At 36.8% G+C, this 144,179-nt stretch overlaps 3 protein-coding genes across 3 annotated transcripts in view; 1 reads left to right on the top strand and 2 right to left on the bottom strand.

Annotated features, from left to right (window-relative positions):
* Positions 1-10,069, bottom strand: part of LOC150079556 (sodium-dependent multivitamin transporter-like) — a 12,002-nt gene extending 1,933 nt beyond the window's left edge. Inside the window, exons 1-6 of the mRNA XM_090383109.1 lie at positions 9,725-10,069; positions 6,193-6,347; positions 3,617-3,752; positions 1,749-1,953; positions 1,186-1,340; positions 1-41 (exon numbers count right to left, since the gene is read on the bottom strand). The exon at positions 1-41 is cut by the window's left edge and continues 198 nt beyond it. Coding sequence (XP_090239235.1) covers positions 1-41; positions 1,186-1,340; positions 1,749-1,953; positions 3,617-3,752; positions 6,193-6,347; positions 9,725-10,069 — 1,037 coding nt within the window. The remainder of the gene's footprint in view (positions 42-1,185; positions 1,341-1,748; positions 1,954-3,616; positions 3,753-6,192; positions 6,348-9,724) is intronic.
* Positions 10,070-29,189: 19,120 nt separating this feature from the next.
* On the top strand, positions 29,190-108,182 carry LOC150079555 (putative sodium-dependent multivitamin transporter). Its single transcript, XM_090383108.1, has 12 exons — positions 29,190-29,534; positions 31,024-31,089; positions 32,265-32,384; positions 32,476-32,630; positions 32,798-32,938; positions 33,101-33,230; positions 33,319-33,523; positions 33,841-33,995; positions 35,216-35,436; positions 35,626-35,723; positions 35,899-35,990; positions 107,997-108,182. The coding sequence occupies exons 1-12, from the start codon at positions 29,190-29,192 to the stop codon at positions 108,180-108,182; spliced, it is 1,914 nt and encodes a 637-aa protein (XP_090239234.1).
* Positions 108,183-128,281: 20,099 nt separating this feature from the next.
* On the bottom strand, positions 128,282-143,807 carry LOC150079554 (uncharacterized). Its single transcript, XM_090383107.1, has 5 exons — positions 143,710-143,807; positions 136,438-136,652; positions 132,794-132,929; positions 132,438-132,580; positions 128,282-128,623 (listed from the first exon to the last, which is right to left on the bottom strand). The coding sequence occupies exons 1-5, from the start codon at positions 143,750-143,752 to the stop codon at positions 128,282-128,284; spliced, it is 879 nt and encodes a 292-aa protein (XP_090239233.1). The 5' UTR covers positions 143,753-143,807.
* Between the last annotated feature and the right edge of the window lie 372 nt (positions 143,808-144,179).

Raw genomic sequence — 144,179 nt, 5'->3', positions numbered from 1 at the left:
ACTGCTACTAAAAGTCCTGTTATCATTCCCACAATTGCACCCTGTAATATCAGAAACAGAATGAAACGTATCATTGTAATATACGTCATTGCCAATAAGGTTATATCTGTTGTGAAAACTTGGTAGATAGAATACATTGTGTTTTCACTCGTCTGAAGAGGTCTGGATTCGATTTCGCCAATTCCAGTCCTCTTCAAATGAAACCGTAGTTGGCCGATCTCAGGAGTAAATGGGTTTCCTCGTGAATTGCTCTTCGTTTTGAAAACAATGCAACATTGAAATCTGTCGATGAGTACAACTTCTGCATCAGGAAACCTTACTGAATATGAGTCTGACTGACCAATACCATTAAAATAATAATAAAGCAATGTCTACAAGATTATAGAAAAAGAAAGATAATAATTATTTTTAAAAATATTCCTGGTATCATTTACCACGCCTGAAAATAAATTATCCTCTCCAATATTTAAGTTGCTTTTTTCGGTAATCCTGCAGTAAGACTAATGTCCTTAGAAAAATTTATATAAACAAAACAAAGACCGATAAAATATGATTACAAGAATGATTCAAAATTAATTTGTCAAAAAACTTGGTAGTTGAGGTTGAAACAAGATATGCTTGGCTTTCATAGGTTTACCATCCTAAAACTGAACTCCACATGTAGAGGAGATCATAGTATTCCATTCCATTAACTCTCTTTTCTGATAGACGTTAGTCCTCCACGTTACCCAGTTCTTTAAACGTTCCAGGATTCATCCCAATCAGAATGCCTTTGCAATTTCCTCTCACCAAGCATTTTAGCTGTCGATGTGTTCTGGGGTTCATTTATAGCCGTCTGCCTCATTTGGGATGAACTGTCTCATTGCCTTCTTCCTTACAGTGGCATAATTTTTCAGCAGTTGAATTTGAATATCTGAATCTTTCAGTTGTTTGCCAAATGGACATGATCGCTTTATGATGAATGACTCTTACGTGTCCTATGGACAGATCCAACTCCTTGCCTTGTACAGTTCTTTTACATCTATCTGTCATGAATGTCCAGGCGTTTCATGTCCAACTTTAACTGGTATAAAATATAAAAAATGCTGATTTTGTTTTTAATTTTCTAAACCGTGTACTGTTAGAGAAATTCTTAGCTTTATGAACTATATTTATTTTCTATATTTAAAATAAGTCCATAATTACCTTTTGGCTTGTTCTGATAGTAAAAATCCCTAAAATGAACACACCCAATATTGGTCCACTTGTCAACCCACCAAGAACATTAACAGCTTGCAGGATGCCATCGAATAATCCAATCAGAAATGCAAGCGCGATACACAGAAGTCCATAAAAAGATGCTGAAAGATATGGAAAAACAACATTTATTTTAATTCAGATCAAATTTCATTCAAACGTTTTTATCAAGTGTAATAACAAAGTGTCATTCACTGTATGGATTATTGAAATTTAGACAGCGTTTGTTTTAAATCTTCTCTGAAAACAATAGATTTTAAACTCTCAAATTCATGAGGATCGAACTAATCGAAAATTCAATCTCACTTAGGGAATTAATTGCCCTACATCGGGGTTATCAATATAATGAAATATATCTTCTACTTTTTCTGCTATAAGCAAAATATTTCTTGTTTTTGCTTCTATTATTAGTTGGTTTGAGACACAACTGTGCTATCCACGAGGGCAAATAATTAAGTACTGTTTCAAGCTTATGCTAGTACCATGGAAAATAAATATTAGTAGGTCTTTACCAAGAAATCTGACGAAGACAATCTTGTACCGCAAAATACCCTGAAAGCAGGAGTTAGGAGTTATTATATCCATCATTGTGACCGTGGTCAAAGAGTTAATTTCAGAAGAAACTGTGCTCAGTGATGCGCTGATGATCCCACTGATACATAAACCTGACAGGCCAGGAAGGTTGAAGAATAACACCGTAGCAAAATAAGGAAGGAGCTGCAAAGAAAATTAAACGAAGCATTAACTAACAACAAGAGATTATTGCACAGCAATGCTCTTCGCAACACTGAAATTGTTCCACACAGAACAAGTTTACAAAAAGCTCTCTCTTATCGCATTTGTTTCATATACTAATGCTAGTTTTGTTTTTGTAGACGCATATGTGAAAAGTAGGGTGTGAAAAAGAGAGTTTAAGTTGTGTATGCTGTTGTTGTTGCTATTGGTTTTTAGGAGCATTGGCAACTGAGGCCGTATTGTTCCGTATATAGTGTCTGTACATTTCTTGTGTTCTGTGGCCGATTTTTGTTTGCTGATCGACAAATCGAGGTTTCCTGGAGAAAAAATATTGGTTGGTTGAAAAATAACATCCAGGAAAAGTTGTATAAGGAAAAGTAAATAAAGTATAAGGAACTTGTTAAATATTCAAACTCTATCTAGGTTGGTCAATTTCAGTGCGGAATATTAAACATTCTTTTTAAATTACTACACTCTATATGCAGATATTAAAAAGCAATTTCATCCTATTAAAGTATTACAATATTAATATAAGCAAACTTAGGCAAACTTTCACAGATCTATTCTGTAACCATAATTCTTCAATTTCAATTTATTCCCACTAGTCTTGAAGCCGTAGAAGTGAAGCCTTTCTTGGTAAGTGCACTTCCACTGTTCCCCTCATCAATCTCGTTGCCCTTCACTACAGCAGCTCTACATCCTTGCTAAAACAAGGCCTCCAGACATATGTAGTACTCAAGATATGGTCTGACCATCTGTGAGCGACCAACCCACAAGTTCCAGTTAATATCTGGAAAGTTAAAATCCCCCTGTATAAGACATTCTGATTTACTGCTCCACTCTATTTCTGTACTCATCAGATTCATTAGGCCTATAACAACTCCTAAATCCACTGGTTACCCATGTTGAATGGATGCATAGCTGAGATTTTATGTGGTCTCAACTAAGAGCATAACACCTCCACCATCCCATTCTGTCTATCCTTTCTGTACACATTGTACTCCCCACATGTAAAATTTTCATCCCATATATTTAAGTGACACCACGACTCTGATATCCCTACAATTTCCGCCTTTGATGTCTTGATCTTCAAATTAATCAAATATATTTACTATATTCCAAACATGCAAGTATACAGGTACCTGTTCTAACTCTTAGCTACCCTGGCACAGGTGATGTATTTACTTGTTCCAAGGTGATCGTCAAGCGAAAACTCTGGCGTTCATTTGGGCAACTGCGATTTTGATGGGCCTCCAATTTAAATCCTTCGAGGGCATCCACTCTATTCTTCAAGCTTTCATAAATGCCCACAACAACAACATTGAGATGGCATCTAGTAGCCTCACACTCGTTATATCAAACACATACAAAGATATCCCATTGGCAATATCATGTTTGAGGCGAGGCCCATAAGAACGCTGAGTTGTCCTCTAATATTCTTACAAAAGGATATCAAAACTCACACTCCTTACATCGAACACGCATTCCCCTTGGCAATATCATGTCTAATACCAATTAACGAGGCTTGGTTCCCTTCCCCTTCCCAAAATATGGAATGATCCAATCATTTCATATTTTGAAAATGTGTAAAAATGCTGTGTACGTTACAAACTGCAGCTTAAGCTTTCTAAACCAGTGCGCTTACTTGATCTGCTCTGGACACAAATGTTTGGGCATCTTGAATCGGGTCACATCCATAAAAGTTAGCGTAGATCACAAGACCAACAGCACAACAGACGAGAACAAAACATATGTGTAGGACTACTGCAATAACGAAGGCCCTAGAAAGTAAATATAAACATTTTATTTAATTTTTCAAAGTTCAAATTATCCTTGGAATGTTGTCTTAATTTTTTAGCTTTAAAACAGAAATTTTATTCTCTTACAGGAAATTTCAGGGAAACTGGAAAAGAGAACAACTGACGACTCACTCTAGAAGAAAAGTATATCTCAAATTAATTCCAGAAGCATGAAGGTTTATTACAAAAAGAAAAAGAAATTGCTGGAGGACAAGAAAGCATATTTAATCCAAACTGCAAAACGTTGTTGAAAAATACCAAAAAGAAAAAATGAGCCAATACAAATTTTAAAACCCAGAAAATACACGAGCATTAGTGGTTAGCACAGTTGGTACAATCACCATTCACAGTGGGTGTAAAAGATATCAGTTCGAATCTCATCAATAATGCGAGGAATTTTTATGGTTCTTTTTCACAACGTGGCTAAGCTAATCGGTCTCAGGCGAGGGGAACATAGTTTTTCCTCCAGAAAATTGGGGTATTTCGTCCAGCAAACAGCAAATCGACCACAGAACACGCAATTTACAGTTCTTAAAACGCTACTACTGCTACTACGGAAAACTTTCAACAACCAAAACACCTGAGGATAATCAAACACAGCAAAAGTTACTACTTTGGTCCTCATTCCTTCTGCTATGGTTTACTTTTCACAAACGAAACTTCATGTTTTTGTGTATGGTCTGACAAGTGTACGCTGCCAAAGCCATGAAAGGCCATGAGGCACAAGTATAATGTCTGGAACAGCGTGTATTCTTTGTCCGTTTGCCTGTTTCTGGATGAAAAACTTACGAGTCCGGGAGATAAAACCATATTGTTGTTGTAGAGTTTTCGGAGCATCGGCGACTAAGACCATATTGCTCCGTGTATACTGTCTGTTTTCTGGACAAAAATACCGGAAATTCGGTATTTTTGTCCATACAACGATCGCCTGAAACCGACTAACTTGGCCACGCTGTAAAAAGGCTCAGAAAAATTCTCACGTCATCGACTTGAATTGAACTCAGGTCTTTTCCATACGGTGTGGGAAGGACAGCGATTCTACCATGGTGCTACTCATGAGGGCATAAATCCATGCAACATTTCGTCTAGGTCTAACTCGGCCACATTGTCGAAAAGGTCCATACAAATTTCTTGCAAGATTGACGCGATTCGAATCGAAGCCCTTTACATCTGTTTTGGGAAAGACGTTAATTATAATCCGAGTATTGCCCCAGAACATTCGTGTTCTTGCAAGTCCCTAATAATTCCTGTTTAAAATCATCGTATATTTGTAAAAATCGTATGTTATTCACAATACATCGAATTACCTTAAAAACCCTGTATACTATCACGCATTTTGCATTCGTTTCATTAATAATTAATTATATTGATGATTACTAAGATATTTTTATTCTTACCATTTAGCATGGGAATAGGACTTAGCTGCTAAAAGTCTTTGTGCTGTTAGTTGGGTTGTTCCTTTCGTCGCAACCCCAAATACTGTAGAACAGATCAGTAAATTCCAAAAGCCATATCTTTTTGTCATATCAAACTCGAATCTGGAAGATAGATGATTATGAAGCGATATTTCTTTGGCATTTCACAATTAAAACTAAATTATTTAGAGAACAAAGTTTTATTATCTGAGTACTTTCATCTTATAGGAATATATTCTGGATTTCATCGACATAAGAACATTTTTTGAAAGTTCATGGTTAACAATTTAGTATTATATTGCAATATCTCGCTACACTACTCTCCAGAAATGATCTGGACACCTTCCTTTCATGGTTCGTTGGATAGACTATGAATCTATTAGGGGATAATGATATAATCATTTCAATTTTATCATCATTTAAGGATTAAGAAAGCTTAATGATGGCATTCTTCCTTTTGCTCAGAGCACACATGAGGGGGAGCATAAATTATTGAAATTGAGGATGGATTTGTTTGCATGATAGATGTTTGTCTTCATCCAGTTGGTGGTTGATTGTTGAAACGAACCTCAATCTTTTTTTGTGGAATTATGCCGTCTGAAGGAATTCAAAGAAGAACTTGACTTGTTTTTTTGTGGCTGATGCTGATTAAACTTGATTTTTTTAGTTTTCCATTTAAAAGAACGGAGGGAATGTTTGTCTCACCATTTTTCTGGGTTAGTTTTTCATGGTTTTGTGTGTTTTGTTAGCGAAATGTAGGTTCTACCGCCTCGAAACTGAGATCTTGTAGGATTGAGGACTCATCGAAGCACCAGGTTTTTCTCTTTGTTGTATAACATTTGTGTGGATAAACGTTCATGGTAGTTTTTAGAATACGAGGAAAGAACTAAATTTATTCAGTTTTAAATGCAATTTAGAAAATATCAATTAATTAAAATTTCAACTTTCAGTTTTCAAATTTATGTAGAATTCTTAATGATTCTCTTATAGGATGGTTTTACACTCACCCAGAAAACATTAATCTGCCTCCTTTGGATGCGATATCAATTACATTTCTAAAACCTCCAACTGCGTCTGATCCTTTTCCCATTATCAGAAAAACAGAAAGAAACATCAGGAGAGCTTGCCACACGTCAGCCCACACAACTCCCTTCATCCCTCCCTGAAACAAAAATTGTAATATACATTAGTAAGAACCTTTTTCCAGTAATAATGACATTTCATTTCGATAAAGAACCCTTATGGATGAACTCCAGGCTTGAGGAGAATGAATCCCACAAGTCTTATGGGGAGGAATTATTCTCAGCATGGCCAGCACGGAATTTGTTTGGTAAAGATGATTCCAACTTAAAACACAAAGGAACTGATGATTTGATCGAACAATATACACCAGACACTGCAACAGAGATTGGTTCGTTCCCCTTCAATCATTAACGTTAGCAATAGTATGCTTTCTTTCGACCCGTACCATGCACAAGGAATTGAAGAAATTGGGTATTGGCAATCGATGTTTGAAGGCAACACTGCTACTCTTGTGGTTCGAAATAGACAGGAACATGGCGTCAACCAGTGCCATTCGGAATAGTCTGCACAGACATGGAATTCATGTGAAAGATCTACAATGTGCTTCCGTTGAGTGCCAATGGCGTAGGGTCAGAAGAAGGTAGGCATTTGAACATCGTAATTTGGCTGACAACGAATGCACTGTGTTCTCTTCACAGATGAGTCCATGGAGTGAGCAATCAGATTGCGTGGGGCAGTTTCACTGGCAGGAATTTGGACCCCTGGTGCATGTAGTGTATAAGTGGAATCAGTCCTGTGAAGAGAACACGGTCAGGACTCCTTTTACAATACTATTAGTACGCTTTTATTTAAGAAACAATTTATGTTTAAAATTAAGATCACGAGAAATGTTAAGAAGGAAACAAATATTCTTACCGTTGTTGAATAAAAGGTACAAACAACTCCGAGGATACAGAGAAACACCCAGTCTGGTACCTGTGTGACACTATTTAAGCAGATAGACATTAGGTACAAAAAGATAGAGGACTGCAAACTCTGTAAAAATGAAGGATCCGTGTCAACTATGTGGAACACTTAGATTGGCATAGAAAATGAGATCTTTTACATTACAAGAAGAACAAAATTATTTCAAAATAGTTAGAGAACGTTGAATACTTTGTATATAAGCAAATGTTAAAAAGATTTTCCATAAACTTACCGACTGAATCAAATATACAGATGAACAGAACGTCCTTAAATATTTTCCAAATCTTTGCTGCAAATACTAAACATACACATTAGATTAAAATGATGGCAAGTCATTGATTATACGAAATAAGATGGCATTAATAACAGATAACAATTTGTTAAAACCAATGATGGGCTTAAATTTATTCCTTCAGAATAAATACTTGGTTTGATGATGTTTTCTATATTTTTTACTCTACGCTTTGTTTGTACACTGAGTGTGTTCTAGGTCAGTTTGTGAATGTATCTTAAGCATTTCAGATGAACTAATGAGACTCGTGGCAGAGACAAAATGCATGGGATGCATATAAATTATCAGGTGACACAGAAGACTATGGAAAATACAAGCTAGTCTGTAATCAAGTCACAAAGGAGGTTAGGCAGGCAAAGGCAGATTACGAGAAATCTTTGGCAAAGGATGCTAAGAAAAACAGCAAGGATTTCTTTACTTATATAAGCTCTAAAAGGAAGGGGGTGAATCTGATTGGTCCTGATTGAAACTGTTGATGATCCTGCTCAGATAGCTGCCGGACTAAACGAGTATTTTGCATCTACATTCAGACATGAGGAGTTATTCAGGGAGAGGAGTTCCACAGGTTTATTAAACTCTGATAGTGAGCTAGGAGTTTTTGTAATAACTGAGAGAAAATTGGAGGAGTAATTGATGAAATTAAACATAAGAAAGGCACCTGGGGGTGGATGGAATCTATCCAGTTAGATTAAAGGAGGCAGCAAAGGAAGTAAGCAAACCCTTAGCCATATTCATGAGAGTTCCCTGGACTCAGGAGAGGTACCCATGGACTGGACATGCGCAAATGTGACCCCAATCCACAAAGGAGGATCAAAAGGAGACACGAATAACCATAGACCTATTAGTTCAACTTCTGTTCCGGGGAAAATAATGGAGACTCTGGTTAAAGATGCATTCAGTATCATCTAGACAAGACTTCAGTTATAGTTCGGACACAGCATGGGATTTTTTTAGGTGAAGTCTTGTCTGACCAATTTGATTGGATACTATGATGTGGTTACAAAGGAACTGGATGCAAAGAATAATTTTAATATCATATATTTGGATCTTAGAAAAGCCTTTGATACAATTGCACATGGAAGACTGTTGCACAAATTGGAGAAGTATGGCATTAAGGGCAAATTGCTGCTATGGATAAAAGGATGGTTATGGATAGAAGGTGGTAATCAATGGATGCTGCTCTTCGTGGGCTAATGCTATTAGCGGAGTACCCCAGGGTCCGGTGTTAGGCCAGCTATTGTTTTGTATATTTATCATTGATATTGATGAAGGTATATCAGGCTTAGTACCGAAGTTTTCAGACTATATGAAGGTTGTCTGTGTTGTTAATGACACTAATGACAGTATGCTACTGCAAGAGGATCTAGAAAAGTTCAGCAGATAGTCTGAGATGTGGCAACTGAAGTTTAACATTCTCAAATGCAACGTACTGAATATGGGTAGAAATAACCCAAGAGAAACGTACCAACTGTGTGGAACTACACTCAGAGTGGTAGAGAGTGAAAAGGACCTTGGGGTAATTGAGCAGTGTGATATGAAGTTTTCTGAGCAGTGTAGAGAGTCTGCAAGAGAAGCTGTTGGTTTCTTGTCAATGATATACAGGAATTTTGCTAGCAGTGATAAGGAGGTGATTATCTCCTTGTATAAGGCAATGGTCAGGCCACACCTTGAGTACTGCATACAGGTCCGAAGGCATCATTTTAAGAAGGATGTAAAGCTGCTGGAACGAGTACAGAGAAGGGCAACAAGTTTAATGAATGGAACAAAGGGGTGCGCTTAAGAAGAAAGGTTTAAATTCTGCAAATTATAGTGTATGGAGACTAGGTACCTGCGGGGTGATCTGATTGAGGTGGGTAAAGCCTTGATTTGTTTGAGCAGGCTCAGTGCTGAAGAGATACTTCCTCTTGCTCAGATTACAAATCTGAGCAAAGACAGTTGTAGAACAGATATGCGGAAATTTTCCTTCAGCCAGCGGGTGGTTGATTGCTGGAACAAACTTCCATCTATCATTGTAGAATTCGTTCGGCAGCTTAAATAAATTCAAGGCAGAACTAGCAAACATTTGGAGAGAATGGATGGGTGAAATGAGAACGTTTTTTTCGCTGATGCTGTATAAGCTTGCTTTCTTGCATCATATGCCTCTGCTAACGGTAATATGAGAATTTACTTTCATCGTAATTAATCATAAAAATACCTAAATACGATTTTTATATCCACAATAAAATTAAATAGTTAATATCAGGTAAGAACATAATTACCTCATTTATTGTAAATTTGGAAACTCCGAAGTAGACTGGAAAAATGAAAATCCCAGCTAATATAAAACCCACTCGATAGAATATTGTTAAGAAAATGATATCAATGCCGAATCTATAAACCTCTGATGGGTATCCAACGGTGCTTATACCCGCTGTTGCAGTGGCCATCAAAGAGAGAGCAATGGGAAGAATTCCAGTCTTCTTGTCTCCCAATAAATATTCTTCTGTTATACTTCTCTTACTTCCATCTTGGATCCTGTAGTATATTCCGATAGCAACAGGTACAAACAAGGAGAATGCAATGACAACATAATCAACAACTCCTAGAACGTAACTTGAGGACATAACGGGTTCCTTGGCTGTTGACAAATTTGTAAATTGGAACAATTAATGCACTACAGTTATTTTTAATGAGTTTTAACAAAATTGTATTTTATTTTCTGTAAATGAAGTTAATTTGTAAGTTATTATCGCAAATGCAAAAAAAAAGAAAGGGTGTATTTTACAATTCTGCTGCGATTAATATAATAAGAACACAGTTATAATTCATGATGTACACTCCTCGATAAAATTAACAAAACAAGTGGTGTAACTCGCGCTGCTTGCGATGAATTTGGACAAAATTTGGTACGATGGTGTACCCTAGAATAACGATGAAATGAGGAGACAGCGAGAAACTTCGGACAGGTATAAGGGACATTTATAGGGGTTGTATAAAATTGGACAGTGGGCTTCATAACAAGTTATAAACTAACCATTTTCTGATATCAAATTAAATAAATTATGTATTTTTATCCGAGAAACATACCTGATATTCTGTTATTTATTAAATAAAAATCAGCTAGAACCTTTTTCACCGTGCAAATGATGCTTCTTTTTGTTGTGAATGTAACTCCTGACATGCTCAGAAGCACCTAAACGAATAAATTTCGAAATCTTCCGGTGTCACATGACTCAGAATGACACTGCGTGAAGACGTGTCATCCTATAAAAATTATGCAATATTATTAATGTCCAAATTTCTTGTTTAATGAGCCAATACGAAGATGATCGTGGAAAAAATTATAGCATCCGTATGATATATACACTGAGTGATCACTGAATTATGACCACTTTTTTAAAAGCACTTGTTGTGCAGGACTGACTTCCAGCATATCGACTGGCCTCCGAACTCCACCGATATCAATCCCATAGAGCAGTTGTGGGACACCATGGAAAGGCAAACCAGGTCTGGATACACAATCACCTCCATACCTGCATTGCTGACCGCATTACACACAGCTTGGTTGGCCATACCTCCCGAACGCTTCCAACATCTTGTTGAATCAATGCCTCGTTGGATAGCTGATATACTGAGGACAAAAGGAGGACGTACGAAGTTTTAGGTAGGTGGTCATAATTCAGTGATCACTCAGCGTATATTGGTAGTAGTTGTAGTTTTAGGAGCATCAGCATCTAAGGCGATATTGCTCCGTATATACTGTCTGTGAATTGCGAGTGTTCTGATGTCGATTTTCTGTTTGCTGGAGGAACAACTCGAGTGCCCTGAAGAAAAACCATTCTATCCTCGCCTGATTCCGACTAACTCTGTCACCTTGCGAAAAAGAGCCATAAAAATTCTTCACATCATTGACGGCACTCGAACTCAGGTCTTTTCCACCCGGTGGGTGGTGGACGGCGATTCTACCAACTGTGGTACCCAATAGGGAAATATGTACTAGTGCTTTCATTGATTGGTAGTACGAACACAACCGTAATATTTTCGATTAATGGGAGAGTCTCTTCCTGTCCAAAGAATCCCTTGTCCATTTCTTTCTTATTAGTAGCAGGACTTGAAGTTTCAGTAGTAGTAATAGTTGTTGTAGGGTTTCAGGCACATCAACAACTAAGATCATATATTATATATTCCGTATATATTATGTCTTTAAACTGCTTGTGAAAACCTTGAGTTTTCAGAAGGGGGAAACCAAGCTATCCTCGTATGAAACCGACTAACTCAGTCACTTTTTTGAAAAAGGCCAATAAAATATTCTCCCTTCATTTACGGGATTTGAACTCAGATCTTTTCCAGCCGGTATGTGGAGGTTGGGGATAACACCAAGTGTACTACCCACGAGAGTGCAGGACTTGGAACCCATCCGGGGAGAGCAGCATGAATCAGTGGACACATGGTTCTTGTTGTCAACCCGCGTTTCTCAACGTCCACCAGCCATCGTTTTCAGTGGCCTCGTCCATCCTTCTTGGAGCAGGAATCAGTGGATATTTTTCAAATGATTTAGCAGATTTCACACCAAGGACATGGCCCCATGAAGTAGGGCCATGTCCTTGGTGTAAAATCAAAATGATGGTTACATTTCTAAAGGTCATCATTACTGAGTCATACACTGATATCCTGAACGACTCCTTGATGCTCTTTTCCATATCAAACTCTTCCGAAGCATTATATGAAGAAAAGCTCAGGTAAAAATTCCTTCAAGACTTTTTATCTCCTAAAACTCGAGCTTTTCATTTAGTAAAGCATTTTTAATGCTTTGTTTTTCTCATGAATGATTTTTCCTTCAAGAATTCATGTTTCCTTCAAGAATAAGTGAGTGCATTCAACCATTGAGGCTAACTATACGAGCATCACTGGACTCGGGAGTGATTCCGTTGGATTGGAAAAGTACAAATGTGTCTCCAATACGTAAGGGCGGTTCTAAGAGTGAAGTGGGAAATTACCTGTCAGTTAGTCTAACTTCAGTAGCAGGGAAAATCATGGAGACAATGATCAAAGTTGGAATTCAGAATCACTTAGATAGAAATGGAATTCTGAAGGATACGCAGTATGGCTCGTAAAGGGAAAATCATGTTTAACAAATCTGATTAGCTATTTTGAGAGGGTCACTCATGAGCTGGACTTCGGGAATAATTTCGACATTGTTTATTTGGATTTCAGCAAAGCATCTGACTCATTCCCTCATGAGCGGTTGCTTTATAAGCTGGAACAGGCTGGAATCACTGGGTAAATCCTTAGATGGATAGCTGGATGGCTTCAGAGAAGGAGGCAGAGGGTTGTGATAAATGGTGATGCCTCAGATTGAGTTGACGTAAGAAGAGGGGTTCCCCAAGGATCAGTATTAGGACCACTGTTGTTTTTAATTTTCATAAACGACATTTATGAAGGGATAGAGGGCGTGATGTCTAAATTTGCAGATGATGTAAAGATTGGTAGAGTAGTTAATGACCGTCGCCAAGCAGAGTTTCTTCAGAATGACCTAGATAGTCTTCAGAGATGGTCAGATAGCCTTCAGAGATAATTACGGGAGGAGGGAAACGCTTATGTTGTCCATTTCCTTTTCTCTTATTTATTATTATTTTAATTTAATTTTATTTTATTTCTTTATTTATTTTTTGGCTGGTGCAGCATAGGCTTACTTGCATCATGTGGCCATCTAATACTAATATTGATTTAATATAAGAAGTGATGTCCAGTTATATAAATAACACATTTACCTCCATCAAACCAATATTCTGTCATTTATGATGCCAAGTACGTCTACAGTTTTATCTAGATATAAACGATATGTTTACTAAACTCCATGTCTTACAGCATGCAAACCAACTATTGTAATTCCAATAATTTCCACGTCTTATCTGATTGATATACAACTTTGAATGACACTGCATTAAAGCGTAACATCTAAATGTGATTTTGCATTTTTTTTTAACACTACAGTTTCCTTGTTTCTGATCAGATGTATATGTAGAAATCTTTATTGCAATAATAATAACAATACAATGGATACCTTGTATACTACTAGTGAAAACAGGCCTTGTGCATCGGGTTGCATTATATCCTCAAAGTTTATTGCGAGGACAGACTAACTGGTTAAAATAAATTTATTAAAATAAAAATGATATATATACATAAGATAAAACAGTTAAAATATAATATAATAAAAGCGATAAAATACATAGTAGCTTTCGAAGCGAAGTGCCTCTTCATCAGCTAGTCTGTGAGTGGTGTACTTCGGTGTATATTGATGGTTACAATAGCAAAAGTCAGCTGGGCATGATCATCGCACTGCAATACAGTACATTTTATAATAGGGTGTAAGCGTACTCCCCTCGTGCGATTCATACTACTATTACTGGTGGCTATGTGTAGTGCTTCAAGCCATGAGCGATGGCGATAATCACGTGTATAGTCGACGATTTCAATATCCCATTGGGGATCAAGATTGTGCTGCTCAACCCAATAATGTTCGGCGACTGCGGAGCGTTCAAAATTAGTGGTTCGCAGAGCCACCTCATGCTCCGAAACCTGATCTTTCAGTCTTCTACCAGACTCACCTACATAATACCTGGTCCTTGGCTGAGTTAGTCGGTCTCAGGCGTAGACAGCAAGGTTTCCCCCCCCAGAATCTGGGGTTTTTGTCCAGCAAACAGACAACATAGCGACCATAGAACACACGAAATTAGCAGACATAAGATACACAGCACGGCAGATGAATTTAATTATTCGGGTGGCCTAAATATAATAGTTTGGTTTTTTACATAACACCTGGAGTGGTTCCGTATACCGTATTACGTGTCCGGATTTGGGGGGGGGGGGGGTTGCTTAGTGCTTCTGTGTCTGTGTCCTGATATGAAAGGTGGCTCCTAGACATAACCCATCTCCACCTATTACTCCTGTAATAGCTCAGGACCTCTGCAAAACAAGCCTCAAAAAAGAGTGTTATATCAGGCCATTTCGCTGTGTGTGTGCTGTAATGCACAAATCCCGCACCTACTGGATGTAGTGCTATACTGGTAGGTGCCAGCAATCCCGCCACCAAGGCTGCCCAGACTTGGAGGGCAGCGGAATCCTGCATTTGGGTATCCAGGAGCGAAATATCAACTCGCACTGTAAACCAGAAACATCCTATGAAGATGACAGTACACGAAACATTCTGTCGTCAAATGTGCAGCACTTCCGTTAATTGGTATCCTGCAATAGATTTCTTAACTCCTCTCTTCTTTTAAAAATTTTGGCCGAGAATTCCTGAAGCAAAGCAAAGATGTCCCACCTCTGAACCAAGAGAGGTAAATTATTCTCTGTGAGGTTTGGTAACCTATTTAGTAATTCCTGCCTGTCTGAAGTATACAGTCCGCATTCAAGGATGGCATGTCTCCAAGATTCAACCTCACCGCACGAACAGTAGGGGTCAGGTTCTAATCCTCTTTCAAATAGTTTGGCCCTTAAGCCATGTCAGTGATTAAGTAACTGGTGGTCATGGTGGGAGCAAACCATGAAGACACCCTCCTGTCCATTGCAAAGCTTACGGCTGGAATGAACCCTCTTGTAATGGTTCCATACTCACTCAGATCCCAACGTTGCTGCCAGCAATTCACAAGCTCACCGCAAATTCTACGTTTTTCCTCCTTTATGTTGTAGTGATTGCATAATCGAATGATTTTCACAAATATTCCTCATGAATGATTCATTCAATTTTACCTTTTTGCATAACTCCTATTCTCGCAAGATTGTCTGGTTAATATATTCGCAGAAATCGGAGAACCCAATGATAATTTATTGATATATTTAAATAAACACATTACAGATGATACACACAATTACAATATGTTAAATTGTCTGAGACCTCTCAAGCATGAAAGTGTAAAAACGTAATTTTCTTACTTCAATTTAAAATCCAAATGGTAAACTATTTTTGGTAAAAAATTGGAACCTTAAATTAAAATTCAATCAAGTAATTTACAGCTAAAATAGAAAACAAAAACAAGGTTATCTTGATTGATTTAAAAGCTTGATGTTCTTTTTTTCTAAGATTGTATAGCATATTATATTACCACATATTACCGTAAGAGTCTAGAATAAGCTAATCATTTGGGTTCTTATATCAAAACGAATTAGAAAATCCTAGAATTTACCCAATTTTCGGGTTTTAACAGTAACATATACACTCCGTGGCAAAACAAATTAGAAAATTTTATTCAGTATCTAGTAGAGCTGCCATTTTCCCGAATTATAGTTCGTACACATCGTGGCATAGATTCAACTAAGTGTCTGAGAGAGTCTACTTCTAGATTTGACCATCCTTCTATCAGGTTATTTGTCAGATGCTATATTTCGGTCGAGATCTTCGATGCCGAACGACCCTTTTTAACATATTCCAGACATTCCCAAATGGGCATCAGATCTGAAGAATTAGGCGGTCAGGGTAGATGCTGGAAACCTTGGAATGTTCCTTCCTGGAACCATTCGGATACAATTGTTGTATGGTCATAGTAGCATCATAGTTGAGTTGTCGTGGTGAAATCGATTTTAATCCGGAAGAAACGAAGAAATTGAGGATTAAGTTGCTCCGATACGACAGAAAGATATTTATTGAAATGTATTTCAAGAAAATAATTACGTCGATTCCACTCTTGTTGGTTCAAACTCAGTTGCCTTGAGATATCCTTTAAAGGACTGTAGCAATAAAGTTGATGGTGTTTATATGAACTTCTTCCGGACTTTATTTGATTGATTTCAACAAAATCAACCAATTAAAGTCCCGAAGAAGAATTAAAGACTTCATGCTGTTGGACTGCATTTGCAGGATTTCTTCCACAAGGAATAAAGAAGAAATTTCTTGCACATCCCCCTTTCAGAATATTTTTTGCATTCTGGAACATTTCAGTTGTTGTAATTACAGCAGTTTATTGCAGGACATTGCTATCATTTATGACTATCTTAAGATTTGAGAGACAAATTGAAACGATGGAAGAACTGTCCAGTGCAGTAAAAGATGGATCAGCTTCTCTGGTTGTACGGAAGAACACGACCTGCCATGATTTGGTCAAGAACAGTAAGTCTGGTTTTCTTCAAGTGATTCGAAAGTATTTTGAAGGACATGACACCATCTTTATTTCGGAAATTGAAGATGGCCTAAATAAAGTCCTGAATGAAAATGATGCATACATTGAAGTAGAGGATTTTGCTAAATATATCAAATGGAGAAAGGAGCAAATATTATCTTAAAAATTCGTTATACAGAAACCAAAATTTGGATTGCAAAACTTTGAACTTTCAACATTTGAAAGGCACCTTCATGATTTTGCTTTCTGGACACATATTGGTAATTTTCTGTTTGATTTGTGAAGTCTCCTGTAAACTATTTAATAAGTTCAGGATGTGTAAATTGGAGAACAGAAAGGAGTAGAATTTCAGGCTTACTGTTTAGATTATTATGTTATAACTAAACATATTTGTAAGTATGGTAAATCAAAATTAAATTATAACGTATATTGGGTACATTTTGATTGATCTTCTCATATATTACAGATATTACCATTAATTCTAAGTGAATTCACTTCACGTTCAAATTCTTTTAATTCTGGGTAGGTCAGGAACTATGAACTCCCTTTCTATCGGGGATCAGAGTGGAAACTTTTCTAATAGAATTGCGGGTATGCAAAATTAGTATTTTTTCGTTCAACTCATTGATTATTTATTTCTTATTTTGAGGGTTTAGTGTCAAACCACGTCATACAACGTCAAAACAAAATTGTATTTTTGTTTTCATAACTACAAAGGTTCCATGACTTTTGATTGGATAATGTATAACTGTCGCATAAGTAGTGCAAATGTTTAGACCCAACTATCTGGTGGATGTAAAAAAAATTGTGTTGTGAATATTCATGAACAACTAAACAAGGTTTATAAAGAAGCCATTGATCAAATGTTAAAAGGCGATTGAAATTTTTAAAAATGGTGTGCAACTACCATTGCTGTTGAGCTCAGAAGAAAAAGGTCAAGGTCCGTCGGCAAAGACCAGAACTCAGAACTCATCCAGGAGGGGATATCTACAACTGATCAATACTGATATAACTTAACCAATCATCTGATATAAACAAAAGTTTAATATCAGTTTTTCAAAGGGATGAGGAACAGATGTTGCTTTTATAACAATAAAAAACTCATTATAACCAATAAACTTCGTGGACTTTATAGATTTCTTGGAGAGAGAGAGAGATAGATAGTATTATTAATAATATATTGTATTTTCTAAATTCAGTAGCGCTACATTAACCTTGGATAATCCTAATAGATCCTCCCTAACCTTAGGTAATCTTAATAGATCCTCCATAACCTTAGGTAATCTTAACAGAGTCTCCCAAATCATAGTTAATCTTAATAGAGCTTCACTAACTTTAAGTGATATTAACAGAATGTTCCAGTCGAAGTCAGAGTCGGGGTTGTTAGCCACTCAAATGCCAGGTACGCACACGCACAGTCCCTGACAGTGACCTTCAAAAGATCGCTGGGGAGAAAATATATAGATGGACTCTTTTCCATGAGCCTTCTACTCAGTTCCCTCTCTGTTTTCCACTCGAATAAATTCGAGTGGATGCCCACGGTCTCCTGATTTACTATATTTATGAGTGTAAACTTCGCAGGTAGCAAAGTAATTTATAATTACAACGAACTCAGAGCTTAACATAACTTAACATGACTGTGGACATTTAATATCAGTCTTACAGAAAATCTGCTGACTTATTTTGCAACTTTTGGACCATCCTCTCTTGCGCAATACCCTCCAAATTTCTGTCTTAAATCTTTGGGTCATTAATGTCTTAAACCTTTGGGTCATTACGCAATAAATGTATATTCTAGCCAGTCACTTCCACAGCCTTTGCCTTTCACAATTTAAATCAACACACCACTCACAGAAACTTTCTTATCGATTTTAGGTCTTCCCTACACATCGATGTCGAGATAATGAAGCAATTAATCGATTGCGCAGGCCAAAGAGATGGTCTTGTGACTGCTACTTCTCTAATTGCATTTTTTACAAGATTTACGACAAGGGTTTTTAAAATATTATTCAAAATCGACGAAGTTCTGCGTCCTAAAAATAATACCGAAAACTGAAACTGTTTCTTTCCAAAAATATTACTTAGATACCATTTAATTTTAAATTGTAAATCTATAAATTAGAATGATATTAAAAATTATAAAATAAAACCGTATTCGATATTTTAATTGCAGTTTACTAGTATTTATAAATCTAGACCATTCACGACCTTTCACCTTCACGGTACATGGCCCTTAGAGAAATTCCACTTAAGTTAGCTGACGCGTACTCTTACACACCACTATGTTTATTTACTATCAGATACACAATTGCACGCAGATACCAACCCCAAAGGTCATCATCAGTTGGACCTCCTTCTTCCGATATCTTATAGCCAGTAAACTTTGATTATCTATGAGGTAATGCTTGACATACGACTATTGATTTATTATAAACATCCGGGTTCCCAAGTTCCGATTAAGGAAAACTTCTTGAAAGCAGAAATTTCCACTTCCTTCCACATTAGTCGAGATTCAAATGCATACAGTTTTGTAGTCACAGAATTTCTTTTGGATTTCAGTTATCTGCTACGATGAGATATCAAATGAGAGACCATTGTTTATGTGGACCCTGCAAAAGAGATTTCAGGAGTACCTAAATGCTTGTTCCTATTTACAACCGAAATTTCTGGAAAACAGGAAGTCAGAACATTTCATCAGCGTATAAGCTAAGCAAATATGAACTTGAGTTATATTACTACAAGGAGTAAGCTTTCTGTTGCGTTGCTCAGGTTGGAATAGTCGTTGGTTCCCCCTTTCATATCAGGTACGTGCATTAATATCTGGAAATATTTAAGCGCTGTTATTAAATAATTAATCAACTCTACTCTTAAGAAAGGTTTCACTATTGGTTACCCTGTATTGGACTAAGGGTTGAAAACAGTTAGTTGGTCTTCAAATTATTTATTCAATTTTCTATTTCGATTTACTTCAATTCAATCAATTTACAATTCGATTCAATTCAATTTACAATTCGAAATTCAATTTACTCTTTAATTTATTTAATCAAGAACTAAAAGAGAGGTGGGGAGCATAATCCCCTATTTACTAGTATATTTAAAATATTCAGTTAAGTGAATCGATGTGCTGCCATGGAATTTTTGGATTGGGCTGTTTTGGGACTTGTATTGAGACAACCAAGTCCACGCGACATGTTCATAAATTGCGTCTATTGTTCAGTCTTCAGTCCTGGTGTTCCCTGCATCTAGAAGAAAAGAACACCAGAGAGAGAGAGAGAGAGAGAAAAGCGCTGGTTCCACAAGAAGTTGTAATTTAGAGTGATTCATCTTCTCAAAGAAACAGATAATATAGACATAAAGAATAAGGACAGGTGAAGTAGGACTAGAATGTCTACCGGGGCAGAGGTTAAAATACCATCGAAGAACAGGTCTAAGCAGCTTACTTGGCGGATTTATTTATTTATAGCCTGAACGTTCTCCAAATCCTGAAAATTTTGGATACTTTTGATAATATAATGTACCTGGGATGTACAACAGTCGTAACGTTTAAAAAAGACAAATCTCTCGTTTTTGCCTAATAAAATTTTGACTGCAGTTAATAAATATTACGAATTCTAAATTCGATATATGTTAATAGATGTGGACATTACAACGGGCAATCAATCAGAATTTCTTATTATGAGGAAATATCAATCTTCCAGACATTCGCTGGAAGTTGTGGGCTGGTCGCATGGTAGTAGTAGTAGTAGTAGTAGTAGTAGTGGCATGTGATGCACGAAAGCAAGTGTATGAACTTATGCAGCATCAGCCAAAAAAAAAAAAAAAAAAAAAAAAAAAAATCACACCATTCCCTCCAAATGCCTGTCCAGTTCCTCCTTAAATTTATTCAACCTATCAACTTCCACAACGACAGATGGAAGTTTGTTCCAGCAATTAACCACCCGCTGGCTAAAGGCAAATTTCCGCACATCTATTCTACATCTGTCTTTTCTTAATTTGAATTTATGCCCCATTAGGTTCGTAATCTGAACAAGTGGAAGGATCCCATCAGAATGCAGCGTGCTCAACCCATTCAAGGCCTTATATACCTCAATCAGATCACCGCGCAGGTGCCTAGTCTCCAGCCACTGCAATTTGCAGAACTTAAGCCTCTCTTGGTAAGAGGATCCCTTCATTCCCCTCACCAATCTTGTTGCCCTTCTCTGTACACGCTCAAATAAATCTACATCCTTCCTAAAATGAGGCCTCCAGACCTGTACGCAGTACTCAAGGCGTGGCCTGACCATTGCCTTATACAGAGGGACAATCACCTCCTTCTCCCTGCTAGAAAAATTCCTATATATCATTGACAAAACCCCATGACCTGCCCTGGCAGCCTGTCTGCAACGCTCAGAAAACTTCATATCTGACTGCACAATTACTCCCAGGTCTTTTTCATTTTCTACCACCTTAAGTGTAGTACCACACAGTTGGTACGTTTCTCTGGGTTTCTTCTACCCATATGCAGTACTTTGCATTTGTCAAGGTTGAACTTCAGTTGCCACTTCTTAGCCCATCTGCCCAAATTATCTAGATCCTGTTGCAGTAGCACACTGCCATTACTGTCATTATCAACCCTGCCAACCTTTGTATCATCTGCAAACTTCGACACTAAGCCTGATATACCTTCATCAATATCAGTGATAAATATACAAAACATCAGTGGACCTAACACCGAACCCTGTGGGACTCCACTAATAACATTAATCCACGAAGAGCAGCACCTAATGATTATCACCTTCTGTCTTCTCCCACTTAACCATCCTTTTAGCCATTGTAGCAACTTACCCTTAATACCATTCTGCTCCAATTTGTACAATAGTCTTCCATGCGCAACAGTGTCAAAAGCTTTCCTAAAATCCAAGTATATGATATCAAAATTATTTTTTGCATCCAGTTCCTTTGTAACCACATCATAATATCCTATGAAATTTGTCAGACAAGACTTTCCCTTAACAAACCCATGATGTGTCTGAATTATTGCTGCAGTCTTGTCTAGATGATCCTGCAATGCATCTTTAACCAGTGACTCCATTATTTTACCCGGAACAGAAGTTAAACTAACTGGTCTGTAATTACTTGTGTCACCCTTCAATCCCCTTTGTGAATTGGGGATACATTTGCATATTTCCAGTCAGTGGAACCTCCCCTGAGTCCAAAGATGCTCTCATAATTATGGCTAAGGGTTTGCTTAGTTGCTTTGCCGCCTCCTTTAATATAACTAGATAGATCCCATCCACCACAGGTGCTTTTCTTATGTTTAACTTCAACAATTTCTCCTCCACTTTGCTTTCAGTTATTACAAAATCATTAAGTATCCTGCTACAATTTGATAACCTTCTGCCATTTTCAAACTTTAATAATTCCTCATGTGTGAATGTAGATTCAAAATACTCATTCAGTTTGTTTGCTATCTGAGCAGGATCATCAACAGTCGAACCATCGATGTCAAGTGGACCAATCAGATTCATTCCCTTCCTTTTAGAGTTTATATAAGTAAAGAAATCCTTGCTGTTTTTCTTAGCATCCTTTGCCAAGGATTTCTCGTAATCTGCCTTCGCCTGTCTAACCTCCTTTGTGACCTGATTACAGACTAGCTTATATCTGCCATAGGCTTCTGAGTTGCTTGATAATTTATATGCATCCCATGCATTTTTCTTCTCTGCCATGAGTCTCATTAGTTCATTTGACAACCATTTAGGCCTAAACCTTGAACAATATTTCTTAATAGGTATGAAACTTTTAGTAGCTTCCACGATTAATTCCTTCAATGCTTCCCACTTAGAATTTAATGTTGGTAAGTTGATCGTCAGTTGGTCCCACTGTATAGAATTTAAATACTGTCTCAGACCATCGTAGTCGCCTTTACGGAAGCAAAAACCCTTTCCTTTACCCCTGATGGTAATTAAATCTTTAAGTAAATCCCACATCAGTACACTGTGATCAGTGCCACCTAGTGGTTCTTTTATCTGCAAATTCCTAATACATGAATGATCACTGCTAATAACCAGGTCAACAGTATTACCCTCTCTAGTTGCCTCTCGAACATTATGCTGCTGCAGAAAACAATCATCCAATAAATCCACAAAAGTGTGACTAGTGTGTGAGTGACCAACCCACAAGTTCCAGTCAATATCTGGGAAGTTAAAATCCCCCATTATAAGATATTCTGATTTACTAGCCCACTCTATTTCTCTGTACAATTGTTCATTGTACTCATTCGAGTCATTAGGCCTATAACACACTCCTACTCTTATTTTTGCTTTCGCAGTGATTATGTCACACCAAACTGACTCAACAGTGTACTGTTCATCTATATCAACTGGATGCATTTGTTTTGATTTTATGTTTTTCTTAATTAACAGAATAACACCTCCTCCCTTTCTATCCTGTCTATTCTTTCTGTACACATTGTACCCCCCAAATTCCAGTTCAGCATTCTTTATATCTGTGTGACACCACGTCTCTGATATCCCAACAATATCCGCCTTTGATGTCTTGACCAACACTTCAAATTCATCAAATTTATTTACCAAACTCCTAGCATTGGTATACATGCAAGCATACATGCTCCTATTCCTATTCCTGGTAACTGCTACCTATTCGCAGTACCTTTCATCTGTCAATATTAAACTTCATTTGCCATTTCTCAGCCTATCGATCCAATTTCCTAGATCTTGTTTCAGTAGCTCACACTGATGACTGTCGTTGACCACCCTGCCAACGTTTTATCAACTGCAAACTAAACATTAAGCCGGATATACCTTGATCAATATCATTGATAAATACAAAAAACAATAATGGACCCAGCACTGAACCCTGGGGTGACTCCACTAATAAGATTACTTCATGGAGAGCAGTGCCCATTTATAACCACTCTTTGTCTTCTTCCACTTAACCATCCCTTTATCCATAGCAGTGCTGAAGGTTTGCTTACCTCCTTTGCTGCCTCCCTTAATATAATTGGATAGATTCCATCCGCCTCAGGTGACATTTTATAAATAAATAAATTCTTTATTGCTAATAAGTACAGGACATGTACTAGAGACAATAACACTCAACACGGCGACATGGCCAGGAGTTTTACATTATAAATGAAATTAATTGGCAAAAAGGAAAAAAAAAAAATAAATAAATAAAAAATTACCGTTACATGGAAATTAAGAGTTACAAACATGTAAATTGTAATAATGAAAAATGAGGACTAAACGTCATATGGAGTAAATTATCCCAGTTCCACAGATGGAATCCACTCGAAGAGCAAGTGACGGTATTTGTAGTCGGTAGCCAATTTCTGAAGGTCGACTCCAAGACGGAGCAGTGCCTGAATTTTGGGGAGTGCCTGGGCAGGTAGGAACCGACTACACAGTTTCAACCGGTTGTATTTGAGGATTAGTGTGGGCTCTGACCTCAAGGATGGCGTAGGATTGTGCCACTGACAGAAATCCCAGATGTTTGGGGCGTTTATTACTCCTGTGTACATTTTTACTGAAGTCATTAAACGCCTGCTGTCAATTAACCTCGGGATCCTGGGTACATTTAGCTGCTCAGCCATGTCAGTTGTTCTCAATTGAGGGGGTCGGCGATGTTTATTTGTGGCCCATTTCAGGGTCCAGTATTCACACGAGAACACCGGTTTTTGAAGTGAAGGCGACGCAGATGCCCAAATTTCAGCAGCATATAAAATAGCCGGATAAACGGTGGCTTGAAGATATCTGGTAGTGGTTGCGGCATCGTTGGAATGAAGTAAGTGTTGTTTCGCGCTCCAGCGTAGGGTGTTAAAACGCTTCCGGAGGTATTCTGTGTGATCATTAAATTTCAGCTTCGGATCAAAATATACCCCGAGATCTTTATGGCAGGTAACCACTGGAATTAGAGTACCTAAAACTGAAGGTTGAATTATTGTTGGTTGCTGTTTCAATGAGTAAGTCATTATTGCAGATTTTGACGGGTTAAGGTTTAATCCAAACATCTTCAAGTAAGTTGAAAGAGTGGTCAAGTTCTCTGTGATGGAAGACGTAATTTCCATTGGGTTTGCAGACGGTGGGATTAAGGTAAGAAACTTTATATCGTCGGCATATATTAGAGCATCATCACGATGACTCATGAAAGGAATCAGAATCGCTGAGAAGAGAAGGCCAGACAGGACACCACCTTGAGGGACTCCTGCATTAATTTTTCTTGTAAAGTGGGTTTTCTTCAAAGTGAGGTGGACACTTCGATTCTTCAATAAGGCGGTGAGGAAAGCTAGTAGGTCTCCATTAATCCTGAAGAAGAATTGCAGGAGTCTGAGAAGGGCTGTGACGTCTAGGCTGTCAAAAGCAGCTTCAATGTCAGCGTACACTATAGCTAATTCAGATTTAGTTTCGAAGGCTTGAAGAATTGATGTCTGTGCGGCCATGAGGTTTGTTATGGTGGATCTATTTTCAACTGCGAAATGGAACTGTTTCGGCTTCTGTGGCATCAACTGTTTGTTTAATGCCGGAAGGAGTACCTTTTCTAGAAGTTTGAGGAGGGTGGAAGAAGTTGAGATTGGTCTGAAATCTTTTAGGCTTGTTGGTGCTTTGACCTTAGGCAGTGGCCTCACAGAGTATTCATTCCACTGAGCAGGGAAAACTCGTGTGGAAAGAATAGAGTTGTAGATTGAGAGTAATGCATCTAGAATATAGGGGCTAAGGCATTTAATTATGAAATGAGGTATCTTATCACGGCCTGCGGTACTAGATGGTCGCAGGGAGTTAATAGCATATATCAGTTGCTGTCTTGTGATGGAAATTATGGAAAGGTCATCAGTAGGAGCAAATTGGAAGTTTGGGAGAGGAATTTCAGCAGAGGGAATTGGTATTGAATCTTGAAATGTAGTCCATCCAGTTATCTAGATCAAGATTTGAATTAATGCGACTGTGTCTTGATGAATATGGCGCTTTTCCTTTAGACAAGGTAGCATCAGTGTATCTCTTTAATGCTGATGCCTTGAGTCTGTTGAACATAGCTCTTGCTCTGGAGTATAGGATTCGATCTTGGGTTGTGCCAGAGATTTTATGCTCATTCTCAACAATTTATCCTCAATATTCCTTTCAGTATAACTCCTTCTACTATTAATAGATTCATAGAAGTCTTTGCTGTTTTTCTTTGCATTCTTTGCCAGAGACTTCTCATAATCGGCTTTAGCTTGCCTAACTTCTTTTGTGACTTGATTACAGACTAATTTATATCTACCATAGCTTCTGTATCACTTGATAATATACAGGGTGATTCAGGAGGAACAGTAAATATTTTGAAAGGTTATAGTATCTATTATTCTGAGTAAAAAAGTTCAGGTAGCCATTTGTCCAATTCTCAATGGACACGAAGATACAGCTGTTTGAAACTAATGCGCACAAAGCCATTAATTGGCAATTATTTTAGAGTTCACAATAAAGGTTCGAAAATCTCACCACCAACCTCAATGCACTTTGCAACTCTTATGATAATGGCGTGTTGTTCTTCTGAGTTCGTCTTGGCGTCCCTTTATGAGGACAGAGTATCCAAAATGCGAGCGAGCAATTCGTCTCTTGTATTCACCTTTTCTTTGTATACTGCGCTTTTCATCCCACAAACAAAACTCTTAACGGAGTGAAGTCTGGAGACCTTGGTGGCCAATGAACGGGACCACCGCGACCGATCCATCGTTCAGGGAAAGTTCAATTTAGATATTGTATCACGAGACGGGTATAACGTGCAGGAGCTCCATCATGCTGAAAGTACATAACGGTCGTTGTAGCCAAGTGAACATCCTCCAATAATAGTGGAAGTTCGGTTCCCAGAAATGAGCCCTGTAAGGCGATTTTGTAACACAACAGCCCCGATCGACTGATTGTCATTGAAACCTCACCATAGAGAAGCCATGTCGAAAATTTGTTTCTACAGTGGCGTGTCTCACGCAGTTTGGTGTAAACACTTTTGAATCCGATAGTCTGCGGTTAGGAAACCGTCGACGGTATTCTCTACAAGCAGCAGTAGCACTTCTGCCACAAATACTGGTTCGCAAAGACGCAGACCGTCGTCAATCACCGAAAGCTAGACACCATCCAGGGCTCTATCCTCCTAACAATAACACGAGTTTGCCACACAGCCTCAACCCATGCCCTAAAAGTCCTAGCAGGTGTACTACCTTTATACCTAGAAATTGTCCACACAGGTCTACTCTATCAACTCTACAAAGGAAAATCATACACAATATTAGACTACCTCTGATCCACTCAACAACATTATTGCAGAAGAAAAGAGACTTATCACCCATTTAACGCAGGTCTGGCAGACTAGGTGGCCGGAGTCTACAAAGGGGGGGGGGGGGGCATAACCCGAAAATTTCTTCCAGAAATCCAAACAGTTTATCCCAAAGGCCCGACATGTTTCTCCCCAGGCCTACAAACCACCTTCCTTCTCACAGGGCACGGTTCCATTCGTGCAAAACTGACTTATTTCCATATAACAGACAACCCTGTGTGTGTAACTGTGGATCTCAGGAAACCTGGGACCACCTTTTGTACCACTGCCCGCTTTACGAAGATCTCCGACGCATTCTCATTACACAGATTCATTACCTTCCGCAGGATCAAGAAAACCATCTTCTGGAACACGAGCAACACTAGCGCGCCTTTTCCAAGTTTTCCCAAGACCTTTTTGCCAGGCAACGAACTTCTCAATCGTAAATCTCCACGGGAACAGTGCCATACAACTCCTTCCTTCATTCGTCCCAGGTGTGAGCAACCATCAGCATAGCTCAGATGCTGCCATTAGGCCTTCCTAGCCACGCTCTCTTGCGTGGTCCTTTGCCTCCGCTCCCCGGGCAGGAGGGGAGATGACTCCTGGTCTCCTCTCCTCGGTGGCGAGGGGAGGAGGCCAGGAGAGGACCCCTCGCCGTCCCTCTTTCCCTCTGCTGGGGCATGGGCCTGCTCCACTGATTTGGGGGTCATCTTGTCTATGGACTCCTTATCTCTGTCTTTTCCCCCAGCCTTCAGTTTCCCCACCCCTCTCTCTAACTAGTGTTCGAATCATTGTTAAATTGCTTGAGCCCTACCCCCAAAAACGTAATAACATCCGGATAAATAATTAACCCCTATCTATAACGGTTTTTTTTAGGTCCTAGCCACGGAAATCTTAGGAAATTAGGGGACAGGACCTGCCAGAGTAAATAACTATAATAGTGGTGTACTTGGTCTGCCTCCACGAGGCGGAGTACGAACAACGTTGGGTCCCAGTAGGGGCCCAGCGGCTAAATGACCAGAGGAACAACGGTACACGACACTGCACATGTACAAAATCCAAACACTTTTAAAACTCTGGCAATGACAGTGTTCTGTTTAACACCCACAATGTTCTGTTTCACACCCACGCACGCGGAGATGGGGGAAATCATTGGTGCCGTTTGACACTACACTCTACTCCCTTCTATCGTGTCTCGGTATAACTGCAGACACTTTCAAATTCAAACCTAATTCACGACTTTTTTTCAACAGTGCTCTGTACTTGTTAAGTAAATCTGCATATGTCCTATTCTTAATGTCATTAGTGCCAACGTGTAAAACTACATCACTTTTTATGCCCTTAAAAGATAATATCTGCTCTACAACGTCATCTACTCTTATTCCCGGCAGAACATACCCTGGTCCTATTCTACTTATCCTTCTTGTACAACATATTTGCCTTTTCCCTGACAATGGAGTTCCCGACAATAACGAGTTCCTGTGGGGCCAGCGCATTCTTCCTTAAAGATTGCCTCTGTGTTGTCTGATGCACAAGAATAAACTCTAGCTTTGAGTTGGGCCGCTGAGTTTGATGGGCCCTCCATTTTAATTGCTCGAGGACACGTGCTCTTCCCTTAAAACTCTCATAAACGCCCATCAGAACGCTGAGTTAGTACCCGATTTGTTGACACTCTCTGCACCTAGCACACACACACACACACACACACACACACACACACACACACACACACACACACACACACACACACACACACACAAAGACATCCTCCTTGGCTAGATCATGTCCTGTTCCAGAGAGTACCGCAAACATTTCACAAGTTGCACATTTATTTAGGCTGTGATGCGTTGGAGAATCTCCCCTTCGATTCTCCCACGAGCCACAGCACAATTTAATACGTTAATTAATCAAAAATACGGTAAAATTTCCAAAAAAACATATCCGTTTCCGCGAGCATAAAATTCTGCATCCTGCCACGTGGGAATTTTGAAGCAAAGTTCCCACGTGTTTGAAAATGCTAATTTTGTAATTCATAATCTATAATAAAGAAATATTCTCTGATTTCTCCACTGATACTGTGGATGCTCAACAGTATCAGTGGAGCATCCAGAGTGTCAGTGCAGAGTAACGTGGCTGGTTATATTCGTTTTTTTTTTAATACTGTGTATGCTCACTTCAATATTTTTTTGTATTTTGCAATTTTCATGTTTATAAAAGCATTATTACATATATTATGTACCAAATTATGAATTTCTCCAATAATATGCTAATTTTAGCTTAAATCACTGTATTTTTTTTTTTTTTTTTCAGGCGAACATTCAGCTCTCATCAATTCATCACCATGGTTAACAGATACTTCACTTTGGGCGCTGCAGATTATGTCGTCATTGGCTTGGTGCTTGCAATCTCTGCGGCTATTGGAATTTATTTCAGGTTTACTGGTGGCAGACAGAAGACAGCTGCAGAATTCTTATTGGCCGAGAAAAGTATGTCCGTATTGCCAATAGCTTTCTCTCTGATGGCCAGCTTCCTTTCTGCTAGCTCTACTTTGGGAGTTCCAGCAGATACGTATCTTCATGGGACCCATCTGGTGTTTCTCAATGTTGGCTTCCCTATAGGGGTGGCTATTTCTGTTTACTTCCTTATACCAGTATTCTTCGACATGCAAATTTATAGTGTGAATGAGGTAAGGTCGGGTTCGTAGCCAAATTATTATAATAATTAAAGAATTTAATTAGAATTTTGATAAATGTACTTCGAACGATTATATTACATTTGAGATAAACGAATGAGTCATTTCTCACTTGGCCTGAATGCAGTTGAACATTTGGTGTACTTATCAACGCTGAGTACGCTTCCTTATCTTCATCTCTGCTCCTACATCATGTGTCTAATGGACGCACTGTGATAGAGAAAACTCCAAAGATCTCCAAACAGTCTCCATAATACTACGAAAGCTGTGTTAGGAATCCAGGGTAATTATTTAATCAGAAAAGGGATCAATAGAAGGAAAAAAAGCGGACGCCACCGATTGAAAGCGGGGATAATGTCCTTTTAAGTTGCACAGGAACTGGTACATAGGTTAAAGATCAAGTGGACACCGTTGAAAGGCAACTAAATTTGTCGATGAATATCAACGTGTGAGTGTGTAACGATTAAGAATCTTCCACTCGATCGCAATGAATAGAGTCGTTGAATTTAAACACCAAATATCCTGCCGAGTTGAAGTGTTTGAAGACTTAAATCATACAAGATATTAACTGGTTTAAAATTGGACAATGCGCTATTGATAAAAACAAAATGCTACTATTTTTGGGGAATTCCAAAGCAAAACTGAAAATTTCAGATAATGACTGGTACTTAAAGGGTGTCTTTGTGATATGCTGACGATGACGGCTGTCTTGAAATCGATAGTGCGAGCGATAAACGCGAAATACAGAGCTTCAGAAAATCTCTGAGGTTCTTAGAGGTTAAGGAGTTTCAAGTGATTAAGCCAGACTCTCTGGAGTCATGTTCTTGAGTTTTATTTTGGGTCTCAACTTTGCATATATTAGGAATTCATAATTCTTTCCAATTGCAACTAAGATATGGATAAAGTTATTGGGCTCAAGTGGAGATCAATCAGTAATACATTTAGGAATCTTTATAGAAGGTTAATTCACAACAGCTGTGCAGTCCAACAATGTCCTTTCAAGTTGCAAGTGGAAGGTTGCAGTTAAACCATTAAGAATCGGACACGAATGCGTTGAAGTGTGTCTGATTTTTGTGAAAAACAGACACGGGTTCTGGATCAGGCAGATATACATATTTTGTTTTAATTGCAATCTCCAGGCTCTCCCCTATATGCCAATATTAATAGGAGACAATCTACGCAAGGGGTAATATATTTCTTTTTTTGAAACTTGTTTGGGATGTGATTCGCCGAATGGTTCACTCGTTATTACGTCACATAAAATGGTCTGGAACTTTATAGCAACCCTATTTTGCTAAAACACTTAAGTAACACAGAAAAGGCGAAGTTTAAAAGTAATCTGTATAATGTAGGATCTGTTTCATTTATCATAAACTTGTTTTTATAATAAATATATAAAACTGGAGGAAATTAGTTACGGTTTCAGCTAATCAGAGGAGAACCAGACTTCAAGTTGCTTCATTTCTTTTCTTTTTAATTTCAGTATGTACAGAAAAGGTTTGGAACACCAGCTAGAATTATGGCTTCGGCAGCTTTCCTCATACAAATAGTAAGTTCCATCTAATATTTTAATAGATAGTTATATAAGCAAGAGTTTCTGTAAGTAATGTGGTATCCTTGACTGTATTTCGATGATTTAAAGACATATGCGACCATCATAGTCGGTTTTCTTCATTGGTAACAGAAGATAAGATTTCCTTTGATCTATATTCTTTCTCCCCACAATCAGCTGATCTGAAAATCCCGATTCTGTTTGCTGAGATTCCAGGACCAAGATAGCTGATTTGATTGTAATAGGGCTGTACTACTGCTCTTTGTTGATCTATGAGCTCTCTGTTATACTCGGTACGTTGATGAAATTATTAATGTCTGGGACAACTGGTTTGCCAGCAATGAATTCAAGAAGAATAATGATACGTCGAATGGCAATGGTCTGTTCTGATATTCATCCCAATGCGAGTAGAGGAAAGCCCTGAAATAGTAAGGATGTTAAAAGACAAACTCATACCCAAAGGACCACTATAAGTATATTGGTGGGACAAATGACCAAATATTTGATGCAAATTTCAACAAATTCCTTGAAAACTTTGGTATTGTTGAAATTTAACAACTCCTGCCTTATAAATCATAGTGGATGGAAGACTTTATTCATTTCTTCCCTTAAAAGAAAAATATGGATTAAAAGGGACAGCTTTAGAATCCCTGAGACCAAGCAGAGATCCTTGTGAAATTTTACATTTCTAAGTGTCTTTAATGTTTGGATTATCCCATCAAAAGGTTAGATCCTTACTTTCATTAATACTCGAATCCCTTTGGAAAAATTGAAAATCTTGCCCTGGCTTGTAGCAGAGTGCATATAATCATTGGCCTCCCCAGACCGGGTAGAAAAGATTCGGGTTTGAATCTCCTCAATGACAACAGGAAGTTTTATGGTCTAAGTGGCTGAGAACGAGATAAGATGTTTAATGAAAAGCATCTTCGACTTGAGTTCAAGGTCCTTTTAATTAAACAGAGAATATTTATGGTTCTTTAAGATCTAAAAATAAATCATTTTAAATTTACAAAAAATCTCTTCCGGATTCTATTTTGTTATGGCTTTCTCTTTGTATATTAATAAATGAACCAAATAATCGAAATTGCTGTTTTGTTGAGCTCCTGCCCAGATATTTTACTATTCAAACTACGATTATCCGTTTTAAAAGCATTCGTTCTTTTATCTTCTAGATTCTATACATGGCTGTTGTTCTGTATGGCCCTGCTTTAGCTCTCAGTGCAGTAACCGGTATACCAACTTGGATTTCTATAGTTACAGTAGGGCTGGTGTGTACCTTCTATTGCACACTCGTAAGTATCACCTTTCTCTGTTTAGAATTAAAATATACGACTAATATGTAAGACGCTTTATAGTTTAATTTGCTGTTTGATATCTTTGTAGGGTGGAATAAAAGCTGTAATATGGGCCGATGTATTCCAAGCTATACTCATGTTGATTGGGAACGTAGCTGTCATCATAAAAGGATCAATAGATTTAGGTGGAATAGACAAAATATTCCATATTTCTTATGATGGAGATCGTCTACAATATCCAGGGTAAATGGTAGTTGAATTAATCTCTTGCGATAAATATTTATTTCAATGTCCTCTTCATTGTTAAAAATAGAGACACATGGGCGTAATAGATTGAGTTAAGCTAGTTTCTTCATAAATAAGTATTCTCAAATAGCTCAGTTTACTCTTGTGTTTATTTTTACTTTCAGATTCGATCCTGATCTCACATTAAGGTACAATGCCTATAACATATTAATTGCAGGAATTACCCTAGGATTATGTACGTATGGAACCAGCCAAGTACAAGTACAACGGATTCTCACAGCCAATTCATTGCCTAAAGCAAAGCGGTAAGTTAGCCTTAGATTCTTTTTTGTATGGAGGTTCTAAATATAACTTCCACCAGTTACCACTCTTCTGTACTGAAAGAGTCTTTGTAAAAAGTATTATTGTAATTTTTAAAATACCAGTAGTGTATTCTCTGCATCTGCTTGCTGAATTTTCTTTTCCAGTGCAATTTGGATTGGAGTCTTCATGGGAACTGTCTTCCATATAACCTGCTGTCTTGTGGGACTCGTAGTCTATGCCCATTTCCGGGGATGCGATCCTGTTCAGGTGGAAGAAGTTCAATCTGCAGACCAGGTAATGCTAAACATTGTTGTTCTTAAGTTTAGATTTTTAACAGGCGAAATCTTTAGTTCTTAACCGACATTTTTATTTTTACTTACAGCTCTTTCCTTATTATATAATGGTGACTTTGTCCGCATTTCCAGGAGTCCCGGGTTTATGCGTTTCAGGGATATTTGGAGCTGGGTTAAGTACCGTGTCGTCTGCAGTTAATTCTCTAACTGCTGTAACCATAGAGGATTTCATTCGACCTCATTGCTCATCCCAGTTCGTTTCTAAGCACACTTCTTTCTTGACCAAAATAATCGGTGAGTGTACCTTTCTGTGTTGGTCCCAGAATCTCCCAAGTTATGCCTTTATTTCAATTATTCTCATTTATTTCAATTATCAATGAATTATTGAGCATCCCTTCCCATATGGCCATTTCGAGGGTGGTAGCCTTCTCTTCGGTGGATGGGAAGACGTCTCTGTATCATCAACAAATTGGGGAGGACTCAACTCCCAAATATGAGAATCCCAAAATGGGAAAATTAACTGAATATTGATTGTTAATCTGTAAGTTTAGATGTTTGGTTTGCGCATGCTAATAAAAGTTCTTTTATTTATTTCTCCACTTTCCCATTAGCTATGTTGTATGGATGTCTGTGTATCGGCTTGTCTTTCGTAGTATCCCTATTCAGCGGGATTGTCGAAGCGTCTCTAATCATGTTTGGCATCATGAGTGGTCCCATAGTAGGGATTTTCACATTGGGAATGTTTACTGTAAGGACCAGTGGAAAGGTAAGGTTATTCTCAGATAATAAATGTTTAGAATTAGCTGTGGATATATCATTAACAAATTATGACTTAAACTGCAATTGGTATGAAACTAGATAACTTGTACGTATCATAGTAATGGGACTGTCACTAAAGGTTTAACTAGCAGCCCACGAAGTGGAATGGCGACAGAAGTAGAGTTATTCCACCTTCGCAAACTCAGTGCCTCTTTATTTCTCAAATTTCATCACGGATGTTTTATTTCAACTACTCAATGGTCCCTGGATGGTTTCCACAGACTGGATTTTAAGAAACGCCTTAAAAAGAAACGGCAAAGAGAAATGTGTGGTGATCGTGGTGGCCAATTTATGTTACGAGTTATTTGGAAACATTTCCTTTGAAGTGTCCATGGAAATTGTTGTGGTACGTGTCGCAGCACCATCCAGTTGAAACCATACATTTCGTCGGTTGACTCCTTTTTGGTGAAGACATTCTTACAAATTCTTGCAGGATATTTATATATAGGGCTAAAGCTACTGTCACAGTTGAACCATTAGCTTTCTCATAAAAGTACGGATCAGTAATGCCAAAAGCAAATATCCACAGCAGACGGTAGCTGTTTGGCTATGAGGTGGTTGTTTATGAGAATCATCCTTCACCTTCTGCAGGAATCGATTTGACGACCATATTTCTCTCCTGGACCCCACCTGGTAGACAGGTTGATAGATGGAGGGTTTTTGAGGCATTAGCAACTTGGTGAAATTGCGCCGTATATATAATCTGTAAATTTCGTATGTTCCGTGATCGATTTGCTCTTTGTTGGACGAGAAACCCCAGTTTCTGGGAGAAAAAACCAAGCTATCCTCGCCTGAGACCGGGACCTGACCTGCTTTGCTTTCTGGAAAATTTTAACAAAATTAATCATCGATAGAGTTAGATTCTCCGCATAGAACTGGAAATCTCTTCAAAGAATATAAATACAGTACTGCTGGATGGATGGATGCCGATGGATAATAATTTTGAATCAATTATATTTAAAGTTATGCAAGTGACCATTGCTAAACAGTGGTTAATTGAAAAGGAAATTAAGAATTCATAAATATTTATGACTTTATTTGTTTACAGTATGCAACAACAGTGGTTGACTACATTTTGTTAAGCAGTAAATAAAAGTTTCGAAGAGAATTTTAAAGGTTTTGTAATTCTATTGGTATGCGCGTTATTTACTCCATAAATATTTACAGGGAGCTGTCATTGGAATAATCGTTGGAGTTCTGATGGCAGCGTGGTTTGGATTTGGAGTCAACTCAGTTAAAAAGAGTTCATCTCTTCTTCCCTTATCCACAGACCAGTGCTCAAATGCCACCAACAACTCATACACAGAGAATTTCTTTAACAGTTCAGGAACAGAAGGACCGTTCACATACGACTTCAACAGACAGCCTTCAGACCAAGAAAACACAGAGTAAGTATTATATAACAAAGATATAAATAATTCTTAAACAAAGAGAGCTTTATCTTTCGAAAAGATTTAGCATCTCATTTCATTTTAAAGATTTTAGTGTGCATTGTCAGTCATAAAATATCGCGTTTTATTCTAAAGCTCTTGATGTTTGGAAAAATAAATATAAACTCCATTTAATTTTTCTTGTAGCTACGTCTTCCCTTTATACAGGGCGTCATATATGTGGCTGTATCCTTATGGGTGGTTAGTGACAGTAATCGTTGGATACATAGCAAGCCTTATAACTGGTAAGATTACAGTTTTCTCGGGTATTCTTTTTGTTCAATTAAACTGTATTATTTTCATATAATGTACATATTCTTTATATTTATTCCTTTAATTTGATTCTTAATTTCTCATAAGTTATTTTAGTACTAAAGATTCATTATTGATTTAGTAATTAAACTTAATTTGCAATTTTAGGACCAAATAAAAGGGTCGAACCCGAGCTATTGAGTCCGGCAGTCAGAAAATGGTTTTCAACTGAGAAAGAAAGAAAATTTACGCAGGATCAGGTATGTATTGATATTTACACAAGCAAGTAAATCTGTTCATAATCTTAATGAAATTAATGGTAGCTGTATCCGCGTTTAATTAATTAAATTATAAGTTAAATAAGTTATCTAGTATTTAATGTGATGTGATAATGTGAACAGTTGGACTAAATTGTCAATTGAGACAATTCCGTTTCCAACGCAACCAGACTCTCTGCCTCTCCCACCTTGGGAGGCAACTTCTTTCACTGTTTGACAACCTGCTGTACTTCTGTTAGTGGATTTCATGAGATTCAGTCTTCTGTTATTTCCTGAGTCCCTAGTTCGCATCTCACCTATGATGAAAACAAACTTCATTCGTTTTAACTCAATCCCTTCGGAACCTTATACAGCTCAATGAAATCTTCCCCTAGATCTCTCCTGTTCAAATTTTGCAGAACTCATTCTAAGCCACGCTTCATCTTTGCATCGCTTTTCAATCGTCAGTAATCTGGTTGCTCTTTCTTAACTCCTCTTCAGAAGTTCTCTTCTTTCAGGTGTACCATCCAGATCTGAATGCAATATTCCTAATGAGGTCTGACCATTGCTGTGTACAAAAGAATAATGACCACCTTCTCCTTACCAGAAAAGGTCCTCTAAATTGCGGACAAGACACCATATGCCTTCTAAGCTGGATGGAAAATTTCAAATCAGATTGAATCACAACATCTAAGTTTTTTGCGTCTTGAACCACTTTTAGCTCGTGTCCCCACCGGAGATCATACGTGACTCCAGAATTTCTGTGCCCCAACCCTACAATTAGAATCAATAAACTAAAACCTTTTCCTCTTTCAGACCATGTATACAACCGATTCAAGTCTTTTTGAAATTTGAAATAGGAGGGGAAAAAATACTGGTCTCTGAGGGACTCACATGTTTCAGTGTTCCACCAATAATCTGACTGGCCACTTGTGATAGCTCTATGACTCCTATTTATTGCCAGTCTGCGGTCCATCCTAGGATCTTACCAATAATTCACCCTCTTCTAGTTTTTACAGCAGTCTTCCATGAGGCCCATTTGATGTACTCTCTTATTTTTTTTATTCACATACAAGAATTCCTGTCCCTCATCTTAACTCTCTTTTCCAGTGCTTTCTGGTCATCAGCTTGAGCCTGTCTTACTTCACGAGTGGCTTTGTTACATATTCTCTTAAATATCAATTAAATAAATTTGATGCAAATTATCTGGTTCATGTAGTCTTGTTTCTTCTATTGTATACAAAGTACAGATAACTATAATGCATATTTTTACTTCCAGGCTCTCAAAGAAATGGATGGCATAAAATGAAGATCATTTCCTTAAAGTAATTACCGACTATTTCTTCATGCGTGCAATTCATTGAACCTCCGCAGTCTGTGATGAAATTCATGTCATGTAAGGATGTCTCAAAAGAATAAAAATGCATTTAATTGTTTTTGTTAAGATGATGGAATGCAGATTCTTTTATTCCAATCAAGATATAAACTTTATTACAAATAGAAGTAATTGAACACTTCAAATTAAAAATTTTATGATGTATTCTATTAAAACCCATGCATAATAATCTCGTAAATTGGGGGGAATAAGGTGAGAAACAGCGAGATCTTCAGGTGTCAAGAAAAGCCCTAACTCCAATAAAATAAAGTTGGGGAATACATTATTGGGCCGTGTAGTGGCGCCATCTGGTATGAGAAATTTAAACAAATAACCAGGCTGTTACAAAAAAGTTTAAAATACTGAAAACAAGTTATTGTTGTAAGCAATTATTTTTTTAAGGGTCATCTGATAGAATTTTACATTTCGAACGAGGTCACTACCTCATTGAAAAATATTGCGCAATCTAGCTCATTATATTTTCTAAATTCCAAATTGGACTTCGAGCCACCATCGGAAAATCGGTTTGCCGACACAGCCGGGAAAAATTGAATAAGTAAATGGGTAGGGTGTTCTGAGTTTTCTTTTCAAATTATAAATCAGAACTAGAGCGAACATTTGCATCATAAATAACGAAGAGTACTAAAAATAATATACGTAATGCCTTTCGATGATTTCTTTAATACAAAAAGAATTCCTCCTTATATCCACTGGAGTTAGAATTTGCAAATGTTTCAGTTATAATATATAGAAAGAATTTTGCGATTACAAATGGAAATTGTAATTCCAAAGCTACATAAAAACATCGATAAATGAATATGAGAACAAATATCCATTGAAAATAAGGGATTTGATGCTTTACAGATATTATAATTCTCTTCCATCTTTGATTTCATTTAGAAAGGGAAAAAAAAATCGAAAATCTTACAATGAAAAGACAACTGTAGAAAGCGAATCAAATATAGTTCTGATACTTTCATTTCATCTCTTTGTTTCAGTTTATGACGTCTCTGCTTCATTAATATGCAATGCAATTTTCTGAAGCAGTAGAATTAAATTGAACTGCGCCTTTTCCTTTATTTAAGAAGCACCTGGTAAAATCAATAGACTTTTTTTTTCCGGGTGATGAGGTCTCTGTGCGGGATGCTATTTTCTTAGAAAATCGCACTTTTGCCTCTAGAATTCTTGCGTTGATTGGCGTCTTTATTTCGCTCCACTGCCTCTTGGTGGGAAGTTTATATTTCTGCTACATTTAACCCCTGCTCCAGGAAATCACTTGCTTCTTATTGGCTCACAACTGTTTCAAGAACCCTTTGGATGTCTGGAATGATTTAAGTGTATCAGTAATGGGAAATTCCCATATTGCAATTTAAACTATTACAAAACCTTAAATGCATTCGGAATTTATTCGCCTTAGTTTATAAGAAATGATAATTAATATTTTAATAAAAAAACGTGTTGAATTTAGGAGTGGCATTCTTTATTCTGTACTTGGTATCGCCATCTGTCAACAACCTATAAAACTTCGGATGGCCATGCGCGATGCATACAATAAATGAATGTGTCATTCAGGATAGAAGACCGTGTGTCCATGGTGGAACATTATCTCAAAAGAGTCGTTTAAGGTTACTCAAAGTGATTTCTCTAGGGATTAAAGGCGTCATAAAGCAGCACCAAATCTGCGATATAAAACAAAATCTTTTATTTAAACTAACATCTGGATATCTTTGCAAAAGTGTTCTTATAGCAAAGGGGTGAGGAGGGTAAGGCTCCCTCACAAAAAAGAATAGTTCACATTAATCAGGGCACACCCCCCTTAATAATGAAGTATATATTATAATAATCCCTTGCTTTTCTTATAACACACATTCAACGTTCAATGTTAGAGCCATTAAATAGATTTCTTAAAAAATTCGCTGCAGTCGATCCTAGAAATGTGTTATCCAAAACCCATCGAAACACATTTCTGATATAAGACAGCACCAGACATTTCAATAGTAGTAATATCGAGCTTGTCTCATCTACTTTAGGGTATAAATGACACATGCTATCCCCCCTTTTTTTCCTTACATCGGTTTCAAAACTGCAGTGCAATTGTAACCGATTTTTTTCCATACTTTCCTCCATGGGTACACCATCCCCAAGATGTATATATTTGATGTAGGAAGTTCGGAGTGAACAACGTTCGGTATACGGAACAAAAATGACAAATGCAGTTTTTGAACCCATCTGATGAATGGTTAGAGAAAACAGCTGCCCTGGTAGACTCGACTCCATCAATCAAAAGTTTCCAACTCCCAAAAGTTTCTGATTTTAAACATATTTTTGCACTTTTGCTAAAGAATATTTTGCAAAATAAACTCTACTTCATTTACATCATTATGGATATTTTTAAAGATTTTTTTCCATGGGTTTATTCCTGGAAGCCATTCCTTTGAGGTTCCTCTCTAATTCATCTATATATCAGTTGTTCAGCCAAATTGTCGATGGGAATCGAATTATGTGTATAAAATGTTCTCCTATTCATTATGATAATTATATAATTATTGTAAAACATGGATAAAACCGTTGACAAAGAAATCCCTTTTTAACAGTTGATCATCCACAGAGGCATAATAATAACATAAATACTTTTGATGCTCACTTTTATATAAACTAACAAATCATCGGCGCTTGTCTGGTACTATTCCATTCTTTAAATAAAATTCAGGTTGTTGCAGAAATGGTGGCAGGGCACCTGACAGGTTCTAGAACCCGATTTCTATAAGAAAACCATAAGAAATTCACTTTAGAAACTCTTGCAGTGGCAGAGCACCTGACAGCTTCTCGAATCCGATTTCTTTAAGAAAAAAGAGTTTCTAAAATCACTTTAGAAACCATTGCAGTGAAAGTTTGACTACATTTAGGAGAGTAGAAAATAATTTTAGATTTTTACCCACTGATCAATAAGCACCTATGAGCTGTCCCGTTAATTCTGCAGGCAAAAATTATCAGTTTCACTAAAAAACAATATTTTGAATATGACTGTTGTTAATTGTTTATCGAAAGATCTAGGAAATAGCTCTAACAGTTACTTTCACTAATTAATTCGAGGAAGTAGAATTTAGAACACCGAAATCATAAAACGGAAGTAATTCAGAGGTTTGCAGTCATGAACCGGAAGTAATTCAGAACTTTCAGTCATAAATGGGAAGTAACTTTTAAAATTCCAAAATCATATACAGGAAGTAACTCAAGGCTGGATATATAAACCGGAAGTGAGGAGGGGGGTTCTTCCGGTTGTTTATTTAATCATTAATGAGCACACTATTAACGGTAGTAGTTAATAGCAACAATTATGTCTGATGACAGTATGAAAATTAAACATTACTAATTAATCACTGGAGAGGGAAAGATAGAGAGCGTAAATTGCCATTCTTCCCATCCTCAATTGCGTGGTGGCTCTGAGGCTAGCAAAGAAAAATTCCTGCCATGTCGATAACAAAGGAAATATCCCCAAAACATCTGTCTGCCGTGAGCAAGGCATACAAAATATGTCAAGACCGGACACAGTAGTCATATCACGTTATCGGCTGGTCAATAGCACGCGCCACAGCTATATCTCAGACGATGTACAGGGGTCGCGTGCGACATTCGTCACGTTCTTCAGTTAGATTAGCCACGCGGTATTTCCATTGTTAAAACGGTTATTGTGTTCGTACAGCTGAGCTTCTAAAATCTCGTTTAAATGATCGATGGCAGCTTCTTGACCCATTTATTCTCCTTCCGATCGCTATACAGACTTTTTTCCGACACTACAGGTCTGCAGTAAAATATTACCACGCTCGGTGTAGCCTCGGAAATATTGAAGTCCGCCTTTTTTTTTTTCCCCCGATTCGATGGAAACTTGCTGATGTCCATCAAGGGAGGTTCTTCCATTCATACGTGTCAGATAGGAGATGAAGTTCTGAAGACAATTTTGAGTCCGTGAAAGTGTTTAATGTGAAATGAAGTAACATATTTATGGATGTAGATTTAAGAACTCCTGATACGTCTTCTTAAATCTAAATTCTACTGCAGCTGCACGTTTAGGGAATTTATTTATGTAAGAGGGACACCTCGGAATAGGTGTAATTTTAAACTTGAAATTTATCCTTGGGATAAGCTCAATGGATAAACGTAACTATATACTAAGCGTAACGATCCTTTGAAGCACCCAACTGAGAAGAATAAATTTTTTTCCCAAGTTTGTTAAGCGCCAAGGAAACTATAAGACTTTGAGGCTGTACACAGTTCATAAAGGTCAATACTGATGGAACTTTTATAAGGCCGTGATAGTCGGTGTCTGGCTAAAAATGTCCATCCTGGAAACTCTGGATTTTCATCCATAAAAAACAGGCAGATGATCACAGAATACATTTAAATTAAAAAAAAAACACATTGATGCCTCTTGGTCCTAATTGAATAAGCGCTGCTCTTTAATTTTAAAATTAATATTTCCGAGTGAAGGCGTTCTTCCAATTATAAAATTACATAAATAAGCTGATTTTTTTTAAATGTTCTAAAATAATGCCATTTTAATCAAGATCTTTCTTTGAAAGCTTAAATCCATCTGTTTAAACCAAGATAAATTGTTTTTCCAACGTTTTATTAAAATAAACAGGAGCATCCATAAAGTGTGTTGTTTCGAAATTGTAGTTTAATCCTATTTTAATTCCTTCTTGGCTCTCTTCAAATTCCCCACGCAATATAAGGCTGTTATAAATACATATGAAGAGAGTTACTGCTTGAGGGTAACCCTCTGAATAAAAGTGCTGCCATCTTCCGTCAGTAAAGGCACAAATTTCCTTCTACAGCTTCTATATTTATCGATACATAATCTTTCCTCTTCAATTTCATCTCCATCAAGCTGCTTTGCTCTGGCTTGATTCAGTCATTCTGAATTACTCACTGCATCTTTTCCGATGTAATTTAATTAAACTTTCGATTTATAATCAGTTGATTTAACCGTTTCAGAACGTATATTGATATGCCATGCTATAGCTTCATATTTCTAAAGATTGCACACTTTATATTAAAATAAAGATTACAACTAAAGAGTAAGATTTTGGTTTTAGATATTTTGAATCCAGTTTAAAGTAATCGTTATCCTTAGATGCTTATAGCAAATATGAACTGGATGAACACATTGTGTCAGCAAATGAACACAACATTTAGAGACACTAGCAGAAATAATCTTACAGTTAAACAGTTTTCTCCAAACTGGAGTATAAAAAATTGGTGGTTAGTTATTGTTTATTGAGAAAGTGGTTAGCTGTTGTATATTGAAAAAAGGGGTTACCTATTTTCAATGGAAAGTAGGTGTAATTTATTTAAAAGCATTTTGAAAACATTAGGATAACATTCTTTTGTTAGGTTTGTTTTAAATCTAAGTCTTCTTTCATTATGATACATGTTTTCTTCTGAAATCCTTTAGAAAGTGTATTTTTTATAGAAATAGGATAGGATTTTTTCATTTTTTTCTATTTACTGCCTTCACTAAAACTATTTCTCCCAATATCGGTTATTTTTTTCTTTATTTATCATTCTTTCTATTTCTTTCAAAGATTTATTTCAAGCGGCAACCCTTTCTTAAACTGTGCCCCTATTTCCTTATCCTTTTCACTTCTGCTCTGAAAAGCTGTTTGTTATGCATTTTTTCCTGCTATCTCCCCTGCCAATATTTCACACATTCTCTTCCCACCAAAAGATATACTTCCATCTTCCGTTATTAAATTTTACTTCATTTTTTCACTCTTGATATAGCATCACTGCACTCTTCAAATATTTCAAAAGCATTCTCTATGCCAAACATTAATTTCCTGAAAGAGAAAATGTCTTACCCGCAAAATAAAGCTTTTTTTTCTTACATATAAAACACGATAGACGTGTGTCGCTTCGGGGAAGAGATCTTCCACAATAAAAACACAAATAAATCCTTTCTTATTGAGCGTAATCTACAAACGTATCGAAAGTAGAATAGATAAAGTCTGGAAAAATTCTACATTAACTGATGAAGTATAATATTGTCAACAACCAATCATGTCTGCTGTGATCTACTTATTTTATCAACTGCATAATTTGAAAAATAAATAAGTAGGGTATTAAAATGAAGAATAAAATATTGCTATGTGAGTCTACGTGAAATTATTGTCTCTAAAATTGTACAGTTCTTTCAATCGATTTATTTTGCAAGCTGAGAATGTCCCTAACATAATGACACTCAGAGAACACAAGTCCTGTGCAATATTTTTCAGCCAAATGTATATTTATCACGCAAATAGCAATAATATCTACTGCATAGGCCACATTACTAAGGTATACGCCTGATTGGTGACTATAAAATAAATTGCTGATTCAATAAAACCTAGTGATTTCAATAGTGAATTTTATTTTTTCAGAGAATAAAAAGGTTTTTATTCTGACGAAGTAGCAATCCCAGAATGTAAATATACACTACAAATTGTCTTAAGATATATAGATAGAGAGAGAGAGAGACAGGAAGAGAGAGAGAGAGAGCAAGAGCATTTTCTGGCAACGTGTCTCTTCAATCTGTATTTGTTTTTTTTCTACGTTTCACCGTTTTCTCTTGTGAGAAGCGAATCTTATTTTAAAATACAAACTCGAATCGAACTTGTAATACATCAGTCGAGATTTCGATGGTTAGAGGAACCCCACAAAAAATTGGAATTTTCTTTTTATTCCGCTTACATTCCTACAAATATCTATACCTCTGTTGCACGCACGGATGGCACAATGAAAAGTTTAAAACAGTGTTCCGCATGTGTTATCGCAACATACGTTTCACTCTTACCCATCAAATTTTTATGTGTAATGGATTATTTTAGTCTTAAGAATTCAGGCATTCAAATTTCGAATGAAAAGGTACGCATAAAGATAAAAGATAATAACATTCATAAGTTCTTTTTTAGGTTCACTTCTAAAGATGCAAGTTCGTATTTTTCCTGGCGTCTGAAAATGTATTCGGTGATGTGAATGCACAGATATGCAATTTTTGAACACAAAGAAAACTTACTTAGAATAAAGCAAAAAAAAGCAGCAACAGAAGGCCGAATTATGTAGAAAACAATCCGATATAGTCCTCCCATTTGATTACTTTTCTGACTATCTACAGACTGCTTCGAAAAAGTTTAGAACCGTACGTACTGTCCTACCAAAAAATTTGGAAACCTCCCCCAGTGTAATGAATTGTGCTCACGAGATGCACGTAAAGCAGAAGCAATAGCAGATTTAAAGGTGTACAAATAATTGTAGAGATATCATACACAAAGAGAATTAATCATGACAAGGATTCTAAGTAATTTTAAAGATGCTTGCCGTACCAAAATATTCAGTCAAATTAACACCGGATTGGTGTTAGATTCTCTCAATATTTTGGTACGGCAGTGTATATTAATAGTAATATATGAGAGTGTACAAATTACATAAAAACTCAGTAACAAAACAAGTGCGAAATTCCTGAATTTTCCATGTATAAACTGAGCCCCTGTGTGCAGCTTCACTGCATGACTCCTCTGTTGTTGGGAAAGCTACCTTTACAGTTAATGTTCTGATACGTCATTAAAATAACAATTATACTGCATTTCATTTTCTGGTAATGTTTAGAACCACCAGCATCGTAGAATAATGACCTCAGACCCAGAAAAAAAAAGTGAGCTATTAAGCACACGTCAAAATGATATATGAGAAATCGCTTAGTAGCAATTTTAGACGAAATGAAGGTCACCAAGTATCAGCCAACTAGGAAGTGATACCATTTATAAGTTTAACGGTAGCCTGGAAAGAGTAATGTGACTGACCTTAGAGTTCTTAAATCGTTATGCGAACATTTACCAAAAGGCCATAGTTCTAATGCATTTAGCCAAATATAGGAAAAGCAACGTTGTTCGGCTCTAGATTGCAGTTAATGATCCGAAAGTTGCTATTAGAAAAACAGTTTCTAGTCGTTGGCTCTGCGTTTTAATTCTATGAAGTAGGGAGATGGATACTTAGGCTCTTGTGATGACAGAATTATGACGTACGAAACATTATGGTACCGTTGAACCTTATCAGCAAGCAGATCATTAACTTGGCAACGTTAAAACAAAATATCTTCAGCGTGTAATCTTATTTATCTGCGTTTACCAGTTGATAGAACCACTTCTCTCTCCCGTTAGGTTTTCTCTCGAAGATGTAGAGATAGATACACAAAGAAATGTAATTGGACGAACAGGAGGCTTGTAGGATCGTTTGGGAGTGCGTTCCCGTAACGCATTAAATAGAGTCTGCCACTCATATAAACCGCGCCAGAGACAAGGCAATTACCAGACATTCGAAGCTGTCAATTGTGCGTAAATGTCTGTTGTAGTTTCTCGTTGGTCTTCCAGGAATTTGATGAGCAGGTCTAGACGCAATAACTAGTGTTCGGGAGGCAAGATAAAGGAAATTTCCAAGTCAGGCGTGTTTGTGTATATATGTGCGTGCGTGAGTGTGTGTGTTTACATTGCTCATATACAACAAGAATGGAGAATCTCATCACTAGTTCTATTAACAAGATCGAAAAGGAAATAAACACATCCGGAGAGAAAAAGAAAATGTAATATTATATTGGATCTTTTCGGTATGGCTGCAAAATATTTATCTGTACCGAGTGGTTTTAAGAGCTGAGTAAAGAATTCTTTAAAGTCGGGTGCCTTCTGAAACAGATTACTTCATTTTGGGGAAATATTTCCGGTACTTTAATACTTAATTGTAAGACAACGCATACTTGGGGAACTCAAAAGTTTTCAGAATGTTTAAACTATGCACAAACTATTATACCGTTTAATATATATGTTTGGTGGAGTTCTCTAAAGTTGGCTGAGGTGGTCTTGTTATATGAATAAGTATATAAAATTGCAATCTTTTTTGGAAGCATGGTCCCTAAGTCGATGAGTAAGATGCTAATTAATATAAATAAACATTTCAATGGATAAATAAATAATTTAGAAATCGATGACAAGGCCATATAACCAGATTCAGATTTTTTCGTCATTAATGCTGAGTCAATGACCAGAAGGCGAGTGATACTTCCATTCAAACAATCTAATTTTTGTAGAGAGAGAAAGGCAATCAATCTTATAATGACTCATTGAATTTTTTATTGAGTTTTTATTGACCTAACTCTCATCTAACTGTCCCGAGTTTGATATCATTCATTTTCTGAAGACAAAAAATATATTTGAAATGTAGTTTCACTAAAAATTCATTTTACTTAATAGAAATATAAAAAGAAATGAACTGTACGCGGATCTGGAGTGGATTTAATAATTAATATGAGCAAGAATAACATTCTCATAAACTTTGAACAACCAAATGCGGAACTTCGATATGTCCAAAGTAAGATCGAGTTAATAACGAAGAAAGGTAAACCAAGAGCTACTGATATAGCTTGGCATAGAAGCGATCGAAACGAAAATATTTTTATGGCTCCAAATGGAATATTTGCATTTCGAAATAACGGAGAGAAGGATTTATAAGAGAAGAGACTAGAAGAAAAACAAATGAATCTACCTCCATATGAAAACCTAATGTAAACAGGAGATGGAAAATATTCAAGATAACTCAAACAGTAAAAGGAAGGGATAAATCAGAATAGTAAAAGCGAATAGTACAATAACCATCTGAGGTCTTGAAAGAAACGCTGAATTATTAAAATTTTAAAATTTAATGAAGCAAACATTTTTTTTTTATAATCAGTACAGACATATGAAATTTAAATAATGAAATCAAGAGAAATTATTGGAGTTATAATTTAGTAATGTAAGTTAGAATCTTATGACGACCCTCCTTAGTAACTTGAACCGGCACTAAGATTCATTTAAATGAATACTTCAATTAGATTCTAAGTCTAATAAATCAGACCAAGTTTAGTTAGATTGTGGACAGATAAAATAGTACAAGTTTAGTCAGATTGTAGGCCAATTACAGCGTTCTAATTGATCGCCTATGTGACCAATGGGAGAAGTGGATCAACCTTAGTAGTGATTACGTATTTTAGGATACAGATCCTGGTTTTTCTTGCATATGGTTTCTGTTCCTTGTTTGTGAATGATTAGAAATTACTAAAATTCCCCAACTTTTTCAATAGACTTCATACAGAAGTCTATTGATCCCACACCAATCATCAGTGTCACTGTAAGTGGTTTTATGCATAAATCTTTTTGCACTGTTGGAGGTACAGTAATGGAATATGAGTCCAGTGAAGGACCTATTTTACACTATTCCTCAGTTTAATGGCTTAAATGAAATCGTATATAAAATCTTAATGTCCTAATTGGATCATAGAGATTTAATTACACACTGGGTTGCATTGATGCGAATAATTAAGTGATGTTAATTACCCAACCAATTTACCCTTTGCACAAGTTCGATTTGTTTATTTTCTACTATTCTCTATGGACTCCATATTTAAAGAAGTGTATTCAACACGTGGGTAAGATGCTTGTAAATAGCCTTAGCATGTACTACGAGTCTCTGTACTTATTTGGTTTATGATTCTGGCATCCATTTTGTACTTTAAATTGGAAGAAATTGTTTGTGGAAGTATTTACAAAGCCCAAACTGTTTGCAAGCTAACATCTATTCCTAATTTGGAATTTTTATGTCTTTTCATTGGTTATCCTTTGATTTTTTCTTCTTGATTTCGTTGGTATGAATGGCTGCCCTACATTTTTGCCTTTATTGGCTTCCTTCTTACTGCAACCGAGTTAATCGTATTCGGTGGGGGTTGCGTGCTTTTTCTTTCACCCAGTTACTAGATTTTTATCCGGCAGTATTGGAAATGAAAATTGAAAAAACCTTCCTCTGCTTGCGTTGCATGATGAATCTTAGTTGTGCTTGCGAAAATTCAAAATAATTCAACTCTTAATGTTCAGTAACATTGATTGATTTCGATATTAGTTTATTAAAAAAGTGGCAAATGAATGGCATCATAAATATAGATTATGCTGTATAATTTGCTAGGTATTGAATTCATAGATGAAACTGACAAAATATTTAAAATTTTAAATCAAAATATTTAATATAAATTAATAAATCAGTTTATTAGCATAAATTTAAAATAAACTTATTAATCTTAGAATGAATAATAATCGCCTTTTTTTGAGAACTTGCTAATCGACTCGCATAATAACTCAATTAGTGTAATTAGGCTAATTATCAGCTATTAAATTAATTTAGGCCAACAGTCTTCAAGTACACTCCCAGGAACCCAATGAATATTTTTACTGTAGCTTCTCTGGTGATTTTACTTGACAAACAGGTTTAACGCACAGAAGCCTTTTTCTCTAAAATTACGCAGTCGGCATCTTTGCCATTCAACTTGCCCATCCATGTCTCCTTCTACTTCTATAGGATATTCTACACATTGGTCTTTAGCATCACAATGCTAATGACCACACATTGATCATTAGCTCTGTGATGCTTCTCACATCGCTGGGCTAATGATGTGGAATGTTTCCAATACTTTTGATAACATAGTGTAATTTTTTTTTACTCCAATGCTCTCTGGAAAATGGAAATTGAAGATTACGCTATCTAAGGCAAGGTTATTGAACGCGTATATAACGTTCTGTGGGATGGGAGGAGACGATCTATCAGAAGTACGAATGTCCAAGAGGTTTTCTAGTTCAAACGCTGAAAAAGACATTCGGTATTAGTATTAGTATTAGTAACGGCCGTATGGTGCAAGAAAGCCTATGGCTTATGCTGCACCAGCCAAAAAAAAAAAAAAAAAAAAAAAAAAAAATCCGAACAAAACAATGATAAAAACAAAAATTAAATAAATAAATAATAATACTTAATAAATAAATAAAAATAATAAAATGAAATTAAAAATTAAATAAAAAGGAAATTAATCCTATCATCCTATGCGCTTCCCTTACCCGAAAGTACTATCCAGATGACCTTTGAATTTCCCCAAACTGTCGGCCTCTACCACCCATGAAGGCAACTTATTCCAGTAATTTATAACTCGCTGGCTAAAATAAAACTTCCTGCAGTCCAATCTAAACATTTCCCCGCGTAACTTGAATTTATGTCCCCTAGTTCTAAGCATCATTTATAATCTTGAAAATTTTGTCCTCATTCATTTTACTGATGCCTCTCAGAGCCTTAAACACCTCAATCAAATCTCCTCTAAGGTGTCTAGTTTCCAGACTCTGCAACCCACATATTCGAAGTCTTTCTTCATAAGGACGCCCTTTTGCCGATCTCACCAGGCGAGTTACCCTTCTTTGCACCCTTTCAAGAAGCTCGATGTCTTTCTTTAGGTGCGGTCTCCATACTTGAACACAGTATTCCAAGTGTGGTTTAACATAGGCCTTATATAATGGGATTATCACGTCCCTATCTCTACTTGCAAAAGTTCGATAGATCATCGATAGGACACCATGGGCCTTCATTGCAACCTGTTTACAATGCTCAGAGAATTTCATGTCTGACCGTATCGTAACACCCAAGTCCCTTTCCTCCAGTACTGGGTTTAGTTGAACTCCACCAAGTGAATAAGTTATTTTGGGATTACTGTTTCCCAGGTGTAATACCTTACACTTTGTTGGATTAAAGCACAGCTGCCATTTTTCTGACCATTCTTGAAGTCTATCTAGGTCTCTCTGAAGAAGCTCAGCTTGACAGTGATCATTAACTACTCTACCAATTTTAACATCATCTGCAAATTTAGACATCACGCCCTCTATCCCTTCATCAATGTCGTTTATGAAAATTAAAAACAACAGTGGTCCTAATACTGATCCTTGGGGAACCCCACTTCTTACATCAACCCAATCTGAGGAATAGCCATTTATCACAACCCTCTGCCTCCTGCCCTGAAGCCATCCTTCTATCCATCTAAGGATTTTCCCAGTGATTCCAACCTGTTCCAGCTTATAAAGCAACCGCTCATGTGGGACTGAGTCAAAAGCTTTGCTGAAATCTAAATAAACAATGTCGAAATTATTCCCTAAATCCAGCTCGTGAGTGACCCTTTCGAAATAGCGAACCAGATTTGTTAAACATGATTTTCCCTTTACAAAACCATGCTGAGTATCCTTGAGAATTTCAATTCTATCCAAATGATCCTGAATTCCACCCTTGATCAATGCCTCCATGATTTTCCCTACTACTGAAGTCAGACTGATAGGTCGATAATTTCCCACTTCACTTTTAGAGCCACCCTTATGTATGGGAGATACATTTGCACTTTTCCAATCCAAGGGAATCTCCCCAGAGTCTAGTGATGCTCGCATAACCAGCCTCAGTGGTTCAATGCACTCGCTTGCCGCCTCTCTCAAGATTATAGGGTATATTCCATCAACTCCAGGAGCCTTACTAGTCTGTAGGCTTGAAAGTTTTTTCATTAAATAATCTTGCGAAATTTCAATATCATTAATTACATATTTTTTAACTTCGCTCCCACAATTTCCCATTGCCACAAAAGGCTTTTCATTTGTAAATATCGATGCAAAATAACTGTTGAGTTCATCTGCAACGGCAGCTGGTGTATTTATTACTATCCCCTTTCCCTTACGTAAAGGTCCGATCTGGTTTGTCCTGCTCTTCTTGGCATTTATATATGTGAAGAATTCTTTATCCCCCCCCTTTGCTCTGTTTGCTAGTGATTTCTCATAAACTGCCTTTGCCTGTCGAACCTTTTCTGTTGCTCTATTACATATCACCTTGTAGCTGTTATAGGCTTCAATACTTTTTATTGCTCTATAACGTTTCCATGCCACCTTTTTCTGCTTAAGTAATGTGGCAACTTCACTATTCATCCAACTTGGAACCCTTCTCGTGGAGTATTTTTTTAATGGTATATACGCATTCAAGGCATCTGTGATTAATGTTTTAAAAGCGTACCACAGTTCAATTGTATTCATTCTCTGCGCGATATCTACCCAGTTAATAGAGGCCATGTAGTACCTTAAGGCATCGTAATTTCCTTTTCAGAAATTAAAACCCATTCCTTTGCCTTTTACTTCTGCTACCTCTCTCGTCATCATCCACCGTAGAACTCCGTGATCACTTCCTGCTACTGGTTCCTCTACTGTCAGCCCTGTTATGTCATCTGATTCATGTGTGATGATGAGGTCTAGGATATTCTTTTCTCTAGTACTTTCCCTGACATGTTGATACAAATAACAGTCATCTAGTTGATTTAAAAATTTTGTTCCCCATGTCGAGTTTCCTTCCCATTTACTCCAATCAATTAGAGGCAAATTGAAATCACCCATAATAAGGCATTGACGCTTACTTGCCCATTCCATTTGCATGTAGAGGCTTTTGTCATAGTCTTCACAATCACGTGGTCTGTAGATTACACCTACTCGCATTGTACCTTTGTTTCCAACTATCTCACACCATACAGACTCTATACTAGCATGTGAAATGTCTGAATCTGGGAAAGCTATCGTCGCACTCAGGCTGCTTCTGATAAGAAGCATTACCCCACCACCCCTTCTATCTACTCTATCCTTCCTAAACACATTATACAAGCCGTACTGAAACTCATCATCTCCAATTTCCGGGTGGCACCACGTCTCCGTAAGCCCTATTATGTCCGCGTTACTTGTTTTAACCAGCAGTTCGAATTCGCTCATTTTATTGACGACACTTCTAACGTTACTGTATAAACAATTAAGATTTACTGTTCTTGTATATTTAACAACCCTAACACAACCCTTGAAGTTTTTTAGGCTCTCTTCCCTGATATTAGCTACCTGCTCACGTGAAACGTCTTTGCCCCCAGAATATCTAGATAATACGTCCAGTTGGGGTAACAGATAAGAACTCTTAAGGTATGTGCAAGAGTTACATTGACCAATATTATCAGATAAACGCGTGTCAGTATTACTCACATCCCCCCTAACTAGCAGTTTCCCTGAGCCTTTAAGGTATCCTCAATAATACTGGCAAAAACGTTTGCACCACCTTTGTTTAAGTGTATCCCGTCTCTACAAAACGAATTCCTTCTACCTACAAGTGTGGGCCATGCTGATAGAAATTTACCCCCTAAAGCCTTGCAGATTCCTTCAAGTCTTGAGTTAATCCACAAGGCTCTTAACATATAATCCCTCCTATCGTGTCTGGGCAGAATTGCAGACACATAGACATTATGGCCTAGCTCGCGACATTCATTTCCTCAGCATGGTCCTGTATTTTTCCAACAAATCATCAGATCGTGTACGTTTAATATCGTTTGTCCCCACATGAATAATAATATTTTCTTTACCCCCTTTAAAATCTGACAGTCTGTTGGTGACATCATCAATAGTTGCTCCCGGCAGACATACCCTGGTTCTGCTCCACCTATCCTTATTACAAAAAAGATTCCCCGTTTCCCTGACAATGGTGTCTCCTAATAAAACAATGTCCTTTCTAACTAGGGTAGTTTGCACTTGGTTTTTCTGTTTTGAGGCTCGAATCGGGTGTGCATCACTTGGTAGATTGCTGGAGTTTTGAGTCCCTGACGAGCTCCCAGAAGCATTATTTTCGAGGGCAAGCACTCGTTTTTTCAGGGACTCAAATTGTTCCATCAGTGCACCAAATTGTAATTTAAGATCGGTACACTCCTTACATCGATCACAAAGAAAAGAATCCCCAGGTGAGGTAGGATTAGTCACCAGGTCGACCTTGGAAAACATTCCACAGGTTCCACAACGGATTAAATCATGACTCACCCGTAAATCGCCATCTGCTATTTCCGTGTGAGTCACGATACCCTGTGACGTGTTTAAGGCAGATCTCGTAACAACCATTATAAAATTAAATAAATATCAATGAAAGTAACTTTAAAAAATTATATCTATAATATTATTAAAATCAAACAGTTACAGGAAAACCTATAACAAAATAATCCAACAATATTTAAATAAATCAAATATTTAAAAGCACTATCCAAAAGTAAACCACTTAACTGAGGAGCCCTGTCTAAGCGCGTCCGCTCACCTCGAATGCCAACGTACGAACGGTAGAAGCTGAATAAAATTAAACAAGTTGATTTCTCAATTTTAAAATACTGAACGATGTCTTGGAGATTCAAGAAATATTGCAGGAGATAATTGACAGCAATACAAGAAGGAATTTCAATTGCTTTATTCGGTTACTTAATGAAAAAAGCCGACAAAATCAATTCTGTCGAAACAGGATTCGAACTGGGGCCTTTTCCACTCTAGTAATAGTATGGGCTCATTTGTCTCTGCAAACGTTCCTGGTGTATTCAGCAGTTTCTTCACCGTTGTATAACTTTTGGTCAATTTATTTTCACACCAACTATAGTCGAATTTTGCAGGCCCTGATCCTCTGGTCAGTCTGGGTGATTGGTTAAGAAGTGACGCATCCGTATCGTGTTACGGATGATCCCAAGGAGCTGCCATGAGAAAAAAACATAGACTTTTCGTGAGAGCCCAACTAAATTGGCTATGGCGTAGAAGAAGAAACAAAAAAAAATTGAGATCAGCGGTCGTAGCATCTTTTAAAATCGCATCTTTTATCTAAACATTTGTTTTCCAATAAATATGCTAAGGCTGTTCAAAATAAGAATGATGTATATCGCAATTGGCTTGTATCCAAATCTCCAGCTTCATTTTCACCTACACCAAAGCTCTCAATAATTGTTACAATTATTGAAATCTAGTTTGAACTGATTAATAACTGTGTTACACAGTTATTAATCAGTCCAAACTAGATATCTAGTAGTCTAAGAGTAGAAAATTTGCTTCTTGTTCGAAACTGTCCAAATGGGAGTCGAGTATTCTGGTCTCTTGCCAAAGCCATTTGTCGAAACTTCTGCCCATCTCTACTCGCACCGCTTCCAAAACTAATGGTTCTATTGCCTCTTCAGAGAAAGATAAAGTTGACCTGTTAGAATCTTACTTTTCTTCTAACTCGTGTATTGATGATCTTGGTAAACTACCTCCTACCATTCTCAGAACATTCCATTCAATGTCTCCTGTGGTCTTCCATCAAAAGAATGTCAGAAGGACTTTGAACAATCTTGATGCAAAGAAAATTCCAGGTCCTGAGAGTATTTCTCCACTTGTTCTCAAAACCTGTGCTCCTGAACTTACTCCTGTTCTGTGTCGCCTTTTCTCACTTTTTTATTCTACAGATGTTTTTTTCCATTGACCGGAAATCCTATCCTTATTTTTGCTCATGATAGCACATTGCATTCTGCCTTCCAGTTTGAGAAACCTTGCCCTGAACAAAAAGCTTCAACTTCTCCTTAAATGCTGATCTCCAGGTAATTCTTTAGTGAGGCAAATATAAATGAGTTGATTTCAATCCTTCTAAAACTCGACTTGTCTTCTATCTCGCAAAACGGATTCTTCTGCACCTATTCTTATCTTCTTTTTATCTTTGATGGTATTCTGATGTTGTTGTTGTTGTTGACCATTCCCACCTATACCTGTAGTATCGAGGGTAGAGACACAAATACTTTTGGGAGGGTAGTGTGAACTGGAAGTTTCACACTTCAGCGATTATGCCAAAGGACGTATAGAAAAATTAAGTCCGTAGTCTAACAAATGGGGATTAAAGAAGTGTATTGGAGTGATTTGCTGCTCTGGGGTAACCTATGACACAACTAAATTGCGATAAACTACCCTTCATTGCTAGAGCAATCGACCTAATACAAACTCTTCCGCATCAGTCATTAAAATTTAGAAATGGCGGGCATAAAATTAATCCCACTTTTACAGAGCATCATCACTGTCAACCATCCTTGATATTGCTAAATCCTTCCTGGAACCTTAATACAGACTGTGTTTATGCATTTCTTAGCGTTCGTCCTCTCGTTAGCATTTTGCCGAGATAGCCTGAACTGAGGCTTCTCCACTGCTGTGACAATTTGTTCATCTCTGACTGCTCCTTCCAACTTCGCATATTTGAAGTACTTTGTATATGCCTCCTGGCTATTACAATAAATCACCGGGGACATTAATGTCACAGAAATTTCTGACTATTACCTCTGTAAAGTCTAACGACTGGCTATCTTAGCATCACCCTTCTGGCTGATCTTAGAGAGATAATAACAGCCATTCGACTCGACAGGTTGAAGATTCACGCAACTTTTATGTTCCGCACATCTTTGTGCACCAAATATCATCACCACGAAAAGGCTTTCGATACACGCGTACAGTTGCCTGCTTGGAGGCACTGATATATTGAAGATTATGCGATAAAATCAAGTTTTACCATTAGTTTTCTGTCTTTTAGAGCATAACTAAGCTTTCGATTGCCCAACGTATGTTTCTTAGTCAACGTACAACTCAATCCGATTCACATAAAAACTGCTGCTTTCATTGTGTTAAAATCCAGACTTCCTGAAATCATTTTTATACTTTCTGGTTTTTTTTTTGTCTCTTTCACCTTCTACTCCATATCACTCTCTCTTTGTCTTCCCTTCTCTTTCTCTTCTCTCCCTTTTCTTTTCCTTCTCTTTGTATCCTCTCTCCTTCATCTCTCTCTTCCCTTCTCTTTCTGTCATCTCCTTTTCATTGTTTTTCTCTTTTATCCTCTCTTTCTTTCAGCTTTCTTCCCTTTTCTTTCTATCTCCTCTCTCTCTTCCATTTCTCTTCTCTTTTATCCCCACTCTTTAATCTTTCTTCTCTTCTCTTTTTCTCCTCGCTCTCTTTCTTGCACGCGTGATTAGTGTTCATACTATTCTCTTTCACTTTCTCTTATTCTTCTTCTTTTCATTCTTTATCATGTCTCTCTTTCTTTTCCTCATCTCTTTTGATTTCTTCCTGCTCTCTCTCTCTCTCTTTACACGTACTACAGACCAAATAATAGAAGACTTAGTATTATTGCAACAGAGGAGAGAAAAAAATCCAAATTCCAGAAAGCGAATCAAGATCCTACTCCCCCTCCCATACTGGTCGACAATTGAAGGGAAAAGTGCTGAAATCCTAAACTTAAAATTAATATAAAAGATGTCACATTGAATAAAACAATATTTAATGCAGCTACATTTCACAGATTAAATTCACACCATAATCTCTCAGTCCACATTTCACAATCCACAGTCTGTCTCAGATGGAGGTCGTATTGGTCATCCTCCAGGAAACTCAGCCTTTGTGTGGGAACGATAGAACACCATTCCTGCAACCGTTCCAGCCGCGAGGACCTTGTTCGCTTCTCTCTTTTAACTGTAATTATGTCTTGTTCATGCTTTAGAAATCCTTGGTTCCATCGATATTAGATTACTCCGACTTTATTTGCTCCTCCAATCACAAATACTTAACTAAGCAAACAGAAATGGCACGGATTCGTATCTTAAACTATTTATGCTACTGGAACAAAATCGATTTTCACAGACACAATTACATCCCACTCTCCTACAGGTAACATTTCACTCTAGAAGAGGTTGTCCCGGAATTAATTTTATTGTTAAGCTGATAAATGGACCGAGGCACCCAACCCACACTCAAATACATGTTCCTCGAACTAACTCCAGATTCCACTACACATAATCTTTCTGCAATTATAATTTTCGGTATTTAGATTACCTTCAATTTTTTTCTGATATCTAAGATTCTGCCTCTTCGTCTTCTTCTATTAAAAACTGCTAAATTTCCTTATGATTCTGTTTTATTTACACTCCTAAAAGTTTGGAATCATGTTTCATTTTTCTTAAATTTCAACGTTTTTATTAAAATAGGACCAACTTGTTTACCAATTTTTATTAAAATATTTTAAATTCTGTATAAAAATCAAAAAAAAACTTAAATAATATTTAAGGAATTTATAAAATTCTCAAGAATATTCTAGAAGGGTAAAAGACACTTGAATGTGGTAGAACGCTGTAGAAGGTTCCTGATTGTGACAGATCGTTGTAGATTATTCTATAAATTGGGCGCATTGTTTCAATATTATAGAAGATTGTAGATGAGTCTAGAGTGTTTTTCGATAATTTAACTTGAGGAGTAAGAGATGTAACTTATAAAATCAAACATCTGTCATTCAGAAAGACTGTTTGGTATACGTTTTGTGCATTTCCTGATAAACATTGCAAGAAACTGAGCGTTGAAAAAAGAAGTGCTGTTGGGACTGTGTATACAGAAAGTTATTCCATGAGAAGTATTGGCAAAAATCTTTGGTTCTCATTTATACAAACTACCATTCGACGCTGCAAGGAGACTGGCAGTTTAATGGACAAACCACGATCAGGATGACCGCGCTTAACAAATGAAGCACAATATAATCCCATAGCGCTGATTTCTAAACGCGATCGACAACTTACTGCACCTAAAATCTGAGCTGAGTTGAATAAGAACGGAGAAACTTCCTTGTCTACATCCACTGGGAAACTTTGTCTTAAAGAAGCAGGACCAAGAGCCCAAGCCAACTTGAATTGTCCAAAACATTGGACAATTGAAGAGTGGAAAAACGTACTCTGGACGGATGAATCCAATTTTAAAATTTTTGGATTCAATCGTAGAGTTTATGTGAGACGATCAATTGAAGAAAAAATAGTGCCGTATTGTTTAGTGGCTACAGTCAAACACGGTGGTGACATTATGATCTGGGTTTACTTGGTTTTCTGAAGTGACATCGTCAGAGTTGAAGGCATTTTAAGAAAAGAAGGCTATAAAGCATTTTTGAACATAATGTAATGTCCTCTGGACTTCGCCTTTTTACAAGAAATTTTATATTATAACAAGTGACCCGGACTTAAATCTGAGCTGAGTTGAATAGGAATGGAGAAACTTCATTGTCTACATCCACTGGAAAACTTCGTCTTAAAGAAGCAAGACGTCATGGCCATGTAGAAATCCAAAAACCCTTATTAAAATCGGAAAATCGAAAGAAACGGTTGGCTTGAGCCAAGAGACAGGGACTTTCAAACAACTAACAAATAGAGGAAGTGATGCAAATTATGGTGTGGCCACCCTAATCGGCTGACTTAACTCAATATGAGCGTTTATGGGATCATCTATACATTGAAATCAGTGAAGTCTGCCCATCTTCACAAAATTTATGGGAAACTTTTGCAGATCGCTTGGAATGATGGTACTGTAAAATATTTATGATCTTAGCATTCTTAACTTTACCGTAAAACTCTTAAATAAAACGACTATCGAGATATCTACTTTAACTTCAATGCAAGTTCGTTCCCTGAAGATTTCAATTACTCCAACACCAGTATTCTCAGTTTTCATTCTTATATTTTTCGATTCTTCTTCTCATTTTTCTTTTCCATATTCCCATGACTCTTGTTTTTTTTTCTTATTGCGCATTTAAGAGGATTAACTTAAAATTTATTTCGTACAATAAGTCACACGCAAGATTTAATTAAACAGGTACTCAAAAAATAATTAATTCAGTCTCATTATATTTCAGAACATTTGTTTTCTTTATGAGGAAGATTATGCGTACCTTTCTTCTAAACAATTTGCTTTTTTCTTTTCCTCTCACCAGCATACTTCTGTTAGAAAAAAAAAAGCAAAAAAAAACAAAGCCCTGGAGAAGGAAGTAGAGAAGAGAAGTTTGCTATCCACGGCTGATTCGAATCCTAACTGAATTTTTCGTTTCAGCAATCCAGTTGTGTCTGATGTAGACGAGATATGCAGTAGATGTCGCCTCCCCCACTTGGGTTCGAAACCTCTCTTTAATTAATTAGTTAAAATCAATCATAGAAGCTCAGATGGGTTTTCTATCCCCCACACACTTTCACATTTAGTTGGTTGAATTCTCACTACACCTTTATTCAACTACAACGTTTTCGCTCTGCATTATTCATGCGCATAAGTGCTTACTGGGACCACACAGACAACCCTTACTTGCCACAAGACCCGGTGATAAAGGCATATTCAAGAAAACCACGTTCGCTTCCTTCTAGTGACAACCACCAAAATGACCTACAAAATCTCTCGGAGAGTTCAATTGAAAATTCAGAATATTGGTAAGAATCCAATCAGCTGTTACAAGAGCGTAAAGAAAAAGAACAGCGTCTGGTCATAAAAATACCTTTCTGTGCTCTTAAAGTTTTGAAACTGCTCCTTACAAGTTCTCTCTGATGTCGCCGAGAATGTTCAGCCGATATCAGGTGTGGCTACCTTTTGCACAGCGTGAATGTTCCCCCTGAGAGGCGTCTTTCTTTTGGTCTAGTCCCAATGCAACATCGGTAACAAGATACAGGGCCGGTTTATGGCTCTTCAAGGTATAGGTTTGCATATGGAAAGCTTTTTAGACCATAAGTGTACTTGCTCTTTCTTAAAGAGAAAAAGGCAATTCAGAAAATTGCCGGTTCCCATATCGTTATACCAATATGCTTTAGATATTTTGCTAAGGCAGTGTAGATTTTTGGAGAAGGAAAATATATTTATATCGAATAAACTATTAATAATACAACTTAGTGAGATTACATTATGTTTTGTTGCTGATTCTTAATAATGGATGAAAACTATAAGGAGAAAATCCGAGCTTTGAATATGGATTGTTTTGGATTTATTGAGTTAATTCATCAATAATAGTTGATGGAGCCAACAACGTTTTATTCCTTGATGATTGCACAGATTTTCCATTGATTATGGAACATTTATTAAAGGTCACATCTTGGATTTATTCCAGTTAATTCATCAATAATATTTGATGGAGAGAACCTTTTATTCTCTGATGATTGCACAGATTTTCCACGGATTATGGAACTTTTATTAAAGATCACATCTAAAAATAAACTGAACACGACAGCAACAAATTCTAAAATGAGGAAAAGACGTTATTATTGGCGATACTGCATTAAATCAGTGTCCACCAATTTGAAGATTATATATGGTACTCTCCAGACATAAAAACCAGATTAAAAATTTGCCTAATGTTCCATTCGGACGATGAGCAACATCTTAACAAAAAAAAAGTATTTTGCTTTTGGGCCTGCCATTATTTCTTGCTGACAGAAAATTTATGAAAGTTTAGCAATGTATCCTTTATGCAGTAACCCATCAAAATGCTTTTGCATTCTTTATTGTATTAGAATTTCTCCTGGGACTTTTGTAAGAGCTTGCGAGATTAAAACAGTAATGGAGTCTGACAGACTACAATACATCTTTGACACTATCCGAAGAACAAGCCAAAAGAACTTATCAAAGCAAATATAAATTGGATTCTGTCTTGTTTTCCCCAGCTGGAGAGAACCGCTGACTTAACACTCTAATGTTATTGTATAAAATATTTGTTTTCTTTCTCTGAAAACAGGTACAGTTAAAATTTCATAAAATTTAACTCACCCAAGCATTTTTTACATGATTTAGTTTTTATTATTATAATTTGCTTATCGGAATTTCATTTTAATAAATTCCAACTTCTTCTCACTTTCATTTAAACTATGTTTAGTGATGTACAGGTTGACTTTTAAAATCCTGAAGAAGAAAAGTTTTATTTAGCGTTTGAATGAAGTTATAATTCGCTTGTTTTGTTTATTTGTTTACTTTTGATCATTTACATCTCTCTCTCTCTTTTGTAGATCTACCAAGAAGAGTTGATTCAGGGAGAAGATGCTTTGTCCAGTCATATCAGCCACCAGATATTTAAATAATTGATTCATAATCTCTGATATTTAAATTATACAAGTATATTAACAAAAATCGCAAATGGTAAATTCCTATTTGCAAAATGGATCTGGATTAAATGTCTTGATCTCGGATAATGGATCGATCTTATAGCATTGAGATTCATAAAGTTTCAAGAGAGATTCATAAAGTTTCAAGAGAGATTCATAAAGTTTCAAGAGAGATTCATAAAGTTTCAAGAGAGATTCATAAAGTTTCAAGAGGGATTCATAAAGTTTCAAGAGAGATTCATAAAGTTTCAAGAGGGATTCATAAAGTTTCAAGAGAACACAACTCATGGATTCGTCACAATTAAAATCACATCGTTAACTTAACACTCCAAACTTCAAAACGTATCGATGAATCCTCCTATAAAATGACATCTATAATTCTCCGCAAGATATTAGGAACCTTCCCACATACATAAAGCAAAGAAAATATATTCAGATCATGGAATCATGCGATATAATCACTAAGGCTACACAGATGTACAGTCCTTCAAGGGTTACTGCCATAGCAGTGGCTTAAAATTATACTAGATACCTTTCCACCACAGATTAATCCACATCGAGTCGAAGTCCAGCTGTAATCCAAGCACAAATCCTACAAGATACTAAGTTATGTTTCCAATATTTTGACTGGGTATTATATATAAAGTCATCCTTACTGTGAGGCACTTTATAAGTTCCACAGTTAGCTCTTTATCAAAAAGGACTCCAAAACATGCATCGGAGTTCGTTGAACTCAACTCTTTCTGCCTTAGCAGTTATCCTTCCCATCATGCATTATTTAACAAAGTAAATAATCCATTATTGCGTAAACAATGGAACAGTACCAAAAAGTTTACTGTGTAAACAATGGAAATGGAACTAAGATATGCTTTCTGCAATAGATGATGGAGTTTGGATGGATGAAGACTACATATATCTTAAGCTTCTTCCTTTCTTTTCTTTTTCTTAAAAGTTATTTGCATCGGAGCACTATTGTTCCTTTAAATTAACTTCCGTTCGCGTCCCTGCACTAAATGTCTGAGCAGACGATAACTTCGGATGAATTGCACGTGCACCGCCTTTTATTCTTCGGTAAACACGACAAGATCCGAGTTTATTTCGGAAATCCAACTACACGCGCCAAAATGACAGAAAAAAACAACCCGGATGTGCCTTAACTTTTTAGTATATCGTTCTGTATAATATAATAACAACGTACTGCCAAAATAACAAAAAAAGGAAACAAAATTTTCGAGCTTTTTCTCTCGAAACTAAATATAAAAGTTGGCAGAAACAAGATGTTACAAACTGTAGCTGGGAGAGGTTCGGTGCACGCTTGTTTAAGCATCCCGTCACATGTCATTTGAAAGATTAGCGGGTGAAGCACACACCCACACACACACACACACGCTGTTTCTTTCAACACCGGTTAACGACGTCATTTTCAACAATGTTTTTCCTCGCTAGAGTGCGCTTGAATTATACAACAAAATCGGCTGAAGATTTCTGACAGCTCTTTGTAGCAGTCGTGAAGCGCGAATTAAATTTTGCAAATACTGTACACGTTTCTGTTTTGCTTTTATTATTTTTCTTTTCTTTTTTTAATATATAAACTAGTTTTAGTTAGCCAAAATACAGCTGTAGAACAAGAGTTTCTTGAAATAGAAAAGTTTAGTCGTAGGAAAATAAATATTTTATACGTGAAACTGTAAACTAAAAAAATATATACACTGCCCTACCATTAATATCCGGACACTTGCAATCTGCAAAGAACCGTTATTTACAAGAAAATTAATAGGTCTAACACCATGAATTTTTCAACTCAATTGGCTGCTTAGGCCTAACCCATCAATTCAGTTTGTTTAGGCCTAACACAAAAAATTATTCGAATCAATTGAGTCTGTTTAGACCCACGAATTAATCAAATCATTTAATTCTGTTTAGGGCCAAAGCATGAATTATTCAAATCAGTTCAGTCTGTTTAGGCCTAACCATGAATTATTGAAATAAATTCAGTATCTTTAGGCTTAACAACATGAATTATTGAAGTCGATTGTCTGTTTAGGCGTAACGCATGAATTACTCAAATCAATTCAGTCTTTTTAGGCTTAACACCAAGAATTATTCAAATCAATCCGTCTCTTTAGGCCTAACAACCTGTATTATTAAAATGAATTCAGTCTGTTTAGGCCTAACACCAAGAATTATTCATATCATTTAATTCTCTTTAGGCCTAAAACCATGAATTATGCAAATCAATTCATTCTCTTTAGAATAAATTCACTCTGCTTAGGCCTAACACAATGAATTATTTAAATCAATTCAGTCTGTTTAGATCTAACACCATGAATTATTGAAAAAAATAATTCATAATTCAATAAGACAATTGAAATCAATTGTCTGTTTAGGCATAATGCATGAATTATTCAAATCAATTCAGTCTCTTTAGGCCTAACAACCTATATTATTAAAATCAATTCAGTCTGTTTAGGCCTAACACTAACAATTATTCAAATCAATTCAGTCTGTTTAGACCTAACCCATGAATTATTCATATTTAATTCTCTTTAGGCTTAACACCAAGAATTATTCAAACAGTCCGTCTCTTTAGGCCTAACAACCTGTATTATTAAAATCAATTCAGTCTGTTTAGGCCTAAAGCATGAATTATTCATATGATTTAATTCTCTTTAGGCCTAAAACCATGAATTATGCAAATCAATTCATTCTCTTTAGAATCTATTCAGTCTGCTTAGGCCTAACACACTGAATTATTTAAATCAATTCAGTCTGTTTAGGCCTAACACCAAGAATTATTCATATCAATTCAGTGTGTTTAGACCTAACCCATGAATTGTTCAAATCAATTCAGTCTGCTTAGGACTAACACCATGAATTACTGAAATAAATAATTCATAATTCAATAAAAAAATTGAAATCAATTGTCTCTTTAGGCGTAATGCATGAACTATTCAAATCAATTCAGTCTGTTTAGGCCTAACACCAAGAATTATTCAAATCAATCCGTCTCTTTAGGCCTAAAAACCTGTATTATTAAAATCAATTGTCTGTTTAGGCCTAAAGCATGAATTATTCAAATTAATTCAGTCTGTTTAGACCTAACCCATGAATTATTCATATCATTTAATTCTCTTTAGACCTAACACCAAGAATAGAATTATTCAAATAAATTCAGTCTCTTTAAAATCAATTCAATCTAATTAGGCCTAACACAGTGAATTATTCAAATCAATTCAGTCTGTTTAAGACTAACCCATGAATAATTCAAATCATTTAATTCTGTTTAGGCTTAACACCATGTATTATTAAAATTAATTCAAACCGTTTAGGCCTCACACCATAGATTATTAAAATCAATTCAATCCGTTTAGGCCTAACACCAGAAATTATTCAAATCAATTGGTTGTTTAGGCCTAACACCATGAATTCCTCGAATGAATTCAGTAATGAAATACGACTGCTGTATTCCACCTTTCAATTCTACTATATCCTCAGCAAAGAGATGAGGGCCCACGAAAATAATCTTGCGAAATGCCTTTCTGTTTGCCAAAAACAATCGTAAATATTAATTTAAAACTAATAATTCGAGAAGTTAAGAGTATCCCTTTATTAAGAGTACATTATTAATTCTTGTGTAACGTCAGAATACTTTTAATGGACTGCTCTTATTATATAACTCACATTTCCGGTTGTTTTTCTTTTTAGCGAACTGTTTCAGAGAAATGAGATGATTAAATTCAACTGCGAAGAACTGTTATAAACATTAAAAAGAATTTCTTGGCCAGAAGCCGTTTTGATTAATGTCTTCATTCAAATTTCGACCATTCACTTCGCAGAAAAACTCGAAATTCCTATTAATTGAAGCTATTAAGAAAATTATTTGTTCCAGTGGCAAGGAGATAAAGAAATGGAATGTCTGATGATGAAATCAAATAATCTTTTACCAGGTTATTATTAGATCTGTGAGAGATGCTTCTACAGCTAAAATCTGACAGCGCTTAATAATTTTTTCCCCCTTTCTTTCTACCAAATATTAAGAAATCCACTTTCAGTCGTTTGATCATAATGGCGCTGCATAATTTCTGTAAGGATATTTGAATAAAGAATTCAAAAATGCTCTGCATGTGAGCCAAAAATCTCTCTTTCTTTCCCTTTTATGTCACAAGAGATATTTGTGACATAAAAGAGATTATGTCACAAATATCTCTTCCTCAGCATCTAAAAATCACTCATCTATGATGATTGACCATCAACCTTCTTCTTGACCTCGCAAGTAAAATAGCAGGGTTAATCAATGGTTCCTTTCTCTCACAAACTCATTCCACTCACTCTCACACAGATGCTCAATAGTGGCCATCCTGTATATAAAGTTTTTAACTAGTATGAGATGCAAGGTGTTTCAAAATTGCACGAAACAAACCTAGAAGCATATTATACAGCTAATAATAATAATAATAATAATAAAACCTCCTGTAAATATCTCTCAAAAGTCTTTATATCCTTGTTATTAAACATTAACCATAACTTACAAAACTTGTTAAGCGATAACACGTTTTTATATTCAGATCTATGTCATTAAAATATGACTGTGTCAAACGGGCTTTAATGAGTACAAAACATTAATACAACACCTTCATGAAGAAGGTTATTCTACCACATGAATCTTAAATATTACTCAGTTATAAGTAACTAGTGTGGCACAGTATATAATAGTGCTGTCAGATTTTAGCTGTAGAAGCATCTCTCACAAAGTTGCGGATACTTTAAGGTAAGCGTCTCGGCATTGAGTTCTAGAGGGGTCGAACAGCCTCCTGCCATAATTCCTACCAAGTTTCTTGCATCTGGTCCTGCAGACCATCCGTCGTCTGTGCTGGCTGCTGTGGCTCTCTAGATCTCGTCCAATGATGGGCCACATTAGATTGTGGAGAAATCCAAGGACCTGGCTGGTCAACACAATACGTCCACACCACGAAGACTCTCTGCAGTATGGTTTTTCGGACACTGTCCTGGTGAAAAATGACGTCAGGCAACCCAGTAATGAAGGGGACAGTGACAGGTTGCAGAACCTCGGAGATATGCGGCCAGCAGTCGGATTGCCGTTGACGAACACCAACTATCGAAACTGATCGCTGCCCACACGACAACATCCGCAGGGCGTGCAGTATGGCATTAAACAATGGCGCGAGGATCATTGCGTCCACTACCTCGTCGCCACACTTGTATGCGGCGATAATCGGGCACGAAGCAGAAACAGAATTCATCGCTGAAGACCACTTGACGCAATTCTCTATTTCACATTTCTTTTGCTCGGCACCATTCCAGATGCTGTTGACAATGGGCAGCAGTGAGGATTAATAGACGCAATGGGTATCATTGCTGCCCACTTCTGTCAGTAGGAGAGCAATTTGACGGGTCATAGGGATGACAGCCAGCTGATGTCACAGCGCTTTCGATGTTAGCTAGCGTGCAGTGCAAATCTGTCGAAAGATAAGACGATCATCCTCTTCTGTAGTGTTCCGTTATCTCCACTACCCATTCGTACCTTTTCGCAACCAATGATGCCAACATCTTTGCACTGTGGTATTCTCACGGCCCATACGCTGCACGACGAAGCAACCATCCAGACTGTCGAAGGCCGATAATCCGCCTCTTGTTGAAGTCGCTGAGTTGCTTATATCGGTGTTGAACGTGAGGTCTCGGGATTTTCTACAATTTCCTTGCACTATGAAGTCGGTTCGTGCGAGACAGAATCCTATTTGAACTCTACGAGCTGTACGTTCGATTGTATATCAGCCGGTTTCCGCTCGAATGGTCACCATATTTTACTCATTTGTACATCTTGGCGCAACTCATACAACTGTTGATTTGAATGCACTTCCAATCATTCCTTCCGATGTGCAATATCAATGTCACTGAGTGTACACTGAGTAGACAGGATTGAAGGCAGAAACGCCAAAACGAAAAGGACCTTCCATTATCCTCTTCGGTCTGGACAAGAGTACTACTCCTCAAGAGCTAAAGGAGGAAATATACTACAAAAAACTTAGCGCGCATACAGCAGAGGACGACGTTGATGCTGACATTATACCAAAACATATCACGAAGTCTAAGTCAGCTGCTACAGTAAACTGGGTAGTCGAACTTTCCCCCAGAGCGTGGAAGGTTATTAGCTAACATGAGAGAATCTACATCGGATGGGGAAGCCACCGATTCAAGGAGTACGTTCCAGTTCCCAAATGTTTCAGGTGTCTGCAATTTGGGCACACATCGCACACCTGCAACCAACGGGTCCCAACGTGTGGTCACTGTACCCAGCAGGGACATGAGTTCAAAGACTGCCCTAAAAGGGAGGAACCAGCAGCTTGTGCAAACTGCAAACGATCTAAAATACCCCACCTGCACTCCGTCAGGGATGCAAACTGCCCTGTATATATAAAATTTAAGGGAATATACCAAGACAGAACCAATTATGGATAGACGGTCCACCCAACCACCAACACAGAAGAAGCTGAATTTCTTGCAGATAAATGCACAGCATGCCAGAGCAGTGGTTGAACAAATTAAATTAAAAACAGAGGAAGAAAATATTGACATAATTATGCTCCAGGAGCCTTATGCCTACAAGGGTAAGGTCACAGGTTATCCAGCTTCATACAAAATCATTCAAGGTACTACAGATGCACCACGGGCCGCAATCCTAGTCAGTAACACTGAAATCTCTGTAACTAAAGTAGCTCCACTTTGTACATCCTTTAGTGCCTGTGCTCAAGTTCTTACTGCCATGGGATCCTTACATCTGCTCTCACTCTATAGCAGACCTGGTGAAGACATCTCAATTGCGATCGCCATAATACAAACAGCACTTGACCTTCTCCCAGGGGGTAAGCTACTCATAGCCATGGACGCGAATTGTCGCTCTCCCCTGTGGCATAGTCAAACACCTGATCGTACGGTCACTCGAAATGGGGAGGAACTTGAAAACTTCATCCTTGCCTCCATGTAGACATGTATGTAGACATGTATAGTATCTTATGTAGGACGGCACCTGAACGTCAATTCATCTCCGCCTTCGTACACTGTGATGATTACAGAAAGCACTGTAAAAGGCCAGAAATGTGTGTAAAATTATGTTCGTGCAGTGTGTGTGTTGTTGTGTTGTTTAGTTGTTTCTGGCCGTTTTGTCACCAGGCAGGCGATCACCTGGAAAGCCTGCCCAGTGTCCGTCTACACCACGGGGAGGTAGGCCACAACTACGCATGTATTGCGACCGCCCTCTAAACGCTCTGGTTTACCAGCTCTTACTGCCCTAGTATCAGGGCAAAAACAATAAAAAAAAAAAAAAAAAAAAAAAAAAAATAATAATAATAATAAAAAAAAATAAAATAATAAATAATAATAAAAAAATAAAATAATAAATAATAATAATAAAGTACTTATATGTAAGAAAATAATAAAAACTAGATAATAAAATCTGTCCATCGGGCAGCCCAAACCCAGGGAACCAGCAAAAATAAATAAGTAAATAAATACAAATAAAATGTGAAAAAAAAAAAAAAAAAAATATATGTATATATATATATAATAAATTTTTAAAAAAAAATAAATAAAAATAGAAATAATAATAATTAAAAAAATTAGAAAACTATTTTTAATAGAAAAAAAATAAATAAAAATTAGAAAACTATTTTTGGTAGAAAAAAAATTAAATAAATTAATTAATAAAAAAAATAAATAAAAATTAGAAAACTATTTTTGGTAGAAAAAATTAAATAAATTAATTAATAAAAAAAAAATAAATAAAATATAAAATTGAAAAAAAAAAAATAAAAAAAATAAAAAAAAATAAAAAGAGAAAAGAAAAAAGAGAGGGAAAAAGTATAGATATATATCTGATCCCGCACTGGCCAGAAGCCAGTGCCAGCAGGGTTCTCCACTAGGAAGTCTAGGAGGTATTCCGTAGTTGAGTGAGAAGGCATCTCCGGCGATCGAAAGCATGACGAGCAAATTCTTGCAGGGACTGGAAATTTTCTGTGGTGCTTAGGAAGTCCGGCTCATTTCCAGGGACAGTGATACTGGTGGAGAGAAGAAGGTTCTGTCGAAGATCTAGGTACTGATGGCAGTGGTATAAAATATGTTCCCAGTCTTCTGGGTCACCACAAGAACAGAGAGGTGATTCAGCAAGGTTGAGAGTTGCAAGTTTCGCATTAAGGGAGCCATGACCAGAGAGCAAGTAGAGAGTGTACAGACCAGGATGAAACCATTTCTGAGTGGACTCTAACGCGGCAAAGGTGACGTTAGGGATGAATTTTAAAGTAACAAGACCCTTAGAGGTAGCGGACCATCTGTCTTGCCAGCTCTGCATCAAAATATTCCAACAGCGTCTTTTCTCTGCCTTGGGATCCACAGTGACATCGATGGTAATGCCAAGAAAGGTGACAGGGATAGCGTGCCTAATGTAGAAGCACAGGCCTCTGTACATAAGAAAGAGATCGAGGGGCAGACAGCCGTTAAGGACCTGCAAAGCAGGAGTAGACACAGTCCTACAGGCCCTGCACATTGCCAAAAGCATTTTACGTTGAATGCTGTGAAGTTTGGTCCGTACTGAAACCTTCTTAACATGCCAGAACCAGGCGGCCGCGCCATAGGAACAAATTGGTAGAAACACAGCTTTGTAATATAATCGTAAAGAACGAGAATTGAGACCCCAAGATTGTTTAGAGAGACGCAGAAGTGAGAAGGTAAGTTTTTTGACTTTCTCTGAGAGATCTTCCAAGTGTTTAGTAAACGTAAGTTTACTATCAATGATCAGACCAAGAAATTTTAGAGAAGAAACCATGGAAAGTGATTTGTTTTGAAGTTTTACAACAGGTGGCCGTGAAATATTAAGCGAACCCTTAACCAGCATCATTTTAGTTTTCGTGGAGGATATGGATAATTTATTTGTGGTTGACCATTGAGAGAGATCTGACATGACTAGGTTGGCAGTACTTTCAAGGGAGGCACGGGAATTGCCCTGGATCAGCAGGGTGAGATCGTCTGCATAAGCCAGTTTGGAACTATAAGGAATAGTTTTAAGGAGCCATTCGTCATCCTTGCCTCCAGACTACAAGTACTCAACCAGCCTGGAAATCTCCCCACATACAGTAGCACCGTCTGGGAAAGTACGATCGACATCACCCTGACCACGCCGACTATTTCTGGAAAGTTCAGCAAGTGGAAGGTTAATGAAGCATGGACCACTTCTGATCACAGAGCAATCACCTATTCTCTTGGCCGCTCCGTGGATCGTATTCCCCCAATACCAAGGGATGTAGTGCGATTCTGCACAAAGAAAGCTGACTGGCCACGCTTTCAAGCCGAACTTGTAAGAAGACTTCATGAAGATTCTTCACAACTGAATCACATCACCTCTGAGGACTGTGCAGTTTCCCTCTCCAAGACCATGAAAGAGGCCTGTGCTATGGCAATCCCCAAGAGAAGGCCCTTCAAAAACGCAGTCCCTTGGTGGAATGCTGAACTACAAGATATGAGGAAGAGAGTCCACCAAGCTCGTAAAACTTTTCAGAGAGCCCGTGCTCACCTCCCACCCTTGGAGGTCGAAGCCGCAAAAGACAGTTACCGATTCTTAAGGAACAGTTACACTACCATGATTAGACGCTGCAAAAAAGCCTCATGGCAGAATCTGGTCTCGATCACAGGAAATGATAACCCCTGGGGAGTTGTCTATCGTATCGTTGTGAACAAACTCCCTAGAGGTGAAGTCCTCAGTACAACTGTAAAACCTGATGGTTCTTCCACCTTCACGTGGGAAGACTCTGTCCATAACATGCTAAATGCCCTCTTTCCAACAGATGATGCACAGCTAACTGAAGAGCAACTACAGATTGTTACCGCTAACGATTCTTATACAACAGAAAATACTGAAGAACCATTTACAAATGACGATCTAAAAGCTGCACTGGACAAAATTAAAGAAAATAAAACTCCTGGCAATGACCTCCTGGAGGTGGATGTTATCAAGAAATTTGCAACCTACTTCCCTAACACCATGCTCGCCACTTTCAACAGATGCCAAATAGAAGGCCACTTTCCTGCTATCTGGAAGGAGGCATGCCTTAAACACATCTTGAAGAACCCAGACAAACCACCTGAAGAGCCAAAATCTTACAGGCCAATTGCTCTCTTACCAGTCCTAGGCAAACTTCTGGAAAGGCTTCTCCTCAGCAGGTTGTCAAAATGCTACTCTAAAGAAAACCTCATTTCTCCACTTCAGTACGGTTTCAAAGCTGGTTGCAGCACTGAAGATGCTCTTCTTAAATTAATATCTACTGTTTCAAGCACTCAAGGCAAGTATGTGCTAGCCATCACAGTTGACTTTGCTGGAGCGTTTGATCGGCTGTGGTGGCCAAGTATTCTCAGAAGACTCCGACAAGCCAAAGCACCGCTCAACCTTTATAGCTGTGTCAAGGAGTACCTGAGACACCGCACTGTCCATGTTAGGACCAGGTACGAGTCTGTCACTAGCCAGGTCTCCCGAGGCTGTCCCCAGGGCTCGGTCCTGGGGCCTTTCTTTTGGTCCATCGTCCTGGACGAGTTCCTTGGGATGGACTTGGGGATGACTCAACCCCTTGCGTTTGCTGACGATTTGGTTTTGGTGGTGCATGGTGACACAAGAGCTGATTTAGAGGAGAGAGCAAATTGTGCACTAACTAAGCTCCAGGATTGGACAGCCATTCACCGACTAAAGATCTCGGGAGAGAAAACCAAATCTATATTGCTCAAGGGAACGCTCCAACTACGAAGACCACCGGTTATCAAAATTGACAACACCTCCATAAAATTATACCCAGAAATGAAGTATTTAGGAATCGTCTTAGATATGAAGCTAAATTTCCATCCTCACTTGAAATATATGTCACAGAAAATAAAAAAATACTCGGCCATGATCATCCGTATAAGCCGTGCAGACTGGGGCCTTAAGCGCCGGGCTCTGGCCCTCATCTATAATGCCATATTTGTGCCAATAGCTTGCTATGGAGCCTCAGTATGGTGTACTAGGGCCTCCCTCGACCGAAATCGCCGTAAACTAGACTCCATACAGCGTTCTATGCTCCTTGCCGTAACAAGGGCGTGCCGTACAGTAAGCACCCCAGCTCTGCAGGTGCTAGCTGGATGTATACCCCTACACCTAGAGGTAATAAGAAGAGGATTATATCAACGATTGAAGAAGAGTATTCCCACTGAAACAGCAGGCATCACTCTTAACCTTGATAACAACCCCAAACAGGAAAGGAAGAGAATCTCTGAAATTATGTACAGGACCTGGCAAGAGACATGGGACACCACCAACAAAGGATTGATAACCAAAAAGTTCATTCCCTCTGTGAACCTCATCAGTCCAAAGCCTCCTCCCTGGTACTCACCAGGCCTCCATACTACATTTCTATTGACAGGCCACGGACCCTTTAAAGCGAAGCTAACATCCCTAGGCATAGAAGAAGATCCGCTGTGTCACTGCGGGGATGAAGAAACGTGGGATCACGTGATGTATGATTGCCATGAATATGATGAGTTCCGGCTAAGGTTTGCCACTAAAATACAAGAAAATCCCCGGAATTGTGAGCACCTGATTATAATGGACGAGCAGCGCTATGCCGCCTTTACAGAGTTTGCGCAGTCTGTCTTCACTGCTAGACGGGTTAGGCACCCAAACACCACCCATTGAAGATCAAAGTAAGAAACTTCCTGGATATGACAGTCCTCTCAGGAAAAGGAAAAAAAAAAAAAAAAAAAAAAAAAACACTCCTTTCTTCCTTCGTCCCAGGAGTGACAGAACCTACACCAGTACAGCTCAGCTGCTGCCTTTAGGCCTCCCTAGCCACGCTCTCTTGCGTGGTCCTTTGCCTCCACTCCCTGGCGGGAGGGGGAGTTCATCCCTGGTGTCCTCCCCCCCTCGCCACCCCTCTTTTTCACTCTGGTGGGGCATGGGCCTGCTCCACTGACTTGGGGGTCATCTTCCCTATGGACCCCGTATCTCTGTCTTTTCCCCCCAGTCTTCAGTCTCCCTCCCCTTCTCTAACTTACAACTAGTGTCTGACTCAACTCCAAATTGTTTGAGCCCTACATCCAAAAACTTAACAACATCAAATCGCCCAACTAGTACTCCCTTTGTTTTGGCTGACCCCTATCTATAGCGTGTTTTTTTTTTTTTTTTTTTTTATAGGTCCTTGCCACTGAAATCTCAGGAAATTAGGTGGCAGGACCTGCCAGAGTAAATAACTATAATAGTGGTGTACCTGGTCAGCCTCCACGGAGCGGAGTGGGGCAACGTTGGGTCCCATTAGGGGCCCAGCGGCTAAATGACCAGATGAACAACGGTACACGACACTACACAAATACAAAATCCATATACTTTTAAACCTCTGGCATTGACAGTGTTCTGTTTCACACCCACAATGTATAGCACGCGGAGATGGGGGAAACCCCTGGTGCCGTTTGACACTAAACACACTCTACACTCTACACTCTACTAGACAGAAATCATGGGACACCTACCTAGTAACGGGTAGGCCCGCCTATCGCCAGGATAGGGACAGTCACACGGTGAGGCATTCAGTCCACCAGTTCACGAAAGCATTCCACAGGTATTTCCATCCATGCTTGCTGCACCGCTGTCCATAATTCCATCGCATTCCGGGGTGAAGGATCCGTAGCTCGAACGGACCTTTCCACAGCATTCCAAAGATGCTCCACAAGGTTGATGTCCGATGAACAGGGAGGACATTCCATGCTTTTCGAACCATGTACTAGTCGCCACGACTCTGTGGAGAGGCGCATTATCCTGCTGGAATAGTCCATTGCTCTCTGGGTGCATGATGACCATGAAGGGATGCCCATGGTCTGTAGGGATGGACACGTAACCTGGACCGTTCAGAGATGCGTCTAGACGGGCTAGAGTTCCCAACGTGTGCCAGTTGAACGCGCCCCAAACCATTACCGACCGTCCAACTGCCTAAACAGTTCCTTGTTGACATGTAGGGTGCATAGCTTCCCGTCCGCTCGAAATAACTGGAAACGGGACTCATCGGACGAGGAGACCCGTCTCCAATCATCTAAGGTACAGTGCCGATGTTCATTCGCCCAATTGAGGCGTAGAGTCCTGTGTCGTGGTGTCCTTTAAGAGGTTCAGTTCGTTTCATTTTATGTTGTGTAATTTATGATTGATGTTTAATATCCGAGAAATAAAGACTATTGAGACGTATTTTCAGGAACATTTGTCCCTATTTTTACTGGCAAATATTCTCTAACATTTCTTTCGTGCAATTTTTGAGATCTCTTGTATGGTTGAATCTTTAGCCTTACTGATATACAATGATTTCGATCGGAGTAGATAGTAAGTAGCCTTACAAGATCATAAAGGATTGGAATAGAATAGCTGGAAGCTGCACATGTTTTTCATCATGTCAAGATCTTCAATTTTTTGATCGAAAAACACCTCAAGTAATGATAGTATCACCCATCCTTCCAACATAATATAATATAATAATACTGTTAAACAAACGAGTTGTTTTAACCAATTTGATGGCGCATTACACCACCGCCGCAAAAAGAATAATTGTGCAAAATGTAAACAAAGCCATTAATAACCACTTTTGCCATAGTTCATATTAAAATGCCGTTGACTCAGTGGAACATAAATCGAAATGCTAAGGGATTTAAATACAATGGATGTATCTTCTGATGCATGGCACAAAAGAGAAAGTAAATAGAAACTATGAATAATTTACTCGCTGTTTTAATGCTGCAATTTACTCAAATACTTTTCACACACACTTGGAAAACTCACTGTTCTGAATTAGAATAAACAATTGTAAATAAATGAAAATTTCTACGAATATTGTTGGCATATTCCCCTGAGGAATTTCAGAAGACACCATCAGTAATACATCTTTAAGGCAGTTGATAAATCATCATCATATTCGCCGTTTATTGGGCAATATTATTTGATAGATAAGGCTGAATCTTTTATCAAAAATGCATCCAATGAAAGGATGTCCAAATTCTTCTGCAGTCCAATATTATCACTCAATATATTCAGAAGGATAAATGAGGAATGTTTCACTAACTGTTCACACTAACACGGATGTGATTAATGACTTAAAGCAGGAGTTGGAAAACTTCTCATTGACCCATCAATCTGAAAATAAGGTCTTGGATTGTGTTCAAATAAATAAATACAGTCCAAGACTACCTTTTGTCATTAAGAAGAAATTGACGCATAATATTCTGTAAATTCTCTTTAGATAAAGATCTTTTACAGAATTTTCATTAAGAGAAACAAACAAAGTATCTTCATACGTATTCCTCAAACAATCTGTTCATATTAATACTCTGTGGATTCCTTCAATGTTTTGTCAGCTAAATACCTCCCATAGAGGACCGCATCATCAGCGATCATTTCTTTTCCCGAAAATCCCCTATTGATGAGGGCGCGCCAGGAAGAAATGTACTTAGGTTGAAGGGATGTCATCAGACAAAATGAAACTGATCTATGATCGTTCACCTCACAAGCCAAGGGTGGAGCTTTCTCAACCGGGAACATGTCAAGATATAATTGAGTTAAGAAAGAGTAACATTATTTACCAAGAGAGTTCTGAGTAATGTCTAAGATAAAAGACTTTTACTGGCACAAGGCACAAAGCTTGATAGATTCAACCCGATAGAATTATTCAATAATGCTTCTAATTTTAAAGATCTTATATTTCTTACTTTCACGACATCTACAAAATGCGATTTCTGCTCAACTTTTGGACACACTAGTTTATGCCTAACAGATATGTTTCCTAAGTTTTGGTAAGCTCTGTCTATTGACCTCAGAACTGGTACGTTATCGATAATGCTGCCTGTAATTACTGGTCGGTTCTATTGTAATCCACTAAGCTGCCTGTTGTGAACCTCCTGTGGATTATATTTGAATAATTGAATCTGACAGCTGATATCTGTGAACGAGTTGCTGACGAATGAACTTGTCGGATTAATTATGACAAAGGATTCCCGTTGTGTTTGCAGCGACATGTTACATCCCACTGAGATACGCTGCAGAGTAATTCACTGTGGCGCACTGTTTCAAACAAACCCGCACAGTATCTTAGCATCATATGCTTCTATGTGCAATGTATGTAGTCTGATGATGTCCGTCCGCAGTCTGTCATTGTCCCATCATTCTTTGCGATAATGTATCTGCTATTTTTGTTGATTATTTATTCATTAAGTGTTTGTTTATTCATCGATTGATTATTCACTCAAGTACTGCAATGCATGTCTGGGAGGACATCGATAAATATAAATAGCAGTGATTTTCAACATGCTATTGATGTTAGCGCTGACTGGTGGATACCATTCTTCAACTTGTCAACAAGGGTGAAAGAATTGACGCTTTCTATTGTGTGCATAATTAGAAGCCCATGACTATAGTGCAAAATCCTTCCCATATTGAGTCACTGAAACAGCAGGTGGTTGTCCTGGTACTAAACCAAGGAACTATCTCCCAACAGATCGGTATCAGGAATGAATCATCAGATGCGGAGTTCTCTGGATACAAGTGTGTTAATATTAGTAGGGGATTCAATCAGAGAAACTGGAAATGTATGGTGTAATCGGTACAGAACGAGAATATGTCTAGCAGGTGCTAAATTGATGTACTTAACCAGTCCTCGGTTCTTAAGGGAACTAAAAGGTTTATGGTTCTACATGGGAAATATTGACTTAAACCAAAGTAATTCTTGACTTCGTCAAGAAATATTGGTCACGCTAGGAAAATACCACGAAACAGATCAAAATGTTTCTGCAGTTCTGTCCAGACATGATAGAAGGAGCTATAAGATGAAAGCCTCGATATTTAAGGGATTTTCCATGACGTATAGGGAAGCTCTAAATGAAAGGAATTTATCAGCAATTCATCTGAACAGGAGAAACGCAAGGGTCTTAGCTGATGGCATAAAAAAGACCTTAAGGATTCACAGAAACTATTAATGGGGAACAGAGAAGTCGCTCGCAGGATTCAGATTAAGGACAGCGACCACAGTTGCACTTGCATCCTCTTCGAGAGTTTTTATGAGATACGGAAAGACTCATTAAACAAGCGCAACAAATTTCAACAGCTGCATGCCACAGAAAAGGACTTCATTAAATAATTATAAGGGATATATTAGTGTGGTAAAAATTAAAACAACTCTAACATTTTACCTATCTATGAAGAATGCTGGAACGTTGTAAATTAGTGAACTTGAGCTCCTGGTCAAATCAACTAAGGCTGATATTTCAAGGGAACTGAAACAAATATGGTGCCAATCCGAAAGAAGATGACGAATTTCATTACAGTGAATACAGTATGGTCAGAAGGGACAGTGAGAAGCAAAGGGATTGGATGGTATGCTACTTATCAAAAGCTGCTTGAAAGCAACAAGGCGATTTCTAGAATCTGATCAAGTCCGAGAAGCTGTTGAGTCTGTTTGGTGCTAGCTGACTAGTAGTAAAAGAAAGATGATTGTTTAGGTGTGTTTTGTTACAGGCCAAACTAATCCAAAGAACACGATAAAAATCACTTCAGGAAACTTTAGTGGGCAAGCAATGTTAATGAGAAAGCCTTTAGATTCAGAGATTATCTCATGTATTGAAGAATTTCTAATGTCTCCCTAGTCCAAAATGGAGAAGTAAGGAGGCGATAAACAATTATAGACCAGTGAGTTTGATTTCTGTGGTTGGTATGATGATGGAGTCTATGATTAAAGACCAAATACAGGAACATCTCGACAATAGCGGTGTCCTAAATGTATCTCAACATGGTTTTCTGAAGATGAGTTCTTGCCTGAATAATCTAGAAAATTAATATGGCCAGGTTATAAAACAGTTGGATGAAAGAAACAGCTATAACATTATGCATTTGGATTTTAGTAAGGTTTTTGACACAGTTCCTTTCATCAGGAACTGCATCAAAAGCCTTACTTAAATCCAAAGTTTATTGTATAAATTAGAAAGAACAGAATAATAGGGAGGATCCATTTGTGGATTTGCAGTTATTTGAAAGGTAGGTGATAGAGGCTGAACACAAATTTGCATTCTTCAGAGTGGACCCAAGTAGTAAGCGAAGTCCCTAAGAATCAATGGCCGGAGCTCTTGTTGTTTATCTTCCTAAATGATGAGGGAACACGAGAGAAGCTGTCAAAGTTTTCTAATCACGTAAAGTTTGGCAGGGTGGTTAACGATGAGAACCAGCTACGCTGCTCCTAAACAATTTGGACCGACATGGGCTGAAAGGCAGCTGTAGCTTAAGTGAATGAAAAGTATTGCACTTGGGGAACAGAAATCCAAAAGTAATATACATATTGGGAGGAGCAGGAAGGAACTTCTAGAAAAGAATTAAAGAATGCATTGGATGAGAAAGGTTTGTGCATTACAGAAGGGATCATGGGTTTCTATCGATGATTTATCGAGTTTTGTAAGTGGACAGAAGGAAGCCATTATGCCTCTCTATAAGATGATGATGCAACCATCAGGTTTTAAGTAAAAACTTATATCAGCTTGAACAATTTAAAAGCTTCCAGAGAGCCTTAAAACACGCTATCGAGCAGTACTTAGAGGATGCCAGACCACCTAGAAGTCAGAAGTATCGGCTCTCTTAGCCTCGATAAGAAACACTCTTTTATTACGTCTTTGAATACTCTCTGTGAACAAATACTTAAAGTTTTGCGAATTGTAAGTTATACCAATTCAAAATGATCGTTTCTTGAAGAAATTCGATATTGCAAAAGGTTTTATAAAACAAAAAGTCACTTATACAACTTAAAAGCCATTGAGATACATTAGGGAAATTTCTCTTGAACCAGCAGTAAAGACACGAGGTCAGAATTAATCGCTATTGTATGCCATTCGAGATTAAGTGTAATAGCTAGGAGACTCTGCTTTTATTACACTACAGATGCATAGTTAACTCGTATTATTAATTCAGTTTGTTTATTCTCCTCTGATGCTTGCCAGCTGTATAATCAGCCCGAATCCTAACATATTTGTTCTTCTTCTCTAGTCCAAACAAAAGAATAATGTACAGCAATTGTTCTTCCTTTGCGTGTTCTTTACTTTGACGTCTGTTTGTTTAATATTTTCATTAAGATGTCTTTCCTACGTCGCTTAGAAACTGAAAAACACTTTGTGGTTACCTACACCAAACATAAATTACAATCTACAATGTTCTAACAATGAAATAAAAGTAAATACGTATTTTCAGCAATTGTATTCTGGACTTTGCATTAATTATTTCTAATGCAATTCGGAACAAGCGAATTTACTAAGACATTGAGGAAAAAAGCTGCAGATTAGAGACCTGTCATTTTCTGGAGTTATTTCGATATTCGAGAAATCGGCCATTGTTTTCCATAAAGCTAAACTTGCTTCTTTCCGAATAAAACGTATAATTAATAAAAGCCGTTTTAACTCCATCTATGTTTCAGAAATTTAATCACTTCATAATCTAATCAGTAGAAGAATAAATGCGAATAAATTAACAGCTGTTTAATACCGATTTTATAAAAAAAAATGGAAATAAATAACGTCGGGTTTAATTTTGTTCGATAAGTTAACTAATTCTGACGCCTTATTGGAATATTCAGGCTGACAAATCTAATCAGTTCGCTTGTTACTTCTTTCAGAGAACAAGCATCAGATTTACGTATTTTGCAGATAATTAAATAGCGTAAGAAGGTACAGAGTGATTGCATTAGTCGCTTAGATTAATATGGGGCGAGAAAATTACTCTGTCCGCAATTTCTCTTATATCTTAGTTTTAAATTAAGTTAGAAGGCGTCCGCGATACTCGAAGGATGTTTATAACGGCTTCCTTTAAATAAACACGCTATTTAATATTCTACAAAACAAGGCGCCATTATTACCTGAAAAAAAAAAAAAAGATGGTCCTCGCTGTCTTTTTGGATCGTATTAGAATGACATGTATCTAATATAAACATTGATGAGATTTAACAGGGGAATAGACGAACTTTTCTCCAATAATGATGTTTGTGTACAAAGGAAATGTAAACAATTAGATGCAGTGACAGGGGAATTTGGTAACAATTAAGCTACCGTCATTGTTTCTTGTCTGGCAGTTATGTGTTCCAAGGTAGGTGTGACTGTTTTCCGTCAGACGCAGTTTAAGATATCTATGTTGAAAAAATTTTATTTTTCGTTGGATATTAACGTTTACTAATGAAGAAGGAGGGAAAAAATCATTCTTTACGACGCGACGTGCTTAATAAAAAAAATAAAACTTAAAACAAGTTTAGAATGCGTACAAAATCGATGTGCGCGTGTGAAAAGAGAAACAAAGGGCTTCGTACTCTCTTTCTATGAATTAATAATAAAATGTCTTCTACTTTTGTTTCCTTCGGCCGTGTGAAATCTAATTCTTGCGGTTTTCTCGAGCCATTCCAAAGTAATTGATTCCTTGACTCTTATTAGCATTAGAGAAAGTGACTTCAACGCACGGTTAGAACCATTACGCCATTTGAACACGTCTCCCCTTATAGATCCATTAACAGGGATCTACAGACTCATCCTTACGACTCTGTTTCCGTGCATTATTAATGCCAGTGGATGAGACTCGCAGGTTCGTTCCACTCTGCTCGAAGTGAAGAAATCTTTTAACTACATCACTTTTTCTCAACCCGTGAGTAATCCCGAAATGACATTCGTGGCTTAAAGTGCCTATGTCCTACATCGTCACCAAGATAATCCTTCTTAGCGTTTTCTATCGAGTCACAAGTTTCTTTTTGCTTTTTTCGCCAGCTAAAGTCGAGATGTTTGCTTTCAGTCATCAACAGTATGTTTCCATTTCTGGGTACTCAGTGACATCGTGGCAGGATTAATCTCCTTAGTTAAAAAAAACGTAAACACAAAGATTTGGGCATAAAGGAAAAAGATGTCTTTCTATCTCACTCTCTATTTCGCGCAATATTCTATAGCGACGATTTGGACAACCGCCCCATTTTTCTGCTTGAAATTTCACAAGAATTGAACATCAGTGTCAGTATAATGGCAACAATCCCTCACGAAGATTTTAGATTCCAAGAATTATGTTATTATTGGTCCAAAGATGTGATCAGAGGAGATGGAGATTCAAGAGATCCTCTGAAGATGAAAATGCGAGTAGGAGCCTCATCAATTCTATCCCCACTTCCATCAATTCTTAAGAGAACGGAACGAGACACGAGAGCTCTTTTTAAAAGGGAACTTAGCTGACTTTTAACAACTCCAACCTGTTCCACTTGCACTCTAACTGTAATTCTATTATTTTCTTTCGGTTAGTTCATAAGACATGTACACGAACCAATCAAAATATTCGACTGCCTATCAGAAGGTGGTAGCAGAAGCAAATCGTGTTTATGTAAATAAGGAACAAATATTAAAATGATTAATATGTTTCTGATAGTCTATTTGACTTAACATTACCGGTTTCCGAATAATTTTGAGGGCTAGTGTATATTAATCTGCAATTGCATAAGATATTCAGATACTGTTTCACAATCTTGTAATTGGACTTTATTTTCATAATAAAAGAACACCTTATCCTCCGTTTGTCACTCATGCTTCCATCTGTTTATCTGTCTATCATCGATCCATCTACAATATGCAAAGATTGGTTATCTATTCTTCTCTAGAGCAGCCATCTCTCTCTCTCTCTCTCTCTCTCTCTCTCTCTCTCTCTCTCTCTCTCTCTCTCTCTCTCTCTCTCTCTCTCCTTTAAACCATAAGCTTTAAAACTTCACGAGAAATCACTTCGATGCATTGAAAGTTATTAAAATCATCCCTTAAGCCGTAATGTCTAAGTCAATAAGACTATATAATAATTCCTTCTGTGTTTACTATTGCTTGGACTTAATATTGTTGAATCGTTGAGCTATGGTCCAGACCACAAAGTTAGCACCAATATATCAAATCATGTACCGATTAAAAGCATGCCCGGTCTGCTCTGGGCGATATTACACCCATATTCGGTTCAATTAATTCTCTTGTAGTGTTGGTAGATTCGATACAGAACGGAGGGATACTTTATCTCTCATTAGCACTCTATTAATACTAATTATCTGTTTATATCTATTAGAACAATTAGCAGCTAGCAATATCTAACAAACATCTACGCAGCTGTTTGTGATGATGTGTGCGTGTGTCTGATGGAACGGTGGCTGTAATAAATGACTATAGGGTACAATATCCTGTGAAGTGTGCTCGTATTGTGAGAGACTACACAGATCTCTAGGCAAATGTAACCAAATGTACCAGTAGAATGCGAAAGCCTTGGAAGAAGAGAGAATGAGACAAAACACAAGTGAGAGAGAAGAAAAATCGATTATTCTACACTTGAGAAATCACCGTACTTACTGAGAGTCATCAGCAATGTTTAGATAATTGTATTCACCAGATCAGACCTATAACATCTCGCTGTAAAGGAGAATCATATCAATAATTGATCTTCTATTACAGTTGGAGATTAGAATCTCTTGGCAACGTAAGCCATCAGTTTTTAAACAGGTATGGGAGATTGATGTTCTGTCCAATATGCGTAGAATGGAACGTTAGTGGACAATACACATTTAAAAATGAATTGGACCAAAGTGGATACTTAAAATACGAAACTGCAGGTCTTCTCTAGTTCGGAGATGTCTTCAGAAACTAACCAATACAGTACAAAATGTTTGAATAGTTCTTATTCAAGAATAAATCGCATTACAAAGTCAGATATTCAAATGGAGTTCCAGCTTGCTGCTTGTATTGAGGATTCCATGTTAAAGCGAATGTTGGTCACTGTTAAGGGTGTCCAACTAGGTCTGGAATGATCATAAACATATATTTATAAACAACATATTATCGTTATATTAAACCCACTCTTATACCTCGTGAAAATTGAATAGGACATTGATGGAACTTCTTTGGGACATTGGTATTCTGCCCACTGAGGGTGGAATAGAACGTTAGTGGAGAATACACTATATTAAAACAACAGATTATTTAAGTTTTCTCAAAGGAAGATTGTAGTTTGCGCTAATTTTTTAAAATATTGGTTCAGCTTGCTTAAACACAAGCTCAAAAGATGTCAACGCCATGGTTGGTTAGATTGTACTGATTTGAACAACAAAAAACCTTACAAGGGCGCCATCTGTTTCGTTTTAATTGGAAACCATCAGCGGGATCTTAGCAATATAATTAAAACCTACTTTGGGAGGATATCGTGGACTTTTATTGAAATATAAGCAAAGTATTTAGAATATCCACAAGGGTATAGAGTTCTCTTCAACTTAAAAACCTTAATGATAAGAGGTTGCCCCACGTTGTGTTACTTGTAATTATGGGCCGTTTGAAAGCGTAAATATCGTTTATACCAAATGTTCCTCTTTACTGAGATATATATTTCCATTAGTATTTAACTCCAGTTTTCTAGAATACTTTAGAAAATCTTCTTTTATCGGAAAAGTAAATGAGAGGAATTTAAGGCAAACGGTTGTTAGAATAAACTACGTTCCGTAGCATTAAACAAAGTAAACGGGTTTTATTGATTTTTCTGAATTCTTGGCATATCTATAAGTCCAAGTCTTGTGGATTCTTTGAGAGAATGAAAGAGAAAAAAAAGACGTTATGAACGTTACAGCCTTGTTTTATTGCTGAAGATGAGATGTGACACGCAGAGTGCTGATTATGATGAGTACCCCCTTCTAAAAGCGCCGTCTTCAAACTCTCAGAATTACTCGTTAGAATCTGACAAAGATGGCCGCTTGCAATAAATATGATTTATAGCCACAGTGAAAAGAAAATACGGAAATTTCTCTGCATAATAGTGTTTCACCAGTTAATGTTCTCTTTTAGAAAGTTTTGTAACTAAATGTGACATAAAAAGCATTGAAAAACATCTTTGTGTAAAATCCCCTGCATAATATTAGACTTACCTATCGATAATTTCTTATTTTTGGAAATTAACCTTAGTGGATTCCTTAAGAATCAGCTGACTCACTCCCAGCTTATCTGAGATGATTTATTAACTGAAGTCAGACTTCTCAGGTAATTTGTAACGCATTTGTCAGAGGTCGCTTATCTTCGAGTGTTTTCTTTCAAAAATACGTCTGAAAAGATTAACCTCCTGTCAGATGCTTCTATTGACATGACTGTAGAATGTTTGGAGACGTTTGATCATCACGAAGTTACCTCTCAGTCAGCTACGGTTGTTGACGTAAGAGGCAAGAATAATTAGCCAGTGCGTTCGTTAAACAGCGGTCTAGAAAGAGGAAAACATGTATTCACCAAACAGGAAGTTTGTTTTAAGGTTAACAACACTTTGATGGATCGCAGCGCTAAGTATATAAATAGCATGCCGACTTAAGCGAAGATAAACCTTCTTGAAACATAAACAACGTATAAAACGTTGTTATTATCAACCATTTGATATCCTCAGGCTATAAAACTACCTTTTCTATAAGTCCCTAAGATACTGGGTTTCTAGTTTCTCGAAAGCAAGGCGCCTGAGTTCTATTCTTTATCCAAATCGAAATTCTACTCTTTGAGATAAATTTCTTCCTCTTCATTTCACAGTCTAGTACGTAATCTCCATAGTTACAGAAAGCTGAAACTCTCTGATTAAATTTCGTATATCTTTTTGCAATTTCTCTGAGCTGTTTTTAAAAAGTATGGATTCAGAAAGTGAGCAATACAACCTGAGAAATATAATCTTTAAAGAAAAGTTTAATATTTTTAAGTTAATCGTGCGCAAGAAAATATAAATCTTCTTCTTTTCCCATTAAACATACTGCATTTGTGGTTAGGAGAGAACATCTTCCCATCTTCTTCTTCTTCTTGGTCTTCGTCTACTTCGTTTTTCGATGAATGTTCAGTTTTATAATAATTTTGTCCATCTATCATTATCCCTCCAGCTTATGTGATCTTCCTATTTGTATCTGTTATATTCCACTCATTAATATCTTATATTTTACGCTGTTCTCCAATTTCTTTACGTTTAACTTTATCCCTTAATATTTTATCACTTATCTCTTTAATGGTTTTTTTGCGGTACCTCTTATAGATCTATTCACAGGTAGGTAAACTTCAATTAAATAGCAAGACGGAACCCTACGATACTTTGTCATCAACAGTCTCTTGTGGTTGCTGGGGTCACAGGTGAGAACATTTCCAACCGGACTGTGTTAAGAAGGTTGAACTCAACTGGACTCTACACAAGGAAACCAACGATTTGTATCCGATTAACCCCAAATCACCGCAGAGCTCATCAAAACTGGTCCAATGAAGATATGACTTCGAGTCCTGACAAATGGAGTACAGTTCTGTTCTCTGATGAGTCCCGTTTTAGCTTACAAACAGATTCCAGAAGTTATTTCATCTGGAGATAACGAGGAATGAGGTAACGTCCCTCCAATATCAGAGAAAGGGACAGTTGCGATGGAGGCAGTGTTCCCGTGTGGGGTGGAATAATGATCAAGGGTCGTAAACCACTTCATGTTTTTGATAAGGATACCGTACCTGTGCAGAGGTACCGAGAAGAGATCCTCGAACCCTATGTGTGACTTTTTAGGGTGCGTTTGACCCAGATTTTCTTTTCATGCACGACAACTCCACTGCACATCGATCTAAAGTGGTGGAGAAACATCTAGAAACTGAAGATATCCAACGACTGCCATGACCAGCACCATCACCAGATTTAAATCCGATTGAACATATGTTGTTTTGAGGATTACAAACCAGAACTGACAAGTGGGAAAAAAATATGCATTCTTTGAGACTGACGTACTCTGTCACAGATACGAAAATAAGTTTAAAAGTTACACTTATCTCCACGCGAATTGAACTCCATCTTCTTCCAGACGATTTTCCTTTTTCTTATTTTAAAATGGAATAGGAATTAGCTTTATATAACTATAATTTCCAAAATATCACACTAAGATGTACCCGATTGGGAATGGATTCTTCCTGGGGGTACTCTTCTTTAGAAATAAGTTAAGAAATTTAGAATGCATCTTCACATGTTTATTTTCATGGATCTTTTCTGGCTTTTTCTATAACATCTCTCTATTTTAATCAAATTATCTCTCTCTTCTCTCTCCCCATATATTTCTTTAAAACCTTATTAACGAATTCCACTTTGAAAACTGCTTTTGAAAATTATGCTATAAAATCCAATAGCGGGTAAAAAAAGAGGAATTAAAGTTTAGTGAACAATAATTTCCTACTAATTACTTCAGTAATGACAAAAAAAATATTTTTTTCACTTCTCAGAAACGTGCCATTTGCATCAGTGGGGGATAATGAAATGCAGTTCTGAAAAACTCGAACGTAGTACTCGATGCAGCTGTAGTCGCTGTTCCCTTACACAGAGAGAGAAAAAAAAAAAATTATTCGTAGTCACGTGATTGCCCAAAGCAACCTACTCAACTCTTGTTTTGTGAACCTCCTCGAATACAAGAGCTTTTCGAGTGAGACCAGAGCAAAAAAAGCGTTTAATAAAACATAAGATATTCATAAAGTTGGAATACTACCAAGTGCCTGTGCGTTGAATTCATTTACATTTTTTAAGTCGAAATCGTTTCAACTCTTCTATTTACTTCCGGTGTCAGCTCGTGAATTACTCGCGACTACTTGATGCTAAATTTAAACAAAAAAAAAGTCCAAAAAACAAAGCGAATATGAAAATTAAAATCACAAAATTTATAATTATCATACACAAAGTTTTCCTTTAAGCGCATGCGCCAACAAATTCATAATTGTGTTGTTAAAGAAACAGTGATCCGGAAGGTAGAGTCCATTAAAGCTTAACTCAAACCGAATTCTTTAATTGGTTAAACTACCCATCGAAGTATACGATGTGAAAAATAATTCTCATCCGGATGAGGATGCTCCAATCATTGGATAGCTTTGGAATAAGCCAACCATCAATAAATTACCATTTTCCTGTTCAACACTGATCGATCCAGTTTTATAATTGTATTCTAGTCACACGACTTCCTCCGGGTATTCCGTTTTTTTTTTGGCCTTCTTTAAATCAAAAGATTTACAAGAAAATTCATCTTTCGTATAGAAAGACTTATTTGTGTATGTGTGTGTACTTTTATCAGTCAAAAAACCTCGAAACTGGCACAATGTTCCCAGCTGTTTTCTCTCTAAAGTGTCCAGAAGTAATGTGTGTGTTAATAAATTGGCCAAGCTCGCTGATACTGGCAACTATCAAACGTGCAAGTCTTAAGAAGTCATTAAAGGATTATCAAGAAATTACATTAAGTTAAGACGCTTTCTTTTGCTCTCACGCCGTTCCCTGTATGCCAACCAAGATTACAACAGAAAAAAACGACTCCTTATTTAAATATTAATGAGCATATTCATTATCTCGGCTTGTTTGAAGAGAACAGTTTCTTTATATTTTCTCAATGAGGTCGTAATCGTATTAACAATTTCATTAATTAAGCCATGTAATTCGTAGTAAATATTTAAAGAACCATTCTGAAAGTTAGTAGACTTATTAGGATTTTAGAAATTAATCATAGCCCGGCCCTTCAGTTTTAGTGTCCGGACCGCGTATTTTTGACAGGCCATTAGCTTAATTGTGCATGAAGAACGTCCTTTACAAACTCATAACAAATCAAATAATGCAAAAAAAATGTTTTTATACGATTATAATTGCGAAATAGAAGATCACTTTTCTTGGTATAATTGACATCTATGGAAATCGTGCGGTATTAATTTGTAAGCTGTTTTATTTAGAATATGAGAAGCTTTCTCAATTTTCAATAAAAAATATTAATTACCACGGAAAATGCATTTGTAATTAGATTTTTAAGTAATTAAGCTACTGAGTTTTCTCTGATAGTACTATGAACAGATGTAAATTTTAGTTCTATCACTCGTGTGGTGTTTATCTTGCCCAGTTAGCGCTGCTGCTTTTAAATTGTAATTTAACAATAGCAAAAAATAAAACATCCATCAATTTCTGTCAGTGTTCTTCACCAACAACGAAATTAAATATGTTTTCTACGTTTAAATAAACCAGAAATCAGCAAAGAATTGGAGAATTGTTGAACTTTTAAATCGAAATCTGATAATTATGCAACAATCCATGAATTCCTTCATTGTTTACGCCAATAATAAGGAAATAAATATATCGTCTGCGTTAAAAAATCTAAATCAACAATTACCGAATTACAGAATTGTTGGTACTTTTGAATCCTAATCTAACAATAGCAGAAAATGCAACAAATCATGAATTCTTTAATTGTTAGTCACGAATTAGGAAAAAATTAAATATATCGTTTGCATAAAAATTAATCAGAAATTACCAGCGAATTAGAGAATTGTTGTGCTTTTGAATCTGGCAATAGTTAAAATGCAACAATCCATGAATGTTTTCATTGTTTTCGTCCATAATAAGAAAATAAATATATCGACTGCATTAAAAAAATCTAAAATCAACAATTACAGAATTACGGAATTGTTAGTACTTTTGAGTTCTAATCTAACAATAGCAGAATGCAACAAACCATGAATTATTTAATTGTTAGTCACGAATTAGGAAATGAAATATATCGTCTGCATTAAAATAAATCTAAAATCAACAATAACAGAATTACAGATTTTTTGGTACTTTTGAATCCTAATCTAACAATAGCAGAAAATGCAACAAATCATAAATTCTTTAATTCATGATTTGTTGTATTAAGCATTAAAATTCTGCATTAAAATAAATCAGAAATCAGCAAATAATTAGAGAATTGTTGCGCTTTTGAATCTGACAATAGTTAAAATGCAACAATCCATGAATTCTTTCATTGTTTTCGTCAATAATAAGAAAATAAATATATCGTCTGCATTTTAATCTAAAATCAACAATTACAGAATTATAAAATTGTTGTACTTTTGAGTCCTAATCTAACAATAGCAGAATGCAACAAACGATGAATTCTTTAATTGTTAGTCACGAATTAGGAAAAAATTAAATATATCGTCTGCATAAAATAAATCAGAAATCAGCAAAGAATTACATTAGTGTTGTGCTTTTGAATCGAAATCTGACACTAGTTTAAAATACAATAATCCATGAATTATTTCATTGTTTTCGTCAATAATAAGGAAATAAATATATCGTCTGCATTAAACAAAAATCTAGCATCAACAATTAGAGAATCATAGAATTGTTGGTATTTTTCTATCCTATCTAACAATAGCAGAAAATGCAACAAACAAGGAATTCTTTAATCACGAATAAGGAAATAAATATGTCGTCTGCACTGAAATAAATCTCTAATCAACAACCGCAGCATTACAAAACTTAGAAAACCGATTTTAAAACGAGAAAACTGATATTAGGATTAATTCTGTTTCGATAAATTAAGAATTTACAATTTGTAAATACATCACGAGGTACATTTTATATAAAAGGCCCAACATTTATTGATCTTATTACTATTGTTATTCTATTAACCTTTAAAGGTGAATTAAGAGAATTACTGTGAAGAAAACAGTAGCAACACACATGGAAAACTTCGCTTTCGAATGTTTTTAAAGCCTTACCACCATTCATTATTGATCCTAATAGTTTATTAGAGATTTTCTGATCTGCTAAGACCCTTTTGGAAAAGCTATAAAGTATAATTGCATTGCATAGTTCAAGTAATTGCTGTTTGCAGTACTTAACATGTACCAATCTGAACAGAAATCTGTTTAATTACACAGATCTTTTCACTCCAGATGTTTTCAAGGTAACTAAATTTATTTTACCATGAAACAATATTAGCATACTTTATACGTTGCTTGAGGAAATTAATTAAGATTCTTTATCGATTCAGAACGCTTACTTTCACAGCTAATTTCCAGTACACAAATTAAATGTTAGGCGTTCGAAAAACTAGTAACTCTAACGTTCATTTATACTGAATTCTGTCTGGCTGACAATTACACATTCTTAAATTTGCACTGTTCGCTTTGGATTGGTTTCTTCAATCTAAAAACAAATTAGAAATGTCCGCTGAGCATAAATATTTTTAAGGGCATAAGAATGCGCACAACATTCGTGTTCTTTAAACATCTGTGAAGAGTTTTTTGCTATTTCTGGACCTCATTCTGCAGTTTTCTTTCCCTAAGTTCCTAAGTTTTATTTCTTGCGAATGGCACATAAAACGCTAAGACCGAATTATTGTGAAAATGAGAAATATAGTTTGAAAATCGATTAACAGATGATGGAACCTGTCTAGGATTAAATGTCAAAAACTAATACCTTGTAGCAGAGTTATTTACTTGTTGAAAGTTACTCTTCAGCGATCTTATGGACAAAAATTCAAGGTAAGAGATGAGGCCTTCAAAATCTTTTGGGAAATTCAAAAATCGTTTTGCAAAAGAGAGCCTGTCTTCTGTTCTTAGCCACGAAATTAGGAGTCAGTCTGTACGTGACATTTCAACGGCACTGAAGATCCCTAGGTCTATGATTGGTGATGTGATCAGCAAATGGAAGAGGACTGTCTCTGAAACCGTCATCACACGATATCGAAAAAGATCATGGGCTCAGGAACATCTCGTCTCTGACGTTACACCTCTCTTGGCCATCAACTCCAACTTCCTCGAAGAAAAATGCCCCAGTTATGAAATTCGCTGTACACCCACACCAAATGACATCATCACCATCGATCCACAAGGGATTCCCAAGGAAAATGTCATCGACCTTCATCCTTGCCAGAAACCAGAAGCGGATTAAGGTCGGTTGAGGCCCCGGGCGCAGAAGAAAATATTGGGCCCCTTAAAAAAAACAGAGAGAGACAGGGAAAATAAAAATACATGTTAACCATTTTTTTAAATAAATAAAAAATATTATGTGCTATTAATGTTTTATTTCCAATAAAATTTGAACATAATATATGTATTATATTATATTCGCGTCTTTTTTTTAATTTGTCTTTTTTCAACCCCTGATAGATGTCGTTTCATTTTTCTAGCTACCATTGGTAGTCTACCAATGAAAAGAAAAATATAAAATTTAATAGTCTGAATGATTAGAATACTAGAGAAGAGATTTTTCGTTATAGCGCAATAAATTAACGATTAATTAAAATTCAAAAATTATTCATAAACTACGAAAATCCAGGCGCTGATGTAATAACAGGAATTAATTTTATCTTAATATAATTTCAACAACACGATATACGCGTATTTGTTAAGTCTGCACTGCAGGAGAACCTTTGTAAGTACAAAGGAGCAAATACGATTCTATTGCTCAGATGAGCCTATGCAGGGGGGGGCCTATGCAGCGTTGTATGTGTATAGTATGTAGCGTAGTAATGAAATAATGAAAATAAGCGAATATAAACATACTATCAGGTTTTACCGCCGATTGTAAACTTGTACGTAATTAAAATTGCACGTATGAAACCAAACTTGGTGTCATTAGAAAAAAGTGTAAAGTGTGGGGTTTTGTGGGGCCCTTCAGAAGTGGCGGTCCAGGGCGCCCGGCGTTAAATCCGCCTCTCCCACGTGGACTGATAGAGGACTTTTTATGTGCGGGGCTGAAGGAGGGAGATAGAGACGCTTGTCAGGTAAGAAAACTAACTAAGAATGATAAAAGTAGATTTTCAGTGAAGCATCAAAATTCGGAATTGGTGGAGGGAAGTTTCCTTGGAGTTGACACACTTCGAGGGCTGTTGAGAGTCCCCGATTCAGTAAAAAGATTTTTTTTTTCGTAAATTGTATTCTAAACTAATTTTATTTTAACTAACTTTTAAATTATTAAAAATAATTAAATTAAAATTTCATTTGATAATTAGTAAAATATTTAAAAAGTTGTTTCGTATTGGAACTTATTTTAATTATAATTAAAAATAATTAATTTAATTTAAATTACTTTTTAATTATAATAAATAAAAATGTTTACATATTTCTGTTCACAGGGAGATTCCAGTGGACCGCTGTTCATTAATCGCCGTGGCTCTGGATGGACTTTGGTCGGAATCGTGTCCTTTGGTTACAGATGTGGAGGGCCCACGTTTCCCGGAGTGTATACTAGAGTCACCTGCTACCTGAAGTGGGTAAGCGATAACACCGGCATGGAAAATGCGCTGTAAATAGGCGATGGGAAGCGAAGATCCTTCTTTTGGACCCTGCTGCACTATGAATGAGTTCAGGTTGCTCAACCAAGTCTCCAATGTCTATGCCAATTCCTTACTATCACAAGATTGGCTTTGAATTGCGAAACAGAATAATGTTAGAGGTAACGTTTCTATAAAAGTGTGCCTATAATCGGAAAAATACGGTATTTCATCTAATTGTGCAAGAACATATGGTTTGTCGAATGCAGTTTTACACCATCTTACCTTATATATGTACGTTTAATTTTATTTTGAGATTATCATACTAATTTCATGTTTATGTGTTCTGTTTATGAAGAATGTTACGTTTTTACTGTTTTTATGAACGTGATTTTTAAGTTTATGTAAATGTTTTCCAGTTACTTTGCTCGTCTTCATGTATATTTACGAGTCTTTCCAAAATACTGTACAGAAGTTTTGTTAAAGAGTATTCTTAAATAAAAGTGTTACTTTTTAAAATAAAAGTGTTAAATGAAATTTTCGTGTTTGTCTTACTTCAAAATACCTGCATGTTGTATAAACTAATGGCAGCCCTTTCAAGGAGCATGTGACAATGCTAAAGATGCTTTTGCTTCTTGCTTCGCGCACGCATATCATTTAAATAATCTTTCATACGACGAAAAGATAATATGTTTCAGTTTAAAAAAGACAAACTCCTTTAAAAAACTAAACCGTCATTCCGCGAATAAGATACACGATATGAATCTTAACACACTTCCAGGTGATAGAGGGTATCATCTTAATGTCCTAATTGAAGGGGAGTTGATGATTTTCCAAAAAAGACTGAGCTTCACCATCTTACTACAGCGAAGATCTTACTAGAAGAGCAGGACCAACTGTGCGGTCAACAGGACCCATTGATATGGCTCTTTTAGATTTTACTATCTGATGATTCGTGAAACTGGGATTTGTGAGGCATTTAGACTCGTTGACAGGGATATGTTTTGCTGAATATGGGAGGATTGGATTACAGGTGGGACCTTTATCACACGGGTGTGGTTGCAAATTTGTACCGTGTGTCCCATTCGCAGAATAACGCTTTAGTTTTTGAAAGGAGGAACTGTACCAAATGGCGAAGAGATATCCTTTTAATATTAAAGTATTATTATTAGTATGTTAGTAATAATAATTATTAGCTAGTAACTAACAGGAACGAGGAATGTTTTCTCTAATGAAAAAAGCAATTACCTTCTTTGAACTGCAGGTCTCAGCATGAAGAGGAGTCAGATCTAATGTACGAATAATGAACTGGACATCGCAACAGATTCACAATAAACGCAATAATGCTTAACTGTTGCAAACTTATTTCCGGTACCCTAATATTACGAATTGAACAATTTGGATTGTTGAACTGCTATATAAAGGACTAACGAACTAAAAAGCTTGTTCCAAATTGAAACGACTTGTTCCAGTTTGGTACCAGCTGTGGAGTATTCTAGCTTGAAGGACCATTCGAATGGAAGAAAGACTGTCTGAGCGGATGGTTGATCTGGAAAGAGGTAGTAGACTGTCTTTTTTTTTTCAACCAGAACTCAGCTTAGTCGAAATCCTTTTTAATGGCCGAGTTTAGGAAGCTTTACAGAAATGGCCAACGACTGTTTGCAACTTCTTAAGTAGTCCGCAGCTGGAGGAGCATGGGGTAGGAGGCGGGCAAGGCTTATCGGTTAGGGATCTTGATAGAAACAATTGGTTTCTCCGAAGGGGACTGCTAATTTTGAAGCAGTCCTCAGATGGAGGGACATGGGGTCAATAAGGTTAGGGAACTTGATAGAAGTAAACGGCCCCATGGTTAAGGAACTTGATAGAAGTAAATGGCTGTTCTAAGAGGATTATCCGGAAGTTGGAAGCTGTCGGCAGCTGGAGGAGCATGGGGACGGTTGGAGGGAACCCCTATGGTTTGGTAATTTGATAGAATTACTGTTTTAAGAGGATTGTGTCTAATTTTATGTCTGGTAACCAACCCAGCTGAAATAATAACTACTCAAAAGTCTCAAGAAAAAACAAACTGGTCAACACGGATTATGACTTTGCCTGTAAAATGGAACTGAACGGAGAACGAAATTAAAATTTAATTATTGGAATATCGGAACAGGCCATCTGGTCTAAATCCTTGAAAGGATGGTGTCTAATTTTAAGTAAGAGATTGGAGGAGAACACATATGATTATGGAGTTACTATGAAGTTATTCCTAACCTCGTACTTTTGCACAAAATCCTTATTATGGGGTGTTTGTGCTGATAAAATTTATATCGAATTGTCCTACAAATAATTGCTCGGATAGACCTTTAGATGGTGGAAGAACCATACGGACGAGTGTGCCTTCATCTCGAGCTAGTGAAACTTATTTTTAAAAGTAGAATACATTGATTAATAACTGACTCGAAATTGACTGTTCCCGGATTTAGTATTTTTAAATAATTTCTATCCAGCAAAGCAGAGAAATCCACCATTCATTGAATTGCTTAATTGAGAGGCACAATATGGTGACGCCTCATAACCTTAGCTGTTCAAAGTATTTTTCACAATTTATTATTCAATTTATTTTTAATTTTACCCGAGGTGGTCTCGATCCTCGGTTGTTACGTTGGTGAAACCCAAAAACAACTGCTTCTGTGATCAGGTTACTGGAAAATGTCTTTGTAGATGAATGCCCTTCCATCTGGCACACTCGAAGTGATAAGTTTATATGATACATTTGAAGAAAAGGGGATGGAGAGGTGATTGTGGTTAATAGTAATCCACTTAACTAAAATGGATGTTTTTAAAAATGGCCACGGGTAGGCTTTGTTTGCTTCCAGGTGTTGGGCGTGTGACCAAAGCTGTAGCACCTGTAGCATTTGTGTGTGTAGTATGTGTATAGAGCGTATTATGTGTATAGTATGAAGCGTAGTAATGAAATAATGAAAATAAGCGAATATAAAAATACTATCAGGTTTTACCACCGATTGTAAACTTGTACGTAATTAAAATTGCACATATGAAACCAAACTTGGTGTCATTAGAAAAAAAGTGTAAAGTTGGGGTTTTCAGGGGCCCTTCAGAAGTCGGGGCCCAGGGCGCGCGCCCGGTGCGCCCGCCGTTAAATCCGCCTCTGCCAGAAACCATATAGAAAAGTCTTTAAGTGGATGTGGATCACTTCGTGTCAGCTGTTACACAATGCCAACAAGCAATCGAAGAACTTTTCAGATGGGTGACCTTGGAATTTTCAGTTGTCGTGATATTGTCCTAGCGCTAACGAATAGTGTCCACTCCAGATTTTGCCTTTGTACCATTATTGTGGCACGTTCTATCTTTGTGATTTAAGATCAATACACAAGCAGCCACTAACGATTGATCGTTCCCTTTCTAATTATGCTGGGGAAAAAAACCGAAGTTACATTTAACACATAAAAAGAGTCCTACTTGATAAAATAAAATCCGTTAATTTCTGTATTTTAATTTTTTATGCCTTCGAGTATTTATCGATTCTATAAGGGGTTGTGTGCTATTTTACGCTTCTTATCCCTCTTAAGGATTTTTACCTCCAAGAAGAAGTCAATAAACTTATTTACTCCTAATAAAGAGGATTACTTATCACAGAAGCCATTCAAATCCTTTTAGACTTAGAACTGTGGGGTTTTTTTTGTTTAAATCGATAATTAAAAAGCAAACATTCCATAAAAATTACGTATTCAACTCTAGATCTTCACTATCGACTGATCAATATAAATTAATAATTTCTATAGACGCTTAATAAGCCGGAGGGAACTTCTTCATTTTCTTCTATTGAGACTTTTCAATTCAGAAAATAAACATCTCTAAGGATATTTCACTATTTTTAAACAACCAACTTCTTCCAAAAATTAAAGTTGTTATCCCCTTTGTGTTTATTGAACGTATTTTTGAGAGGATGCACACAGTAACCAATTGCGTAGAGTTAAGTATGAGTCCAACAGTTAGCTGGATTCGTTATATACGCTATATTGCCAAAAATAAAAGGACATCTGATGGCTTCAAAGATTTGATTACAAATCTAATTGACCTGCTGGTTGAAGACCTGGTGAAAAGCTGACGTTCCATCACGTCCCTAAGATGCTTAATGGAATTAGAGGTTGGCAGTCCGGGCAAGCCAACGAAGCTTTTTCATGCCTATTATCTTCAAACCAAATCACTGCAGACTATATGGTAAATTATCATGTTGAAACAGAAAAGGGAATTCCTAATATTGCTAATATTTGTCTAGAATGTCAATATACCGAATGGCATTCTTTCATTCTCCCGGTAACGATGACCAATGGTCCAAACTCAAACCATGGGAAACAACCCCAGTTGGTGACAGCACCTCCAAATTTCAGTATTGGGCAGACACATTCTGGTAAATAACGTTAACGTTAGATTGGAGGATCATGTCCAGTGATCTTCACAACAGAACTTTCCAGGAATGAATTTAGATGGGTTTCGAACCAAGAAAGTCAACTCGTATGCTACAGCTCTTCCATAAATCTAGTGCCACAAAGCTTCCCTAGTATCGTTCTTGTATTAATTCATTTTCTGTGACGTACTTCTTGTTGTCAGTATTCGATACTTCACCACTCTTCTGAGGCCTTTAGGTCTCTTTCCATCAGTTTCTGTGGGCTATCCCAAAGTACCATGGATTTCTGGATACTTTTGGCATTATGGTATATCTTCTGTTCTTCTTAAAATAGTAGTTTGATCCTCAGTGTATTTCACAGAGATATTTCAATCACAGTTTTAGTAAAAATTTGCACGCGGCCTTTGTACCGGATATAATATGGAACCCCCTGGTTTCTTGAACTAATTTTAGTAAATTAAATTTAATTTCCATGGTTAAGAACACGATTATAAACAAACATTTAGAGGATCATCAAAAAATAACGGCTAGTTAGAGATTACATTAAATCACCTCCAATATTGTGAAATAAAAGGATTTGTGGTATTTCCTCGTTGTGGTTCAATATAACATGGTTTCAGAAAAATAATAAATGTGGTCTCTACTTGTTCTTGGTTAGTCAAACTCTGAATAAAACTTATAATCCCCTTCTTTCATAGACATAATCCCTTTCCATCCTCTAATCCCCTCTCTTAACAGCTAATCTGTTCTCCCGAACGAACCTAATCCCTCTACTGGTGTATCGATAATCTTCTGTCCGTAACCACTAATTTTAGCGCACGGTTTATCAAAAATTGCATCGTATAAGATTCTCGTTCCTCTACAAATTGAGTGATTAACCAGCCCCTTATCTAATGACAATGCACATATCGCGAACAAGATATTCTCAGGCGAGTAAATTTACCCTCCCAGGATAGTCCACAACAAGCTACTTTGATGGGTTTTATACAAGAAACCATATAACTTTTATGGCAACAGGATAGCGTGATAAGAGGAATATTGTATCAATCCCATCATATTCTATTATTCCCCAATGAAAGCCGAGTGTGCTTTTCTGTGTCTCATCCCTTAGCGGCTCTCTGACAACAGTTTAATCTAGCGAAACATTGTTCCTAAGGCACCATTAGCTGCGTGTTCAAAGATAGAGTAAATTTAACCCACTTGACATTAAGGAAGATGATCATTAGTCGTTCACATGTGATGTACTTAGAGGAGGGGGGAGATGGGGGTGTGGATGAGAGACTGTTCATTTGCACTGTCTCAAACACGGCGACTAACTTGTTATCTGAGCTACAAAATTAAATTTACTAGTCTGATTCGACGGTAGATAACAAGCACCTTGTCTTGTATCCGTCGTATATTACTAGACCACTGAAACAGAACATGCACATTGGATTCCTTTATCTTCCAACCCTCCTGTGTAATCTCTAATTTGTGGACATTGATTTAGGTGTTCCTTTATAAACTCATTAAATTACTTTGATTATAGTAAGGTTATGATTTTCTGCCTTGGTGATTGCTGCATTAGTTCCAGGATGAAAGATGAAGGATTATTGGCTGTGTTATTCTATAACTGATAGTTTCCTTGGTTCATTGATTACGCAAGGCATGTAAGATCACGAGGCCTCGGCATATCGCCCTTTAAACTTCGTGTATAACGGTTTGATTTTAGCTGGATGAAAAACTAATGTTTCCGGGATAAAAATTCAAATGTGGAAATTTATCTAGCGTTAGAAAAAATAGTTTAAAAATTTTTGAAACTTTCGAAATCAAAATTTTAATTTTACAAGGCAATATATTTTAAAATTTCGAAATTTAATTTCTGTTATCTTGCGATAAATTCATATAAAAAGCATTCACTTTGTCTGGTACAAAAAGCAGGGTTTTATTTAGAGTCTAACCAGCTAAAGTGTGGTCCTCTGTTGCTATTTGCATATTTTTTTAAAATCTAGGCTCTTACGTTAAGCAAAATATGAATATAATGATCGATACAGACCAGCAAATTTTCGTTCATCCTTCAAGAACTGAAAAGGGATGGACCACTTCCAGCAACCCACTTAGATTAAAGTTTCCAGACTTGAATAGTTCACATATATCATCGCACTTAGAAGAAACGTGATAATACAACCCACTAAATCGAAAATCGATTTAGTGGGTGGTATTATCTATGTCGGCTGGATGAAAAACACAAGGAGTGATAGACTGGATCAATTTTTCATTAGTTTAATAACGTCGAGCAAGTGGAAAACAAAATCGTGTTTATAAATGTTCTTTTTTAAGGGCACACTCAAAAAAAAAGGAGCTTGAAAACATTAGGTACCTTTTATTGACATTTTGAGCAAATATAGATATTTATTACTCCAGTTGATTGTACTTAAAGAAAAATAGAAATTACTTATCAAGGTAATTCTCGACAAATTGAAATCGCTTTGAGAACTATGTTCTGTGAAGAGATTGTCGTATGAGATTTTAGAAGCCATCTTAATAAAAACGGATTAAGTCGACAAAACATCTAATACAGCAATGATTTATATAATTTCTTCCTTAAGTTGGAGTATTTGGTTTGAGAGAACACCAAGCCTTTTTTTTTTTTATAAAATGCAAGAGATGTCTCATCTTTTGCAGCTATTGATTTGGAGTTTCAACTGGAGAGGGGAAAAATTCCACCAAGAATCGATGAATGTTTTTATTGATGGATCGACCAACTAACACTCGATTGTCGATTCCATTCTACTCCATCTAATATATATGAATATGACCCAAATAATGCCAGTTTATGCATTAATTCCAGCGTGACTCTGTTCGTCGATCGGAAAGTTTCATAAACTATTCTAATATGAGTTGGGAAATCAATCTGGTGTGAGCTTATCGATATTAAATATTTGCTGCCAGACCCATATTTGAGCCGATGTGCCTAAACTTATCGAGCTCGCCATACTCAGCGCATAAAAAAGTCAAATATCTCGAGCCTCTAGCATTCCCGGAGACTGTAGGATGCCGAACTTTTTTGTTTATAAAAAAGGCAGCATCCTACAGCACCTTGACATCCTGGAATGTCTGTTCGTGAATTCTTGTTCGAGATTATAAGGTATAAAATGTCCGCTAACAAATCCAATATGCGTGCCTTTCCATAGTGTCTGAAGAAATGACATTTTAATAGTCTTCGAAAGTGAATGGAATAAAAGTCACGATGCTCCAGGTTTTAACACGAATATTCCAAGGTTGTCCAAGTATGTGATATAATAATTGAAATTTTCTTCATTAAGGAAATTGTGGTGTCCATTTCGGATCTCAGAGATTTGTGAAATTGTTATTTATCAATGAAAATTAAAATATTTCTCTACCAAGGAGCTAAATCAGCCCCCCCTAGTCCAGATTACTCAAATGCACAAAGAGAAAAGAAGCAGGAAGAAAAGTAATTCTTCCTGCCCATGTTTCCAAAATTAGGAACGCATTATCCACGAAATGGATCCATCGGGAAGGCCTCAAAGTAATATAACTTGCTTTATTTAATATGGTGCCAGTATCGCCTTTATGTGCTTTTTATATCTTAATGGAGTTACCTCTTTTTTAAACTTTAACGCGCTCTGTTAAATATGGTTTATATGCCAAACCATATTTATATTTAAAGTGTGCGCTAGTGAATGTTTTAGCTCTGACCACATTGCAGCGATGGAAAAAAGGGGCTAATAAGGGAACTGAGTTAAAAGATAAAGCTAACTTTATAACGGATATGGCAGAGACCTTAAATAAATATAATCATAATTTAAATATAAAGATAACTTAATAGAAGAATACAGGATGTTAAAAGTTTAAAAGAATATAACTCCATTAAGAGATTAAAAGCAGATAAAGGCAATATTGTTTTCCTATTAAAAACATTAGATTATATTACTAAAGCAACGCAGTATATTAGACACATGGAGCAAATGAAGAAATAGAAAGACTCCACAAAAGAAGCGCAGAAAATGCAAATCATGAGAACCACCACAAAAATACCATTAGACGAAAACATCAACAATAAAAGAGCATGGAATTTTATTAGCCCCAGAAATAGCAAAACCCATGACATGTTGTTGTTGTTTTTATTGGTTTTTAGAAGCATCAGCAACTAAGGCCGTATTGCTCCACTGTCTGTAAATTGCGCGTGTTCTGTGGTGTATTTTCTGTTTGGTGGATGAAAATCCCGAGTTTCCGGGAAGAATCAAGAAGACCACAAAATATTCGAGGAACATGAAGATTCCATACACAGACCTCAGTGAGAACAACAAAAGAATCTATGAAAAGTACAATCTTGAGGTGATCTTAAAAGAACTTAATAAAACCTGGACTCTTTTGATGTTTAATAGAAAATAGAAAATGTTCTGGGCTAGAAAGATTAATTGGAGGTTACCTGAAGGTATTTAATCTTAAAAATTCGGGTTGGTGAACACAAATTGGAACACGCTAAGTCGCTAGTCAAGTGGGTGTTGTTAAATAAAAAGGGGACACCACCAAAATACCATGAAAAGAGATAAAAACTTTTCACTGAAAAAAAACCACTTTATAAAGAACTTCCATATAACAAAATGCTAATATTTTGAGACATTCTTCCTCCATCTTTATAGATATAAAAAAAAATACAGCCCTTCTCATTCCTTAAGGATTTTTTTCCCCGCTCCTTTCTTATGATCACGCCCTTCTCTGAGATTTCTCACGCTTTTTAGCAATCTTCGTTAAGCCAAGAGGGGCATAAAAAAAAATTGATAAACATTACTTTGCATAACTTAACAACACATCCCGGTTGATAAAGTTAGGGTGGTCGTCTTGAGCGGCAAAGTACTGATAAAATTTAAATTACCCTCCCGGGGGTAATCGACTTAATGTTCTTAAAAAGAGTTGGGCTCTCAATTATTTCTTATTTTCCAGGGTTTGCTCGGTCACGCAAGAAACACCGATTATCGACATCAACTCCTCCTGGCGCTAAATCTCTGAAACAGTCTATAGCTTCAGGACCGGCGCGGGTATTCTGGAGCTCGCAGTGTACGTACCTCTCGCTCAACGGACGACGCACGTGCCTTGCTTACAATTAAAAGGGGTTAAGGGTGTTCGCGAGATTTTCAAAAATACTTCGACACCGCTTTTAATTTATCGAAGATAACTCATCCCAAAAAGTCTTTTTTTATGCGCTCATAAAATAGTTAGCCGATAATTCAGAGCATCTTCTTTCAAAACATCCATAAAAGGCACAAAAGCAATTATCTGCGTGGATGAAAAAGTTCATTATGAGAAGCTGACATCGGTATTTCATTTTTTTGCTTTCGAAAAATAAGTTCAAAGTATTCGACTGGGATATTTTATCATTCAATTTGAGTCTTGATTACCAATAAAAATGCCCCCCCCTCCCCCCAATTTCAAGGGAGATGAATAAAAGCTAGACACTGAAGTAATTATCTATTTTTAGTAAATAACCCCTGCCAAATAGAAAAACTGTCATTGGGCAATTTTTTTCTCTCGAAGCGTCCAATAAATGAAATCGTTCTGTTCTGTTTTATTTTATTTTATTATTTTTCTTTTTTGACTTAGCGTATATTTCAGTTTCATTGCGAAACCCAGTCTGACATAAATGCATTTATCTTGGAGAATATTCATCCCCCAAATATTATTTTTCAGCGAGAGAAATGACAGACACCAATTAATGTCAAGTGACACCACAGTGGAGAAAGCGGAAGATTGGTATCTCTGACAGCCCACTTCTTTTTCTTGCAACTGGATCATTAAAGTGTGACATGAAATATTTATTTCGGTAATCGCGCGCTCACCGGACTTGCTGGCCTTTAGTTGGAATATCCGGGATTTTATTTCAGAAGCACTTAACTGTTATTCCAAGGAGTCAAAATACGGGCAGGACTTAGATAAAAAAAGAGTCCATGTGACAACAGCCGGATTATATTTTCTTTTTTGCATTCGCACGGTTTGCTCTTCCTGATTCCTTGACTTTCTCTCTTTAATTCTGCTTTTTCTTTTGCTGGATGGCTGTCTGACACTAATCCCTCCTTTTTTTGGAGTTTTCTCATCTCTCTCTCTTCTCTGTAATCGCCTTTACGAGTATAACATTTTCTATATTTATCCAGTTTTTATTTTATCACCCTCCCAATTTTCACCTCCCTCCATATTTCCACATTAGCACCGAAAAAAGTAACTATATCAAACGTTCCAACTATGATTCCTCATCAGTTCCTAGGAGGAAGTTTATCAAAATATGGATCTGTTACAGATGAAAATAAGCACACTCTCTGCATCAACCACCAGATTCTTCACATATAAAAAGCAACCGCAGACAAGCACCTATGCACTTCGTCAATAATGATGCAGCAAGAAAGAACCCTGAACTCATTAACTCCGACTTCCCTCTCTCAATCCAATCTAAGAAGTCAAACGTGTAAACAAAAAGAGAACTTGAAGTGGGAAAACTACACTGATGTTATCTTCTCAACCAAGTGTATAAAAATAGACGTAATTTTGAAACTGCTAATGGATTTCAACTGGCAAAATCTTTACCAACTCTCCACAGATGATGCCTTAGACGCACTCTTGGACTATATTGCTCTTCAGGAGCATCAAAACACATTCAAATTTCAGATCAGATCGCAAATCCCTGTTTTAGTTCACAAGTAAGAACAAGCAAAAATTCTTCATTCAGTGATCACACACACACACACACACACACACACACACACACACACACACACACACACACACACACACACACACACACACACACACACACACACACACACACACACACGTAGATCTACTACCATGAATGTCATGGAGACTCTCTTTCGAATCTAAGAACCTTGAGAGAGATACATCACTGCCATTAATAGAACTTAAAAGCAACCTTCCAGTTCAACAGGGGACTCTCACAAGATGGCGTCCTCTCTGTTACGCTCTTTGTGGCAGCACTACATCCTTTCCTCCCACAATCAAAAACAATTTGTCGTTTATGCAGACAAGTTGAAATTTTTCAATACCTTGAACGATCAAAAGACAGCTTTGCGATGTACAACGAAGAAATTCCAAAATCGTGGAGATACAAGAATATCTTAATTGCATTGGGCTCCGATTAAATTAACACAAAATGGCACAAATGATTTTCACCAAGATAATTAAAAATCACATATCAATACCCGTGAATGGAAGCGAGGTCTAAAGAATTCAGACACATGTTGATCTCGATCTGAAATGGACGAAAATCTGAACTTCACACAACATTTCGGACACGTGGCCAACAGTCATAATCGGATGTCTCCTAGGAGAAAATAAAGATAAAGAGACTCAAATGGAATCACACCTTTATATCTCAATTTCATCTCAACGTTTCTTCTGGCACGAATAGTTTCAAATCAAGAAAAACTGCCCACATGTCTCCAACTCTTCGGGGATTGATACTGAAATTCAAACTGCACACTACAGGGTTAACCTGTATGCACAAAGCGAGCAGAAGTCTGGAGATAATGAGAGCACAGAAGAAACAACCAAAGAGCCTGAAGAGCCTGAATGCTTCACACAGCAAACACGCCAGAAAAAGATAAATTAGACACTACAGAAGACGAGAAAGGACTGTCTTCAGAAGGTCTACTGACTGAAACAAAAACTATTTTCCGGAACCAACCCTCAAAGCAGTCCACATTAAAAGTCGTAAAGTACCAGATGACAATGAATACACTGCTGGGAAAAGAGCAAATCACTAAAAAAAACACAACAGGATAGACGATTATAAAAATAGAACACCACAGAAATCATTGTCAGATCTCAAATAAATCCATCACACCAAGAAGTATGGAAATAACTAAGCAGTTAGAAATTATACTGAGAACTCTATAAATGATGAAGAACTAGAATTCCTGAGAGCTGAAAAGGGAAGTATCCATGATTCCCATGACCCAGATGCGCCAGAAGGGGAGGACAGGGAGAACGAAATTCCTACACCAAAGACCCTTTAACGGCAGAAAAAGCACGTTCTTTCTTACAAAAAGTACGGGGCTCCCCACGCACACAGAGGCTGGTAAGAGCTCTCAAGTTGACCACTGACATACCGAAGTTCATCTCACAACTTAAGCATCTGCATTCTAAAGTCAGGGGAAAGAAGGACATGGCAGATCCAAGACGTGACGGATTCAAGAGTCAGCACTACTCAATTAACGGGCTGAAACAAAGATGCTGCCTATCAGGATACTAACAGCTCTCCAAACCTACAAATCTTTTCTTTCAACACCAGAAAATAAGGATGACGCTCTGCATTCTGTCACTAAATGCAAGAGGAGGCGCTTCTGCGTGGCACAATAAGCTGGCTTTTGTCCAAGTCTAACGACACCATGCCGACTTACTCTTCTTACAAGGAACAAATATAAAAGTAGACGCAAAGCAGTCTCTGAAATGCGCAGATTGGCCATATATATTTCACCATTCCTCAACCCAACAACATCATAGAGCAGGGATGACTATCGGCCTACATTATAAGACTCTCTGTAAGCAAAATTTGATAGCAGAGATAGTTGATTATGCAATGCATGCCCTCCTAGAGACATTTCAGAAAGAAATTTTGCATATTTTAACATCTAAATGCCACAGTAGGACACACACCATTCAAATCGCAAATTTCCTACAGAGTCATCTCTCCAGAATAGATCAGGAACACATCATAGTGGCTGATTATTTCAACTGCACCATTGACCCACAAATGGACAGAGCATTATGTGTTGAGCATTACACAATGCTAATTAACAATCTGCAAGCCATGGTAGACAAAAATAAGTCGGTGGACGCATGTAGACACCAGCACCCAGAGGAAAAGTCCCACACCTGAAGATCAGCAAATACAGCAGACTAGAAAGATATTACATCTCAAAACACGCCATTCCTATTGTAAAAAGCATAACACATATTCCACTTTATATATCACACCACTCCTTTGTCAAACTGAAACTCTTCTTATCACCCAATCACTCCAAAATTCGAGGTGAATATTAGATGTTTAACAACAGCCTTCCTACAAGAGAGGGAATGTATCTCAAAGCTACAAGACCTAATATCCAATCTCGCAGAATCCAAAGACAGAATGGAGCCCACGAACACATGTTGGCTGAGATTAAAAGTCAAGTGAAAATCTTCTCGCAAGTCTACAACCATCAGAAAAGTCAACAAAAGCATGTTAACCTCTAACAACTTGAGCAGAGACCAAATCATCTCCCACCTAATAGTTAACTTATCACCCTAGCTATTAGGAGGGAGATATTTTAGTCTCCACACACTAAAAGCCACCATCTGACTTTCAGTGGAAACTCCGTGCAAGATGAAATGTTCTAAATCTTACATAAGCATCCAGTTGAAACTGTGACAACATCCTTCCCATCCCCCAGTCGTGCTACATCGGTTTGGACTATGTGTCTCAATTTACTTGCTTCTTCTGCACCACTCCAGGTACCCTGGAACAACGTAACAGACCAGTTCTGTGAACAATCGCGAGAACTACTGGTATCTGCTTCACTCTGAACAGACAGCCCACACCACGTTCAACTTCTTATTCATTGCTGCGAAGGTCATCATCTACAAGAAGCATTAACGACGTTCCTCCTGTTGACACATCAGCATAAAATATTAAATGGAACCTATGGAGAAAGTTGCAGAGCAGAATTCAACTCGAATTCCACCATTACATACCCAAAGTTTTTATTCAACTCAACAGAAAATTGAAAAGCGTTGGTCACCTCTTCACCATCATTGAACAGTCCATCACCTTCAACGTGTAATCTTAAGAAGAGACTGATCAGATGACAACAAATGTCTTAACTTCAGGAAGTGTAAATTTCCTCTCCAAAGTTACTTTATCTTAATCGTACATAGAATGTAAATATACGTAGAAAACAACTCTCTGTTTGTCTGTATCTGTTTATCCCCAATGGTTATATTCCATCCTAGGTTTAAATGTGGATATATGTAAAGTAAATGCAATCCCCATCTTGTTTTTAGAGATCAGCGCAAGCCCTCCAAAGAACTCTACATTATGCAGAAGCTCACAGAAATTTTAATTTATTAAACAGATTTCTTCGTCTTTCTCCACCAATTGTTCTTCCACCAATCTTTATTAGGGGCAGAATAGTATGGAAGTAATTTATACTTAAGTAACAAACGGAAGTCTCAAGAAGATTTTTTTTCCTTTTGGCTTTCATGGTGTTCATTAGATCTCCACCCATCAGTTAAAACAGAAGGAGTAAATTGGACGAAACAGCTTGCACCAAACAAAGACATTTGTAAGTTCGCTGAACTTTTAAGCTTCTTAAGCGATTTAGTAGAATAATATATTTTAAATTAAACTCATTCAGTCAAAAATGGTTTATTCTTTGCAAGGAATAATAATAATAATAAATAAAAAGAGTTAGTTCTTGCCTTAGACTTCTTCATCTTAAGAAATTCAAAGGATATTATGAGAGAGAGAGGCAGCTCGATTGAAAGTAATAAGAGAAGTGGAATGAAGACACTCACACACGTAATTGGCATCCTACATAAACCGACAGCTGTGTCGCTTAGGTCATTAAATCTGTTTAAGAAGAAAAAGAAAAAGAGTTCTCGAGTTTATTGAGGCGAACAGATAGAAAAATTAGGGATGAAAATGTCCAATATCTGAATAGATTGGAGAGGAATGTAAAAAGTCAAAATTATTTGGGAAGGCGATTCAAAGTAAATTAAGGAAGGTAGACTTATATTGAGATTAATATAACTGAGAATACCGGTTACTTAAAGTGATGTGACCAAGTTTTCTTTTTCTTAGAAGAAGATTTTGCTCAGAAAGTTCAAATTTAATGATTAAACTATGAATAACTTATTATTGATGATCGTGTTTATTTTTCAGCAAGTTTAGTAACCTTAGAACATACCAGTGGACAACTTGTATTCACAATCATCGTCTTAACTACACTGTTTCTCAAAAGCAAAGGAGCAGTGATAAAAATGGGACTTCACTTTTAAATACAAATAAAAATCGAATAAAAATATTCTGTTTGAAACAAAACTTTCTATTTTGGTTCAGGGAGGATATTCTAATGAAAACGATCTCTTTATCGGAACCTTCTGTGTTTATTGTTCGTATTATTGAATTCTGTACGGCCATCATTATGAGGACGTCTCTTCAAAACCTCAAGTCTAGTATTCAATCAACACGATCCTCAAATCTAGTTTTCAATCAACACGATCCTCAAATCTAGTGTTCAATCAACATTTTTGTAATGTACTTTACTTATTTTGTCCTCTATTTTAACAATTGAAATATAACAATCATTTCGTTTATCTGCTGCGATTAATATTACATCATTATCAATAAGATAAATTTGTTTTTCATTAGTTTAAATAATACATAAACCCTAATAAAAGAAAGTAAATTATTATAAACTATAAAACAGATTATAAAATTAATTTTTAATAGGCTGCACGAGTTATATCACGTTTTGTACGTGTTCTTTTAATTTTATCGAGCAGTGTAATTAGATATATGGAAGAGTTTTTTGCTCATGATGTAGATTTTATCGGATATATTCACCCTCCTAATTTAACAAAAGAATTCTTAAAGAATAGAATTAATAAACAAATTATATCGCTGTACTCTAAATAGATGTACTTTGAGCCTTTGAATACCATGAACATTATCTCTACAAATAACTTTCCAAAGCAGGATTTGGAAATAGCAGATAATTCTCAAATTACGTTCTCTAATCACTGTTACTCGGTTTAGTCCCTTACAAGGTCTCAAAGAGTAGCCAAGGTGATAAAGCAATATTCCTTGATTCCATTTTGTAAAAGTAAACTAGACAATGACCTTGTATCGATCCTGAGACACTTATAATCGTGAGTGCCTGCTGGGAGGTGAAATCAGATTTCACATCTCAGCTGGATGCTATGTCAGTGAACAAATCAAACCTAAGGTTCATTATAGTACGTTCGCGTTGAGTTCAAGGATATGTCATTGACTATCTATCTGGTACGGAACTTTTGGGGCACCTACTTAAAGGGATTACTAATAATTGGAAGGATATATTACACCTGAGTGAATCCATAATGCGCTCAGTAACTCCAACCAACCAAATTCATTGAAAAGTCGATTAGTTCAACCTCGGATGTGTTCGCGCTAACCATGGAAGTGTAGACATCCGGATAATAATAAGGTGACCAAGTTCACCATAGAAATGGAGAATGATACGATTAGATGGTATTTATTCGATCTTATCTACCGTTTTAGTAATATGAAATGTTATAACATTTTCTTCGTCTTTCGTCTTTATAGTTCCAATTTTGAATATCCTGCTTCATTTCCTTGTTTTCTGACACATAAGTGGAATTATCAGAGTAATAATTTAGTTTGAGTAACTTTGAAATTTGATGGACTGATCGTTTTAACTTTATTACCAGTACTTTGAGTACTGGTCAAAAGGTTTAAACATTTCAAAGAAGCAAAACACTAAATTTGAAATTCTTTCACAATCTAATACCATCCCAAATTCATTTATAACCTGATTTAGCCCTCAGAATATCCTGGATCCGTCGTGGCATGGATTCAACATGGCATCTAAATGGTTCCACAGAGATGGCTCAATTGTTTCCCTCAACTGCTGCAAATTGGATGGCTGCGGATCTGCACGCTGAAGAGTTCGTTCCATCTCATACCACAGGTACTCAATTGTACCAAGATGAGTTAAAGGAGGAGGCCACCGCAATAGGTTGAATATGTTTATGTTTCCAGTACCAATTCTGTATAATTCTAGCCTTGTGAAATACCACATTATCATGTCTGAAGAACTCATTCTTAGATGGATACATTGCAGCCACGGAGAAAGGGGCCTGGTTGGAAACATTTCTTCTCTGTCAGGTCCATCGATAACTTGATACAGACATGGCAGACTGCGATTAACGGTATGTTAGCTTCATGAAATCCTGCGATACCAAGTGAACGTATTGTCTTATCTTAACTGCATGTTAGAAGTAAAAACGTTATTAAGCAGATTCCTTAAGATAAGCTAAGTGAGGATAATGATAAACAACGAAGGAAAATGGCAACTCATCGGCAACGACAGGGTAGAATAGGTTGGTAGCTAAGTCCTTTGGTAAACATGTAATCCTAGACCTTTACTTTGATGGAGAATTCGGCTTTTCTTACTGTCATTTTTGTTTGTTATTGAAGTATGTCAGCAAAAGTATCGATTCTTGGAGAAATATCTCATATTGCTGTTGTCTTCATTCTGAACTGAATCTCGAAAAGGAGTGATGCCACTGCTAGTTTTATTGATGTTCCAGAACTTCCCTTTTGTATAGAGTTCTTCTTTTTTACTGTATTATTACTTTTACCTGATATTAAAGTGTATCTTTGTAGCCAGAGTTTCAATGTTCTCGGTGAATTCTTTCCAACTTAAATGTCACGATTTTCGGCAAAGTGTATCATGTTCCTTTTGAGCATGCAACTGGAATTGGAGACGGCCAATTGTCAATCATGATTAGTGAAAGCCAACGACAGCTAATTTCAGGAAATCTAAAGCAAGAGTAGAATTCAGCGAGTCCAGTCCACAAAAAAAACTTTCCAGTATTTATACCAGAAACTCGCATTATATAAGATGGCTTCCAAACAATTCTTATTGTATTTTCATTGGTATAATTACTGTAATATTTCTAAACTGAATGGATATAATTTCGATTACAAACAAACAAAGAAAATCAAAATGTCGCGGATTCAACCTTATATTTGGGAGCACAGTAATGCATCTAGATGTTCAATAACGGATTGCTCATTTATACTTCTGCAACTTTCTAAGATGTTCCTCAGTGATGTCAAAGACACTTAAGAAGTATGCTTCTCCCAGTATTCTCACTAATCTATCTTCTCCAGACTGTAAACGATCCTCACTAATCTACAGGTTCCTTATATCTCGCAGTTACAAAGTGATCTAAGATAACCCCAAAAAGTGGAATAGCGATTACTACTTGAAAAATTTCCTAACTCAGCAATCTTTCAAACCTTTTTGTTAAGCATTTCAAGAGGTAGAAAATTCTTAAAGATTTTTCGCGATGCTTTTTTAAATGTGGCAAAAAACTGTTGGAAAAAATCTTAATAAGGAAACTGTCATGATAAAAAATAAATTTACATATATGGAATTTCATATATTTATTTATTTATATCCCCAGTAATTGGCAGGATGTCTGAAAACATCTCGGATGGAAGTTTACTATCTTACAGTTAGATAATAAACTTCCATCCGCAAATAATCTCTCTCTGTTGCTATGGAAACATCGAAAAGAAAAATCCATCCTTACTTACTTAAAATGCTAATTAAAAACTGGATTCGTTCTGTCCACTAAAGGTCAGTGTCTTTTAGTTATAAGGAATAAATATAAGTAACAATGCCTTCTTTAAGATTTTGTTTCTAAAAATGAAAATGATAATCCTCTTCGTCTACAAGAACACATGTTAAGGAAGACTGAGATGCGAGAACAACATAGCGAGAGAGAGACAGATGAACATAAGAGAGAGAGAGAGAGAGAGAGGTGTACGGGGATTAACATAATCCCCACAGGATTAACAAATCCTCTTCTAGTATTATTACTTCTAGCAGGAACGCGAAGATTTTCTCTGCAAGCATCCTCATCTTTCTTCTGCCTCCTAACTTATTTTAGCTGTAATTTTCTAAATTTCCCATCTTAGGCAGCATCTTTCGACTCCCATGACGCTAAACTCGCATTCCATTACTCTATTTGCCAGGTCGATATTGCATTTCTGGAGGACTTTCATCTTCCAAACTACCCCTTACCTTACGCTAAATGCGCATATTCTGTCCTCCTCCGAATCGTAAGTCACCGAAGTTTCTCCGTCTCTATTTGCTTCGACATCAGTGAGCGAAATGATGTCCCCACATACCTCAAGGGGAAATACGAAACACGCAGGGCCGGGCTACATTCCTTAAAGAAATCCGTTGCGCTGAGTGATACGGTCAAGCTGTTTCGATGTAAGTTTCTTAACCTTATGGAGTTTTTTTTTTGCCAGAATTGTAGTTCGAAAGATTCGCTAAAGAGTCAAGTTTCTCCAAGACATAATACTCTGAGAAACTACTTACAAGAAAGGATACGAAACGGCGTTCTATTGAACGTTGCATTTCAGTGTTCGAGTTAAGAACCACCAAAAATCGCTTCTGGCTTTTCCCAAACACCAGAAGTGGCGATGGAGCCAGAGGTGAAATTTCCTGTACAATGACCGGAAGAAAGTTTTCTTCCTGGTGATTGAGTTAGACTAAAAGTTAATAAACATAAAGGCGTGGCTTTAATAACTGACATCACTGAATTTTACAAGAATATTAACTTATATAATTAATTCGTCGAATAATGAGATCTTTCAAAAAGCATTGAGTTTTGAAACGGATTGGAAAGTTGAAATCAATGCAGCATAAATATTTATAGGAACAAAAATGTCAAATACGTATAATGCAGATAAATTACACCAGACACGGATTACCGTATTCTTTCTCTCCTTCTATTCCAGCAAATTAATGATAATAGTGTTTATTTTTATAACGGTTATACGTGATATATGAAAGGATACTTTGGGTGTGATAATAAGGCTTTAATCCTTCATTGTCAAACTTCTCTGATGCTTCTCTGTTTGAGACATCAGACTATCTCGTGGTGCCTGCAAATTGTTAATGTGCTGCGTACAGAAAGGAGCTGTCTGGCTAAAAGGCACCATCTATTAAGTTCTCTGGATTTAATGATGTAAGATAGAGTGATGGCATTGATGTGCGAAATCTCCTCATAAAAATTTTATAATCGCATTGAATCAAATAACAATAAATCATAAAAAGGAGAAAAGCAACGTGTATGTGGGTGTGCTAGAGAGAAAGAAGTGAAAGACAAAGAGAGAAAGGAGAATTTGGAGAGGGAGAAGGAAAGATTTAGAGAGGAAGAAAGAAAGTGAGATGGAGAATGAAGAACCGATGGAGAGAAGAGAAAGCACAACTCTGTGGATCATCCGCTACGATGATCTGGATGGTTGTGTTTGGCTCCTGGATAGGATTTAAGGATCAACTGTCCACAAATCTTCACACCACCCAAAAGTCATTCCAGGAACAACTCAGGAAGATTAGTTACCAATATCAAAATGGTGATCAAATAGAGACGGGGAGAGAAAGAAGTGAGAGAGAGAGAAAGGAGAATTTGGAGAGGGAGAAGGAAAGATTTAGAGAGGAAGAAAGAAAGTGAGATGGAGAATGAAGAACCGATGGAGAGAAGAGAAAGCACAACTCTGTGGATCATCCGCTACGATGATCTGGATGGTTGTGTTTGGCTCCTGGATAGGATTTAAGGATCAACTGTCCACAAATCTTCACACCACCCAAAAGTCATTCCAGGAACAACTCAGGAAGATTAGTTACCAATATCAAAATGGTGATCAGCTGAATTATCTCTACTAACATCTGGCAACTTTTCCAGTGGAGAGTTCCTCATCACAAACCAGATGCCATATTGTAGTCCTCTTAAGCAGCGACTTCACAAGTCGGACAGGTTGCTCTTTGCTCTTTGCTCAAATGGTAAACTAAAAGAAATTCAGATTTTGCAAAACCCGAATAATGAGTTTCATAATTTCATCATGGACACAAAAGTTTTGTTATAAGTGTCTTAGTTCAGTGGTTTTCAAAGAATGTTCCACAGAACCCAAGGTTTCTCCAAAGTTATTTCAAGGGTTTCATAAACATTTAACTGCATTTTAATTTAATTTTTATAATAGTACTGTTTTTTTTTAATATATTGTGGTTTCGCTGGGAAAAATTATTGAAAAACTCTGGCCTAGTTTGCCTTCTGTTCCAGGGAAAACTTTTATCTGCCAAATTGCTAATAAAAGATTAGCATTATGTCTGATATATAATAACTTTTTACGTATTTTAAAACTTAAAAGAACTTTCAAAGAAATGCTGATAGTAGAAAAATGGATGATCTCATATTTTAGTCCACGATCCATTTCCTGTATACAAAATAGCTATTAACGGAAGTGTGACAACACTTTGTAACACGTTGACACCGTTAATTCCTTGCAATTGTATTTCCCTTCCTTCAGGGGTTTTCTGAGAGAAAATTGCAGTTCAAGATTTGCTATCTGTAAAGTAATTTTAGCCTGATGCGATTAGTGTCATCCTTCAGTACGGTTGTTGATTTTTTTCGGGGAAAACTTCCAGTGAGGAGTTTTATCGCTTAGTATCGCGTGTGGGGTAATAAAAGATGCTCTACCAAAGTTCAGACTTAATAAAAAATGGTGTTTTTTGTTCCAAATTTCCTTTCCTTATCACGACTTTCTTGAGATAAAAAGTTCTCCTGAAACTTTTCTTACACTAACTACGTTAAGACACTTAATTAAAGAGATGTATAGTCCTGAGATATTTAATATCTTTCCACTACACATCTCTAGCTTAAGTGAAATTATCTAAAGGAGATCTTTCTGTTTTTTTAAAGATTGAGAGTTCGTATCCAGCTTATGCAGTTTTCTTTAGATGGTATGAAGAATTGGTTTCATTGAAACAAAAACATCAGTTATTCTCTGATAAATGCCTCTTTAGTTGTCCAAAATCCACAATTATTATTGTCCAATAACAGTATAACTCAATATAATTAACCAGAATTTGAGTAACTTTTCCACAGTGGAAACTCCTAAATTTCTCCAGTTGATAAGATTCAACTGGAGCGACATCAAAACCTACCCTCATGCCTTGATTTTTTCTGGATTTTCACAAGTGGCTCTTCTTGTGCTCAATGTCCAAATGTTGCTCTCCCATACTGTTATAAACTGCTTGAAGGGACGTCAGCCATCAAAGCCAATCAGCTTCTTTTCTCAAGTAACATTTTCAAATTGGGAACATTAGTTAGGTGGAATTTTCGCAGTTTTCTGAAAGTTCTCTGACAGGAGCAAGTTCATTAGATTTTCTTCTCTCTCGATGGATAGTTTAATTACCAAAGTATAATAATCTCAATATCATACAAACTTTTTTCAAGAGACGTTGAGGCTTGAAATTTATAATGTCCAAAATTCTAAATCCCCTAAAGGTTTCTTCGATGAATGCTGTGGTGTCACGCTGGAGGACTGAAAACGAGTATGCTGGTCGGATGAGTCCAAATATATGATGCAACACGCTGACAGGTTCCTTCATGTGTGGTGCCCTTAACACGAGTACATGGACCCATCGTACATGGTGTTCACTATCCAGGAAGCTAACGGTGTTTGCCTAATAGGGTCGTGTTTTGCTGGAAATAACTAGCATCCCTAGTGCATATGGACCAACGTTTCACTGGTGACGTCTGCCGGCAGTTCTTAGGAGATCATGTGCAAACTGCCATGTTGCATTTTTCCCGGACAGAAACGTGATCTTCCAAGAACACATTGACGATATTACCCATCTTCATTGACCTCCGAATGTGCGTGACCTCAATCCAGTCGAATATCTATGGGATGTTTTGGAACGGGAAGTGAGGCATGTGGACAAGCATCCATCTATTATGACTCTAATCACTCTGGACTGATTTGCTTGACATGTGATGGCATGTCTCATCTTATTTTTGTTCTCAGGACATGATTTATTTGTTGAAGTAGCACTCGTGTGCTGGATTTATGACTTGGCGTTTTACCTCCTCGGAGAGCGGGTGTTTTTTTGTGCAAAAGGAGGTCCAACACGGTATTAAGTAGATGGTCGCAATTCTGTGATCACCTAGTGTATATATGTGTGTATTAAGCGAAAACACATTAAAATAATTAAAAACGCCAGCGGCTCTTACAAGTCGAAGCCTGTATTTTTGCGACAGTTGAAATAGAAATTATGCAAATTAAGATCTTTGTTATTGCCGATAAATCCAAAGAATATAACTTGAAAATGAAAATTAAAATCGATACAGTGGAGTGTAAACAAAGTATGAAAAGGACAGCGAACGCAATTATGAAGTCCCTTTTGGCAAAGTAATAACCGAAGGCACCAAAAGTCAATGTTGGAGATTAAAAATCTAATATTTGAAAAGAGAGAAACGTTTGTTAATATCAGTATATTAAAAAGGCAGAATGAGGAAAAAAAGTAAAAAAGATTGAATGATAATAAATCCCCACTATTCAGGTCAACTTACAGACTTTAAACCATGCAAAAACAAAGTAAATTATTAAAAAAATTCGCCCACAAACAGCATGGTATTAATTTATAACCACTTAACGAAAAACATTCACTGTTATTCTAAATAAAATATTAATGAGAGAATAAGATATATACTAAATATGAGGGCTGTTCGCAAAGTAGTGTGGCCTACGATGGTTGTTACAAAAACAACAAACTTTTATTAACGAGTACTTATTAATAAGTCTTCGAGTACAATCTTGGAGTATTAAACTTGGCCAACTATGTCCTGAAAGATTTGCGTTAATTTCTTCTTATCTTCTCAGTTTTACCATAAATCTTATAGTTTATCTGTTGAAAACTAGAAAAATACTTTTTGGAGCATGGAAGAGTCTGACGTTGAAAAAATATGGAAGATTTAAAAGCCTGATGACAGATGAATGCACTGAAGTATCAAAAGAAGAAGCTTCACAAGTGTCTGTGGTAAAAACTAAAAAAAACACCCTCTAGAAGTTTTAGCAAATGACCAGAACCGAGGAGAGGGGGAAAAAAAGGTACATTACCAAATGTACCCAAGATCACGCAATGCAGACATCAGTGGAAACAACCGTTGTTCATGTATTAGAACGTTTTCCATCTTTGAACAAAAGACCAAAGAAAAATTTCTACTTCTCTTGAATCTTTTTAATAATTTAGGTGTTCAGATAAGTATCGCCATTTTGTTTGAGAAATAGGGAATAATTAGAGCGTATTGCAAATTTCGTTTTGGCTATGGTAGGAGGAAAGATGCAAAGAAAACTTTCAATGGAAAATGCAGGGAGTTATCATGTGTTGTCCAATTTATGATAACAAACAGCACAGTGGATTTAAACACAAACGAGTTCTTAAAAATTCATAAACTCTCGCCTCTCAAATCCTCTCTGTTGAAGATGTTTTTAAAAGAGAATTAACTTCTAATTGAAAACAGAAAATATACGTGTTCGGGGGAGTATAAAAGAAACACATTTTACTAGTCTAAAAATAGCCCATCTGGTGCTGCTGCTGCTGACTTATCTGTTTCTTTGACTTTCTAAATTAACTTTCAGGTTCCATGATGTTCCTGATTAATTGATGCCTTTTCCGGAAGATAAAAATGGAGTCAGCGTATTACATCCTGCCGATTAGAAATATCTTAGCATGTCGGAAGGTAATTTCAGCCTTATAATTAAAGACTTACTATGTTCAGATAAGGATTGTTAAAGTTAAAAAATAATAATAAACGAACATTCAGCGAATATAGGCGTCGCTGCTACATAATTAGTATGCTAATTCTTTGTTGGTTGTGTATTCATCACACAAAATATTAGTGCTACCAAAGAGATGGAGCTGTCACTGCTATTTAACGAATATTGAATTTCTCTCTATATCCAACGGCTTATTAATGTATACACTCTAATCACAGGGTCAAAGACTCCATAAGTAGTACAGAATAGTGGTTTGGCCACTCCTTTGGAGCTACAGTCCCCAGTGGAGACATCAGATTTGGTAGAGCGGGAGAAAAGACAGAACGCTTTTGTGTGACTCAACTGTGTTAATTTCATCAAGCGAAAAGGTTGAGTCAGAGAATTTCCTTTGCATTTAAGATAAAAGGCGACTTAGGCCGATCATAAGAGCCAATAAGAACTTGTCTAAGGACCCTTGTGTATCTCTGTATAACATGTACGATTCCAGCTTCTGTCCCTACCTTACTAAGGACGCTATCTCAAAATTAAAGCACTCTGAGAGTTCAGACCGTTTGAATTTCTTTTGTGTTTTCATACGCAAGAGTGTGTACAATAATACTTCTTGATTCTAAGTGGGACATGCATTTAAAATTAATATTAACAACTTAGATAACGTATACACTATGTTACCTTTCATGGCCGGTTGATTATCAAATAATGCGCCTCTGGGATTAAAATATTCTACTCAATAAGCGTTTTTATTAAATTTTATAACGCGGGTCCATGAGATACGTAATAGACAAGAAATATTGGCACAAAGGTTCCTCCGAATATTCTAAACAAGTCCTGAAATTTTGAGAAGAATTAGAGCTTCTGGTCTAAGATTATAGTAAAATTTCTCTAAGGGAAGGCTGAGGGGATGGATATGGATTCGATGGAAAGCATCCCTAGTACCTAAAAACATGAGCTGACAATTCTTCTGATAGCAGTACATTTCTTCTTCTTTGGATTTATTCCGTTATTTCAACGGTTCTCCTCAACCTAACATCGAAAAATCCCTTTATTCTTTTTACCATTTTATTCTCTCTTTTCAATCTCCGTCCACCAGTCCTCTTCTATTCATGGCTGCTCTCACACCCTCTGTCCACGTCCTTCTTGGTCTTCCTCTCTCTTTCCTTCTCTATGGTTCCTCTGGGCAATCTATCGTCCTCCATTCTCTTCACACAGCCAAACCACTCCAATCTTTTCTACTCTTATCAATGATGGCTTTTTGGATATTCATTATATTCTTTATAACGTAATTTCTAACTTTTTCAGTCAATCCTAGACTTTCTTCTGGATCTTGAATTAATAATGTATTTAGTGTGATTTTATTTCTTGCATAACATTAGCATTTCTTAAGAGCTGAGTCTTATAAAATGGATCCATCGATTACATACACGAATTTATAGTATGATGCATTTAAAGTATATACGTGCAGATGTCAGTATTTTAAAATGAAGGATAGAAAGATTTAACTGTATTTTTGTGGACACATTTGGTAGGTGTTGTATATATAGATTTTTCCCAAGGCTCCTCGACTAGTATCTTATAAAACAGTGCAATTTTGAAAATGATTTGTTCACAATTCACTATAAAAAATGAAAAACGAAAACCAGCATTTCTATCCATCGGATTTGGTGGACGGATGTTCCTAACATATATTTCAAGAAAAACCAAAGAAATGCTGTCTGCTCTTGGTAAAAATGATACACATCCAACAAGAATTTGAACCTTCATTGGTCTTATTTGTAAGCATTTCTACTAAAAGAAGAAACACGACAGAGGAACATCGCAAATCAATAACAGGGATTTTACAAAAGAAACCTAGAAGTGCTTGAAGAAAGAGAATTGATGGCAACTGAATAAAGTGGTTTTGTTCTCCTTGAGTTCTAAATTATTCTTGTGGCTTAAGTTCATCTCTATACTGAATACCGCAGGACAAATACAACTCGTGCAGTCAGTGCATTTATCAGAAGTGAACATCAGAAATTCTGTATGCACTGCTTTTTAAAATTAATAGAATTTCTCAATGCCAATTGAACTATATTATATTAAATATAAACACAACAACGGTAGAACGATACAAGCTTTAGTCCCTGTTTATGGATGATTTAAGGAGTAACTAATGCGAATTTACCATCAGAATTTATTCTTTATCGGTAAATTTATTCCTTCCATCCTTTCGACAGAAAGAACAGATTTAATTTCACTTGTCAGCTACAATAGTAGTTCCAATTCCTCACTCACTTCTTGCTCTTTTGACTGCAAAGGGACGGAGTCCAGAAGTCAATAAGAACGTCACGAAAAGCTGAAGGAATAAAAGATAAAAAAAAGAATTGAAGAAAAACTAAACTTTTCCCACACTTTCTGAATTGCTACAGATTACTTCGCGTTACGATCTTGTCATTAAAAGTTCCTTTGGAACTTTTTTTTTCCTGCTGGAACTACGATTGCTCAATCTAATTCTTCAATTTCCTGATGAGCTTCTCCAACAAAAGAAACAAATTTCTAACATTGCACTCTCACTGCGAGAGGGAGAAGAACTGCGCACGTTTTTCAAAGATGAATATAGAAGACATACGTGCTTTGAAAAGTTTTATGCTCGTTTTTTCAGCAGTCCTTCGTTAACTTCTTAAGGCAATATCTTATTTAGCAACGAAGGGAGTAAGCTCGCTTTCTTCGTACTCATGATAGTAAAGTCTCGACTTCAGGGGTTGCGTAAAGAAAATATAACAATCTTTATTACCGCGCTTATCATAGAAATTGGAGCTGCAACCATGAGATCAGTTACTCGTTAAGAACACGGGTTTTTCATCCATCCGTTACAAACAAAACAGCTCTACGTGACACTTGTCACGTAGAGCTGTTTTGTTTGTTATGTGTCCCATGCCTTTTTAATATCCTCATAACATACACTAAGACACTCCACCTAGCAGTAGGGAGCAGACTGCCTCCTTCAAAATTATTATTTGATCGCTGTAAATAATTATCAAGTTAAAAGAAAAATTTGCAGCCATTAAACCTATTAAACATGCAGCACGATGCCATCTATGGATTCTTTGCATATTTGTGTCAAAAGTTTCAGAAATACTTAAGAATTGTTAGTGTATGTGTCCTTCAAAATAAACCCCTTTCCCCAATACAGTCGAGCGTTGCTGAAAATAAGGGAATTTTGGGAAACACTTTGGGAATTGTCGTCTTTAGCAGCTCTGGTAAGATTGGTTAAATTACCACATAGCAATGACCATTCGCTGCTCACCTGAACCCTTCAAATAATATGATTTGCAGAAATTGCAGAGGTCTTGTGATTAATTGATTTATTTTTATGGCAAAAACTGTCAAGTGAAAACTATTGTATTTGATGGTGCAGTATAACTCAAGAGGATCTATCAAAGTTCCTTTGCAGATGTTTATCTCGTTTTCTAGCACCATAGTGCAATACTGTAGTTGGTTCGCAAACTTTCACCTTTGCTGCTCCATTCTCGCACGTCGATCGACTACCACCAGTTGAGGAATTAATGGATTTCATGTATTCCCTAATGGGTTTATCTGGTTTTCGGGATGAAAATCGTCCATTCCAGTTTCCCTGAGAAAAAGACTGATAAACGTCGATTAACCACTGACTGACTACAAAGGATAGATATTACATTTTGTTGGTACACGCTATAAATACCTTAGAAATAATTCTTTGGAATTACAAAAACCTAAAATAATATTCGAATTCGGTGAAATTCTTCACTGGAACATTACAAAAATTTGTTTAACACCTCGCTAGAAACTATACTTTATTCATCATATTGGGTAGCAAGCGAGAGGACATCAAAAACAAACACCCCCAGTAATGGAACATATGAAACTTGTCTCCATAATTCAGTTAAAATTTCTTATTCGCAGCGACTTGCAATATCCTGGAGATTTTTGACACCGAAGCGTTAAATGAAGTATTCCACCTATCCGAAGACATTCAGAATGCTTTCGTCAAAGAGGATTATTTCTTTGAAAACTCAAATTGACAAGGACTCTCCAGCGGTTTCATTTCTTAAGTTATTCCTAGTAAACCCTTCCCTTGCATAGCCTAGAGTTCGCTCTGTAATATAAACAAAACTGAATGTGATTCAGATGTATATGTTACAGTCGCGATGGATTTCTTTTTATGTATAATTCACAACCATTTAATATGTATGAGACTAGATGTTCTACCGGACCAGAAATACTGCGTCATAAAAAGATCACCTCTGTGTGAAATGTATAAATAAAAGAGAACAATATTTTCAAACTATATTTCAGCTCACATTCTAACAATTATTTTCAGACTCAATGCCCAAATTTTCGAATAATTCTGCGATTCAGAATCCAGTCGTTATTTTGGCAAGTAATTTAGAGGACTCTATGCATAGAAACGATTATATTATGTTCTCCTCCATCTTTTTTTTTTTCTTTCCACGATCATTTCTGTGTTTTAGTTTCCCAATTCAAAAGGTGAAGAACAAATTCTTGACTTCATCACTGCGAGGCATGAGCAGTTGGGGATTCCAACTGATTTAATTTCTAATCATGACTTCTCGCACCTGATCCATAACAAAGCATCGGAGAAAAGCTCTTCTTGACTGAAGTGGATAGTTCTGTTCAAACGAATTTCTAATTACCGGAAGCTAATATTGTTATGAGCGCATGCGCCTTTTATTGTGAATACTAAATCTATTATTTATCTCTAATAAGAATTTTACGAAGTTGGTTATTAACTTCCTAGACTAAACTCGCTTTTAAAATTACTTTATCTTCAAGTTATCAGTGCTTTAATATACATTATCCATCCTAACATCTCTAGAGAGTGCGTCACTTGACATCAATCTATTTAGTAGAAGATCTAGTTAGTGTCTTATTCACATTTCAGAATTAGGGTTATAATGATGTCTTCTTTAAGCTCCAGTTGCAATGTACACCTTCTATCTCATATTAGTCCAACTATTTAATAGATTTTTCCCTTTCATGCTCGCTTTCTAAATTTCCTTCTGGCAGATCAATTTGATTTTATCGATTATGCCCTTTTGATAAAAGATCGGCATCATACAGAATTGCTCCAAAGACTAATAAATTGATGTACAGTGGAGCCCCAACATCCGATGGTAATTCGTTCCCCAAAACCCATTGTATGTTGAAAATATTGTAAGTTGAAACCAATAATACATTGATTTCCTGTAATTTGTTCCCCAACAACACATAGTGGTGGTTGGACTCTATATCAAGCGTCAGGTGTCTTTTGGGTCTTTTGTTGCTACTGGTAACGAAACTGTCCAAAGTGTACTGTTTTTTACGACTTTTTTGTATCTTTCTGAAGTAAGAAATGACTTTGTCCTCCATTTTGCACATCATGAGTTCAGTGTTTTCAATGCCGGGGTGTTTTTATCACTTCTCTTAACAACAAGAAATAACAGCCTTCAACTCTTCAGCTGACACTTTTTGGGTGTCTTTTTCTTCCTCTTCCTCTCCAGTGTCACTCTCCGTAATTTTCTTCAACTCTTGTAGCTCCTCTCTTGTTAGCTCACGTCCATGAGCGTCATGGACGTGAGCTAACAAGAGAGGTCCTCCACATCCTCTTCGCCAATTGCCAGACCCATTGATTTTACAAGAATGTCAATATCATTTGTCAAAGCACCATCATCTTCAAATCCATCAATGTTGTGGTTAATTAAAGGCCAGATGTTTTTCAAGGCTGAATTTAAGCACTGAGTGGAATCGTCATTGCAATAACATACAATCAGCCTCACACAATCCAGCACGTTGAACTTCGACCTCCAAAAGTCTTTGAGGGTGACAGCATTTTCACCAGAGATCGGTGCAAAGCAACTTGCGAACATTTTCGTTGTGTAGGTTTTCTTAAAGTTTGCAATCACTTGCTGGTCCGTTGGTTGGGTGGCAAAAATTTGACTTGAGCAAAGTCGAATTGTGCCTCAAGAGATTGAACAAGGTTGGGATCATAGCCTAGCGCATTATCCATCAGGAGCAGTGCCTTCACAGGAAGCTTATTTTTCTTACGATAACTCTTCACTGAAGGACAGAAAATTTAAATCTCCATTCAATTAAGACATATCCCGTAACCCTGGCCTTCTTGTTACTGCGCCAACACGCTCCCAACATGCCTTTGTCAACCTTTTGTTGTCTAAATACTCTGGAGGTATTAGAGTGATATACAAGCAAAGGCTTTAGCATAAAATCCAAGAGGCATTGGCACCCAACAGGAAAGTGAGCCTATCTTTCATAGGCTTATTCCCAAGTAAACTAGCCTCATCCTCAGTGATGTACGTTCTCCTGGGCATTCACTTCCAGAAGAGGCCGGTTTCGTCAATGCTAAAAACCCGGTGGGTAAGATAATATAATCCTCCTGATCAACAAACTCTTGGAATTCAATTTTAAATGTCTCAGCTGCTTTTTTATCAGTACTGGATGCCTCCCCATGCCTTTCAACACTTTTGACATTCACCCTTTTTTTGAAGCACTCAAACCAGCTTCTGCTGACTTTAAAGTCTTCAAAGTGCACAGCACTGCCACTGGTTGATGAACCTTTAAGTTTCAGATCATCATAGATCTGAAATAATCGTACGAGTGATGTTCCGTGCGCCACACGTCTGAAAATTTCCACTCATGTATCGTTCCAGCTATATTGGAAAGCCATCGGTACCCACAAATATCATCGGCCCTTAAAATAAACGATCGTTTGGAAGGTATACCGGTTCCTGAGAATATTGGATGTCGGTGTCATCGTAAGTCGAGGCTCCACTGTATTTCCTAATGGTGGGCAGGTCAGGTCACGGATGTAAGAAAGAACAAATTCAGCCACTCTAAAGTGATCGAGCTCGCTTCGAAATGTATCCATACGGTGGTGGAATTATAGCTCATCAAAACCACTCCTAGGTTAGTGTGGCAATTGGGCATTTAAGGTTTTTAAGAGCGAGAGAGAGAGACTTAAGACTCAATGAACACAATCGTTAAGTGATGATTGTGTTCATTGTCAAAATAATTAAACTCCACCACCTAGTGGTTATCTCCGAGTATAAACAAGAAGGCTCTCCTTTTAAGTCTTAAGATTTAATCTAACTCATCTCTGAGGTGGGTGTCTTGGTGAGTATATAAGAAATAAAATGATTTTTACCACTTTTGAAGGGGTGATTGCAAGTCCACATTGAAAGAGGTAAACAGATGGGTAAAGAATTTGGCTGTCTGGATGGCGGATTAAGGAATCGTAGTTTAATGGACCAATGAGGATGAAATACCATGGAGACCAAGAAAAAAATTGTCGACTGCTATAAAAGACCAAACGAAAGGCTGAAATATGTTATTTCAGCAATTTCCACATGGTTCTTTCCTCTTCACGCTTTTCCCTGCTCCTACGTAAGACTTTTACGATTAATATAATCTTAAATTACACACTTACCAAAATATTCAAGATTAAATCCGTTAGCACAAAATCGAACGATGAATAAAGCTACTGGAATCGGAATGAAGACTTGAGATCCGTCCAATGAAACAAAAAAATTTTGAAATTAATTTCCAACAGTCAGTAGAACAAAAAAAATCCTGTTGGGACATAATTAGCGAGTAGATCCATTGTCTTCATCATCGCCTGTATTAATATTAAACAATCAACCAGAATAAAAAATTGCGGGACATTTGCATTAAATTGCATCAACCTATTGGGAAATATCGAGGTTAATTTTGGACCTCCTGGCACGAAAGCAGGAAGTGAGCTTCGGCCTTATTAATATTGCTATTCGCTGGAACAGTGATGGGGAAAATTACCAATTTCACGAGTGCCCTGGATTCAAAGAGAATACCGATTATTTTACATTATCTGTAATGCATCGGTATCAGTTAAGATAGAAACGTTTTATACGGATCCTTTGGCTAGCATATAATTATGGGTAATCTATATACATCAGCGACATTTCTAGCATGCCTGCTCTTACCACAAAACACTAGGTGGCGCTATGACCATTGATGAACATGGTCTTCGCCTAAGGGACATTCGATTATTGAGTTTAATATATATTTAAATAAGCATTTCATATTGAAATTAGGCCAAATCCCTCTGGAAATCGTTAATGGTCCTCAGCAGTTTTCCATCTGGAGCCAATGAAATTCTGAGAGAGACAGAACGAAGAATTAAAATAAGAATTAGATCGTTGAATGCAATTCTCCTGTATGCTTTAGTTTTCATAACTTTTATCATTCCACTCTCTCTCTCTCTCTCTCTCTCGTTGTGTCTTTCTATTTATCCAGCTAGTTGAGTTATTTCATACATTCCGGGTACCATGTTTGCTGACTTCTGCAGAACTAAGTAAAATTATTTTGCTCTATTACATGAAAACGGAGAGGGCAGTTGAGGATAAGGGCAATTTTCTAAGAGTGAATGAAGAAACTTGTTTCGCTAGATGAAGAAATGTAAGTGGGTACTGTACGTGCTCTTTGCTAAGTTTATGAAGAAGGGTCAACTCACTTGAATAAAAGATTGTGAGGTCGAACAGAAGGGAAATGCAAAGGAAAGCTTTCGTGGTTTGTTTAAAGAGGCCTTTTAGAAATTTCTCTAATTTGCGAAGATGCTTGAACTTAAACCTCTCCAAAGAGAAAGACAAGAAACAGAACCAATACACCGTCATGGAAGACATTGTGTCTACTAACTATGATAAATATATCTCAATGTATATATTTAGTAGTCTTCAGACATTGCAGATTAAAATGAAATTTAAAGATGTTCCGATCTAAAAAGAACAGTTGGGCCAAGCGATTATTGCACCATCACAAGAAGCTAAAGGTCTATATATAAGAAGGAACTCAACTACTTCGGGAAGTATATGAAAGAAATTGCTATAAGTCAGATGTTACTTAGTAGATAGCAGGGTTGGTAGGGCAACCGCCCTGCCCACACCGGGTGGAAAAGACCTGAGTTCGAGTCCCATCAATGACGGGGGGAATTTAATGGGCTTTTTTTCACAACTTGGCCGAGTTAGTCGGTCTCAGGTGAGGGTAGCATGGTTTTTCTCCAGGAAATTCGAGATTTTCATCCAGCAAACCGAAAATCGACCTCAGAACACACAAATATTGGTGTAACCCAATTGATTATCGAAAGAAACAAGGATGCTAATCAACTACAATAGGAAATCAGTTTATGGAATTCAAATTGATAAAACTAAAGATGCGCATATAACAATAGAAATATAGACGAGTGTTGATTAGTTAATTAATTAATTATTAATTAGTGCCAGTACAGATTAACTCCATCCATTAAAACGCATTAAGTGCCTGTTTTCAATGACCAACTTGGTGTCAAGAGCAATTATTTCTCCTTTGAATATTTTTTTTTCACACAATAGATCAATCAAAGTGTCGTTCAACTTTCAATTTGAGTAGAAAGAATTATTGTTTCTTATTGGCCATCTTTTAAGACTTTCAAAGAAGATTACGAGCGTCTGCAACGAAGCATGACTGTGACAGGCATTGTAACTAAGGAGCTTGAAAGAAATCAATTTTCAGCGAGGTGTCAACTGCAAGGAAAAAGGACGCTTTAAATATGACATCGTAGGGCTGTTTAACAAAGACGATTACTAAAGAGAAAAGAAAAAGAAAATTCTGATGTGTTGTTTTGAAGTTAAAAAAAAAAAAGAAATGACATTTTCCTAAAAGCTCCTTTGGCAGCTTTTCAAACTGAAAGATTTGGCTCAGAACGATTTTAAATTGTGGATCACGTGCGTGCTTTAATACTTCAGAATGATCCGCGTTGAAAGAGGGGCAACAGCTTGTGCATATTGTCTCCCTTTCTATCTATTCCAGCTCACTTTTTATTCTTAAACACACAAAAAAAATGGCGTCTCACATTTCCATACGCGGTGTCCTTATTAATGAAAATAAATGCTTGGGAACTTTCTGAAACCTCTATTATTTTATCAAACTCGATTTTTTTCCCTTCCTCGGAATATAATAAGCAATTTTAATCTACTTCGGTTGTTTTTGATGTCGTTAAGTTTAAAAAAAAAGTTGAAAAATTGTTTCTTGTAGGGTTTTGTATTTCACGTATTCTTCAAACAAAAACATAAATATCTGAATTGTTCATTCATTTTAAAGATTAATTTTACTTCTTTTTGAAAAAAAACTTTCTAAGTCCTCGCTCTTTTCGAATTACTAAAGTTCCAAAAAGAGAAAGTCTTGAGAGTAATTACTGTAACAAAACTCCGATGCCAAAATCCAAGGATTTATATTAAATATCCAGAATTTTTAATAAAGTCGAAGGATGGGACTTCTGATTCCAAAAAGGGTAACTGCTGAAGAAACTGGATACTTAAGATGTTGGATGCATCAGATCGTGGTATACAATTGCGTAATTTGCTATGCTTTTTACTGAAGGGACCCCAAAAATTACTACTACAGCAAGGGCTTTAAGTTACAATCAATATACCTCGACAACTAGTTGAATCCATGAGGATCCAACAAGATACTGTTTGGCCTTCTAATATACTCCCTGGAAAAACTAAACTTGAGTTTACCATTCAGAAAAAGGCAACCCAATAATAGTATACCACAGTTTAGAGCCATCATATACTGATACTTCATGACCTTAACTGTGTTGGCAAAAATTATAATTCCGTTCTCCATCTCGATCTGTTCTTTTGTTCCCTTTTAAAGACAAATTGAACATCTAAGAAGATCTCCTCTTAGATGTTCAATAGTCAACCTTTGTAGTCCACATCTTCTAAGTCCACTCTTCGATTATTTCAATAAATCCAGCCTTCGTGGGTAACACAGTTAGTAGAATGGCCATCCTCCCCACGCATGTTGGAGTCTATGGATGGCGTAAGGAATTTTTATGGGCCTTTTTTCACAACGTGGCCGAGTTAATCGGTCTCGGTAGTTGATTCTCCTAGAACTCAACAACATCAGTATGGATTTTCAACGATTTCTCCTTTATTCCATTGTTCAGTCTAATGGAGGTTGTTTATTCCAAACGTTCATTTAAATACACTTCCAAAATAATAATTATCCTCTTGCGTAATTTATATTCCTCCATCTAGATTCACATACTATATATAAAACAATTTTATTAAAATATCATTTCTTTATTTATTCAAATGCATTACTGGGAATAGATTGAAAGATTTTGGCTCTCGATGTATTCGTCTCCTCTCACGCAGTGAAAGTATGAATTATTTATATCCGAAGCGAATATATTAAATAAAAAAAAAGCGAATTCGGTCGCTAGAAATTCAGTCTCTCGAGAATTAATATCAGAGATTGCCTTTTCTGTTTTATTGTTTTGCTTTTAATATTTATAATTAAGCCATAATAAAAACACCCGAGATCTTTTAAGAAAAAATCCACTTTATTGTACAAAACACGAGAATTAAAAGATCGAAGAAGCAGCGTGTAAAGGCTCCATTTGTATAGGTAGGAATTATTATTTCTGTTTCTCCTTTGCTGTCTTCCGTGACGTTCTTTTTGTAGCTGGAAGACTTCTGCAGGCCGATCACCACAGCTTCCTTGGTTACCGTGGTAACGAGGTTAGCGAAGCTGGCCGTGCATTTCAATATAAGTTTGTTGTGGTGAACTTTCTCTTTGGACAGTAAGAACTGTAGACTTAGTACAGACGTCTCTAATTTGTCCGGATGTAGCGTCACACTGTAGTCTGTCGCGTACTGTGATTCCACCTGGAGAGAAAAATTAATAGATAAAATATTTATGGATAAAAATCTTAAATATCGTTAAGTATGAAAAATTCAAAATACGCCATCATTTCCAATAACTATTTTATAGTTAAAATAAAGGTTCAATAACAAGCTAACAGTTTCTATGGAAACTCCAAAAGTTTCTCTTTCTTTTGCCGATACTTCAGCATCTCAAGTGATTGATCATTCACTTGGGAATACCTAAATCCATTATAATATTGTTGCTTGGTATATTAATCGCACGAGAAACTGTCAAAACTAGTGGCTCGTGAAACCGAAAGTGTGTTTTGGAGGGAAGGTCTTTCATTAGCAGTAAAAATGGATTCTTATTTTTTTTTTAATGAAGATGGTTTAGTTATCATTTTATTAAATCCATAATTCATTGAAGTTCTATTAATCTGTTTCTCTGAATATGATCACATTTGGTAAATCAGATGAAGAGTATTTCAAGACTGCGTATTGGTAGTCGTGATGGATTTGATATTCAGCAACCACCCATGAGTCACAGAACTAATGACTGGTTGCTGAATCTTCTCCCTAAAACTTGGGTTTTAGGGAGAAGTGCACGTACCCGACGATCCAATACATCCCAAAGATGCTCGATAAGGTTCAGATCAGTTCTCTGGGCTGGTCAATCCAACTTTTCTACACCCATGTCCTCATACCAATTTGTTACGACCCGAGCAGTACGGAATGGCGCGTTATGTTGCTGATACAGATATGGGCCTTCCCCAAAGTTTTGCCATAATGCTGGAAGTGCATAATTGTCCAGGTTGTCTTGGTATTGAACAGCATTCATGGTTTTGTAGATAACGACTAATGGGCCTAAGCCAAACCATGAAAAGTAGCTCCATACCATAATACTGCCTCCACAAAACTTTATTGTTGGGAGGATAAAATCAGGAAGGAATTGTTCCCCTGGTATTCGCCACACCCAGGAACCACTATCAGACTGGTAGAGCGCGAACCTCGACTCGTCTATCCATAGGACTGTTTTCCACTGCTGTACAGTCCAGGATTAGCGCTCCTTACACCATGTTAATCGGTGTGTAGCATTTGTTGAGGTCATCAATGGCTTGTGAACCGCTGCATGACCATTGTAACCCATATCATGGAATGTCCTTCGTATTGTATTAGTCCTGACATTAGTCCCAATACTCTCACGGAGAGTTTGTGTAACTTAAGACAATGGCAAATTACGATTTGCGCGCACACAGTTCTTCGCAGAATTTCCTTGTTCCGTTCTGTATGTTTTCGGGGTTTCCCAGGCGGTTTTTTGGCAGATTCAGTTCCATTCCTCTTCCATTTGCATATGACGTCACTAACCATTGACCTAGGGTTCCCCCAGAGCGATTGCGATGTCTCGTACAGAAAGCTTCCACTTTGGAAGTCTTAATTCTGTTGAACGTATCATCTCGCATTCCCACTTTCGCAATTGTCTGTTCGAAGCCCAGTGTGCATACTTATAGTAGGTTCTGTGACGTGTTGCATCCATAGGACCTGTTTTCCCACCCGTGGAGGGGTGTCTGGATATTAATGGTAGGTCAGTGCATATGTAGGATTATCCCTTTATCTCCTGGCCCATTGGCCAGCCATCTATACCTCGGTAGCTATGGCAACAGAGCACAACACGCAATATCGGATATGGAGTGAGCTATGTGGTATAGATGGCAGAAGATAAGTTAACTGTGAAAGCGGTGATATTTTAAAATCGGTAAACTATTTCTTAATGCAGCACGAGATGGACTTCTTTTGAGAAGAACATTCAATCATTTTGTCAAATCCGGATCGTTCTCGGCACAATGCGCTAAAGAATAAATCATCCGTAAACAACACACATATCCTGGATGATACGTAAGGAAATATCTTCTCAGAGATGCATCAGATACACAAGAGGAATGTGAATTGCATATCTAGACAAGCACATTATACGACTGGTTTTATTAAATCCTGCATCCGTTTTCAATAAAATTTTGTTGTATCGCAAACAACATTGCATTTGAATTGGATAACCCTGTATATTGCTCATCTGAAATGGCATTCTGTTATATACTTACTTTTCTCTTCGCTGTGTGCGAAACTGAAGCTTCTCAAATTCATGCTTAGGACTGGGTTTTTTTAAACGACGTAAGAAAGTAAATATTTCTTAATTTAACGCATACTAAATATACTCCTTAACACATTATAAGTATTCCTGTGGGATCAGTTCTATCTTCATTTTTGCAGACTAGAATTATATGAGCCTGCTTAAAAGCGAAAGGATAACGACCATTATGATAGCAGAAGTTAAACAAAATGGTCAGAACACGAATAGATTTCTCCTTTGGTCCTCAGAAAAGATCCCCCTCCAGATAACAGGGAGTAGATTTCTCCTTTGGTCCTTAGAAAAACCTAGCTTCATCGTGGTATGGACTGAAAGAGGAATAGACACCGTGTCATTGTGGTTACTGGTCTATGTTGACTCAATTTCTTTCCAGAACTGTTGAAAATAGGATGGTTATAGATCTCTACTCCGAAACGCTCATCCCACAGGTGCTCGAATGGATTGGATCGAAATCTGGTGACTGGGAATAGCCATCCCGTGCGTTCATTTACCCTCATGTTATTGGAAACTATATTGTGCAATTTTGGACTTGTAACATGGCTTATCATAATGTTGGAAGAACCCATTCGCGGATGAATATTGAAACACGAAGAGGTGCGCTTCTTCGGGAACAATTTGCAGATAACTTGTGACACCCTAATATTAGTTCACTAGAATCAAGTAGCTCCAATGTGCACCCGAAACATGAATTTGTCACACCAAGCAACGTTTTTCTAATCTTTCACTATCCAGTGTGATGTTCCTGAGTCCACTGTAACCGTCCTCTTGAGTCTTGCTGAACTTTATTTCAACCATCAGTGACCTCTTCTGTTTCTGACTACAAGATCGATGTTCGCTACATGCAATTCAGTTATCTGAATCAATCTTGATACACCCGAGACAATCTTACATGGAAACTCCAGCAGGGTTTCCGTGTCCGAGATACGCATTCTACGTGTTTCAAGCCGACTACCTTTCCACACCATCAGATATTCGTAGTACGAATATCTGATGTTGTTACTAAAGGATGGAGCTCCATCTTATGAAAACGGCTGGTGGTGTTCCTAATAAAGTGGCACTAGATGTACAATTCTAGTGTTTAAAATGTACAATGAAGTTTATGTAAGTAAGTTCTGAGTTTCAGAATTAAGAAGAATGAATTCCAAAACGGATGAAGCACATCGTATTCGTAGTTGCATGAAGATTGATTGGCATCCGCAATCTTCCACACGTGGGAATGAAGCGGCTGAAATCTAGCATAAGTACTACTAAGTAGTCTTAAGCTGTTCTTCAAAAGACAAAGAAAACCTGAAAATTCTTCGTAAATCGAAAATCAACAAAAACATGGGAGTAAAAGAATTTATAAAAGTGTAAATACAGCAGAAAAACTACAGCCCATAAAAAGAAAACTGAAAAGAATCATAAGCGTCTATCAAAAGAAATTTCAGAAGAGGAATGAATAAAAAAACACTAAAAGAAAATGATACACAAGAGGAACCACTACTTGAAACGAATGATGACCTTCAAAAACAATCACAGGAAAAAAGCCATATTATTTATCCTCAAAAATAAAGGAAAGAGATCTAAGAATCTTACTTAAAGCACAGTAACTGAAACTTATAAAAACAAAATAAGTCTGTGCAAACTATAACGCGTATTAATTCATTTTCAATTATCTGAACTGAAATCAGAAGAATAAAACATCAAATTTACCTCACTAACTGCATTGTCATTTATGTACCATTTTAGGACTGGAACTGGTTTGGACTTTGCTGAAGTGCAGGTCACTGTAACATTATCTCCAATGTTATACCTTGATTGTTCCCCACTAATGGCAGGACCCTCAGTGGGAGGCACTAGAAAGGCAAATTTGAGGTAAATTAAATTAATTTAGTTACATGTAATAAATTTCTATTTTTTAAAGAAAATTATTAACATACTTCTATTCTTCCATTTCATTAGCATCTTCATTATTAACTGATTACCATTAATTAGCTCAAAAACCAACTTTTATGATAATGATGCCAAAGTTTAATCAGACATAATTGAAAAACAGATCATAAGCTTACCTATAATTTTCAGTTCCTTCTTCTCTTGGACACACCTGTGGACAGACGATTCTGTGGACACCTGACAAGTATACATTCCTGCTGTGTCTAGGTCAACATCTCGCAAATAAATGGCGCTACTACCAGACTTCGATAGCTATATATAAAAGAAAATGGCAACTGGCTGTCAAAATTTATAAAATAATCCTCGCTTTATTATAATAATCAATAATTAACGCATTTTTAGAAAAAATTGACAAATTGAGCTCATAATTGAAAAGGTATTTTAAGTTGGCATTCAAATTCATTTAATTTTCATAAGTTGGAGATCTTATGGGCAAAACGAGTTACCTCTCTATCTTGCCATCAATCTCCTCACAAGGCCGATAGCAAAATATTATGGAACATTTGCATTCTGATCAAGTACATTACCATTAAATGTTTCTATGAAGGGATACTTGAATTAAAACCTTTTTGATGCCTTGAGGATGTCATCTTCGTTTAAAATAGCACTCCAACAAAATCGCCACGCCCAAGAACTTGTTCAAGAAGACAACTACTGATAACTATGTAATAAGTGGAACTTTACTGAACTCCTGGCCTTCTCACTCATGTGATCTGAATACTTTAGACTAGTCGTTATAGGGTTATATAAATAAGCGTGTCTACCAAAACGATTTACACACGATAGTGGATCAGATGGCAGACATCACGCAACACATAAGTAGCGTTAACCCAGATGTACCAAGCTCTGTCATGGATCATGCAATAATTCGACTTGATCTTTCACTACACAAAGGAGGACTGCACTAGAATAGCCGAAGTCATAAATTATGATGCCACCTTAGTAGAATGTTTTGGAGCCATTTTGCATAATTCTCTTCTGCATAGTGTACTTAACTTCACCATCCAAATCTTTTTCTTCTCTAATGTAGAGATTTAGACGTAAGTCAACTTTGGCATAAATTACGGTAAATTTGTTTATTTTACTTTGACTACCCAATAATGTAGTTTTATATATATTTATAAATTTGTAATCCATTGTGCAGTCCTTTCTGTCATGGTTAATGTGGTTCCATAAGGTATGCAACTCACTGGTTAAATAAACATGAACAGACTTGACGTAGCGGGGTGATCAGGAGCGCGACTGCAGCAGTACACGTTCTTTGAGTGGGCCGGGGTTCAAGCCCGTGACTGCTAAATACGATTAACATTTGTATTGATTGATTTATTGTAAACTCCACTGATCTGGTGGTCGTGCCGGAGTACAAACAAGAACATACTCTATAATGTTAGTCATTTGGATAACATCTCTAAGCCCCTGTACAAGTAGCTTCACGCATCGCACATCATACTAACAGGGAAGCAAATGCTCACATCTTGCGAATCTCTTGAGTATAGACATTCATATTCAAATATCTTAATGATGTGAACCAGATTTCCACTTAGGATTGGCCTCAACAACATTTCATATATTTTTTTATAGAATACTGTAAATGTCCATGCATAATCATGTGTGCATTTAATCCAATCTATTTTAGTGATCCAATTATTTATGTAGCTTCAAGTTCAAGTTTTAATTATGTAGCTCGTGCAATATGATCTTCAAAAAATTTTTCTCTCTTTAAAATTCTTTACTTTTGTCGCAGCTCTGGTGACGTGATCGACAACAACTTCTCCCGTCCTTAAAATTATCAATCAAATTAAGTAACTCAGAAGATGGTGGATCTTTTCTTTTCCTACTTTTTTTTCGTGGCAAGCAGTCGAAGTAATCTAGTTCTAGTTCACTATAACTTGTGCAACCGAATCTCGTTAGCATTTAGTAGTAGGGTGTGTGTGTGTGTGTGTGCGTGCGTTTATGTTTTCCTTAGGTGTGAGTGAGAAGAAAAATCAGCAAAAATAACAGGTTTCCGACAAAATGAAAATGTAGGAGGGGCAGACAAAAATCTGCACTTAAAATGCGTTAGATTGGTACCGAGGCTGAACTTAAGGCACTGAAAACTACAGTATGGAGAAGATTAAAAGTTTTTTTCTGAATCCGAAAATAACAAAAGAAACAGGAAAACAAAGGAAGCAGACAACGGTGGACATTTTTAAACTATATTCTCTTCACTAGTATATAGAAAACAATTTAATATTCAAAAATGCAGATATTTTCACTAGGAATATTTCTTCCCACTAAATACATGAAGTGCTTTAAACAACTCAGCTTCTTCTTTAGTTATGAAAATGAATGACTCTGAAATCGGAAAATTCAAGGGCTTTCTTGTCGTGGTGTTATTCTTTCCTTAAGATGAAAAGCTTGAAGACGTATCTCTAACTTAAGTAACCATATCCAGTCAAGTTCCTTTTAATATGTTGCCTAAAGACAAAGCACTTTTAATTAAACTTTATTAAAAGAATGGCGACGGTGTTATTGCAGCCCTCAGAGCGTATCAACGAAAACAAGTATCAAGGCTTCCTCGATCGAGAAGAATCGTATTAAATATTGCAAGACATTTCTAAGAACGCCACCCAAGTCTTATTACTCGTCTCAACATCATAAGCAGTGATTCAATGAATTGATGAAGTTTAACATCATCAATTAGATTTGACGGACACAATCAGTTTGGAAATACTGAACGTTCCATCAGAAATTTTGAAGACACCAGTGGAGAACACGATGCTCGTCTTGACTGACTATTAGAAAATATTGGTGGACTCGTGAGATTTGATCCTTTCATTTAATGAATTTTAAGTGAACTAATTTTAAAAAAAAATTCTGCCGAGTATACACTTTATTTAAATACTGTGGACAAAGTGTACATCATTTCATTTGAATCTATTACATAAACATTCTAACTGGAAGTTATGATGGTCAATTTTATTTTTATTTTCGCTTTCTTTCGGGCTTTCTTTTCTTCTTTGATTTCTCCTAGCTTTATTCCCTGGCGTTTCTCTACCACTAAAGTTTCACTCTGTTTTGCAAATTCAAAGGAAACTCTACGCTTTCACAGGACACCGCGATTTTAACTGCCAAGGCATCGGGTTTCCAGTGCAATAACTCTTATGGGATTCCATTTTAGTTTTTTTTCGATCACGCTTAAATCTTATCATGTTTGCCATCGAATAAGTTGCAACTGAAAGAAACGTCCTCCGACTCTGAAATTCCAATATTAAACTCTAAAAAAAAAAGACTGGCAATATTATCTTACTCAGTATTCATTTTCATATATTTTTCAATGGAAAAAATATGTTTTCAATTACGATATCTAAATTTTATTTTGTTATTGCTTTGAGAATTTGACACTGTTAGGTTAGGAATAGTATACGCACGTTTCGTTTATTATAAAATTGTTATTTTATGCCATAGTGAATAATTTGAAGTATTTGCGGATCCTTCTTCTTATATAGAAAAATAAAATCTTCATTTTTTCAGGTATTAAACTCTTTCATTGTAGTAAAACATCAATACCGTATTTACTAACATATTTTACATTTCTTTACAAAATGAAGTTAACCTATTCGCAGCATCCTTTCCCCCTGAAACTGCTCTATTAACTGGTGATTATATCTATTCGATTCTCGCGTTTTATTCGCGATAAGTTTATATAAAATCAGATAATAAATCAACTACGTTTTACCCTTCAAAAAAGAAAATGTAAACACACTTATTTGACACTTACATCTACTCGAACGCCTGGTAGTGGCAAGAATTTGACTTGTGGCCATTCCTTTGGTATAAACCTATAGAACTCGATGTTATCTTTGTACCACCTAACAGAATAAAGTTCTTCGTTGTCAACATCGAAGCTGCAAGTAAGGTGTAAGGACTCCCCAATAACAGTGGGTGACTGGACGTCAAACATTGTAATTGTAACAGCATGAGAAAAGGCTAATTCTAGAAAGAGAAAAGAGTGTAGGTATTGGAATATTTTGCTCTAATCAATATTTAGACTTCTGTATCACAGTTTTATTTTTTTAATGAAATCAAAATCAAAAATAGAACATATATATGTTCTAATAATAACCAAAATGGATTGCAAAATCTAAACGCCGAAAAATTGCCCCATGTCCTAATCTCTCTAATAATGTTGGTGGCTTCTGCCGTTCTTATTTTCATGTATCATTTGCTCTATTTCCATCTTACCTAAAGTAAATCTATTTGAATCCAACTTTTCGCCCAACACCACCTGCATTAAAGAGTCGTTACCATCTTTGAATTCTACTCTAAAGAAATCCTAATCGATATTTCCTTTGGTGTTTTGGCTGAAATAGATCGAACGAATTTTTGGCTTTAATATCAGGAAGATTTTTGAACGAGGTTGCGTTTCTCCAACTGTTTTTAAAGGCTGTCCTCCAAAAAAGATGGAGAGAGAAGAAGAAATTGGAGAAGTTTGACTTCTGGGAAGGCTTACTGGTGGAACATCGTTGAGAAGGCTAAGACCCACTCTGGTTTATAATGCCAGAAGAAGAAGAAGATTCCCTCATTAAGTTGATGAAGACTACCAAGATTGTAAATGGTATCTATTGTTTTTTTCTGATGGCAATACGTTGCGTTCTTTTTCTCCTTTAGAAATTTCGCATTGTACAAACCATGTCTTCTAAATGCCACTCTGCATTGGGATTAGCCAACCTAGTTAACCAAAATTGCTTTATATTTGACTCCCATCTTACCAATAGTTTAAGGAGAATTATTAAGAAGTGCTAGTTATGGAAAACGTATGGACTAGAATCACTCTTCTTCCATAATCTGTTGCCTTTCATCTCAAATATTATAATCAAATTTTTAGCTATTCATTTACAATAATTCTAATTTTTTTAACTTTTAACAACAGCATAGAGGAATCATAGAGGAATGGTTCATGTAATTCTCTTAAGTAGCTGAGGTTTGCTATTCCAAAGAGAGAATGAATAATCCTGGTATGCTGCTCTCTAAAAGGAAATTTAAGATTATTTTAAAGAAAAGACTCAAAGCAACTCGTCTATTAAACATCTAGATAGAAGAATCAGAACAAATCAGTGGCAGTGATTCAACCCATCGACTGCAATGTATATTAATAAATAAACAGGGTGCCTCTTTCTGTTATCGAACTATATTATGCCTGCCACAATTCCAGACAGTTATTATAAATTCTACTTGAAGTTATGCTGCTCGTTTAGTTTTTATGAACTTGTAAATGTAATTTACAATGTTCCTATGAGAGAACCTCGAATTTTCCAGCTAACGATAAATTTATTTAAAGCGAATTTGTTATAATACATTTTATCACAACTTTCATACTCTCATCTCAGCGACATATTCATGAATAAAACAGGAAGTTAAAGTAAAAATGAATGTCGATCTTGGGGTACGAAACAGTGGCTTCATAAATAAGCACTTATATGATAAAAAATATGTAACGAACAGACTCTATCTGATTTTGATGAGAGTGAACATCAAAGAACACTGAAGATGCCATCAGCTACAAAATTCACTTGCGTGAAATTTGGACTGTTGCTGTATTTTAAATAATTTAACAGCTTTTCTCTAACGATATGAATATTAGAACATGACAGGGTATTCATCTCTTGGGGACTTCGTGAAAAGGAGTGGGAGAAATGGAAGTTTTTAAAACAATTACAACCCTAAGTGATGTAGGTAGTTAATAGTAAAAAAATGTGGACCAACTCTAAGAGGAAGAAGAGGAAGAGCTGCAAAAGAGATTGATTGAAAGAAGCAGATTTCAAAGAATAAGAAATGATGTCTAAACTTTTGTCTATAATGAAGTTCTTCAGCGCCAAGAAATCTTATTTCGGTTGCCAAATTCGATTTTGTTCTGAAAGAAATCCTTCACTTATCTGACTCGAAAGTTGTGAAACTATTATTTATGAAAAAAAATGGTAGATTGTGAAAAAGAAATATGAGATCACCAAAGTTCATCAGAGAGTATCGGTGGAGTGCAGTCTTTATGGATGAATAAATCAGCGCAGAGAACAAAAATATGCAGAAGCAATTCATTTTAGCTACAGTTCATTTTGTTTATGTAAAATGAAAAACAGTTTCCTGTAGCTTGAAATTAGATTGGTTCGGGGGTTGGTTTTATTCTTTCTGAACATCGAAAAGAAAAACGTAAAACTAAGATGGAATAAGAAAAAGTTAACGTATCAGTCTCTCTCTCTCTAGTTTATTATTGTTTCTCTGTTTTTTTGTTATTATAATAATGAAATAAATGTTTAAAATAACAAGACTCTTATTTATAACACGTGTGGGGAAAACTCTTTGGCCCGTGGGTTGAATTTCTCTCTTCGAAATCCAGGCAGGATATTTAGAACACACAAACGATTTCCAACTTTTCAAACCAAGTTTCAATCCAGCGTACAAATTTTCAATCCAGCGGACAAGCTCTTTAGCTCACCTTTGAATATCCTCAAGCTGTCAGCCTCAAGTACCCATAGAGGCAACTTATTCCAGTAATCAACAACTCGCTAGCTAAAATAAAACCCTCTTGCATTCCAATCTAAATCTCTGTGAATAGCACCTAGTTCAGGAACCATTTATGACAGTAAAAATTTCACCATCATTCATTCTATTTCGCCTCTCAAATATTTATACTCCTCTATCTGGTTTCCTCTAAGATGCCTAGTTTCTAAGCTCTGCAGCCCTAAGAAACTCTCTCTTTCAAAACATGAAATGCTTAAGCTGATACTAAGTGGCATGATTTCAAACAGAATATTTAATTTAGAAAATCACTGGTGCGTAAGAAACAGATTGGGGATTCCTGGTCTAGAAGCTGAAGTGATCTTGTCATGACATCATTCTCAAAATATGTACACTGCCAAGAAAGTACCGAGTGAGGGCAAACACACACACACGCACCTTTGAAGAGATCCTTTCAAATCAAAATTTATGAATGTAAATTATGAAATTCAAATGTGAATTTAATTAAAACATTTGCGATCGCCCGTGATAGGGCCGGCTGCGTTAGAGCGCGATCCTTTATCCTTGGTTCGAATTGCCTGTACTTATCGTTAAAAAGGTGGGAAGGTAGAGTTGGGTTTCTGGTCCATAAAGATTTTAAAAACAACATTTTGGAATTCAAAAGCACATCACCAAGGGTGTCAAGACTAATACTCAGGATTTATAAGAGGTACAAGCTAAAGGTTATAATGATTTATGCACCAACATCGAGCCATGATGATGAAGAGGTTGAAGAAATGTACACCGAAATCGAGAGTCTTCTTGATGAGCAGAAAACCCACTACACTATTATTATGGGGGACTTCAATGCTAAGGTTGGAAAAAGACAAAACAGTGCAGAAAGGGGAACTATAGGAAATTTTGGAATTGGTGAAAGAGTTATGGAATTTGCAGAATCTCAAGGACTGTCAGTAATGAACACTTTTTTCAAGAAAAGGGTGAACAGAAAGTGGACATGGAAGAGTCCAAATGGATTAACAACTAATGAAATCGACTTCATCCTCACTAACAGAAGATATATTGTGAATGATGTTACCGTCCTGAATAAGGTAAATGTTGGAAGTGATCACAGAATGGTAAGATGTACACTTGATATAGACGTAGGAAAGGAAATGAAAAAACTGACTAGAGTAAATAATACAAAGGTCTTTGAGATAACAGAAGAGGAGAAAGAGCAGTATGTACTGGAACTTAAGAACAAGTTTGAGGTTCTGCAGACTGTTCAGGACCAAGATATGACGAGGAAAATTACAACTTTCTGAAAGTTGTAAAGCCCAAGAAACCTATAGGGAAAAAGAAATCCAAAGAAGAAAAAATTAGTCAAGAAACACTTGTCATGATGAACCAAAGACGACAAATGAAGAGCAAGAAAAACACTGACAGGGAGAAAATTGAGTATACTGAGTTATGCAAAGCCATTAGAAAGAGACTCAGAGAGGACATAAGAAGATTTAACACAAGAAAAGTAGAACAAGCATTAAGGGAAAACAAAGGATTTAAATCAGCAGCCATGAGCAGTAATACAGAAAGACAAATGATACTGAAACTGAAGAATAGCGATGGTGTACTTATAAATAGCAGAGAAGGCATAATTCAAATAGCAGAAGACTACTATAGAGAATTATACAAGGAGCAGGGGAATGATGCCAGCAGTGGGGAAGATGAATTGCAAATTAGCAACACATACGACACACCCGATATTCTTTCTGATGAGGTAGAACATGCATTGAAGAAAATGAAGAATCGGAAAGCCCCGGGAGAAGATGAAGTTACTGTAGAGTTGTTAAAATTGGGAGGAAGAGACATAACACAAAAACTGGCAAGGCTCTTCACAAAGTGCATTAGAAAAGGTGTGATGCCTAAGCAGTGGAATAATGCAACCATAGTTTTGCTGCATAAGAAAGGAAATAAATCAGAAATTGGAAATTATAGACCAATTACCTTGTTATCCCACATCTACGAGTTGTTCACAAGGGTCATTACTAACAGATTAGAAAGAATACTTGATGAGAATCAACCGAAAGAGCAAGCTGGCTTTAGGACAGGATTCTCAACTATGGATCACCTTCATGTAATATCACAGCTAATGGAGAAAGCAAATGAATATAAAACACCATTATGCCTGGCATTTTTGGATTATGAAAAGGCATTTGACTCCATACAGCATAAGGCAATGTTTCGGGCACTGGAAAGACAAGGCATAGATACTCCATATATTATGATTTTGAAGAAAATATATGAGAGTGCTACATCCTTTATTAGACTAGACAAAGACAGTAGCAAATTTAAATTCGAGAAAGGAGTTCGATAGGGAGACACAATATCTCCGAAGCTGTTTACTGCTGCCCTTGAGGAAGCTTTCAGAAGATTAGACTTGTTGCAGAAAGCAGTCAATGTGAATGGAGAGTACCTAAACCATTTACGATTTGCAGATGACATTGTGGTCATAAGCCACGATCCCAAAGAATTAGAGGAAAATCTTAATCAGTTATGCACAGTTAGTAAGGATTTTGGACTAAAGATGAATATGGCTAAAACAAAAGTAATGATGAACAAGTATGCCACGGAAAGGGAAATAATGATTGAAGGAGCAGTAACTGAAAAGGTGGAGTCATATACTTATCTGGGACAAGTTATTAGCTGTAATAATGATAAATGGCTGGAAGTCAAGAGAAGAATAAATTTTGGATGGATAGCATTCAGGAAATATAGTCACATACTGAAGAGCAATATCCCAGTTTGTCTGAAACGTAAAATAATGAACCACTGTATACTCCCCACCATATGACTTATGGAAGTGAAACTTGGGCACTCACCAAAAGAATGAAAGAGAAGCTAAGAACTACACAGCGAAGAATGGAACGAATTATATTGGGAATCAGACTGTTAGATAAGAAGAGAAACACACGGATTAGGCAGCAAACTCAAGTAAAGGACATTCTTATCAAAACTAAAGAACTAAAATGGTCTTGGGCAGGACACATAGCTCGAAGACATGAGGACAGATGGACTAAAAATAACAGAATAGTACCCAAGAGGAGCTAGAAGAAATCCTGGAAGACAAAGGCGGAGATGGATAGATGAAATTCATGAGTTTGTGGGTAGTAAATGGATGGCCATTGCACAAACCAGAAGGAACTGGAAAGTTGCTGGAGTGGCCTTCATCCTACAGTGGATTTAAAATGGCTGATGATGATCGTTAAAAAAATCGTTTTACAGATCTCTCTCTCTCCACGTGCTGCCCTCACAAAAGCGGAGAAAATATACAGATGAAATAGTGTAATGATATACAAAACCCTATACAATGGCCAAAAAATGAGTGCAGTGCTATGTTACGTAGTATGTGTGCTGCTGTGTTGTTTAGTTGTTTCTGGCCACTTAGTTATCAGGAAGCAGCGACCACCAGGTACGCTGCTTCCCAATACTCGTCCACACCGCGAGGAGGCGGGCCAACTATACACGTACTAAACGAAATGTGTTACTATCAGCACACGTACGAAGAAGCACAAATCGTATGGGTGCAGCAGTCTCCTATAATCACGTATGGTGGTGAATACCACAAAGAATCCCGCATCTGCTGGAGAAAGTGTAATACCAGTGGATGCCAACAGTTCCCGTACCGAGGAAGCCCAAGGCATTTAATCGTAGAACAATGAAATAGCACTGAAATGAGAACACTTTAGCTTACTCTGCTTTTTGGAGTAATTATCCAACATGCGCGCATTTCTCCCGCAGTATTAAAAGTGCAGTAATGCCCATGTTACAAAATTCAGGAGAATCTCCATTCAGCAAGATTTCAAGACGCCGTTTAGCGTCATCTTCATCACCGGAATCGGTTCCAATACATTTCATGACAATATCCTTGGTTACAAGACCAAGGATATTGTCATGTCCCACAATAGATCGGGACTGCGTAGCGGATGAACAAACAATTCCCATCCGTAACTCTACATAAACTGTTATCAGAAGATCACAGTTTTTGAACTGAATACACCAAAAACAAATTTCTGTCTTGCATATGACATCTTGGTCCATACCAAGCTTGTGCTACGTGCTGGATTTCTCTGGAATTAGTCCCTTTGATCTGCAAAAAAAGCGGATAACTCTTTCTTTATTAATTTTATTCTTTATTAGCAAAGGCGCGATTTCTTGTATATTTGAAGATCAACATCATGCTTTCAAGGATTTAGTCCAGGTTGCTTGCCCTGATCTCAATCGATCTTTTCTTTAGGTGTCCTGGATCTCTTCTTCCAGCTGGCCGATATTTCAGAATCTTCTTTGGTAGTCTTGCTGGATGCATCCTATCCAAGTGATTCATCCATTTTTCTCTATATTTGTAGATTCTATCTACTATCGGATCAATTCTAAGTACACTTGAAGGCATGCGTATAAACGTCACCAATTTAAAATTTATCATAAAATACAGGGCACTGGTGCCCCCCTCATCGTTCAGGAATTTCAAATTTAATGCAGCGTTAGACATATTGTACAAACTTACCTTCTAAACAGGCGACAATTAGTCCAACCAAGGATATTGTCATGTTACTTCACAGCAGAGCAGTCAGGCGTATATTTAAGCTCCAGGAGTAAGTAAGCTTAAACGAAGGAACTGAAATAGAACAATGCACTGTTCAGTAAATCCTCATACCTATAAATATATCTTGTACCGCATTTAATCAATCATCTGAGAGAAACTTAATACTATGCAAAGGGTTGAATTGAGCACTTTGAAATCTGTTTCGTTAACGAGATTTGGATTAACGAGGTTCGGATTATCGAGATATATTTTTAAATAATCGTTGCATACATTCGATTTATAGGGCAGGCATATTTGACATCTCAATCGCCTTAATTGCCTATTTTAAACTGAAATCTGTTTCGTTAACGAGATTCGGATTAACGGGGTTCGGATTATCGAGCTTTCTTTTTTTTTTTAAATAATTTTTGACACCTCAACCGCCTTAATTG

Source organism: Mastigoproctus giganteus, chromosome 10, assembly GCF_048544385.1.
Source record: "Mastigoproctus giganteus isolate SK-2022 chromosome 10, ASM4854438v1, whole genome shotgun sequence".
NCBI classification, from domain to species: Eukaryota; Metazoa; Arthropoda; class Arachnida; order Uropygi; family Thelyphonidae; genus Mastigoproctus; species Mastigoproctus giganteus.
The sequence above is the reverse complement of the archived record's forward strand: the minus strand, read 5'-3'. Positions and strand labels throughout refer to the sequence as shown.

What these genes read in the sequence shown, in the direction of transcription:
- LOC150079555 (XM_090383108.1), top strand. Translation starts at nt 29,190, where the DNA reads ATGGTTAACAGATACTTCACTTTGGGCGCTGCAGATTATGTCGTCATT. An exon ending in AAGTTCAATCTGCAGACCAG is followed by an intron (nt 33,231 to 33,318) that starts GTAATGCTAAAC and finishes TTTTACTTACAG; the next exon opens with CTCTTTCCTTATTATATAAT. An exon ending in TCAGACCAAGAAAACACAGA is followed by an intron (nt 35,437 to 35,625) that starts GTAAGTATTATA and finishes TTTTTCTTGTAG; the next exon opens with CTACGTCTTCCCTTTATACA.
- LOC150079554 (XM_090383107.1), bottom strand. Translation starts at nt 143,752, where the DNA reads ATGACAATATCCTTGGTTGGACTAATTGTCGCCTGTTTAGAAG. An exon ending in TACCAGGCGTTCGAGTAGAT is followed by an intron (nt 132,930 to 136,437) that starts GTAAGTGTCAAA and finishes TTTTATATATAG; the next exon opens with CTATCGAAGTCTGGTAGTAG. An exon ending in ATGACAATGCAGTTAGTGAG is followed by an intron (nt 128,624 to 132,437) that starts GTAAATTTGATG and finishes TTTTCTCTCCAG; the next exon opens with GTGGAATCACAGTACGCGAC.